Source organism: Strongylocentrotus purpuratus, unplaced genomic scaffold (assembly GCF_000002235.5).
Source record: "Strongylocentrotus purpuratus isolate Spur 01 unplaced genomic scaffold, Spur_5.0 spur5_scaffold_16, whole genome shotgun sequence".
Taxonomy (NCBI): domain Eukaryota; kingdom Metazoa; phylum Echinodermata; class Echinoidea; order Camarodonta; family Strongylocentrotidae; genus Strongylocentrotus; species Strongylocentrotus purpuratus.
Window position 1 is genome coordinate 20,541,304 of NW_022145601.1, and position 144,179 is coordinate 20,685,482.

The 144,179-nt window shown below is 38.1% G+C and overlaps 6 protein-coding genes across 8 annotated transcripts in view; 1 reads left to right on the forward strand and 5 right to left on the reverse strand.

Annotated features, from left to right (window-relative positions):
- Window positions 1–20,904: 20,904 nt before the first annotated feature.
- Window positions 20,905–27,767, reverse strand: LOC584774 (TAR DNA-binding protein 43). Its single transcript, XM_030987019.1, has 6 exons — window positions 27,338–27,767; window positions 26,041–26,222; window positions 24,807–24,962; window positions 23,774–23,968; window positions 22,699–22,843; window positions 20,905–22,000 (listed from the first exon to the last, which is right to left on the reverse strand). The coding sequence occupies exons 1-6, from the start codon at window positions 27,600–27,602 to the stop codon at window positions 21,423–21,425; spliced, it is 1,521 nt and encodes a 506-aa protein (XP_030842879.1). The 5' UTR covers window positions 27,603–27,767; the 3' UTR covers window positions 20,905–21,422.
- A 1,564-nt stretch (window positions 27,768–29,331) lies between these two features.
- On the forward strand, window positions 29,332–35,419 carry LOC584756 (caltractin). Its single transcript, XM_030987020.1, has 5 exons — window positions 29,332–29,613; window positions 30,160–30,308; window positions 31,162–31,269; window positions 32,662–32,765; window positions 34,243–35,419. Exons 1-5 carry the CDS (start codon window positions 29,476–29,478, stop codon window positions 34,413–34,415), a joined length of 672 nt encoding a protein of 223 aa, XP_030842880.1. The 5' UTR covers window positions 29,332–29,475; the 3' UTR covers window positions 34,416–35,419.
- Window positions 35,420–41,695: 6,276 nt separating this feature from the next.
- LOC579677 (cation-dependent mannose-6-phosphate receptor) lies at window positions 41,696–55,026 on the reverse strand. Of its 2 annotated transcripts, XM_779780.4 has the most exons (7): window positions 54,829–55,026; window positions 51,936–52,105; window positions 51,577–51,686; window positions 50,448–50,596; window positions 46,093–46,219; window positions 42,891–43,012; window positions 41,696–42,000 (listed from the first exon to the last, which is right to left on the reverse strand). In XM_779780.4, exons 1-7 carry the CDS (start codon window positions 54,984–54,986, stop codon window positions 41,994–41,996), a joined length of 843 nt encoding a protein of 280 aa, XP_784873.2. In that variant the 5' UTR covers window positions 54,987–55,026; the 3' UTR covers window positions 41,696–41,993. The 2 variants fall into 2 exon arrangements, with proteins under 2 accessions (XP_784873.2, XP_030842881.1); XM_030987021.1 differs by having other exon boundaries at window positions 41,696–43,012.
- Window positions 55,027–62,275: 7,249 nt separating this feature from the next.
- LOC579607 (putative oxidoreductase YteT) lies at window positions 62,276–76,999 on the reverse strand. Of its 2 annotated transcripts, none has more exons than XM_030987022.1 (13): window positions 76,963–76,999; window positions 75,616–75,769; window positions 75,213–75,297; window positions 74,034–74,107; window positions 71,503–71,562; window positions 70,446–70,610; window positions 68,049–68,179; window positions 67,204–67,258; window positions 66,547–66,639; window positions 65,901–66,029; window positions 64,600–64,701; window positions 63,642–63,806; window positions 62,276–63,287 (listed from the first exon to the last, which is right to left on the reverse strand). In XM_030987022.1, exons 2-13 carry the CDS (start codon window positions 75,748–75,750, stop codon window positions 63,159–63,161), a joined length of 1,323 nt encoding a protein of 440 aa, XP_030842882.1. In that variant the 5' UTR covers window positions 75,751–75,769; window positions 76,963–76,999; the 3' UTR covers window positions 62,276–63,158. The 2 variants fall into 2 exon arrangements, with proteins under 2 accessions (XP_030842882.1, XP_030842883.1); XM_030987023.1 differs by having other exon boundaries at window positions 76,921–76,995.
- Window positions 77,000–104,452: 27,453 nt separating this feature from the next.
- LOC105441379 (RING finger protein B-like) lies at window positions 104,453–105,706 on the reverse strand. The gene has a single exon (XM_011672447.2). It carries the CDS (start codon window positions 105,704–105,706, stop codon window positions 104,555–104,557), a length of 1,152 nt encoding a protein of 383 aa, XP_011670749.1. The 3' UTR covers window positions 104,453–104,554.
- A 15,292-nt stretch (window positions 105,707–120,998) lies between these two features.
- Window positions 120,999–144,179, reverse strand: part of LOC100888615 — a 40,011-nt gene continuing 16,830 nt past the window's right edge. Inside the window, exons 5-17 of the mRNA XM_030987456.1 lie at window positions 141,519–141,793; window positions 139,941–139,973; window positions 139,313–139,362; window positions 136,413–136,505; window positions 133,320–133,413; window positions 131,106–132,458; window positions 130,330–130,583; window positions 129,167–129,298; window positions 127,883–128,042; window positions 127,277–127,328; window positions 126,235–126,539; window positions 124,610–124,706; window positions 120,999–123,219 (exon numbers count right to left, since the gene is read on the reverse strand). Coding sequence (XP_030843316.1) covers window positions 124,657–124,706; window positions 126,235–126,539; window positions 127,277–127,328; window positions 127,883–128,042; window positions 129,167–129,298; window positions 130,330–130,583; window positions 131,106–132,458; window positions 133,320–133,413; window positions 136,413–136,505; window positions 139,313–139,362; window positions 139,941–139,973; window positions 141,519–141,793 — 2,851 coding nt within the window. The 3' untranslated portion in view covers window positions 120,999–123,219; window positions 124,610–124,656. The remainder of the gene's footprint in view (window positions 123,220–124,609; window positions 124,707–126,234; window positions 126,540–127,276; window positions 127,329–127,882; window positions 128,043–129,166; window positions 129,299–130,329; window positions 130,584–131,105; window positions 132,459–133,319; window positions 133,414–136,412; window positions 136,506–139,312; window positions 139,363–139,940; window positions 139,974–141,518; window positions 141,794–144,179) is intronic.

Below are 144,179 nucleotides of genomic sequence, written 5' to 3' on the forward strand. Positions count from 1 at the left end.
ATATACATTGTAAAAAACTTACAGAACATTTAGTTAAAAATTATTTAAACGTGTCATGTTACTACTGCCTTAAAACCGTACAAACTTATAAAACAGTTAATGAACATAATTTCAACCAAAAACAAATGGACTAAGACAAATTATAAAACAGTTCTTTGTAGATGTGGCCTGGGTATAGTGGTAAATTAATCAAAGATAGCGGCAAGAGCAGTATGAACATTTAGTTGTATTTGAAATAATTATTCAAATTGAAAAGTAAATAGCACTTCAATATTATTAATACATATCGGTACGATAGCATTAAAAAATATACAGGATTTCAGACATTACAATAAATATAAACATGAGCAAATTAGCCGTTATTATACAGGCGAATCAAATTTGGAATAGGACTATTTTGCATGCGACTGGTTTTACATTTAAAATCCAGAATTTTCTTTGAATAATCCGGAATTTTCTTCGAAAAGAAAATTCTGGATTTTAAATGTAAAACCAGTCGCATGCAAAATAGTCCTATTACAAATTTGATTCGCCTGTATAATAACAGCTAATTTGCTCATGTTTATATCTATTGTAATGATACAACTTGCTTTTTATCATTGGATATTTGAGTGAGCCAAATTTAGGTATGGCTTGGCGTTATTTTGAATAATCAAAAATTGTAGATCTTTTGCTTTTTCTTAATTCAATACAGCTATTATTTCTTCCACACTTTTTAAAATCCTCCATTTACTGTCAAAATATCCTTCAAACGGATTACTCCACTATGACACCATTCTTTATAGAACAATGGTATTTTATTGAAAACATATATTGATTTGTGTAAATGGAGAATGAGTGAAGATGCAAAATGCAATGCTTGTCAGGTAGATAAAGATACGATACATGCCTTGGTAACGTGTAAATTGAATAAAACCTTTTGGACATGTGTTACCTGGTTGGTTAAAAAACTTTTTCACAAGCATGATGTCATTATTATTGATCTTTTGATAACAAATAGCGAACATAACGAAAAAGACGATTTTATTACCATAGCTTTCTGGACAGTTTATAAATCGATTTTCTAACGAAATTATAAAGGTGTTGATTATAAAGAATCCAGTTTGAGCTTTTTTTTATTTGCTTCTAAACTATGAAAGAGACTAGAAGTTTTAGAAAATGTACTGGTAAACCTTTGTTTAGACTTCCTCATGCATTATCTGATTTTGTTTGATATTTTGATATGGATGTGGAACAGTGGCGTAATGAGCAAAAGAGTTTTTTTTTTTTGGGGGGGGGGGGGGCTGGCAGACAAAAAAATCCGAATCACCCCACTCTTACATGCAGGCCCCGCTGAACGTTTTTCAAAGAGGGTGGGGGGAGGCTAAAGTATTTACGATCAGGTAGAGCGTAGTGTAAATTGGCGTGGGGTCTTGAGGGCTGAGCCCCCTGAAACTCAGGGATTTGAGGCATTATATAACGGCCATTGAGCATTCAGGGGCCCGCCTTAGGCCCCCTGGTGGGGTCGAGGGGCGGATCCCCCAGAAGTTCAGGGGTTTTAGGCATTTAATTACCCATAAGAGCATATTTTGATACCTTATTTGTGACACTGGCAGGTCACTATTCTTTCTTTCTTTCTCTGTTTCTTTCTATTTCTCTTTAGTATACTTTTTCCAAAAATGTGGGGGCGGAGCTCGAGGCCCCGGAGCCCCGTCGTTCTGCGGGCCCTGCCATCTAAATAAGCATATTTCTTGCCTGACTGTAAATTTAGGAATTTGTAATTTTCCAACAAACGCATACAAAAGTATAATTTACTAAAAAGTGAGGAAAATCTCAGAAAATTATGTCATTTCAGCAACATTTGTAATCACCACTATCGAATTAGAAATGAACCACGTTTGAATTTAATTGTGACAAAGGCAGGTCACTATTCTTTCTTTCTTTATTCAAGAATTTGCCATTTCCCAACAAACGCATAAAAAATGTATAATTTACTAAAGATTGAGGAAAGATCTCGAAAAATTATGTCATTTCATCAACATTTGTAAATCACCGGTATCGAATTAGAAATAAACCACGTTTGAATTTTATTTGGGGGGCATCTGTACCCCCAAGCCCCCTCCGTACGCCATTGCCCCCCCCCCCGATCTATATCTTGTTGGCGGGAAAAATCGCAACTAAACTCCCCTACCTATCTTCTTTCTCTCTTCCTTTTCTTACCTTTCCCTCCCCCTTCCCTTACCCTTCCCTTCCTTCTCTCTCTTTAAGGTTTGCTAGAGGGTGAGGCAAGGGCCTTCCGCCCCCCCCCCCCCCCGATCGACATGTTGTTGGCGGGATTAATTGCAACTGATCTTCCCTTCTTTTCACCCTTTTCTTTTCTTCTTCCTCTTTTTTGTTCCCTTTGAGCTCTCCTCTTTCCCTTTCCATTCTTTCTCTTCTTGTTTTGGCGGGGGCGGGGGGCACTGGCGTACTGGTGGAGGGGGGGGGGCTTGGGGGGCGCCAGCCCCCCCCCCCCAACTAAAATTAAACCATGACTTATTTTCAATTCCATACAATTAAGTGAGTTATAAATGTTCGTGATATCACATGATTTTCAACAAATGCGCGTTTCTCCATTTCTGTTGCAAACTGACACATTTCCAAATTAGTGTGGTACGGTATGTCACTGAAACAGCTCCAGTAGGATTTTTGTGCCAAAGATGATTTTTGGGGCATTTTTTGATTCATTGGGGTCCAAGCTATCAGAAATTGATGGGCTTCAAATTTTCCCGAAGACACCAAATTTCCCTATTGCGCGTTATTTAAGCCATTTTGGCGCACAATATGAACCCCCCAGGAAATAAAGGAGGGGTCTGAAAATTTGAACCCCATCATTTCTTGGCCAATTGGGACCCTTTTGACGCCAAAACAGCCAAAAAATCAACTTTGGCAAAAAAATACTACGGGATTACATACCATATACCGCACTAAATAGCCAGGAAGAGCATATATTTTTTTTACAGTCATTAATTGACCTTAGTGGCCACTAACAGTAACGCTAGTAGATCTATATCCAGTTTAGCGAAAAGTCTGGATACCCGTATGTCCGGCCTGCGTATTTTTTATTTACACGCTAGCGAGGGGAATTTTTCGATTAATTCCAATGAAACCGCTCGCGGAAAGCCTAGACTGTATTTTTAAACCTTTACACGTACGTACTGTACTGATATTTTGATAATGTACTGAAATTGTTTTGTCGATGGGTGTTGTGTGCAGGCGCGTACGCAGGGGGGGGGGGGGGGGTTTGGGGGGTTAAACCCCCCCCTTTGGAAATTTTTTGTGTGTAAACCCCCCTAAAAAAAACCTAAAACCCCCCCCCCCTTTTGGATTTTTTTTTTAATTATTAAAAAAAAAAAAAAAAAAAAAATTATTCCCATGGCCGACCTAAAAAAGGTGACCTTACCCCCCCCAACGGAGCAAAATGTCAAATTTCCAAATTTCGAGACCAAAAAAAAAAAAAAAGTGTCCTCTTACCCCCCCCCCCCCCCCCCCCCCCCCCCCCCCCCCCCCCCCCCCCCCCCCCCCCCCCTCCCCCCGCTTATTCAGCGGTCGGCTGAGTCGTTGCGATTTTTTTGGGACCAAAAAAAAAAAAAAAATGTGTCCTCTTACCCCCCCCCCCCCCCCCCCCCCCCCCCCCGCTTATTCAGCGGCTGGCTGAGTCGTTGCGAAATTTTCGGACCGATTTATAAATGTTAAAACCCCCCCCTTGAAAAAATCCTGCGTACGCGCCTGGTTGTGTGTACATGTGTGCAGGCGCGCCGGAAGCAGTTTGGGATGGGGGGGGGGGGGGGTGTTACACCCACAAATGTAATAACGCCCACAAATGTAATAACACTTTACCCACAAATGTAATAACACCCACGAATGTAATAACACCCACAAACGTAATAATTTCACCCACAAATGTAATAACTCCTTTACCCACAAATGTAATAATTTTGAATCACCCACAAATGTAATAATGACTTTACCCACAAATGTAATAAATTTGAAGTGATATTTTGTTGAATTTGTTCAAAACTAAAACCCTGTAATAAAGCATGGGTATAGCGCGCAGTCTTTACTCCAGACCCGGTTATTTCAAAAATTTAAAAAATCTTCAAAAATAATACCCCATAATCCTTTTCCTGTGGAATAACATGAGAATCGAGCGTAGTCTTTCCTCCAGACCCGGTTATTCAAAAGTTAAAAAAAAAAAAAAAAAAAAACTTTTAAACTAAGACCCCACCATCTTCCAAACTAACACCTGGTAATAAAGCATGGGTTTAGAGCGTAGTTTTTCTTCCAGGCCCGGTTATTTTAAAACTTTTAGGCATTTAATTACGGTCAGATGAACATTTTTTATACCTTATTTGTGACATTGGCAGGTCACTTTCCGTCTTTCTTTCTTTTTCTCTTTAACATACTTTTTCAAAAAGTGAGGGGGGGGGGGGCTCGAGCCCAGCCACTTTGCAGACCATGACATAAAGGCTTGCAAATAAGCGTATTTAATTTGGGAATTTCTTATTTTCAAACAAACGCATACAAAGGTATATGACTTACAAAAAAATGGAGAAAAATACCGGAAAAATCATGTCATTACAGCAATATTTGTAAATCACTGGTATCGAAAAGGAAATACACCTCCCCCCCCCCCCCCCATCAGTACGCCAGCGTTCAGGGGCTCATGTCTTCTCACCCCTATAACAAAAAACAGACACGCTTTCCCATTCTCACAGAATAATGTCCACGATATGCGCGTATCGCTATTATAAAGACATCCATTGGTGGCATGCTATGCGCAATGTTTAATTCCTGTGAACTTTCCTTTTCTTTGAATAGAATTGTATATGTGATTTAATTCAGGTTTTTATTATTGTTATGTTCTTTGGGGTTGAAAATACAAACCATGTTGACTCCTTTACTGCTTTTTTTTTTGGGGGGGAGGGGGGAGGGGCGTTTTTTTTTTTTTTTGGGGGGGGGGAGGGGCAAAAATGCGTTTTGCTCCCCACTTTTTTTTTGGGGGGGGGGCAACTGCCCCCCTGCCCCCCACTTCCGGCGCCTATGCATGTGTGTGTATGTTCACGCTCGCTGCGCTGATTTCTGCTCTCATATTCAACAGCAAATTGGAAAATAAATACCAATATTTTTGTTTAATATCTGTAACTGCCCGGAATCTGTTATTGTGTTCAAATGGTTGGAGTGGTATCAACTATGAATAACTTGTTTCAACCATACTTTTTCCACAGGACGTCCCTCCCCTTCTCTCTCTCTCTCTCTCTCTCTCTCTTTTTAGAGAAAAAGAGGTTATTTCTAAAATAAAATGAAAGGGCTCTTGAAAGTCAAATAGCCCTTTCATTTCCTTTTAGAAATAACCTCTCTTTACCTCTAAAAGACAATTTTATGAGATGGAATGTTCAATCTGAGGGCTTGTTGTGCTCTTCGAAAAGAGCACACAATGGGGGCAGTGCAATTTAAACTTCAAGGGATGGATTATATAGTTTTTAGCGCTCTTGAAAGTCAAATAACCCTTTCATTTCTTTTTAGAGATAAACTCTTATCCATCCCTTGGTATTTATATTGCACTGCACCTATTGTGTGTTCTTTTTAAAGAGCACAAAAAAGCCCTCAGATTAGGCAGCAAGTAGCAGAAAACGCCCTTAATACTGGACTCAACATTCAATGGAATGACGCCCACATCATTGAGTTTGAAACGCACTTCTGGTCAAGAATGGTACAAGAATCATCTACATAAAAAGGATAGGGATTATTGCTATACATTGTTACCTTTCTTCGCTCCAGTGATCTCAAGGCAGCAGACAGCAAGAAATTGTGTAAATAATAAAAGGTCCAAGGGAGTGGTTGTTAGGAGCTTTAACTACATAAAACTCACACTCTCTCCAATTTTTGACAACAAAAGGTTGTCTTGGGAACCACTTCAATCTATCTTTACGGATGGGGTGCAGGGGGAGAGCCTTTGCCGACAGTCTTGGAAGTTCTTGATTTTTTTATTTTTTTTAGGATTTTCTAATTAGTCGTCACAAGCGCTAGAAATTGTTAGTTCCTCCTTGAAAGTCACAAAGCCCCTTTCATTTCATTTTAGAAATAACCTCTCTTTCTCTCTTAAAGACAATTTTATAGAACTTCTGTTTTCGTATTGTTGTACTTTCGTCCGCAGACTTCTTAGGCACATGTCGAGCCAACTCATCGGAAATGTAATCTGTAAGTGTAAATTTAAGTTTCATGTTCTTCCTTTTTGTTTGTCTTTTTTTTTTTCTCTCTCTCCCTCTCTCTGTCTCTCTCCTTTCCCTCCATCCTCTATCTTCTTCTCTTTTTAAATTATTCTCTCTTTCTCTTCTCATGTTTTCCTTCCATCGTTCTCTCTTTTTCCCATTTCCATAAAAGAATACAATTTTCTCACTTATGATGGCAAAGCCATATCAATATGGCTATGTCATCATAAGTGACATTACATATGGCATGTGTTCGTAATTCGTTATGGGCGATGTACTTTTAGTTGTTAATATATCTCCCTGTGAATAAATATCTGTTCCATTATTTTAAAAATCCAGAAAATCGACACTTCGAGTTATTGTGTGCACAAATCAAATGGGAGTTATCCTTGGAGTGTGTGACATGCGTTACGAGTACGTGTGACATCGCACATAAATGCCAGTTGGAGATTCCCCATCTAATTACATGTATTGATCTCGATAAAAACAAATATATAACTTTCTCATCAATTCTATTTCCGATTTTTCTAATACTTACACTAATATCCAATTTAACAAAAAAAATCGTTTACTAGCTTCCTCTCAAGACAACATTATATAAAGGCTATCTCGCGAGTCATCTCTCGATTTCAATAACTTCTTGCTTTCCTCATTTCCCAATCTGTCTTGCTTTAGTATTCTTCGTTACTTCCTTCCAATTGAGCTCCAACTTGATTTCTCCACATCTCCATTATATTCCAGTTTATGCACTGTATCTATTCTTCAACTACAGGTAGATGCAAATATTACTAAAAATCCATTATATAAATCACACTCAGGATACAGCCAATTGACGAGAATTGCTTAAATCCTCATTTTACATGTATCATTAATATATGGTTTTCAATACAATGGCTATGGTGATGAGATGTCTAGGTAAAATGTTGATGTGTTTGTTAACATTTATTACCATGATGCACCTTCTTGGTTTAAAAAAAGTATATTTTTTCATGCCTTTACATACCACAGTAGAAATCAATATTTTATATTTGATGCAGAATAACATTAATATTTGAAGATTATAAACACAAACAGGTTCCATAACCATTCAAGTGTTCCAAGAAAAAGTTAAGCAAACTTTGTCCTCGGTGTACATTCACACTAGCACTAGCGAGCTCTCCGATCCAGTCTAGACTCTTCGCTTTGTGGGTCGGGGGAGGGGGCAAAAGGCCCTTGCCTCCCCCCCCCCCCCCCCCGCGCCCGCCAAAAAAAAAGAGAGAAGGGGAAAGGGAAAGAGGAGAGTTAAAAGGGAACATAAAAGAGGAAGAAGAAAAGAAAAGGGTGAAAAGATCAGTTGCGATTAATCCCGCCAACAACATGTGGATCGGGGGGGGGGCGAAAGGCCCTTGCCTCACCCCCTAGAAAACCTAAAAGAGAGAGAAGGAAGGGAAGGGGAGGGGAAGGGGGAGGGAAAGGTAAGGAAAGAAAGAGAGAAAGAAGATAGGTAGGTGAGTTTAGTTGCGATTTTTCCCGCCAACAAGGTATAGATGGGGGGGGGGCAATGGCGTACTGATTGGGGAGGGAGGGGGCTGGGGGGGGGGGACAAATAAAATTAAAACGTGGTTTATTTCTAATTCGATACCGGTGATTAACAACTGTTGATGAAATGACATAATATTCCGAGATCTTTCCTCAATCTTTAGTAAATTATACATTTTTTATGCGTTTGTTAGGAAATGGCAAATTCCTGAATTTACAGTCAGGCAAGAAATATGCTTATTTTTAGAGGCCTACATGGCAGGGCCCGCAGAACGACGGGGCTCCAGGGCCTCGAGCTCCGCCCCCCACTTTTTTGGAAAAAGTATAGAGAAATAGAAAGAAAGAGAGAAAGAAAGAAAGAATAGTGACCTGCCAGTGTCACAAAATAATGAGGTATCAAAATATGCTCATCTGACCGTGATTAAATGCCTAAATCCCCTGAGCTTCCGGGGGCTCTGTCCCTGGATTCCACCTAGGGCCCTACGGCGGGCCCCTGGATGCTAATCTAACGGTAATTTAATGCCTAAAAACCCCGAACTTCTGGGGGCTCCGCAACTGGACCCCATGCCAATTAGTGTCCTGCCAGTGTCACAAATAAGGTATCAAAAAAATTGCTCATCTGACCGTTATAAAACGCCTAAAACCCCTGAGATACCAGGGGCTCTGACCTTGGACCTAACCAATTGCCCTAAGTCAGGCCCCTGGATATTCATCTGACAGTAATTTATTGCCTAAAACCCCTGAGCTTCCGGGGCTCCGCCCCCTGGACCCCACTCCAATTAGTGACCTGCCAGTATCACAAATAGAGTATCAAAATATGCTCATCTGATCGTAATTCAATGCCTAAAACCCCTGAGATTTTGGGGGCTCCGCAACTGGACCCCACGCCATGTCCTGCCAGTGTCACAAATAAGGTATCAAAAAAAATTGCTCATCTGACCGTAATAAAACGCCTAAAACCCCTGAGATTCCAGGGAGCTCTGCCCTTGGACCTAACCAATTGCCCTAAGTCAGGCCCCTGGATATTCATCTGACAGTAATTTATTGCCTAAAACCCCCGAGTTTCAGGGGGCTCAGCCCCCAAGACCCCACGCCAATTAGTGACCTGCCAGTGTCATGAATAAGGTATACAAATATGCTCATCTGACCGTTATAAAATGCCCAAAAAAACCTGAGCTTCTGGGGCTCCGCCCCCTGGACCCCACGCCAATTAGTGTCCTGCCAGTGTCACGAATAAGGTATCAAAATATGTTCATCTGACGGTAATTAAATGCTTAAAACCCCTGAGCTTTCGGGGGCTCCGCCCCCTCGACCCCACCAGGGGGCCTAAGGCGGGCCCCTGAATGCTCAATGACCGTTATAAAATGCCTCAAATCCCTGGGTTTCGGGGGCTCAGCCCCCTGGACCCCACGCCAATTAGTGTCCTGCCAGTGTCATGAATAAGGTATCAAAATATGTTCATCTGACGGTAATTAAATGCTTAAAACCCCTGAGCTTTCGGGGGCTCCGCCCCCTCGACCCCACCAGGGGGCCTAAGGCGGGCCCCTGAATGCTCAATGACCGTTATAAAATGCCTCAAATCCCTGGGTTTCGGGGGCTCAGCTCCCTGGACCCAACGCCAATTAGTGACCTGCCAGTGTCATGAATAAGGTATCAAAATATGCTCATCTGACCGTAATTAAATGCCCATACCCCCTGAGCTTCCGGGGACTCTTGACCCCTGCCGGGGCTTTGCCCCTAGACTCCATGCCAATTTACACTACGATCTACATGATCGCAATACTTTAGCCTCCCCCACCCACTTTGAAAAACGTTCAGCGGGGCCTGCATGTAAGAGTGGGGTGATGCGGATTTTTTTTGTCTGGACGGCCATGCATTATGGCTCAAGGCATGGGCACACAGAAGATTTGTTTATGTTGGGAACCGGGGAAAAATGCAATAAATTATTGAAAATTTATTGCATTTTCTGTGTTATTTATTTATGGAAACTGCCCCCTACCCTAGCCCCCGCTGCGTACAGTCATGGTTCAGTGACAAAGCAATGGCCTCGTAACTGTGAGGCCCCAGGATCAAAACCGGGTCGATGTGCTATATTAGTGCCCTTTTGTGGGGCATTAATCATCATTACTGTCATTTATGACTAAAGGGCATAGAGGTCCCCTAGTTGATAAGCATAGTAGTATACACATGCTTTAGCAGTCACGCAAAGCACACATTGGCAAATTATTATTCAATAAAATCTGAGAATGTATACTTTTATCTAGATCTATTATTTTTAAATTATTTTTAAAATAATTCCATAAATTGGGATAAAAATAAAAAAAAATCCACCTTTATGAGCGACAGTGTACTAGCCTAGCGTTACTGTTAGTGGCCACTAAGGCCCATTAGTGACTATAAAAAAAAAAATGCTCTTCCTGGCTATTTGGAAATGTGTCAGTTTGCAACAGAAATGGAGAAACGCGCATTTTGTTGAAAATCATGTGATATTACGAACATTTATAACTCACTTAATTGTGAGAAATTGAAAATAAGTCATGGTTTAATTTTATTTGGGGGCGGGGGGCTGGCGCCCCCCAAGCCCCCCCCCCCCCACCAGTACGCAAGTGAGTTACTACTACTATACTACTACTACTACTGCTACTAATACTACTATTACTACTACTACTACTACTACTACTGTCATGGTCACTATCAGCCATTCTTCGAATCTTATTGGGCTTGTTGATACCTATTCATAACTAGTAACAAATAAATGGATAGTACAGAGCCTGTGACCAGAAGAGGAAATAAAAGCATGGCAAGAGGTTTGCTCGATGTAGAACTTGGCAACATTTAATTTCATGGGACTTAGAAGATTTACAAACTCCCCCCCCCCCCCCCCCCCCCCAAAAAGTGTTTCAATAACGGTGCTTAGCCATTTCTTGGATGACCATGCATGGACGATATCAGACAATTGCCTCTCGATTAGTGTTTTTGAAGACGAATAACCTCCAACTCATCTCCCTCTCTCTCTCTGTTCATCAAGGCCTACCCCCCCCCTTACATGTACCATGGACCTACTTTCCATGGTATAATGTAACTCTGTTTTTGCTTTTTCTCTCGATCTCCACTCATCCGTTTCTTCCACTAATTCCTGCCTTTCTCTTTCTCACTCTCTCTTTCAAATTCACGTTTTTTTTCTTTCCATTAATCAATCTCGTATTCTCCATCTCTATCTCTGTCTCTCTCAATCGGTCTCTCATGTATTTCTTTGATTATTCAATCTCTCCCCAATTTCCATTCCATAGCTATTCCTCGATTTATATTTCTCTCCCTATACCGCACCTCCCATTGTCCATCTTTTAATGTATACATAACTATCTCGCTCTCACACCCTATGTCTGCCCCCTTCTCTTTCTCTCTCATTTATTTACATTTCCCTCCCACTTTCACCATGTCCCTACATCCCTCTTTCCCACATTCCTCATCTTACATGTATATCTCTCTTGCCACCAGAGTATTTGAAGGAGGGGACAAGGAGGAAATTTTACCCCATATTAGAGCAATCATTATAGCTTCTGTATGCTGTAAAAAGAGTCAAAGAATACATGTGCGACCAGAGGCGGCCCTCCGAGGGGGGGGGGGGGGCAGAGGGGGCACAGTGCCCCCACACTTTTTCACGCACCCGAAAAGTGCCCCTTTTTACATAGGAATAGTGCCCCTTTTACTTTGCCAAGTGCCCCTATTAATTAGTAAAAGTGCCCCTTCAACTCTGATAAGTGCCCTTTTCTTTGGTAGCGTGCCCCTTTTCCTTCGACAAGTTCCCATTTTCCACTCTTATAAGTGCCCTTTCTCTGGTAAATGACCCTTTACAGGTACGAGAAGTTACTCCTTTTCAATTCAGATAAGTGCCCCCTTCATCCCCGATAAATGTCCTTTTAATTTCATTTTCTTTCAACTAATGAACTTTATTATAAGTGCCCCTTTTTCATTCACATAAGTGCCCTTTTTCATATTTGGTCATTGCCCATTTTCAGGTGCGATAAGTGTCTTTTTCACCTCTGATAATTTTTCTTTTAACAATGATACGTGCCCTTTTCATTTCTAATAAGGTACCTATCCCCTTTTCATAAATGCCCCTTTTCACCTTTTGTAAATGCCCCTATCAAAATCTGATGGGAGCCCATTTTCCGTCGACAAATGCCCATTCCCTATTCTCATGACTGACTTTTCCCCCTAGTGAGTGCCTCTTTTTGAGGGTACATGTAAGAAGTGCCCTATTTTCACCTCTGACAATTACTCTTTGTACTTTGGCACATGCTCGTTTTCTTTTCTGATAAGTGTTTCTGTTTCCTCTCATCATTAAACGCGCCCCTAATTTCGAGCGATTAAGAGCAATTTCCCCCAAAGCTCACTCGCTACGCTCGCATGCATCTATAGATGATATATTATGTTACTTATCAAAGGTCTTTTCCGTTATGAGAATGTGCTTATGTACCCCATTAGGATTTGGTTTTTCCTCTTTATAAGATGTAATTTTTCGCACTGCGACCTCACAAATTAAATACAAATTCTCGCTCACTCGCAAATAAAAGTTTCAGAACATCACACCCAACTGCAAAACATGATTTAATCAATATCTTGTATGGTGTATAAAGTGAAGCAAATATTGTAATCACAATGTAAGGGATGTAAAGGCATATTTTCGCTTTGAGACTTCCCTTTGTAGGTGCCTTTTTTCTTAGTGCCGCCCCCCCCCCCCATCCCCACTTTGAAAGTCGCTCGGCCGCCCCTGTGTGCGACTTACCAATCATGGGTTCCTCACATTTTAACTAAAAAATCGAGATCGCCGGTCGTCTGCGCTGCGCTGTGCAATTATGGTGCTGTATGGTATCCGCGCTCGCACAAATAAACGTTTTACACGTAAAGGCCCGGTCTCTAGGCCAGAACTTTGCTGGAGCGTTCCTGGAGCCAGGCGCGGATCCAGGGGGGGGGGGGCGAGCGGGCCTTGGCCCCCCCCCCCCCCCCCCCCGCAAAAAAAAAAAAAAAAAGAGAGAAAAAAGGAAAAGAAGGAAAAGGGAAAGGGGAGAGAAAGGGAAAGAAAGAAGAGGAAGAAGAAAAGAAAAGGGGGAAGAAGGAGATCGGGGGGCCGAAAGGGCCTTGCCTCCAAAGCTGTTGACCCCCCCCCCCCCCCCCCCAATCAAAAAAATAACAGAGAAGGAAGGAAAGGGAAAGAAAAAAGGAAAAGAGGATATACTGGCGTACTGATACTGATTGCTCATCTGACCGTGATTAAATGCCTAAAACCCCAAAGCTTTCGGGGGCTCTACCCCCTGGATTTCACCTAGGGCCCTACGGCGGGCCCTTAGATGCTCATCTGACGGTAATTTAATGCCTAAAACCCCTCTTTTGGAGGGCTCCGCCCCCTGGACCCTACGCCAAGTAGTGACCTTCCAGTGTCACAAAATAATAGGTATTAAAAAAATATATGCTCATCTGACCTTAATTAAACGCCTAAAACCCCTAAGTTTCCGGGGCCGGCTCCGCCGCCTCGACCCCACCAGGGGCCCTAAGGCGGGCCCCTGAATGCTTATCTGACCGCGGTCCCCCCAAATCGGAAGAGGACGTAGGAAGAAAAAGTAGCAGACAAAGAACATCTTTGAAATTCAGACAAGGATTAAGAGTATAGAGAACGGTACAGCGAATCGTCTTCTTTCTCTCATTATCTTATGAAACGTCAAAGCTTCCGCGCTTTGCGCGGGAGGGGGAACCTGAATTCAGAGGCGAGAACGGTAATACGAATCTTTAATGATTTAAGGAAACGTAAAAGCTTCCGCGCTTCGCGCGGGATGGGCGGGGGGGAACTAAATTCCGACGAGGATTATTTTCGAGAACGGTACAACGAATCGTCTTCTTTCTCTAATGATTTAATGACAATTAAAAGCTTCCGCGCTTCGCGCGGGAGGGGGGAACCTGAATTCAGACGAGGATTTAGAGTCGAGAACTGTACAGCCAATCGTCTTCTTTCTCTCATAATCTTATGAAACTTAAAAGCTTTCGCGCTTCGCGTGGGAGGGGGGGAACCTGAAATCAGACGAGGATTAAAAGTCGAGAACTGTACAGCCAATCGTCTTCTTTCTCTCACAATCTTATGAAACTTAAAAACTTCCGCGCTTCGCGCGGGAGGGGGGCCGGGGGGGGGGAGACCTGAATTCAGACGAGGATTAAGAGTCGAGAACTGTACAGCCAATCGTCTTCTTTCTCTCATAATCTTATGAAATTTAAAAGCTTCCGAGCTTCGCACGGGAGGAGAGGGGGGGGGGGTGACTGAATTTAGACGAGGATTAAGAGTCGAGAACTTTACAACGAATCGTCTTCTTTCTCTAATAATTTAATAAATCGTAAAATTTTCCGTGCTTCGCGCAGGAGGGGGAGGGGGGGGGGGGCTGAATTTAGACAGGGATTAAGAATCGAGAACTCTACAACGAATCGTCTTCTTTCTCTAATAATTTAATAAATCGTAAAGATTTTCGCGCTTCACGCGGGAGGGGAAAAACTAAATTCAGACGAAGATTAAGAGTCGAGAACGGTACAACGAGTCGTCTTCTTTCTCGAATAATTTAATAAAACGTCAAAGCTTCCGCGTTTCGCGTTTGCACCGACCCCCCCCCCCCCCCCCGCATTACGTCACTGTTGGTCACCATTACGTACCAATATTTGGCTCGCATAATTTGAAATTTGGGCCCCCCCCCCCCCCCCCTAAGAAATCCTGGATCCGCGCCTGCCTGGAGCGGTGAAAAAATGCATCACCGCTCGTAACCGTTCACCACCGTTTAACAGAAGTTGGCCCCCGTTAAGGCAACGCCGTATACGCTCGGCCACCGCTGATGGTCCCTAGCTCCTACCTCTCCGAAAGTTTTGAGCTGCACAAAATATTGCGAGCGGTGAGGAGCGGGCAATTTTCCGCTCCGGCAAAGTTCACCACCGCTCCAACAACGCCCAGTCAAAGTTTGGCACCGCTATAGACGCAAGTTCGTGGACGCTTTGGTCCGCTAGGCCAACGCAGAAATCTTGAACGCTGGACCACCGCTGCTTCGCCAGCTTTGCCCGGGCGGTGATTAAACGTTGCACAAACTTTGGTGGAGCGGTTAATTGTAAGCGTTTTACGAGCGGACACGGGATTGCTGGAACGGTGTCGGGCGTTGAGCGATCCATTGCGGTGATGAACTTTGGTTTGGCGTTGGTATGGAGGTGTCGGAGCGGGACCAATGCTCGCTACCGTTAAACCAACGCTAAAGCAACGCCGGCTTCAGCGGTGCACCGCTAAGGCAACGCCCGTGTTTTCGATTTGTTTCCCATTTTGTGCGCGGTGACGAGCGTTGTCGAAATTCGGCCCCCTCTCCCTACCGTTCAAGGATCGCTCCAGCAAAGTTCTGGCGGTGAGACCGGGCCTTAAACAAATTGGGATTCTCGCCAAAATTTATTTATGCGGCCAGTTAACTGGGGAATGCGGTCATTTTTTATAAACTATTGACCGGTATAGGCGGCCATGAGGGCATTTAAAAAAAGACTTCTGAATAATAGGCGGGCATGAAGGCATCTTTTAAAAGACTATTGACTGGTAGGCGGGCATGGCTAAAATCACGACTCCACTGATTTCGTCCAATCAGATGGCTAGATTTCTAAAGAGAGGTTTATAATAATAAATGAATACAATTTTTAAAAATAATGAATACAAAATGAAAAGTGGTTTTCCATCCAGTTGAAATATATTGGACCAGCTATGTACGCAAGGATATTTTGCCCCACCCGAGGACAAGGACTGGATGTGCCATGGTCTCTTCCCCCTCCCCTTCCTCCCCATTCCCTTCCCTTTCCCTTCTCTCTCTCTCTCTCTCTGTCTCTCTCTCCCTCTTGATCTCTCGCACGCGTGTGCTTTCTCCATTCGTTTATAACATTCTCATTTTTCTCAGAAATGTTTTTCAACTTTCCTTTGCATGTATAGTTTTTCAACTTTCCTTTGCATGTATCCCCTCTATTTCCACATACAATCAAAATACAAATCTGTCCTTTTCAGCCGATTTGTAAATGCATACAATTTTGAAATAAGAGTAACTGGTACAAATAGTTCTCGTTTAATAATTTATTGATTTATTATTCATATGCCATAAGCAGCCAAATAAAACAGTTTAATGATTGATAAAATAAGATGACAACTGAAAGGCATACGGTAAGCTATAAAGTAGTAGTCGTAGTAGTAGTCGTAGTAATAGTAGTATGACAGCGTGATAACACTACCACTACTGTACAGGTAGCAGTAAAAATAGTAGTAGTGTACCTGATGGAGCAACAGTGAAGAAAAAACACCTTTTGGACGAGAAACACATATAATAATTATTCTACAGTGCGTCCCAGATAAAACGAAACCGAGAATTATCGATGTTTTATCATAGCTTAATCACAACTATAATTGATAAATGACACATATTTGAAAAGCTTAGATCCTCTTCTTTCATTTGGTGCAACTCATAATAATGCATATGTCACGCATGAGTGATTAAAATCAATTTGAAGAGAGGAAACCAAAAAGTCGTTTGGCGGGCGGTATCTGAATTTCAAAGAGAAAATCACATTTCTAGAAAGTTGAGTTTTTGCCCTTTCATATGACACCTCATTCAGGAAAAATGAGCTAGGAATAACAAAGTTCTGTTTGTTTAAAGTAGTGCTTGCAATTCCATAGTTTAAAATTAACACGAAATTAACAAAAGACTTAACTCCGTTTCGTTGACAATCAGACGTAGACGAAAGACTTCATGCATGGCTGATTGTCAACGAAACGGAGTTAAGTCTTTTGTCAATATTTGCTATTTGCTACGGCAGGCAGCCAGTGAAAACGAATTTGTTTGCTAAAATTATGAAAATGTAAGGGCTACTTTAAACAAACAGAACTTTGTAATTTCTTGCTCATTTTTCCTGATTGAGGTGTCATATGAAAGGGCAGAAACGGAACTTTCTAGAAATGTAATTTTCTCTTTGAAATTCAGATACCGCCCGCCAAACAACTTTCGATTTCCTCTCTTCAAATTGATTTTAATCACTCATGCGTGAAATATGCATCATAATGAGTTGCATCAAATGAAAGAGGAGGATCTAAGCTTTCCAAATATGTGTCATTTATTCATTATACATGTAAATGTGATTAAGTTATGATAAAACATCGATAATTCTCGGTTTCGTTTTTTCTTGGACGCACTGTACAATTACTCTTCTATGTAAGTCCAATTTGAATCTCAGTCCGTCCCGGTAAAATTAGAAAGCTCCTTTAATTTACACGATCAAAATTATCAAAATTCACTTACCTTATTTCAAAACTTCGAAGCACCTGGTTTATTTTTAGAATTTGTTAATTTGCAATCTCTACAATCAAACAATTTCTGTTACCAAAGAAAGTTTCCAGAACATACTGATACTCATGTCCTATGTCCTACTCGATTCTTTCTTTTTCTTTTTTTTCTCTCTTTTGCCCTATCCCATCCTCTACTCACCAAAAATCATCTTAAAATAAATCATTGCGGAAATGATTCGTAATATGGTCAGTCTTTTTTTTTTCTCTCTCTCTCCCTCACTGTTTTTCTCCTCCTTTTCTTTATCTTCATCATCAATTTCTTCTTATCTTGTAATCAGGGTGTCATTCTTTCTCTCTCTCTCTCTCTCTATATATATATTATATCTGATTTTAATACATTTTTGTATCATTAACATTCAAAGTTTACCTAAGTGTACTGAAAAGAACATGACCATGTATTATTGATTGGTATATAACATAGCAAACACTTCAGCATTGAAAATATTTAAAGAAAGTTTATTTTAGAGGGCTGCATCAAGGCCATGTATTTGGTGTAATTTACTTGTATACGGGTATCTAGTTGGTATTATGACCTTTTTAAAATTTTAAATCTATTTTTTCTTTTTCAAAATACATGTAGCGTTAAATGCTATTTGAAGACAAGATACATGTAGGTGGAGAGTGTATGTCCAATATGTAATATTTGTTTGACCTCTTTTACTACAATTTTCTCCTGGTTTCAATTTGAGATTTTATCTGTTAGTACATGGATAAAACTGTATTTGTGAAATGCAAGTTCGGAAATTTCAACCTGAGATAAAAGTATAATTGAGTAAGATAAGTCATTTTACTGTTGAGTAATGCCTCCGGCTACTTCGTAACGGAGGCATAAAAAGAACACATTACAGTAGCCTAAATTACTGAATAAAGCAGGCAAACACAATCTCTTGGAAATGTTATACTTGAAAAAAGGACGCTCACATTTATTGACATCTCACAGTGTAAAACTTACAAACATCTCTTACACTTTTAATTCGCTACTGTACTTCCTCCTTACCACACTTCCATTCTCAAAATGACATAGCTACATTTGGAAACCAACAATTCAATTTTCCGTATTCATTTTTACATCTTTACCACACACAAAAAACATAAACTAGACAGTGGAAACAAAAGAAAACATAAAATCAACCCCAAAATCAGGGCCTTGGGAAAGGGTTCGAAAATCAAATGACTCTAAAAATTCTTCTTGCTCTCAAAGAACCCACTTTCCTCTTTACCATTCTATAAGTGTTGGTTTTTTTTTCTCCAGATATACATTGCTCCCTCATTTAAGCACAAATCACAGAAAAATCATTCCGCTTTCATTGTTAAGTTAGCCTTTTCATGTGGCATAACCATACATGTTGCTCAACTTTCAAAGTCTTGAAATTCATGTACATATTAAAGAGCTTAAAAACATTTAGTTTAGGAACTTCAACAGCTTACTCCAGGTTATCAACAAACTCTTTTCCCACCACCACCACAAGAAACTTCTACTTGATTTGACAGATCTCTTGCTAAGGAGCATCTACAAATTGCACCACCTTGGGGCGGGGTAGGAATGAGGATTTTAGTATATAGCCAAACATATATGTCCCCACATTTTGGATACTAACTTCTCAGTTCAATTATAAAAATTGGCACCTCTCTTAGACTTAGACTCTCTTAGACAAAAAAGACTTATGAAAATCTGGAACATTCATGTACTGTTTCAGCAAAATGCACATTCCCTTGACAACAAGTCCATGTATAAAAAGTAGAAATAGCTTTAAAGATAACTATAAGTATTTAAACTGATGTTAACGATAAGTAAGAAGAAACCAAACTCCTTACCAGTATTCACCAGGGTGGGATAGGAGTTCAAGGGGTGCAATTTGTAGATGCATCAGCGACTCAAAACATATTTTATCTCATTCATCATAATCAAGGATAACTCTTAAACATATCTGTACATTTCACTGTTTAACCTATAATTTCTTATACATTGCATACTGCTTGCTCAATTACATCTTTTTTTTCCTGATAATACCATACGACTTCTGTCAACTCTTCAGTAACTTCGGATCTCTCTACACCGTGCACAACGTTTGCTGTGTTACAGAATGCTACAAAAACACTCCAAAACCAACAGAAACCAAATTACATGTACTTAACATTCTTTCTTGCTCAAAACTCCCTCTTGGACTGTAATTCCCAGTTGAAAAAACTCCACACAGACAGTTCTTCTCAATCTCTGTCACAATTCGGTCCAACTGTTGATTTACTGGAAATGATGGCTTAGAACTTGAAAAACAATGGGGTAATTTGTCAAACTATGGAACAACTGTCATGCTTTCTACGTCTTATATGCACAAATCTACAGGTTATGGTTCACATTTGTAACAACATACCACCCAGTAAGCATTCTTTCTTATTCCTTTCCATGTCTCTACTGTTCCCAACTTCTTTTCTTAACCAAAACACCACATAAGTCTCTATAAAATTTTACTGAATTCATTTCTCAAAAACCCTCTTCACAACTGCAAATCTGAAGGTTCACTAAACAAAATACAACTTACTTATTCCTTTTCATGTCTCTACGATTCCCCGACTTCTTTTCTTAACCAAAACACCACTGAAGTCTCTCTAATTATACTGTATTCATTTCTCAAAAACCCTCTTCACAACTGCAAATCTGAAGGTTCACAAAACAAAATACAACTTACTTATTCCTTTCCATGTCTCTACTGTTCCCGACTTCTTTTCTTAACCAAAACACCACTGAAGTCTCTCAAATTTATTGTATTCATTTCTCAAAAACCCTCTTCACAACTGCAAATCTAAAGGTTCACAAAACAAAATACAACTTACTTATTCCATTCCATGTCTCTACTGTTCCCCGACTTCTTTTCTTAACCAAAACACCACTGAAGTCTCTCTAATTATACTGTATTCATTTCTCAAAGACCCTTTTCACAACTGCAAATCTGAAGGTTCACAAAACAAAATACAACTTACTTATTCCTTTCCATGTCTCTACTGTTCCCGACTTCTTTTCTTAACCAAAACACCACTGAAGTCTCTCAAATTTACTGTATTCATTTCTCAAAAACCCTCTTCACAACTGCAAGTCTTAAGGTTCACTAAAGAAAATACATTTGTGTACGATTTTGAACTAACTTGGACGACTTCAATGACTCATACTTTTTTTCAATGCCTTGTCACGATCGCAAAACTTTCCCTTTCAGTTTTCACAAAGACCCACTCCTCAGAAACTTCTTGGCAGGGCATATCTTGAAACTTCAAAATGCTGCACAAACTCTACACATCTTCGCACAGCTTGTGCTCACAGGAAATGCTCATATCTTTTACTTTTCAGTTTTCACTTATTGCAATGTACTATGTAAGTTGTCTTGAACTGGACTAACTCAATTCATTTTTGCACATATCGTGCACACTTCTCTTTGCAATGTAAGTCTTTAAACTTTCAAATGCTGCACTGGACACAACTCGCCCTTGCTCATTCATTTTCGCGCTCACTTAAACAGTTTTATTTTTTCTTGATTTTCATCTTGCTCTCTTCTTTATCACTCTGGAAACGTCACTCAAAGTCACACCTTTCTCCAGCGCATTAACAAACTTACCTTTGAGTGACGGTGTCCTTCTGACTTACGAAGAGGTATGCTTTGCCGTTAAGACTGCATCGCAGTATCAGTGACTTTAGGTGGCATGAAAAATGAGATAAGTTCACTTAAAACTTTTAAAAGTATGGTAAAATACTTATCTAGACAACAGCAGTCATTTCCAGTCGAGTCCTTAATAACCAATAACGATACTCAGCTTATGGAAGGTTGAGAGGTAGGAAAAATTGATTCTCCCTTATAAACATACACTTTATTTGTTTAAAGCCATAAGGGCATTAACTTTACATAAATGTATGGGAGTTTAATGTCTTTCTGGCTCTCAGCGCACAAAGTGTTAGGTTGGTTCGGGAATTTAAAACTAATTAGCGTTTAAATAGAATACAGTTTTCAAAATGCACATACATCCTTAAAACATAAGGTATCATATTCCAGAGTTGAGTCTGTCTGGATTCTTTACCCTATCCCCATCATTATTTTTAAAAAATAAAAAGGAAGAGGCAAGAAGGAAAAAAATGGGAGCTTTCAAATTGCTGGATCAACATACTGTTCATGTACATGGACATAAGGACAGGTAACATGTACATGGGCAATATTTACATCATCAATTCTCAGACTAAAAATTATCGATGAGAAAACTCATCGTACTGTACAATCCTTCACTCACATCCATGGAGGGTATACCTACCAACCCGTTGACTTAGTGAAATACTGTCCCCCTGTTTCTCCACTTTGAGGGGATTGGCCACTCCATGATTGATTCGAGTAACCGACGTCACTCGCTGAGAGTCCTTGGGCACTTGAGCTGCCTCCTCCTCCACTACCACTTCCGGCCGTGCCACTGTTACTCGATCCACCACCACCCGGCGTGCCAGCCTGGCCGGGCCCCCCAAGCCCTCCCAGCATGTTACCCATCATACCAAGCCCCGCCTGGCTCAGAGCGGCTGCTAGCACAGCCTGGTTGAGTTGCATCTGGCTGAGGTTACCCTGTCCACCGGATCCGCTTCCACCACCTCCACCTGCCCCAGATCCACCCCCAGCAGAGCCCCTGTCCATGGGACCGTGTCCGCCCCCACCTCCGCCTCCGCCTCCGGGCCCGTCCCGTCCCCCGTCACGCCCTCCTCCAAATCCTCCGCCCCCGTAGCTTCCTCCTCCTCCTCCTCCTCCACCCCCGCCCCCATAGCCACCACCCCCTCCTTGCCTGAAGCCACCCCTGTCACGATTGTAGCCACCGCCGCCGCCGCTACCTCCTCGATGGTATGCTGGAGATAAAAAAAAAAACGAAATTGATATTTTTTCAGGAAGAACTTAACATCTAGTCCAACTGGTATAATTCTATTACAAGGTTCTCATTTATTTAACCTTCTTATAACTTGAAATAGATGATGTTATCAATTCATAAAAGAGAATCTTGAAAATTGACATCGTAACATGCCAGTACTATCCTTTGACAATGGAAACTTTTTGTACTTTAAATTGAATTGTAATATATATGTCTTTTTGTTTAATCATTCATTTGTGTATAGTGACTTTCGATATCATATTTCTATATATTTGTTCCAAATTCTGGAACCCTCGGTGGAACAGCGCCACCATGTGGTGAATGCTGGGTTGGGCTATCCAGCCGTTTATCTCTAATAGTATGTGTTCATAATGTGTAACTTTTCAATTATTGTACTTCTTTTTTATACTGAAATAAATTCAAATCAAATCAAACATCATCTGACCAGCAGCGAACCAATTTTATTGGCCTATGTGGGACTCTTCTTACAGGGACTGCTGGTGTGACCAGCTATCAACAATTATCTGTTGGTACCTGAACTGGCTTTTGTTCCCAATTGCACAATATATAAAACAACAACAACAAAATGGGACACAAAATGTAATACCTTTAACAAACATTTATGAAATTCATGAAAATAGTCCACTTGTTGACTATTTATGGAGTGATAGTACTTACAGTCCATGTTATTGCCATATCCACCTCCTCCTCCTCCGCCATATCCACCACCGCCTCCTCCGCCACCATCACCATAGAAACGGTCTCCTTCCTTGCCCATCATGCGTGCCTTTGGTTCGGCTCGGTTGATGTACACACTGTTACCCTGTAAGAATTGAAGAGAAAAAAGAAGAAGCATGAATTCAGTGTGAAATAAAAACTATCAGTACAAGTTCTGCATGAGAAGAAACATTTGGCAAAACCCGGCAAGTGCACCTCAGGAGATTGGTAAAGTAATCTTAGACATACAGCATAAGCGTCTCCTGGGGTGGACTTTCCGGGTATGCTCGGTTGTGTACAGATGTTTCTTGACTTTAGCATTAGCATACAGATTGTGTGATTATTGTGCGCATTGCCCACTTTCCAGACACCCAATATACCCTTTTCACAATATTTCACAAGAGGACCCCCTCCAGTTAACACCTTTATGGCCTCTTTTGGGGGAATCCTACCAAGTACCAGGTACATGCTAAGTCTGCTAAAGTCTGTTTACTGCGCTACTGTAGAAACAGAATGGTTGCTTACTTTTTAGGTCTATCTGGGTAGCTAAAAGATAATTTTTTTTTCAGGTCTTCTATCAAAATATGCTTTTAGTACTCAAGAGGTTAAAGGCATCATTTAACAATGTTAAATCTGAGATGCACGGCCCTTCGAGTTATCAGTGTCTGTGATATGGTGTAATATTGAAGCCCTACAAAAATTGTGATTAAAAATGATCAAGAAGTGCCTCAAAAAAGTAAAAATCTTTGAGTGACCGGTTTTACCATACTTGTTTTTCCCAATAGACTGTAGTGTTATGAAAACCGTTAGGAAAACACAAAATTTTGTTTCGATTTCCAATCAAAAATTTCTTGATAATCAGACAGGCGATCGGCTTGTAAAAGTCATAGGGTTCCTGACTGACCTAAAGGTTTATAATTATCATTGCAGCATGAGCTAAATCCAGGATTTTGTTTCAGAATCTGAGACAAAGTTACAGGATCCCTCTAAAAACAGCCTTTCATAAGCCATCCATTTAGCATCATACTCTGCTTACCTTGATGATGAGGTCTTCACCCACGATCTCATCAGCATCCTTGGAGCTGTTCATTGTCACAAAGGCGAATCCTCTGAACGGCTTTGGGATGAAGACATCGACCACCTCGCCATACTTGCTGAAGATGTCAAAGAGATCTTCCTTGGTTGTGTCTGATGTCAGTCTTCCAATGAACAGCTTCTTACGACTGGGTTGCTGTGAGAAAGGAAAGAAAGAAGTGGCAATGTGTGAGAAGTGTGTACTTTCTCAACTCAAACTTTTTTCTCCTGGTAACAGAGTTTTGGAACTTGATTAAAAGATATGATTAAAAAAATATATAAACATCTTATTCAAATTGCCTAAGATAAGCATTTAAAACATTATTGTGTAACCTGATTTCCTTAAAAAATAAAAAAAAGTATTTCTTAGATTCACAAAGTAACCTCTGATTGCTTCAATGCACATATTGACCCAAGATATTTTCTTAATAAGAAAATTCAAGTCATCAATTATGACCTGGGCAACTTTAAAAATAGACTGTCACATACAAGTATATATATTTTTCCTTTTGTTTCAGATTGGTCATGTATTTTTCTCCTACTTTAAAATGTGCCTTTCCGAAAATAACGTTGTGGACCAGTGGATATGTCACTGGACTGGTTTACATGGTTCGCAGTTTGAGGCACTATACCATCCTTTGCAAAGGTACTAATCTACATTTTCCACTCTCCACCTAGGTGTAGTAAGCAAGTGCTTGAATGAATTAAATCTTTTAATGCTTTTGGTACCTTTTAGGGAAGCTGGTCACCTTGAGCATCCCCTGGGATGGATACGTGTGCAATATACATGTACAGTCAAACCTGTCTACAGCAACCGCCCAAGGAAAACACAATAAGTGGTCTTTGTAGAAAGGTTCCTTTAGTACATGTTTCAATGAGAAACCATTTTCAAGGGAAACAAAAAATGTGGTCCTTGTAGACAGGTGGTCAGTAAAGAAGGTTTGACTGTACATTTAACTGTAGCCATTATGATGAGTAAAGTTCTGCAAACATACCACTGCTCCACCTGTGTTTGGGTATTTGACCTCGCACCATCGACTCGAGAGGTCAATCTTATGCCTCTTCTCTACCACGCCTTCCTGGGAGTCGACGTCCTTGTAGCGGATGAACCCAAAGCCCTTGGACTTTTGAGTGACGGGGTCTCTCTTCACCTATAGAGGATCGAACAGGAAAACATGTCAGTACTAGGTGAAGGGCATGTTTAGTCCATAAAGGGATGGGAAACCTGTGATTAATACAAAGGCTTTTTTGCAACAAACTATCATTACTTCTAAGCTTGTGAACATCCCACTGGAACGTAAGCCTTTCTAAAGCCTTGTCAGCTGGATGTCTGAAAAGTTGTGGTAATCAAAATGATTTCTGGCAGGCTCAAATTTCTTACTCCTACTTTAAAGGTATTACAAAGTTTTGGTATGGGATCATGAATTTGGTTCAAATTAACATATTGAAAGCATATGCGTTCCTACAATACTCATTGATCGTTGTCCCGGTTGAAATGGAGTCTAAAGTTATGAAATTATAAATAATAAACTCTGTATGTTGTATAGCTCCCTCTCAAGGTCAAGATATTAAATTAGCTATGAAACAATGTTTCTTGACTAAAATCGACCGATAGCTATTCCCGTTTGGAAATTATATATCACAACTACATATTCTGAGATTTTCATGGTCGCAGCTACCATTTTACGGCCGTAGGCGCTATTTGAAATTTATCAAAATTTACCGGGAGCACCGGTAAATTTTTATATTCAATTTTTCTCGAAAACAGAAGTGTTTTAGGGGTTAATTTTTTCAGTGATTATAATACATCCACATGGGCATCCAAATATATCAAAATTGTAAAGATTCACTATCCACCCAATTTTCAAAATTTCCCAAAACTTTGTATTACCTTTAACACTGCCCTAGATCTACGGGTCAATATTCCTTGTCTTGGGGAATATTTTACAATTTGGAGAGGAGCATAACTTGGTGGGTTTGGTTGTTTGTTTAACTCCTAAGAAAAACAGCAATTGCAGATTATAACAATAGGTTAGCATTGACATGCATATCAACATCATCAATTTGTGGTAAGAGAGTAGTGGGTACAGAGTTTTTACCAGTGCATTTTAATACTGTTCAAGCTAAATGCTAATGACATCGACAAGTCTGGGGGCAAATTCTACCTGACAAACGTACAACAGTCACAGCATGACAGCAAGGCTGAAAAATATGTCAAAATTGACTCACGTGTGCCATCAGAAGTTCACCATACTTTCCAAAGTACTCCTTCATCTCTTCATCGGTAGTGTTGTAGTCTAAGCCTAGGACAATCAGGTCTACCGTCTTGGCCTCGATCTTTCTCGTCTTGCCAACCGGGTTCTCCCGGTTGTCTTCACCTTTCCTCTTGTTCTCTGATGAGATCGATTGCTCTGATAGAAAAAACAAATACATGTATGAATGTTGGAACCAATGCCAACAACTTTTTCTAGGAGCTTCATTCATATAAATTTAATCTGGAAAAAAAGGTGATGCAGGCCTTGAACTTCAATATTTTTAGGGCAAGGCCACTTTTCTGTAGGGCACATTCCTATATTATAAGCATAAATAGGAAGAATTGCAAAGGGCACACATAATCTCCAAGGCCAATGAGAGGGGCATTGAGGCCAATCAAAGGGGCATCCAAGGCCATGGCGGCCTTGGATTAAGCCCTGTGATGTGATCCACATATGTCTACTCGTATTTTAATTAATTTCAATGTTTAACTGGCAAATCTTTATACAGGTAGTCTACTTTGTACAAATTAGGCCAAGTAACAAAAATAACATGTTTCTCTTCCGGACTTCTAAAAAAATTGGAGGAGGCAGGGCATTATTTACTAGTTTTTTACCAGAGTCTAGGCCTACTTTCCAATTTTTTGCTATTTTGTTCCAAAATGTCTGCCAAGCAGTCTGTACGCAGCAGGATATGCTAATGAACAAAAGGAACAATTTTATTATTCGTCTCCCAAGCTCTCCCGATTTACGGGATTTTACGAGAAATTAACTCTCCGAACGACTGAGCTGTGATCATGGTGATTGTGCAAGCCATGACTTGATCTTGCAGTCCAATAAATAGATCTAATAATCTTTTCTTTTTTTTTGGGGGGGGGGACCTTAATCTGACATTATTTGACAAAGACACGTTGGATTAAGGAAGCTGCTATTTCAAAAAGTTTATTTTGCATGCATTGAAATTAGTTTTATTTCTTTGCTGGATCCCGAGTCCGAGTTGTGACCTTCACTTCAAGTTCATTCATCTATTAGTATTATTCGGTCATAAAAATTAAGTTATCAGCATCAGCATCAGTATACGGAAGTGTGAGGTGATCCTGTTGAAACTTCCGGTCGTTTCATTGAGTGGTGCTTCGTTCGAAAAAGAACCTTAACTATTTTTGCTCGCATGGCGGGTGGACGCACAAATAAATTTTATGGAAGCATTTGGTGCTGAGAGGAACTATGAACTTGTGAATATCTAAAAAGGCTTCATGAAGAATTTCATGTCTTACCTAGAACTATTCCCTTTGGGAAAGTAGCAACGTAAATGAGATCTTCCCAAACGCCATCTGATCGCGGAGCATACACACGCTCGTCAATCACACGCAATCCACGGATGCCCTGGCTCTGCGGGTTACGGTACTTCAGGCCGGTAGCACTGGGGAACTGGGCGATGATTGTTGATAGCATGATGGTCCCATCTTGCTCGACAGGTAGTTCAATAATGGAGTCCGGATCGGTCTCATTTTCCGTTGCAGCGACACGAATAAAATCCATGATTTATGGCTATAAAGTTTCTCTGGACAGAGAGAACAAAATGTTAGAAATTTCTCTTCACTAAAGAAGCTAACAAGAAAAAAATGTGGTGGCGACCTTACCGGCTTTTCTCAAATTTTCAAAACCAATATGGACGCGATCAAACGTACCACGCGAGAAATAAGTGGACAGGGCCAGCTACGGTCAATTAACTTTAGTCTAGTGATGCAGACCTAGTTTCAGTTTTTCCTGTTTCTTTTAATTTGCACAACATTTCCCCCGGCATTTCCCCCACCGTGAATCTATAGAGAGATTTGATTTAGTCTGCAAAATATAATGTTAATCGGCCACAGATCAAAATTTCATTAGCGTAACAAACAATGAAAGAATGAAAGCCAGACAAAAATGTTCGACCGCCAAAGTAGTGAAGCTAGAGTTTCTTGAACACGATTTTTTTTTTCACAGTGGCCCGTTTTAGGTGTAGGCTATACAAGTACAATTTATATATATATATATATATATATATGCCTAATTAAGAAGAGAATTGTGAGTCCCCCTCTCATTCCTAGATACACAGTGAATTCAATACGTTCTTGGTGGACCAAATAAACTATCGATGTAGCCATGCAAGCAATATGAAACAGAATATGGCAATACAAAAAAGATGGAAATCCCAATAAAGATTTGTTTTTTGAAACCTTCGTTCCACGAGTTGTATCTGATTTTAAACAATTTTGATAGATCTTACTTTATATCAGCCATGTCTATAGATAATCATAAAACCTTTCATTGTAAATTGCCAGTTTTATCTTGTCAACTTAAGTTATAGCTTTCTGTTCTCTTGTATGTAGACGCAGTGCACAAAGCATACATGTTATAACTTGATTATCATGATTATTGCATTCAATACAGTATATTCAAAGTATAGTTTTATAGAACTTTATTATTCTGAAGCCGGGGTAAGATATCAGGGCCCTGCTCAGTGCGCGTGAGATTGCGTGAGATCAGTATTATACTGCTGAGGTCACCATTTTCATTATTATCATTATTATTATATGTTTGTGACATTTGGATTACTTATTCATCTCTACATATTCTCATTTCTTAAAAATCAAGTAACTGAATTGACGGCTTTTCAGCTTTTTAATCTGTATGAATCACGTTACATGGACTATATAATTGTTAATTATTTTGTATACATAATAATGCTTCCTCCAATTGAATACACACACACTCTCTCTCTCTCTCTCTCTCTCTCTCTCTCTCTCTCTCTTTTTTTTCTTTCTCGCATCCATTTTTGTACGGGGGAGGGGCTCGATCGAGCCTCCCCCTCTTTCCTCATCACCCCCCCCCCCCCCTTTATAATTATAGTTACCGACCGTTACCGTTACTGCCCAACACCGATGGACACAATGGAGCATAATTCATTCTTCTTTTTCTCCTTTTATACAGGACTCATATATAAACTGATGAACTTATAAATTGATCCCTAAAATTGCATTAGATCTACCATATAGTGTGTAAGAGTTTTCTTATTCAAAATAATATATTTCAAAGGCCTAGTATCTCAACCAGTTCCTTGAATGTTAAGGGGTCTTCGAGAGAAGACAATTTCCTTTGTTTTGGCCTGAAAAGTTCCTCCCAGTGATCGGCCGACCCCCTTTGTCCCGAATGAACGCTCCCGGTATAGATTTATCTCAATTCTTTAACACACATTCGGGGAAAGCCGATACCCTATATTGTGAAAGAAAGGAGTACATTCTGATTTTTCACAAGGGGGTATCAAGAGCGTCCTGTCGCCGTGGTGTTTGCATTGATGCACTTGTCGCAATAAGTTTACAAGTGGATCAAGTTATCGAAAGTAGCTATCTGTTGTTTATCTATATCAAACAAAATGCCGGCTAAAGTAAAGAAGAAGAGAGCGAAGTCAAAGTCGCCAGGTTCAGCGGAAGAAAAGAACAGACCACGTCCAGATCCTATTCCACCACAAGACTTTGGGCCAGAAGAACCCAAACCATCACACCGAGAAAGTGTAAGTTTGTGGTGGCTAAATTGGCTACAGTACAAGAATACTTAGTAATAGAACAGGTGCATGTATTCTGTAAATGCGTGGTGGACAAAATTACTATGATGTACTCATTATTACCTTAATGTATAAACATGAAGGAAGACAGAAATATATATTTTTGTTATGGTGATATAATTTTTACTATTATTAATGTGTGTGGGTTTCAAGTAAAAGTATTTGTAATGGAATCCCCTTTCATAAGGAAAATTCTTAGTATAGACTAGATCTACATGCAATTTATGTACATGTGTAAAGGTAATCTTTATTTAATATTGGTATTAGTAAAATGTGTGCCCTTTATACTAAAGCATTTCTTTGCAGATTAAAACATTGACCCATTTTATGTACACAAATTATTTGTGTTTGTATTCATCTTTTTAATGTAATTTCTATTTGGTGGATTTATAAAATGTATGAGCATTTCAGTTTTAGATTTCAAAATGTAACATATGTAGCATTTACTTACAAACTTATATCCTTTTTGCTCTGCTTATTTGTATGCCCCTTCAGCTTCAAAAGGTGCTAACCGGAGACCGAGTCGATCTCCAGACCAAGGAGTTCATGGGATGCAGAATATCCACCAAGGTTTTTGAACAGCTCACGACGCATGAGATACGCGATCTCAAGACTGTCTTTGATGCCTTTGCTGATAAAAGGGGGTAAGTTGAGTTTACCCACCAACTACTGAATTATTTTATATCCATAGACTTTAAACAGGGGCCAACCGGTTCCCATAGGCAATCGGTTAAGGCGGTGGCGTAGATGGGGTTGGGTGGGGATAGGTAAAGGGGCTCAATGATCCCTCCCCCCCCCCAAAAAAAAAAGGATGGAGAAAAGAAAATGATAGAGAGGAAAAAAATTAAAAGAATAAGAACAAGAAATCCAATGATATAACTTCAATTTCTCACCCTTGTTGATTATTTGATTTATTTTTATTTCATGCATCTAGAAGACCAATGCTTATATTACCCACAATTAGCCAGCTCATGTACTGTTATTTTTGATTAAATAATTAATTAACGGTCACCATGTTTTTTTTTAAAGTGGAGCTGAATTGGTATGATTGTATTGGCTAAATTTCACACATTTTGGGGTCTAAAATTACCTTCGCAGCAATTTTATGTTCTAAAAGGGCACTAAATGTCATAAATAAGAATAGGAGCAATAACCATGCACTTTGAGGGCATTTGTGGTCTGAAAACAGAACTCAACTATCCCTTTAACCTTGTCTGTTGTTTTCAGTCACAAAATCACTGTTTGCAGTTCCCAAGTATGTTTCCTCTCAAAAGTAAACTGATTACCTGTATTCCCCCTTCTCCCCCTTCTTTCCATGGAAACTATATGGATGTATAATTTTAACCTAGGTACCCATTTTCAACATTGTTTCAAAATAGACTCCATTTTTTTTTTAGGGGGGTTGGGGGGTATGAAATATTGTTTTCATTTTTGATATTTTTTGTTGTTGATTTTTTTGGATTTTTTTAAAACTCTTCTCTTTTTTAATTCACCTAGGATGATTCGAGCTGACCATATCCGGAGAGCCATGAGATCCCTTGGGTTCAAAGTATCCAAAACAGAAGCGGTTGCCATGGTAGCTGATATTGACCTTGATAGATCAGGGTAAGTGTTCTCTCCATGAGACAATCTCAGATTTTTCCTTTTCTTTAAAGCCCCACTGCACTACTTATAGCTACTTGCGACCTCTATATACCTAACAATGCCCAATCGGTGACCATCGGTCCCCCATGATCTTTTTCTGATATTAATTGAGAGCTGATTTGATGAGATAACCACCTGTCAGTGACCATGCAGGGAGGTCTAATCCTTCCTGGCCAAACTAGTGCAGAGGGGCTTTAATACAGTCCATGACAAAGTTGTTTGTATTGCTAGGAGTTGGTTCTATAAGAACCTCTAGCAATGCCTTTTGAATGTCACAGAACGAAGCATGGAATTAATTTTTTGAAATGCTAAAGCGGCGTAATGGCAGCCATGCTAAAGTCGGGGTAATAAATGTGGAGCACCAGGAGTTTCAAGTCTGACAGATATAAGAGCTATACAAGAACCCATCATTATTATTACTGAAACCATTCTGGCAGATTCCTTGCAATGTATCCTGAGCAACATATCTTTCATCTAATTTATTTTCTCCAAAAATGACAAATATCTTGATTTAACCATTTGATAGTTTATATAAGGATTAAAGATAAAGTTGAATTCTGGTCATGCGATTGCATTGTGAAAGAAACGGTGTGGAATTGACCAGAAAAGGTTGATCAAGACTTTGTGTGTATTGCAAGGTTCTGGAATCATCAAAATGATAAGAAATTTGGCCAAGTCTTGGTAAAGTTACAACACTGTACACAGAAAGATGTGTATGGGACTACACGAAAGTGGCGTAAAAATCCCACCCCCGAGTTTTACGATGTTATACATGACATATTTAGAATATAAAGGCATTTGAAGAGCCATGCTTTTCAGGGAACATGTCTTATCTGATGTTCTTCCACACTTGCATAATAAGAATGATGACGCTCACAAATTATTTTTCACCTCTTCCCAGAACTCAACCTTCTCTTTAACTTTAAAGGAATGGTCAAATCATGGGATTTTCAATGTTGAATAAAATAAATGGATAAATGGCATCGGGTATATGTGCATGTTTATAGTATGGGACACATTCCCCTTAACTGCCCTTCTCTTGAACAACATGTGTCTTATCTTGCTAGCTAGCCCTCCTGCCTCTAGTAATTATAACCTTGCAAACATTGCAGTTTGAATATGGTTGAAATTTTAATGTCAGCTTTCGCATCAATGCCCTTTGGGTGAGTTTCATGAATGAATAAATAAATATAAACCTTTTTTATAAATACTAAATGGAATTACAAATGGATTATATCAACTAAGCAAACAAAAAGCAAATAGAACAAATAGGGAAACATACATGAACATTGTCTTTTTCTGTATTTCTTTTGTAAAACAATTCATATACGGGTACATTATCATTTTCTTCAGGACCATCGACTTCAACGAATTCCTCCTTTTCATCATTGACAAGCAAGGCACAGCTAGAGATGTACAGGCTGAAATATCACAAGGATTTAAAATGATGGATTATGGTGAGTTTTAGAAAATTTTGAGGTGTCGTGGTCCGGTGGATAAGTCGTTGGACTGTGGATCACAGGGTCCGTGGTTCAAGTCCCGCCACGGCACTATTGTCCTTTGGCAAGATATTAATCTACATTTGCCACTCTCCACCCAGGTGTTAAGTGGGTACCGGTAGGAAGGAATTCCTTGGATGCTGTGAGCGCGAAATCAGCTGCCTAGCAGAGCCGGGGTTATAGTTCGAGCTCCTGGAGCACCATGCAAGGTGGATATGTTCGCTATATAAATATCCAATATTATCATTATTATTATTACACATAGTTGTATTCCGTTTTAGTGGTACTGTCTCCCTTGTACTACACTAAGATTTGTTTAAAAACAGTATGATTTGATTACCCACCAAAACTTTGGATAAGATTTAACGACAAAAATAGATGGTGATACTTATAGGATGCTTCATTGTTTTTGAATAGATGCTCAAGGTAAGATAAATTACATTTAATACAATGTTTAACAAAATTATAATGGGAAAACATACTATCTGAACTTTTTGTAATGATCGCTACTGAAAAAAGTGAAACACACGTATCCAATTCTTAGGTGACTTTTTTTTAGAAAATTTTTATTCCTCACTTACAGTACCCCACTAACTTTAGGAGTTTTACAGGGCATAAGTATTCTTAGCACCTTAGCATTATTTTTTAAATAGATTATACATCCTTTTTTAGAACAAGGAATACAAAGAGATGTTTTTTTTTTGTAATGATAAAGGAAAGGTGCATGTAGCTGTTTCTTTGCTCTGAAAATTATACCAGTTTTGACCATGAATGTGAAATCTTAAGGCTTTTGTGGAAGATACGTAGGAAGGTACATGTATGTTGTATTCAGTGGTGGCTTATTCCACTGATCTGTAAACACACACATTTAACTCTTAAAGGTATTACAAAGTTTTGGTATGGGGTCATGAATTTGGTTCAAATTAACATATTGGAAGCGTATGCATTCCTACAATATTCATTGATTGTTGTCGCGGTTGAAATCGAGTTTAAAGTTATGAAATTGTAAATAATAAACTTCTTATGTTGTATAGCTCCCTCTCAAGGTCAAGATATTAATTTAGCTATGAAACAATATTTCTTTTCTAAAATCAACCGATTAGCTATTCCTATTTGGAAATTATATATCACAACTACGTATTCTGAGATTTTCATGGTCGCAGCTACCATTGTACGGCCATAGGCGCTATTTGAAATTTATCAAAATTTACTGGGAGCACCGGTAAATTTGTATATTCAATTTTTCTCGAAAACAGAAGTGCTTTAGGGGCTATTTTTTTTAGTGCTTATAATACATCCACAGGGGCATCCAAATATATCAAAATTGTAAAGATTCACTATCCACCCAATTTTCAAAATTTCCCAAAACTTTGTATTACCTTTAAAATGGCAATTGACAATGACAAAATAAATCATGGCTTGCTTCAATCCACAGATAACACAGGTAAGCTAACACTGGACAACCTGAAGCGAGCAGCCAAGGAATCGGGTGTGAAGTTTACAGAGGCCGATCTGAGAGAGATGGTCGAGGAGGCTGATAGGAATGGAGACAACATGGTAGATCTTCAAGAATTCTCTACCATCATGCTCAAAACCAATCTATTCTGAAACCAATTTGTTGCACTAGATTTGTCTCGTAAAGCCCCATTGTACTACTTATAGCTACTTGTGCCCTCTATATAGCAAACCATGCCTAATCAGTGACTGTTGGTCCCCCATGATCCCCCTTTTTTCAATGTTAATTGAGAGCTGATTTGATGAGATAACCAACTGTCAGTGACCTTGCAGGGAGGCCTTATCCCCCTGGCCAAACTAGTGCAGACAGGCTTTTTAAAGCCCCACTGCACTAGTTTGTCCAGAACATAAGACAAAGGGGATCACGAGGGAACAATGGTCATATAGAGTGCGCAATTAGCTACAAGTAGTGCAGTGGGGCTTTAGTTGTGAGAAATATTAACAGAGAACTGATACTAGCTTGCCTTTTGCTAAAAATTTGTGATTTTATTATCATCAGGCCAACTATTCCTTGGATTTAATTTATATGTCTCACAGAAATTGAGAGGTACAATATAATTTCATGTTTATTTTTACTCTAATCTTTTCTATAGTAGTTTTCTTAAACTGTCTGGGATATCAAGAAAGCCCAAAGTTTTCCCATTTTCACCGTGAAGTGCTTGTTGGCTGTTTTTTAACAAAAGGAATTTATGACTATCAAAATCAGACAATTCAAAAAATGCACCTTCTTATCTTTCTAATGAAGACAGTTACATTTTTAAAAATGTAATAAGTTTAAGTAATATTGCATTATTGTCACATTTTGTGAGGGTTGATTTCATGGTATTGAACCATAGAGTGATGCAAAACATATGTTTCATGACCAGCTGTGTAAACAATTTATTAAAAATTTGTTCCAATTTTTTAGAGCCGTGCTTCCTTTATGCTGTTTGTAAACATATAAATGTATTTATTGTATATTTTGTATTTACATAATATCTTCCACATATATCAAAGTACTGGTATTTTTTAGGTACATGCATTAACTGTCAAAATTGTAATTATCTGTATATTTTTTTGTAATGTATAAAAGAGTGTATTAAACGTATTTTAGAAATCCATTTCTAGGATTTATGCAATTTTTTGTTTGTTTTTGGATTTGAATATACAAACTTTCACATAATATATATCACATACATCATACAGGCACTCAAACATTCAACATTTTGCAAATATATATCTGAACAATATTTAATTTTAATTAAAAATTTCAGAAAAAAGACACTTTTTCGTTTAAAGTGTTCAACAATATTTTATTTCTGATTATAAATCTCAAGGCAATCTCTGTTGGTACAATTATTCAGATGTTTCACAAATGACAAAGTACAGTATGAAAAAGGATATACAGTCAGGTATACATACACAAGTAAATTGACCTTTGAACTTTAAACAGAGAATAAAACAGTGCTGTGTTAATAATTTGTGTGTGCATTCAGCTATCCGAAACATCTTATGAAATAATATGATCTGTATGAAAGTGTCAGATCAAATCTTAACCCAAAATGAAGAGCACTCTGATCCAGTATAAACATTTGAAAGTGTCAAGTTTTAACAGGACGTTCATGAGATATCCAATGTGATTGTTCATGTCAAAGTTCTTACTAGAATAAGCCAGAACCATAATGAATTCCAACATTTCAATACTGTGCTTTTTTGATAATCAAATGCTACATTTCATAGGTTCAGTTCAATCTATATGCTTACTGTATATAATAACATAATAAACTGATTTTATCCAACTTCGGTTTTAAGATCTAACCCATTGGAACGGATGAGCCGTGTATAAACTCTATGAGGATGATAGAAGTTTGGAAGCAACCAGTTTAATACCACATTTCCTAAATACAGCTATTCTACATAGATTTGATTTCTCATTGTAAATCAATTTACCAGTACCACTTTGCACAACATCCCTAGAGAAGAATGGTCATGTAGGCTTATGATAAGGCAGACGTACATGTACCTTTACATATTTATGTGATGAACGTTTTTAATATCAAACAAACAACAAAGAATTTTTTTTTAAATCATTAATTGTCATTGTATCACTCTTCTCATGACAGCATTTACCACTGATAAAGATAAAGTTTACATGTACAGCAATCAAAAGAAATGAGTATTCCAAGAGAGTGTATATGTATACCACAATATCATCTGCATATCATCATTTTGAAATGTAACCACCTTTCATGACTTGAGTCAAAAGACATACTGTATATGGTGTTACAAAATATCTCACATCTTCTATTAGCTGTCACTTTATCATTTTTCTCAAGACAGTATTTTATCATTGATACAGTTTACATGAACAGTATTAAAAAAGAGGCTTGCAATATTACAAAAGAGTTTAATGTAACATCATATGTAAACCACAATTATCTTCTGCATATTAACTTTTTGAAATGTAAGCATTTTCTCTGTCATGACAAAAATCAAAGGACATACTGTATATGGTGTTACAAAATATCTGATATGTCTATATACAGTCGTAAATTGTTTTTAATAATACACTGTGGAAGATGACAATATCACTATCTATTTACTAAAAATTATGAATTGAACTCAAAGCAGTTTAAAATTTTCTTATTTTCTACGTTTTCCCTGCTCAAATTGGCAACAATTAATCTTTTATTCCACTCCTTCACTTTTAAGAAAAAATTCTATTAAATGAACAAATATGAAAGAAAATTGTGAAATTTAACCAGAAAAAATTGCCACCTAAATTTGTACATGAAAATAGTGATTATATATTTTACAGCATGTTGCCAATCTATAGACTTCAAGAAAGTCAATTCTTTATTTATAAACAAAGTAAAATAAGAAATATCAAGCAACACTAGTTATCCTTAATAGAAATTATTCCATTTCATCGAGAAAAAAAAAGTTTAAGTATTTATTAGTTACAGTGAATAAAAAGGGGGAAAGAATACAACAGAATCAATCATGCAAACCCGACCTCAAATAAAGAAATGACTAACGAAACAATTGCACCAAGATGTGAAAGAAAGCCCTTTCCAATATTCTACTTTATAATAAACAAATTATACGATAAGATAAAAAATTAAAAACAATTCATGCAAACCTTTGATACAAGTAAATTCATACATTCCGCATACACATCTTCATATATATTAACATGTCTTAATTGAAACTGAACAAAACAGTGTGAGAGGAGGCTATTGACAGAAAAAAACAATGTGAAGGAGAGAGCATGTATGGAGGGGAGAGAGAAAGAGAGAGGAGAGACAGTGAGAGAGACAGAGAGAGAGAGAGAGAGAGAAGGGGGAATAGAGCGAGACGGGCAGAGATAGTTGGATAGGAATGAGAGGGGGTAATATAAAGTATGATGGTGAAGAAAACGATAACAACAAATCAATATTATCTCTTAAGATCTGCCCACCATTTTCAAAAATATTTTAAATCCCAAGATGAATTATTTCTCTTCATCTTCCATTATAAACTCAGCAATGAAGTCTAACAGTGATGACATGAAAAAAAGAAGGAAAAGAAAAAACGGAGGTTTCAAACCCCATATTTGACTCTTGGAAGTTATTTTTTGATCAATGTTAGTTAACCTAGTTGTACAAATGGGGAAGAATCCCATTCCTAAAAGCTTGATCAATGCTCAATCTTTGACCAATATCAGTCTTTACAATAAAATAAACAAATATAAAACATCCTAACTTCAATACAACCACAAACTTTGCCTTTCACACACCACCTACCATAAATTTTGCTCAGTGCAGAAGATTTTTTTGTTTGTGTGTGCTACATGTATATGGTGGTATTAACTAAACATTTACTAGATCCATCAGGCACTGAATTTTGGAATGCTTTCTTTAATTATCATCCTCCACAACTTTCTGCATGAACTGATCCTAGTTGTATTGTTGTTGTCCATACTAAAGGCTTGATTGGCTCAGTGGTAGAGCAGTGGTCTTATAACCGGGATGTTACGGTTTGAAACCAAGTCAAAGTGCTAGTGCCCTTCAATAAGGTGCTAGTGCCCTTCAATGAGATGCTAGTGCCCTTTCATAAGGCCTTAATCATCATTACCAAGTCCCTTGGATATGGCTTAAAGCCTTCAGTCCTCTTAGTTGCTTTAATACCGATAATCATACAAATGACTGCAGTCAGATAAAAGAACAAACTAACCTGATTTTAATAATTCAATACTAAATAGCTCTATGTTTACATAAAAACATATATTCTACCAGCTCACATCAAATCTCTTGCATAGAGATCATCATATTGCAATTTTTATCACAATTTTTTTTTTTTAACTTTCATCTAATAAAATGTAACAAACAGATCAAATCTTTCTCTTATGTCATATTGACATATACCTTAAAACAAATCCATTTGATAGAAAATATTGATAACTCTATCCTAATTGAATTAATTATTATCCTACACATACATGTATTTCATTAAACACATTTTTAAACAGTATAAAAAGGCCCTACTGAATTCAGATATTGTACAAAACAGATTTACAATTTAGGCTCGCTCAGATATGATGTAGTAAATGAAAGCTGCCATTTTTGTGTGGAAATGTACATGAACATGAACGTCAACTGTGAAGCGTAAAATACTTATGTCATCAATTTTTTTTAAAGGCTGCTATAAACTGCATCATATCTAAACAAGGTTTTAAGAATCAAAGCAAAAATGAAGAATACATCATCTATAAAAAATTTCAAGGATCGTCTGAAATCATGCTTGCTATACATGTAGGTCTAAAAAAAATATCCAAATAAATAATTTCACAAACAAACCAGGATTTCATGCATTCAGGTTTAAATCACTAGTATCTGCAGCACACAATGGTTTCAACACAATGAATACTACGCTTAAAATAACTTGGGCTGAAGCTTAGATCTTTATAATCCCACTGTGCCACGCTGTATCACCAAGAGCTTCAAGATTATCTAACTGGTTCCAGTGCCAGATTAATCTATATAAAAGGGTTGTCATGGAGCTAATCAAGACTGGAAAAGAGTAATTTTGCAAAACCATTGTGTTGCCAGCAACCTTTCTGTCAATTGCTGCCTATTGTTTAGGGAAAAATTCATGCGTGGCAACAAACGACTGTGCAGAAAGCCAAATACAACGGTGGAATTGTTAAGGGAAATTAATTTATCGCAAAATCAAATAAATCAAGCTGTACCCCATAAATTACAAGTCAATTTCATATCATACACATTTCATCATTTCTACACTCTCCTACAAAGCTATCTGCAGGGCAAGATTGAAAAAAAGTGTCAAAAGTCGGGTCAGCAGAAAGAGATTATTAAATCATTCATTATTCAAAGAGGATTAAAACCAGAAAAGTGTCAACTCTGTGTTTAATACAATATGAGAAAATGCCCTTCTGGCTCCAAATAGACAAAATCCCCCTTTGCTTTAATACTTTTTTTTTTAAATCTTAAAGGGATCGTTTAACAATGTTAAATCTGAGATACACGGTCCTACATGTTACCAGTGTCTGTGATATGGTGTAATATGGAAGCCCTAAAAAAATTACGCTTCAAAATGATCAAGAAGTGCCTCAAAAAAGTAAAAATCTGAATGACCGGTTTTACCATACTCGTTTTCCCCAATAGACTGTAGTGTTATGAAAACCGTTTGGTGAACGGTTTTCAAAATTTGTAATTCCAATCATTAATATCTTGATAATCAGACAGGCGATCGGCTTGTAAAATTCACGGAGTTCCTGACTGACCTAAAGGTTTATAATTATCATTGCAGCATGAGCTAAATCAAGGATTATTTCTAAAGGATCAGAGTACACAGAATAAATGATTGCCTGTACTTGACAAAAATGGTAATGATACGTATACCATGAATTTGGCAAATCAGAACTACTGTAAGGTATATCATCTAGCAATGATGCTTATAGCTACAATATGATTAATTCAAACATTAAACTCAACTCATTGAAAGCAATGACTCTAATGCAAACTCTACACAAAATCGAAAAAGATAAAAATAGAAAGAGTGAAAAATAAAAGTTGTTTTTCCCAGATGCAGAAAGTGCATTACATTGGTGTCAATCAGGTGGTCTAATACATGAATTCTATTGAGGACTATAAAACCTAAAACATGTGTGAAAAGTGCTACAGTTAGGCAGACATTGTGAGGCAGCCATTGTGCAAGTGGCATAATCTACAGGCAAAAAGGCCCCCGTTGCTTGCATATATAGAGAAACAGTGCGTTGCAGAGTATCCTGCATAGCTGAGAAAGCCATGCCGGCCAGTGCAAGAGTGCGTTTCAATATGGTTGGGGACTGTTAAATAATAAATAATACGACAGTTTACACATTTTTACAGTTCAGGACTAGTTTGTGAGCATTAAGTATCGTCAGTGATGTGCATAAAACAGGGTCTATACAGTTAAGATTATAGAATGCATCAAATTGGCCATGGCATGGCACACACCCTAAAACTTAAGTGTTGGGCTAGATTCATGGCTTTATGAAGAAGAAAAAAAAGACCTATAAAGCGTTAAAAGGAGTCTGCATCTGCAGACTACTAAAGAACTGCTTTTAACTGCGTATTTTAATGCATACTAAAGTGATGATCCTGCTCTATCAAGCTGCTTATCTTTAAAAAAAAGACAAAAGTCGGGATAAAGCATGCAGGACTTAGTATCTCACTTCCTTTGAATTGTTGTAAAATTACACTTTTCATTACAGTGTACAGACTTAATCCTTTTTTTGTAACAATGGAGCTATAAAGAGATTAGTGAAAATCCTTTCATTTACAGGGCTCTTTATCTCGGTGTGATTAGTCGCAAATCAGATTTCAGATGTTAACAGCAAGCATGCAGAGTTAGTACTGACCATCATCACACAACCCTGAACCCACTACCCTTATTCACAAAAGCAGACTAAATCAATCCCGGTTTAAAGGGGAAATCTACCCTGATATTAAGTTGGTTTTAATAAAAGCTGAAAAATGAGATAATGAGCCAATTTGTGTTTGATTGATGACACCTTCAAAAATTCATAAATATCTTATTCTTAACCGGTTGTGTCTCAAACTTTTCTTTCAATTTTTTTGCTTCTAATTAGACCAACTTAATATCAGAGTGGACTTTCCTTTTAACTTGATGACTACTGAATTCTATCAGTTCCATAGGCTTAATGCAGGAACCAACCAGCTCCCACAGGCAAAGGGTTAACCTTGTCTACCGATTTACGGAATGCCAAGTGTCACCCCTTTATTCTGCCTAAATTACTGGAGTACTGTTATAAACTGAAAAACTAAAATGAATTTAGTCATGAAATGGAAATAAATAATGAAATTCATTAAATTCCTTTTAATCTATAATTTAGTTACAGATTTATGGTCATTTTGTAATACCGGACCAAGAGCTGACACTTGGCAATTCTTAAATTGATGAAAAAACATCTCTTGTAACTTAGTCTGGGTTTAAACCTGGATTAAAGTTAGTATGCTTGTATGAACAGGGCCTAAGGCTTTAACTGTAATACATCCGTGCATTGCATTTCAATCAGGGATGGCACGGGACAACACAAAATCACCTGACGAGTGAAATCCAGTGACATTGTCTTGGTGCCTTGCTTGACTTAAACCTTGGTGGCTCCTAGATGCTGAGAGTGCATGATCAATACCTGCAATAACAACCAGTGTGCTTCATATATTGCATCAGATCATCGGTATGGATTAAGATCATGTACATTGCGGCTCAGAACAAAGAGATTTACATCATTTGGAGTAAATTTATACTATGGTATATCAAATGTACATACATGTTTTATAATTCTATCGTTGGAAGCAACTTTGGAACACAAAAATGATGCTTAAGCAGGAATGCATTCTGTTTCACCAAAAGAGCTCATGATTCTCTCAAGACAGAAAAGGACAACATCATGAATAACCTGTATCTAATGATATGAAATCCCATGCCGTATGAATAGAGAAGGTGATTAACCGGTTGACTGCTGAATTCTAATATTCCTCATAGGATTAATACAAGAACCACCAGGGTCCAGTAGGCAATGGGTTGAAGTGAAATGCAATAAGGATAAAATATACCCTTTCTTCTTGAGTGGCTTGGAGTAAAAATGTTTTGTGCTTTCAGAATAATACCCACATCTATGTTTTACCATTCATGTAGTTCCATTACAGAAATATTGTATGAAACTTTTAGGCCTCATCTCATTTCAAGTATAAATGATTTGTAACACAAAATTGCAGTGCATGAAGCTAATATCATATCTTTAATACTTTAAAGACTTGTGATTAGATTTAAACATATACATAGTTGAAATTAATACCAAAGAATAATTTATTATAAAAATCTGATTCAAACAATCTAGTCTATTAAAGGAATGTCTTCATTAAATCTAAAAAAATCATCTAATAGAAATAACACTATAGAGTGATACCTAAAATAAACAATATAGGAAAATGCGAGCTGATTTATACATTCAGTCAAAACTAAATATAGAAAAGTAATACATGCAACAGAGTACTGATAATGTGGAAATGTTATGCCTACATGGGTAAGATATTTTCATCTCTCTCTTCCTCCTCATCTAGCCCAAGTTGGTCGTCTCCTAGCCCTTTGTAACTCTTCGAGTGTTGCTTCTTGTTACATCGACAAACAAAATCACAGCCATCCTGTAGAGCAAACAACAAAAACAAACAATGTGTTAGGATTTTTTTTTTCTCCAAAAAATTCATAATTTCTTTGCTACGTTTTTTAATCTTTTGATTTTCTATGAATAGTTTGTTTTCAAGACATATTGTAAAACAGCCTCTGAGGAACTAATGCTTTAACAAGCTCTGCTTCTAGTTAGTTCCTCTTTTCTTGTGCTTTTTTTTGTTTCATTTTATACTTTTTTGCAATATACTTAACTTAATCATTGTATTATGTTTGCACGAGAAATAAAATCATTTGAATTGAATTCAATTGATTTGCATCTCATACAGGCATGTGGTACTCTGATTTTGGCAGAGTGCGGGAAGGAAAAAATGCTGTTTGATATTTAAACACATTAATTAACTAAAGCATAAATATTGTAAGAAATACATGTATAAATCATCAGTCTTAATTTCTTCTATATTTCTTCATACATTTATTAACTTTTAAACATAATTTGTTGGTCAAATATCTTTTATAAATCTTCTTCCATTTTCTGCATCCTTGCACTACACTTAGTGGATGAGTCATATTTTAAACTGCCAGGCATTCATCCATGTGTATCTTGGTTTACCGGGTATATTGTATTATCTTCTTTATTTCTAGTCTCATGTTATTTACTTTAAAGAATCTTGCTTCTTTTAAAATGACAACTTAAACACCTTTTTTTTTTTGAAAGAGAGGACACCAATGATAATTGATTAAAATATGATATATACATCGTACAAGTAATAGCAATATTTTCTGTCATACATGTATAACCAAAGCTCAGTAGTTCCTTTAAGCTGAAATAAATTATGAGTAGTCTACTTCGTAGAAATGTCAAAATGCATTAAAGGTCTTGGAAGAAAAGGGAATATTTCCCCAAAATGGAAATGTACGATATCATTAAATATCAAGCAATCATTTGAATTATCTGTTTCAAATCGCTGGCGCTACAGCCCTTCCAAACACTCCTTGATAATAATAAACAGAACACCTAGAGATTACACTCTACAACCAAATTTTGTTTAACTTCATGGGCTAGAAAGATGTATCCTTACTGGATAATCTCCAAGTTTGGAATTGCTTAGAGACTTAATTGTAATTCATGCTATATAAAAGCTGAGTCAGGCCTTAAATTAATCGACGGCCATCGACGGCCAGGCCGTCGATGCCCCTATGACTGGCCGCGGTGCCCTCCCAAAAAAAGATATATTCACGGCCAAAAAGGCCGTGCCCTTTTTTTCAAACTGGCCGACGTGCCTTTTTTTCCAACTGGACGTGCCCTTTTCATTTTAAATTTGCGCACATAAAACCACCAATTGCGCCCATAATCATCTAAAACTAGACGGCAAGGCGCAAGTGTTTTCCGTGAAAATGCGCCCATAAATTATTAGAACAGTAAAAATACACGAATCACAAACAGTTTGCCGCCCACGAGCTCTCTTCTAGCTTCGTATTTAGTGCTTTAATAAGGCGCAAGTACCGTGAAAATGCGCCCTTTGTTATTATATAGGCAATGGGCTAGCGCACGTACGTACGTACGTTCATATTATGCGATCGCATGATATGCATATGGTGCATGCTGTTGACGCACGCACGTACGTACAAATCGAAGGCCAGGATCAAGAAACAAATCGTCAAATGGAGAAATAAACAAGCATTCAAATAGTCATTAGAGATCTGTCGAGGTTTGTTTGTAGGCCTAGTTTATTATTTTATCTCAAATAAAATTTAGAATTATCTTATTAATAAGTTAAGAACACCTACGATGTTCTCGATCGTAGTTACTCTCATTTTGCCACCAGCCGACCTCGCTTCAAAAAGCTACCCCGCCAGCTTCCCAAGACGAACGTTTCGAGTCCCGGTAAAATTCCGAGGGTGCATCGGTTTCGCTGGCAATCTTCCAGCCCGACAGCTTCCCACCAAAAGTGGCGAGAGTGTGTGTGCGAGGAACGATTTTGGTTTCGTGAATGCACGTTACGCAACTGAGCTGAGCGTGTCACTTTCAGCTGTCGAATGTCTATAAGGACATTTTTACATCTTATTTCATTAGTTAGATCTAGGCCTAGATCTATGTAGACCTTTCTATACAACAGTTAAAAAGATAATTTCTTCAAATTTGCTCCTACTACCGAGAGAGTGGCGGAAGGTTTGTGTGTGAGGTGCGATTTTGATTTGGAATACACGGCCCGGTAAACTTGCCAATTAAGTCCTTCTGACTTTCGATGTTTGTGAAATTGACAATTTATTTATTCATTTGCTCATCAATATTTTTAGTTACTTTAAAATACTGTTTAATGTGCAAGTTTGATGTTCTTAATCAATCTTTCCTGTTCATATTGTTAAGATTAAAAAGTTATTAAAATGATCATTCGATCTATTCACATTATGAAATTAACATTTGTAGACTCTCTTTGAACTTATGATTAGATAAGCAACCTATCTGTTTTTGGAAAATTGCCCCTTGCTCTGGTAAATTCCCGTGGCTAAGGGCAACTTAAAAAAAAAATTGCCCCTTGCTCCTGGCTGCTAAATCTAAGGCTTGCGGGCCGCCGCCTTGTTTGCAGGTGCGTAGCCAGAGTTTGGTGTTTGGGGGGGGGGGGGGGGGCACATACATGTAATCGATCGAGGTCAAAAAAAGGGGTCTACAAAATTTCAACCGATCCTGGAAATTTTAGGGGGGGGCACGTGCCCCCCGTGCCCCCCCCCCCCCCCCCCCCCCCCCCCCCCCCCCCCCCCGTGGCTACGCGCCTGCTTGTTTGTATGTACCGTAGACCTCTATACATTCTGTGAAGAAGCTGGTGCTAAAAGTCATGGGAAATTGATCCTGCACAAGTTTCATAAAATACACATGACATCTAACAAAAATAGAATCAATTTTTTTGGCCTCATACTCGATGCCCTTTTTGTAAAATATTTTGGCCTCGATGCCCTTTTTGTAAAAATATTTTGGCCTTGGTGCCCTTAAAAATATGAGGTACTCGAGGCCAAACTGGCCTTGCCCTAAAAATGACGAAATTTAAGGCCTGCTGAGTATTATTATTATCCTATGCCATGATCCTCTGATACTTACTGCTGTCAAGTTACCAAAGTTCGTCCAGAAATCTATGTGTGGAAACTGCTCTCTTCCTTTGGCTCTCAAGAAAAACCTCTTATATGCAACCCCTAGGATAAGGTAAGCTGCAGCTATTGTTAAAACTCTGGAATAAGAAAATAGAAGGGGCAAAAAAGGAAGATATGGATAAAAGGTGACCCACACTGAACCTCCATCTTAAAAAAGACAATCTCGCCCAGAGATGTCCAACACTGCAACTTTGAGGATGTATCATTTTTATTTTTATTTTCACAATCATCAAAAATGAGATTGCCTGAAAATTTGGGGGAAATTTAAAGCTACTTTCTCTTGTGGGGGTTTATCAAATGATCTAAGAAAGTTGCATGAGGCAGAATCCTGTTTCAAACAAAATTATTAAACCATGTTGCCTGAAATTACAAAATACCAATCACTTGGTAAATGATTGCCACCAGATACAATTTTCCTAAATTTTGGAATACTGGTAGATAAAAATGCATCTCAACATTAGCAGATAAATTTTGCATGTGTTCAGCAGAACCTGATGTCAACCAGCCCTGTGTACAGCGCTCAAAATACAAGGGAGCGGTGGGCGATTCGCCCCCGTGAGCTACAAAATCGCCCCCGTCAGGTTGCTCACGGGGGCGATTGCAAAATTAAAAATCGCCCCGGTGGAATTATAAAATAAAGATAATCTTTTCTGTTATAACTTTAACACAATATTGAGTTTCAATTTTCAAACCTTAAACCAATGAAATGGAACTAAGATTAGCGTGCAAGGTTTCTCGTTTTATGAGTAGGCCTATTATTACCGATTCAGCTCGCAGTGCAGTGCCGCCGTCAGCAGTAGTTATAGACCTACTGCGCCGTTAGTAGCGGTGCGTGTGCACGCTGCCGCACCATGTCTGCTGGAGCTGGAGGCGATCGGGCAAGGGCAGAAACATGGCCTGGAGAAGTTTTTCGTTGTCAGCAAATAATGAACCTCGACCAATAAATCAATATTAGGGACTTTTAGATTTGCACGATGAGAACGTGGACTGCAACGTGTGACCTCATTTTAAGGCACTGCCAGTGCTTAAAAGGACGTCACATGTGATTGCCAGTGCCTTAAAAGGACGTAACACGTCCACGTCCACGTCCACGCAAATCTAAAAGTCCCTTTTGAGGAGAAGAGGAAGACCAAAATGTCGTGGAATGATATGGTAACATGGGCAGATCTACGGGGGGGGGGGGGGGGGGGGGGGGGGGGGGGGGGGGGGGGGGGGGGTAGGGGGTTTAACCCCCTCCTCCCACCCCCGGTCCCCTTGGGCTGCCAAGTGAAAATGTGATATTAAAGCGGGGGGAGGGGGATTCTGGAGAGGAGGACTACTAATCTATTTTATTTTTTTCAGGGGGCGGGGGGAAGTGAAGCGCCGTTTTAGCATGACTTTCTTTTTAACTCTTACTTTCACCTATCTCAGATAACCCTAAGTTTTTGGTTGCTGCTTATATGTAGTTGATAATGCATGATTAAAATAAAGAGAGAGAGAGAGAGAGAGATAACCACCATCATTTTGCTATGGTTCAGGGTTCGTGTAATGTACATTTAAAACCATTTCTTAGCGTCTCAACCCTAAAAAAAAAAAGCAAAAATATTTTTGAGGAAAAGCATTATACTGAATTAAATAAAGAATAATAGCTTTATATTGGATCATACTAATACTGATACGGGCTAAAGACAATGTGGTATTTGTATAGATGTATTCCAAAATGACATTCTGATAATCAACATTTGTTCTGGTATCATATGTACAGTATATACGCATAATACAACTGATCTTTATGATTTCTTAACGTGACATAGCTTCTTCTCCCTCTGCAAACAAAACAGAAAACAAGGTTATTTAATAAAAAGGACCATGCGACAAATAATCATTGTGATTCAAATTGATGCAAGGATTTTTTTGAATAAGCAATGCTTTTCACCAGAATCTTCTTTGTAAAAACGACTTTTACAAATCCAGGGGTGATAGTGAGCACTAAAAAAAAAATAGGTTTTTTGTTTTCCCCTCAACCACGCCCCCCTTGAGTAAAAAAAAAAAAAGGCGATTCGCGGGGAAAAAAACGGCATCTAACAACATTCCCCCCTTTCGAGTAAGAAAATTGGGAGAAAAAAATAGGGCAAAATAAGGAAGAATAGAGAAAATAAGGGGGGAATCAGGAAAATCAGTATAAAAAAGGGAAGAAAAAAAAATCTGGTAATTTTTTTTTTTTTTTTTTTTTTTTTTTTTTTTTTTTTTTTAAATCGGGAGAAAAAAAAAAATCGGGAAAAAATCGGGAAAAATCAAAAAAAATCGGGAAACCGATTTAAATCGGGTTTTTATCAGGCCTGCAAATCTCAGCCATGCAATTCTGCCACTGTGCTGTAAGATCACTTTGAGATTAGGAGAAGTGTATTATGTAATGGGTATTTTAAATTGAATGGAACGTCTCAACTTAGTAAGCATGGCTGAGATTTGTAAAAGTTGTTTTCACAAAGAAGATTCGGATGAATAGCAGTGCTTATTCAAACAAATATTCACATCAATTTGAATCACAATCATTATTTGTCGCTTAATCCCTTTTAATGACCATGTTTTCTTTTTCGTTTGCAAGGGGAGAAGAAGGAATCCCGGACAACTCGCCACAAAGACAACCCGCCCCAAGACAACCCGCCACAATACCCTGGACATCCCGCCACAATACCCTGGACAACCCGCCACAATACCCTGGACAACTCGCCACAGCCTTTTCGGACAACTCGCCACACTTTTTTCCCCTCATGATTTCTAGATCTAAAATCCCTCATCTTAGATGAAATTGTCATTTTTCATGATTTTCGTGCTTTTATAAACACAGTTATGACAGGAAACATGGAAATTGTGAGTATTTTGAGAGCTGTTCTAAAGAATAAAGATGATTTTCCTTGCGCTTGCAACAAGAATCTATTTTGGACGAACCCAAGCCAGGCGTACTACGACTACGAGTTACGACTACGATTTTTAAGTTCATGTCTCAGGAAACTTTTTATTGGTAGGAATATGCTGCTATGTATCTTTGGCGTATCTTTACATTCCCATGTTACCTGCCCCCCCCCCCCCCCCCCCCCCATCAGTACGCCAGTGCTTCCAGTATCCTACCATAAAAAAATTCTGGGACAGAAAAATGCAGCTGTTATAGACCTCTAGATCAAAAGTATATTCTTGTTACAAGGGAAATCAACTTTATTCTTTTTAATGACTGTTTATAAAAGCACGAAAATCATGAAAAATGACAATTTCATTTCAATATATATTATTGTTACAATTAGGGAAATCAACTTTATTCTTTATTCTTTGTAATGACTGTGTTTATAAAAGCACGAAAATCATGAAAAATGACAATTTCATTTCATTTTAGATCTAGAAATCATGATGGGAAAAAGTGTGGCGAGTTGTCCGAAAAGGCTGTGGCGAGTTGTCCAGGGTATTGTGGCGGGTTGTCCAGGGTATTGTGGCGGGATGTCCAGGGTATTGTGGCGGGTTGTCTTGGGGCGGGTTGTCTTTGTGGCGAGTTGTCTGGACCCCAGAAGAAGATATGTCACGTTAAAGACATCATAAAGATCAGTGTTGTATGCGTATATATTATATACACAGGCCAGTAACAGCTATGTAGCTTGTAAATTTGTAAGAGGGAAAATGCTGATTGAAATGATAATGATGAAATAGCAAATAATTGAGGAGTATCATAGGTACCAATTCAATGGATATTTGTATAAAAAAGAGCCCCCGTCAGTAATAAAAGAGCCCCCGTGAGAAGGCTCACGGGGGCTCTTTTTTCGGGGGAAGAGCCCCCGTGGACAAAAAATTAATTTGAGCCCTGCCTGTGTATCATATATTCTAAGTAACATCACACGCATAGATATCTGGCACTTCTAGCTTAAAGATAAGTTGAGTTGTGGTCATGCGATTGCATTGTGAAAGGTATGTTGTGGAATCGATCAGAACAGGTTGATCATCTAGCGTATTGGTGTGTACTGCAAGGTTCTGGAATCATCAAAATAAGAAATTTGGCCCAGTCTTGGTAAAGTAGCAAGCACTGTACACAGAAGGCTATATATGGGACAACACACATGGTGTCGGGGCTAGTACTACCTTGATTTCCTTGTCTTTCTATGCTAATTACTCAGCCAGTATACATTTTCTTCCAAAATTGTTTGGCACATGTCATTTATTTGTAATCTTGAACATTCAGTGTAAGTTTTGTTTGATTCTGTAAGAATTAATTTTCTTTTTTTTTTACCAGAACTGGATTTTATCTTTAAGGTTGATTTGGGGGGATTAAAAATGTACACTTACGTAATGACGATAATTCCACCAACACCGATTCCTGATGATGATGAAGGCGCTGATGTTGAATTAGAGCAAGCCACTGAACTTCCTACTTCAAAAACATAGGCACATTCTTTATCCCTGAAATTATTTTCTTCAACCAAAACTGGATTTACCTGGACAGGAAGAAAAAAAAGAGTAAAAATGATGAAATGTGCAGTGACGATTAATGCCATACCAAGACTGAAAATAAAGACTGAACTGAGAGACCGTGGGACGACCCCGTTTTTCTTTCAGTTTGGTTTTCATCCTAAAAAGACTAAACCAATTTGATCTTAAAAGATATGTTTTTTATTACAATTACAGAGTCACATGTTCCATTTTGCAAAACTTGCACATTAGTAATTAATTATAAACTGAAGTGAACAAATGCTCAATATGTATAATTATGCTTGTATACTTTAGGAACCCTAAGGCTATATAAAAAGTGCTCCAGTTCACAAGACCGACAGCCAATAGTCGGTCTTGTATGCCATTAGTCTCATGGACATTTCCAAACTTTCTTTTTGTCTATATTTTCTTATGAAACCGACAGTCGATCACGAGATTGACAGTATTGCTTTCTCAGGCCTGCTGACCTTTTTTTGTATTTCTTTGTCTTGTCACTCTCATAGGCTTTGGGTCTTGTATGCCATTAGTCTCATGGAAATTTCCAAACTTTCTTATTGTCTATATTTTTTAAAGAATTTCTTCATTAAGTGGGGTCTTGTGGGCTGTCTGTCTAGTGAATCTGTCGTTTTTGGGGATGACCCACTTTTATAGTACTATTTAACATTTTGACATGGTCATGACAGACTTGAATTGCAAGCAGCCTGCACTACTTGTAGCTACTTGCGTCCTCTATATAGCCAACAATGCCTAAGCGGTACCCGTTGATTGAGAGCTAATTTGGTGAGATTACCACCTGCCAGTGACTACGCAGGGAGGTTTGATCCCCCCTGGCCAAGCTAGTGCAGATTTATTAGAGACAAACATTTACTGCTAAATGCTTTAGTCCACACCAAATGATTAAGTTTTCAGATCCATCTAAGGAGCTAGGGAACTCTGAAGTATTGCAATTGGGGGGGGGGGGTATGTCCATTACTAGATTACTTACAAGAAGTCCACTTGGGTCACACATAATAAAGATGGTTGCTCTCCTTGCTTCTCCATTACAATTGTGGTTATACAAATCTCCATCTCGGTATTCAAGAAAGATCCAGTTAGCTAAAGGAACGAACAAATAGAAATATTAGATTATTTAGGCCAATGCCTGGTGCCATAACAATTTTTTTTCTCGTAACAGTTGGCAGCTATGACATTACCGTAAAGGGCATCTGCCTATGAAGAATGCTTTCCATGACTCCCTTGAGTGGTACTTATATTCAGGTTTCTTGCTGTACTATTAGCATCAGTTTCTAAATTTCTTTGATTCTTGGATGTCTGAAAGAATCACACATTCCACAAGTTACTTACTTCCAGCCATGATGTTAGTGGCAGTTGTTCTCCCTACAGCATGAAGAGCTACTTTAGCCAACGTATACTGCTCAACTCCTACATCTACATCGTCTGTGCCCAGACCTCCGATACCCTCACAGAAGCCAACCTTATAAGTGTAGTTTTTTGCAGTATCTGTGACTTCCACTCTGTCAGCAAAAGAAAGAAATAGTGACATTGTGATTAAAGGCATCGTTTAACAATGTTAAATCTGAGATGCATGGCCCTACATGTTATCAGTGTCTTTGATATGGTGTAATATTGGAGCCCTATAATAAATTGCACTTCAAAATGATCATGAAGTGCCTCAAAAAAGTTTTAAAAAATCTTTGAGTGACCAGTTTTACCATACTCGTCTTCCCTCATAGACTGTAGTGTAATGAAAACCGTTAAAAATTCAAAATTAGATTTTGATTTTCAATCATAAATATCGTGATAATCAGACAAGCCGACAGGCGATCGGCTTGTAAAAGTCATGGTGTTCCTGACTGACCTAAGGGTTTATAATTATCATTGCAGCATGAGCTAAATCCAGGATTTTGTTGCAAAATCTGAAACAAAGTTACCCAATCCCTTTAAGTGTAAGACCCACTCACACCTGTACACAATTATCTTGATAAAGTTGTATTCCCACATAGTTGTTGGTTTGATGTTTTTTTTTACCTGACTGCTAAAAACAAAGCATACAACAATGTACCATGGCATGCTTTCCCATATCCAATTGAATCCTAGATTGTATTGGATAAAATTACCGGGGTACAAACAGCTTATAAGTCCTTGCCATGGGAAATTTAATGAAGGTTAATGCTTTATCAAAGAGCACTAGCTACATGTAGGGCATCAACTTGGTTTCAAACCTGGGGGCCGTTTCTCGAAACCGTCATAACTACAAGATCAACGGCATCTCGCCACTGTCGCGCAACTTGTCAGCTAAGTGTTTCACGAAGCCGTCTTCGCCAAGATGAGCGACAACTTCCGCGACAAGCGAGTTGTCACTGATCCGAACCTGTCATATCTTTTTAATTGCTGTAAAGCGCCATCACAAGTCAGTTTGTTGCCATTCCATGGGCCGCGAAATGGACGATTAGTTTCCCTATCATTTTGAGAAAGATATAGACGAGTTCGGTACGTAATTATACAAATTATACAGAAACTTTAAAAAGCTGAATATAAACATTAAATCACAAATCATTAAACTATAACATATAAATAAGAGAGGTAAGAATGTTACACACCGTTTTCCATAGTCGATCCATAGTCTTTTCTTAGGATACCGTCATACCTTTGGGGCCTTTGTGCATTATTATTTCCTCTCTAATTACTTCTTCCAAATTATATTTTTAATATCAAATCAATTATATAACAAGTATTTATGAGACTCTAGAATAAAAACTGGCTGAGAAAAGACATTTTGCCTAAAAGGACGTATTGATAAACTATCACATTACGGTATCCTTCAACTAACTTTTGATTCGACTGTCAAAAAAAAAAACACTCACCGGGTTTTCTTCAATTAAGAATCTTTACAGAAATATGCAAATCGTTTGATGATGTAAATTTGATAATTACACTATTTATTATTTATTTTAGGAGAATTTATATGTATTTATTTCTTTTTGAACAATTTTAGCCCCAAAACTAGTTTTGGGTTATTCTTCATAAATCAAATGAATCGTGACAAAGACTATCTTCTTGAGCTGCTAGTATCGCGATATATCGATATCATGTCTGTCATGGCTTTGTGAAACGGTTTATCCACTTCATGACATCTCCGTAGGTCGGCGACAAAGATATGACTGTCATGGAGTTGGTTTCGAGAAACGGCCCCCTGGGTCCTTCTGGGACCACTGAGCCATCTCGCCTAGATACTTTACTTGTGAGGTTTTTTGTGTGGATTATCCTGGATTGGTCCAAGGTAGATCACCGATGAGATACTACTTAATTTTCAGTACGGTAGGCTAACATCAAATTTGTAGCCCAGGATAGTTGGAAAATCCTGGATAAGGTCATGTAGAACCATGCTTACATTGATCTCGGCAGACAGCACATTTTCTACATAGTCGATCCCACACTGCGTATGGCTTGTTTCCTTAAAGCTCATCAGTACTAGTGTAAAGGAGGGATTAGACTACACTGCAAGGTCATTGTACAGGTGGTTTTTTCATCAACTCAGCTCCCAAATAACACAAGAAAAAGAGGATCATGGGGGACCAATGGTCACCGATTAGACATTGTTTGTTATATACATGTAGAGGGCGCAAGTAGCTACAAGTAGTGCAGTGGGCCTTTAATGAAGGAAAAACTACCTTGATGTCACTCAAGGGGCATTAGTATATTTTTTGAGGAGCAAAATATGTTCAGATGACCTCTATTCTATTGTCTATATTGATTCTCAACATTTTTAAACAGTAAAAAACATGCCACATTATTCATATTCATTGGACTGGTTCACACAGTTATCCAGCTCCCAGGCCTAGGGGATTGTATTTGCAATGAGAAAAAAAGAAGGAAAAAATGAGAGACACACAAACACGTGAACTAGATTCCTAAATATTGAGTTGAAAATGATAAACAAAATTTAAATTTAAATTGGATTCCATTCGTTTCCAAAGAATTCAATTGCATTTGTCAGTCTAGACCTCTATTCAAAAGAATGTAAAGTCTAAAATAAACACTGACATTTTATAGGAACTGTTTTCACTTAATGAATTTCTATCAGCATTGTCAATTAAGCAGCTCCGACTCCCATTCAAATCACGAAACGACAGTCACTCACGATCACGTCACATATTGGTGTGGAAGGGAGAAACCCTACCCGATATTGAACGGATGGGACACTACGACTCACTCAGCAGCAATTTTAACCACTTACGTTTTTCCTTTTAACGGCTCAATCAGTTCAAGATACTTGTTTTCTGATGGCGACGCCACTGAACATTCTGACAAAGCAGACTGCACACAAGCAAAAATGTAAAATACAATGAGGAAATACGACATTTTGGATACCGGTAAATCCATATCCATAACCATTTTCTCCGTAGACTACTACTAGTTTAGATCACGTGCTAAAAACGTACGTATATAGGTCTACAACTAGTAGTCTTCTATTCCATCCTACTTTACACCCCGATACGCGATAAAGCGATAGGTCGCAAAAAGTTGCCCGTCTTAAATACGCGAATATGATTGGTCGAAAGTTTCTCAAAAGAAAAAGTCGCGTTAGCCTTTCGGAAGAAGGCGTTGTAGACGGGTTAATGATAATAGTTTATTGAATTTGTGAAGATAACAAAAATTGAAGATGTAAGCTTTCTAATTGTTTGTATGTCATTTTTTAGTAATATCCTGAAATAAAGCTTTCTTCAAGTACCCTCATAAATCAAAATATAACAAGAAACGGCTTAACAGTATGGACCCGAACTTTCACTGTCACATATCGGCCTATCTATCCAAGTGTGAAGTGCATCATGTGAATGTGGTATCAAGCAAGCATGAATTAGTTATTCTACATTTTTAAATCAAACGTTGTGATTTAATTCACACATAATTGTGTGTCTTGGAATAATTAACTTAAAATAAGTTGTCTTTTATGCTACATTAACATTTAATTTTCAGCCAAATATTCGAGTAGGCCTACAGCTATTTTGTAGAATATTCAACTTTTTTCCCTAAAGCTTTATGCTTGTCATCAAAATGTAAATTGATTTGTAACAATTATATACTTTAACTTCTTATCAATTTTCCTTTTATGGTAAGGTAAGGTCAACATATCGCAGCCAATGGCTAAATTGCATATTTGGTTTAAAAATATTTTAAAAAACATCATATTTACAATTCGTTATTTAACAATAATTCGACAAAAAAACTCAGTAAAACTCAGAAAGGGAAGAAAGAAATAAAGGGAAAATGTAAAGCAGGAAAATAAGGAGAACCGGATAGGAAAGTTGAGGGAGAGGAAGTGGAGAGAGAAGAGGAGAAGAGAAGGGAAAGTGTGTGTGTGTGTGTGTGTGCGCTCACCTCAGCATTTTTGTGGGGTTTTATGTGCGCTTCACATACCCCTTGTGAGGCATTTTTATTTTGTGGGGTATTTTTTCAGGACCCCACAGAGTAAAGTCTTTCAAATGACTGTATATTCGGTGTACTATGCCCTGCGGGGCATTAGAAGTGGTACCCCATAAATGACTTTTTGTGAGCGTGTGCTAAAACTTGCACACTTTTTTATGGTAACATCGTAAGCACACCGCCGGGTTGTTATCGCCAGGTTGTACATACCCCACTAGTAGGGGACCACAAGGTATATCTGGAACGCACAGAAATACCCCACAATCAGGTGCCCCACAAAGGCCCTGATGTGAGATGTGTGTGTGTGTGTGTGTGTGTGTGAGAGAGAGAGAGAGAGATAGAGAGAGAGAGAGAGAGGGGGGAGAGAGAGAGAGAGAGAGAGAGAGGGGAGAGAGAGAGGTGAAAGAGGAACAAAGAGAGAGAGAGACCATGACCATTTTTATATTGTAAATAGGATGCAATTTATCCATGGACTACTTCTTTGTATTTTAAAAAAACCGAATTGAATAGACCAGTTCACGGTTAGCACATTACTGCAATGACCCCGAATATCCACAGATCTTAAAAACATGAAGAGGTCCCACTGTGTATATTTTGAAATAATCACTCCTACAGCGATGGAGGTGCTATATAAATAGCCTTTGTTTCCCCTTTTCAAAGAATATTTCCACCTGTGTATCATGGAGTCCACTGAATGTGCATGAATGAATAATGTTACATAACTTTCATGAGCACGTATCCAGTATTTCGTCTCTGTGTATTTCAACATTTGTTCTGCAATGACCTTTATCTGCTCATGCTCAGACTGCAACCGTGAACTGGCTTTGAAGATGAATGGAATTTGGTCATTCCAAAACCTCACTGTATAAACTCATAAACAACTTTTCACGATTGCTTCCGCACAGTTTCTTTCAAAATGTTAAAATTGCTCAACCATAATTCAACTGTATCATTAGTACGCTACAGTGTTGTTGTTTTTTTTTTCTGGTGAAATTTATGTTTTCAGGGTCTTTAGAATGATTTCTGAAGTGAGGGGAGTATCGCCAAAAGTGATAATACTTTTTGGAAAAAGAGCAGGCGTATAAAATCTATTTTTAGGGGAAAGGTTCCCCGATGCGGCTAGGTATACAGAGAGCGGCTTAACAATTGCATGTATACAACAAATATATTTCTTGAGGGATACTCGAACCGTCAGGGTCCCTCGGTCTAAAGCCCGTCTGTACTAGTTTGGCCAGGGGGATTAGACCTCCCTGCAAGGTCACTAACAGGTGGTTCTCTCATCAAACTAGCTCTCAATTAACATAAGAAACTGGGGGACAATGGGGGACCAACAGGCACTGACTAGGCATTGTTTGCTATATAGAGGGAGCCAGTAGATACAGGTAGTGCCGAGGGGGTTTAAAAGCCTGAATGAGTATCTTGAAAAACTCACATAGGCCTATTGCTATCTATCATAACAAATCATTCCGACTCTGAACTGCGTTTTATTTAAAGCATATTATCATTACCCTCGACGCAACTCACAGATAGGCTTGTAATGAAACGGTTAGCTACTTGCAAGCAAAGTACGAACGAAAGGAAAGACTTTAGCTGACAGCCTTTCAGGGCTCAAATTAATTTTTTGTCCACGGGGGCTCTTCCCCCGAAAAAAGAGCCCCCGTGAGCCTTCTCACGGGGGCTCTTTTAGTACTGACGGGGCTCTTTTTATACAAATATCCATTGAATTGGTACCTATGATACTCCTCAATTATTTGCTATTTCATCATTATCATTTCAATCAGCATTTTCCCTCTTACAAATTTACAAGCTACATAGCTGTTACTATACGCATACAACACTGATCTTTATGATGTCTTTAACGTGACATATCTTCTTCTCCCCTTGCAAACGAGAAAGAAAACAAGGTCATTAAAAGGGATTAAGCGACAAAATAATGATTGTGATTCAAATTGATGTGAATATTTTGTTTGAATAAGCACTGCTATTCACCCGAATCTTCTTTGCAAAAACAACTTTTACAAATCTCAGCCATGCTTACTGAGTTGAGACGTTCCATTCAATGTAAAATACTCATTAAAGAATACACTTCTCCTAATCTGAAAGAGATCTTACAACACAGTGGCAGATTTGCATGGCTGAGATTTGTAAAAGTCGTTTTTACAAAAAAGATTCTGGTGAAAAGCATTGCTTATTCAAAAAAATCCTTGCATCAATTTGAATCACAATGAATATTTGTCGCATGATCCTTTTATTAAATAATTTAACCTTGTTTTCTGTTTTGTTTGCAGGGGGAAAAGAAGCTATGTCACGTTAAGAAATCATAAAGATCAGTTGTATTATGCGTATATACATTATGATACCAGAACAAATGTTGATTATCAGAATATCATTTTGGAATACCTCTATACAAATACCACATTGTCTTTAGCCCGTATCGGTATTAGTATGATCCAATATAAAGCTATTATTCTTTATTTAATTCAGTACAATGCTTTTCCTCAAAAATAGTTTTGCCATTTTGTTAGGGTTGAGACGCTAAGAAATGGTTTCAAATGTACATTACACGAACCCTGAACCATTGCAAAATGATGGTGGTTCTCTCTCTCTCTCTCTCTCTCTCTTTACTTTAATCATGCATTATCAACTACATATAAAGCAGCAACCAAAAACTTAGGGTTATCTGAGATAGGTGAAAGTAAGAGTTAAAAAGAAAGTCATGCTAAAACGACGCTTCACTCCCCCCCCCCCCCCCCCCATGAAAAAAATTAAAATAGATTAGTAGTCCTCCTCTCCAGCATCCCCCCCCCCGCTTTAATATCACATTTTCACTTGGCAGCCCAAGGGGGCCGGGGATGGGAGGAGGGGGTTAAACCCCTAACCCCCCCCCCCCCCCCCCCGTAGATCTGCCCATGTTACCATATCATTCCACGACATCTTGGTCTTCCTCTTCTTCTCAATAGGGACTTTTAGATTTGCGTGGACGTGTTACGTCCTTTTAAGGCACTGGCAGTCACAATGTGACGTCCTTTTAAGCACTGACACTGCCTTAAAAGGAGGTCACACGTTTCAGTCCACGTTCCCATCGTGCAAATCTAAAAGTCCCTAATATTGATCTACTGGTCGAGGTTCATTATTTGCTAGTCATTTGAAATCACCAGATTTCAGCGGGTTAACGCTTTCACAACGAAAAACTTCTCCATGACCATGTTTCTGCCCTTGCGCGATCGCCTCCAGCTCCAGCAGACATAGCGCGGCAGCGTGCACACGTACCGCTACTAAGGGCGCAGTAGGCCTATAACCACTGCTGACGGCGGCACTGCACTGTGAGCTGAATCGGTAATAATAGGCCTTCTCATAAAACAAGAAATCTTGCACGCTAATCTGTTATAACAGAAAAGATAATCTTTATTTTATAATTCTACGGGGGCGATTTTTAATTTTGCAATCGCCCCGTGAGCAACCTGACGGGGGCAATTCAAGGCTCACGGGGGCGAATCGCCCACCGCCCCCGTGTATTTTGAGCGCTGCAGCCTTTATTGCCTACTATATTACATTTCACCGTTATATTCTTGCTGTAGCGGTTAACCTCCCCCCCCCCCCCCCTCCTGCACACACACACAAAACAAAAAAACAAAAAATAATTCACCCCCCCCCCCCCACCCAAACAAAAAATATATATTTATATATATATATTTGTCTATTATAAATGACCTTTTGCACAAGTAGAAAATGAATACAAGAACTCCCAATTACTCTTATAGAACCATGCCTCAATTCTTTGAAAAGGTCCCATATTTGGGCTCACCTGATATACAAGCCCCCATCACTGATATTCAGACAGAATTGCGGTCTATTTTCAATGTTTATATCTTAGATATTATGTGAATTAAGAGTAACATTTTTACTACAATAACATTTATTGTTTAGAATACCACCTCTCCTAACTACTACTCACAACAACAAGAGAAACCACACATCTTATTTTTATTGTATAAAAATGTTCTTTTTAATATATAAGATATAATGAACTGATACATTCCAGTCACAACGATTAAAACGAATGATAAATTTAATTTTTTGCCGACTGTAATAAAATTGGCAGTTAAGTCCCATTTCGGGTAAACAGACTCAAAATCAAAATCAAATATTGGTTATATATAATATAGCGTGTCCTTCACGATTGTTAATCTTCTGGATAAGGCCATAACATGTTACGTAACTAAAACCTGAATGCTTGTATCCGTAAAGACGGACCTAATTTAAAATGTACCAATCACCAAAATATATATTTTTGCTCTGCACTTTAGGAGTTCCTGGTCACTATACTGTCTTCAAGATACAAGCCCCAAAATATAACCTAAGAGATACATGTATTGCCATTTTAATAAATACGCTCTCAATTAACATAAAAGGGACTTGTGAGTAGACTAATCAACACACGTCTTTCCGACGTTGACGATAAAGGTCAGTCCACAGACGTAAATAATCATATCTGATTGATACATGTCTGTGAAAACACACACACACAGATCTTGCAAAGATTGAAGAAGAAAAAAAATTGCACAGAACCCAAGTCAGACTTTGGTCCTGTAAGCAGGGTTTTATGTTATTCTTTATTTTCTTTATTTTCTCCATATCCTTAACCATTACCCCATAGAATGCCAAGTAAAGTGTTGTTTTTCAAGTTTAGACATTCTAGCTTACACAAACTCACATTTTGAAGTGATTGGAACGCTTCAACATGGATGAAAGAATGCATCAATTTTATTTTACTCATGTGATATGTGAGTTGATCATTACTGAAGTATCATAAATAGGTATTTTCTTTGTTCACTGATTTCTACATAACTATACACACAGGAAAACAACAAGCGACACCTTTAATGGTTAAGTGGTAATACAGTAGTAGCCATGTGGAAGGAAGGGCAAGTGGCATGTCCAGAAATCGCTAAATAAGGGGTGGGTGGAATCCTCCCCCACATGGGAGAGGGTGACAACGGCACCATGTACTAAGCCTAAGGCAATGAGATAACTTGGGAGTCGATGGGTCATCTTATGTTGAATTTGCGAGTAGTACTGAAATGTAAGAGAATTCAATTAACAAAACTACGCCTTCTGGCCTTGTGCATTACATACTCAATTTACAAAGTCATAATTTTACTTTCTATTTACAATAATTAAAACCTGCTTTGTGCAGTATTTAAATCAACAGTCATAAGCATAATTATATAAAGGATATTCGCATTTAAAATGAATGAAAATTTAACATGTTTTTTCTCTTTCACTCGGAAGTACTTGTAGGGTAGAAATAATTCTATAATGTGAACCTACATACATGAACAAGGATGAAAGTGAAGAGGATATGATGAAAATGATGAAAAACAGATGAACTAAATATGGAAAATAGAATGAATATTAAGACAATAAAGTGATGGATAATGAGAAATAATACATGAAAAGTTTTTTAAAAAGTGTAGAGCTGACATGCTATTCAATTTCACTCCTCCATAATATGTTGTTCGAAAATGAAAAAATATTTATAGCGAGTTGAAATTAATCATAATTTACAATATATGCACATTAAAAATTGTAGATTCCAATGTCTACAGCTCTCTAGTACCCACAGATCGCATGGGGGAAAAAAGATAAGAATTTAGGGGGGACATTCTAGGAAAACAAATGAGACCAAATCATTTTAAAGATGGTAGGCAATTGTGTGACTGGTTTTATATCATATTACTACAATCCATAAGTGATTAGTCCAAGTTTCTTTGTAAATCTCTTGACTTAAAATTCATAATTTATAGGATATTCTATAAACAAAGCTTCATAATGAAGGCCTCTTTGATTTTGTAGACAAAAATGAAGTTCATATCCACAACACGAGTTCACACAGGTGGTCGATATCCTTTGCTCACTTTCCTTTGAAACTGGTTTTATTTACCAGTCAACTCCTGCGCATCGCACTTGTGAGCATGATGAAGTCATGTGATGTTTCCACCGTGTGCCACTTTGAATGAGCTCAAATCATGTACTGGTACGGCTAGATAGTCCTGGGGGATGTTTCACAAACATTCAAAATGGAACTTAACTCTAAGTTGGACTTAAATATTACGGAGAGCCATTTGTAGCCTTAAAATGAAATATATCAAAAAGCAAAAATTGAAGTATTTGAGACTTTTCATAAATTCCACATAAAGAACATAAAATCTCCTTGATAATAGAAAATATGATCAATTCAAATCACATTTTATGCCTTTGAAATAACTTTTACAAAATATTTACAATGATGCTAATGGCTTTCCATAACTATTAAGTCCAACTTGGAGATAGTTCATCTTTGTGAAACACCCCCCTGTATGTATTAGAGAACAGCATTCTAGATTGAGGTGCCATCAATACCGAGGTGGACATGTCCTCCATTCTGGTAGTGTAAGGACACGATGTAGACATGATGTAATAGACATCTTTGCAGGTTATCCTCTCGATCAGTCTTCTTAAGAGATCGACTATCAATTTTATAATTTCAAAAATTGGCAAGAATATTAGATCAACCGGGCACCAGGGTCAACCCTGCCTCATCGTGAATCATGGTCGAGTTATCCAACTAACCAAAATCGATCTCAAATACTCGCATCAATATCTATCTACGGTATTGGAACACCCAAATACATGACTATTTGATGGGAATATGTAAAACAGTTACGGAAGGATTAGTTGAAAATAGTAAGGGTTGAAATTCTATATTGACTTGAAATTCATGGTTGGTTTAATGGTCCGGTGTGTAGCAGGCACATTCACTTGATATGCAGCGTGAGGTAGAGTTTGCCCTGGGATTGAGTAAGCCTGACCCCAATTTTACCAGGTGGTCACAGGAGATATCACAAGCCAGTCTGAATTCAAACTTTAAGTCATCCTCTTAGGTCAAAGGTGAAAGTTGAAGGGTAATACACAAGGCAGGTTTAGCTAGTATTACCATTCCATAGGTGGTTCAATGGTGACGACACGATTCTGGCGGCGTGCCCTATCCGCTGCAAATGTTAGAAGGTCACTCTCGAGAGTGTCCTCCGGACCGGTTGTGATTAAAGGTCAAAGGTGAAAGTTGAAGGGTAATAAACAAGGCAGGTTTAGCTAGTACTTGTATCACCATTCCATAGGTGGTTCAATGGTGACGACACGATTCTGGCGGCGTGCCCTCTCAGCTGCAAATGTTAGAAGGTGGCTCTCGAGAGTGTCCTCTGGACCGGTTGTGATTAGAGATGGATCATCGTTCTAGAGGAAGAAAAGTTGAAAATACAATAATTTCAGTGTTTAATAAATATTACAATACAGTAGAACCTCAGCATAAAGAGCTCTGGTATAACGAGGGATCTCTTAGAACGAAGTGATTTTGATGTTCCCAGCTGTTTATATTCTGTTGTATTTTTCACCTGATATAACAAGATTCCTGGTCCCGGTCTTACAAAGAGTTGCGATTGATCCAAATTGAGTTTCGTCTTTGTGTCACTGACCCCTCGATATATAAAACTGTCACAGTTTTGTTGGCGGCGGTGCACCGCACCGTATCTGAACAAGCTTTTACTATCATGAACATTATGAAGCTGTCGTACAATCCTAGTGACTTACTGCAATGGCTTCCACAAAGTTTTGTATGAGTAAGAAGTCCGCACAGCCGTGTCCCGTTAGCCTCGTCCTGACCGGAGTGATGGACCACGGGTAGATCTCCTTCGTTAGACGGGTCAGGAAGTCATATACATGGATTGATGTGCCTCCTGAATAGGTGATCTCTCCCTTTAAAATGGATAGAACATATAAAGAGATAATGATAATCACTACCGAATAATGATAATAACTATGAAACCTTCTTTTATCATGGTGCATATTACAGTTTATAAGATGATGACGGGGATCCTAATCAAATGATTGGATGAGAGCGTACACGTGACCAGGCATTTATTTTGCCTAACTCGTAATTTGGATAATGACTGGTCATTAGTAAAATCATGTTATCAAACATAATTTCATAAAACAAATAAAACATAATCTTATAAAACAAATAATACACATCATTTTGTTAGGGCATTAGTCAAATTACCCACACTCTGTACCTTCTAAACAGTCCAAACACCCCCGGCTATTGCATCCCGCGTGTTAAACTGTTCCAAAGGTACCTTGTGTGGGTAATTCCTACTAATGCCCTCACTGCTGTGTATTATTTGTATACCGGTAATCCTTCCTAGGAATACTGGCTAATTTGGCACCAGGGCAAACTCAGCCTTGGCAGATATCACGGTCAAATTATCCAAAAGAGCTGACCTGAATCGTGAATACCTACTTGATTTTCACATTAAGAACGTCTATTTGAAACAAATATTAATTGATGGGAATATTTAAAGCAATTACTACAAAGATAATGTTGAAAACATTTTCAGGGATGAAAATCTATAAAAATACAATTTATGGCTATTTAGTCCAGAGTGATGGTGACATGGGACTCCTTACACCAAGGGCAAAACACATCTTGGTGATTTGAACACTTTCAGGATGTAACAGGTGTTTTTTAAGGAAGTGCTGGATATCTCACCTTAGTACCAAATATTCTGACTTGTCTTTCACATATTTTCTCTGTAAAAGCAACCATTGTTAATGTGGCTGTTCTCCCACCATCAAACAGCATGTTCACTACCTGAAAACATCAAGAAGAAGAAAATAAGGCTCAAACCATAAATTTTACTCAAAGAAATTGCACATGATGATATTGGAAAGGCTTGTCAATTAAAAGGTGTGGCTGAACATGCGCTGACTTACTGTATAATTTATTTTAACCTTAAAGATAGTTTGTCCCTTTTGCAGACATAAAATCCTGACGTTCCATGAGTCCAGAGGTATATCAAAGAGGCCTATTATAAGGAACCTCCCACCGAATGAAAATAATAGAAACTGGCATTCAACAAATATATTTTGAATGTTTGATTCCAGATATTTATTTCCTGGACTCGAAAAATATTTGTACTTAATTCGAAATGCATATGACCGTTATACCTGTTGATTTGGGAATAGCTCCCTCTAGTTTTTCATTTCTGACAAAGAAGTTTCAGAACTTAATGACTGTAAAATTTTACCCAAGATATCTGATGGATATTTTTTAAACACTGGACAAGATTCATGGAGTTTGCTTATAGGCTATGGCTGATCAAAGGAAATATATCACCCACTGAATACAGCTTGATTTGGGTAAAATTAATATAACATGATATTCAAGTGCGGCTAGGTATTTTACTCCAGATCTGCTGGAGTATACTGAATGCTTTATACGATTGAAAAGCTTGGAATTTAGAGGTTTAGAAATTACGCAAAACATAAAATGAATTCTAGATCCAGATTCATAAAACTTGTTATCAATAACACAACTGCCCCAGATCTATGACAAAGCTGCTCACTGCCAATAAAAGGGCAATTCCACGGTAACGGAAGGACACTCAGACAAGATTTTTGAACTTCAGGTTCATACTAAAAGAACTGTTTTATTAGTATAAGATGTGAAACAGTACAGATATAATACCTATATAAGTGCCTTTAATTCTCCCCCAAAAAATTGTCATTATAGTTAAGTAGTTTAAGAATGTGCATATTAATTATCTCGGTAACGGAAGGACATAAAAATGGACATGGTTTTTCCAGTTAATTAGTGTTTATCCAAACTTTGTGAAGTTGATGAAGCTTTCCACTTGACTGAAACACATTTTGTTCCCCATAGTTTAATACATACTAATAAAACATTTCTTTTAGTATGAACCTGAAGTTCAAAAATCTTGTCTGAGTGTCCTTCCGTTACCGTGGAATTGCCCAAAAAAATGAATCTGAGTATTTAGTGGATGTACTTACTTGGTTATCACACACGTCATTTTCTCCTTCGTACACACACTTCCCATAAGGCCCTGTTTCTAACGCTTCCCTCACAGAATCAGGCGTAGGGACGTCTGTGATGATTGATACAGGCCATCCAACATTTCCCTGTAAAAAAAACAAAAACTTTTGGTTTTAATATCACTTTATGAACACAGGAAGTAATAGTATATACAATTGTATAGATACTACAAAAGACGCATATAGAAATAGAAGAGACAGAAATGCAAGATCATGTAATATTATTACAATTTAGAACTAATATGTAATATATTATTTATGACGCAATGTCTAGTGATATTAATGTATGTCGTTCAGATACCGTCCGCCTAATGACTTTTTGGTACCCTTTCTTCAAATTGATTTTAATCACTCATGCGTGAGATATGCATCATGTGAGTTGCATCAAATGAAAAAAGAGGATCTAAGCTTTACAAATATGTGTCATTTATTAATTATAATTGTGATTAAGTTATGATAAAACATCGCTAATTCTCGGTTTCGTTTTTTTTTCTGGGAAGCACTCACAGTATCACAGTCTACACACCTAGAACCTGTACCATCAGGCTATTTTTTGTAAACAGTGAAATATTCTGCATGAAGAGTAACATGTTCCTGCACTCACCCTCAACACGTTTCCTAGGTAGAGTTTCTTGGCCGAGTATGCACACTGCTGTTCTATATCACAGTCAACACACCTAGAACCTGCACCCTCAGGCTATATATAAAAATAGAGGAAGAGACAATTTTCATTCTTAAACAGACATAATATTTACACAAATATACACATTACAGAACTGAGCCCATCTTAAAAACAGTTGCGAATAATTGCAACGTATTTGCGATCGATATCAATCACAACTACGTTCATACGAGATAGGGGACTGCAAACTTGCAATTGATTCTGAACACTTGCAACTCTTTCTAAGACGGGGCCCAGGTTTCATAGTTCCTTCACAAACTTTATTCGGCAGGGACAACATATCCTCAATAAAGTACATAATATGAAGATAGATCCACATAACTTAGACGAGTCAGTACTTTTGTCAGTCCCTATGTCTTATGGTAGGTTCAATAATGCAAAAAGGAACATGTATGTATATATGTACATACATGTACGCTAAAAATTGTGATGTTATCTATTCATATCACATTTTTTATTAAGCTTAAACTTTTCCAAGTAAGGTAAGAAAAAGAGGCAAAAGTCATTTGAGAAAATGTGTCTGTATGTCTCAATTTAAAGTTATTCTTTGAAATGTATCACTGATTTTCTGATTCTCACCTTATTTTCTCTCCTGAAGTGTTGCAATGACCCGAAAGAAGACACACATTGACATCTAAATACAAGACCAAAATGAGGAAAAAAGTTAAAGTAGGTCGAGAGAGTTGTATAAAGGCACATGTCTTCTAAAGGGAAATGCAACAATCTTCATTATAAAGTCAGCATTTTCCTTTCCTATGAGGGGTAACTGACTTTCGCGCCATGATGACACCCCTTCCCTTCCTGCAAAACAGTGACAGTTTAAGAAACTGGGTGATTTGTACAAAAGTTTAGATGAACTCATAATATGGGGAATCCCAGTTTTGGCAACTCGGTCAGGATTTGTGCTTTCATACGAATAACATTTCCAAAGTTGTTGTGTATTTTAAATTGAATACTGTTATCATGAAACTCTTTCTCTAATATCAATCATAAAATATGTATTTTTGGGGTCAATGGTACATAACTTACATGTCAATCCATACAAATCGAAAAATGAAATAAAATGTCTGTTCTATCAGAAGAGCTAAGAAAATATTCTGTTTTTCTTGATAATGAAATGATTAATAACAATAATAAATATGTATTTATATCACTTAATACGGACTACCATCTCTTAGTGCTTTCCAGATTTTATAATTACTCTGGTGATCAGATTCATTCACACACAAAGTGTGCACTATTTCTGCACCCTGGGGAGTATTCCTACTATATGGTCACTTTGAGGGCATGAGAATTTCTATCACAAAGGCTTTCATCATCCTACCAGGTCCCCATTGCTCTCCTGGGTACGGAGTGGCAAATGTAGAATAATGCCTTGCCAAAGGACATTAGTGCCATGTCAGGTAGAAGTATAAAAAGCTCACCTATTTGGTCCCATCCACCAGTGAATAAGGTCCATATCATGGCAGCATTTAGCAAGCAGAGAAAATGTTGACTCGGATTCTTTGTGCCAGTTTCCTCTGACATAGGAATGTGCATAATGGTAGAAGCCAACCTAAAAAATATTTTTAAAAATACAACTGATTGAGTCACATGCAACAGGTAAGATAACTTCAATCTTATATATATATAAACAACAATATATATACATTCCATCTCTGGACCAAACTCTTGATTTGTTGTGCCAGTTTTCTCTGGCAAAGGAACGTGCAAAATGGTAGAAACCAACCGAACATACACATTATTCTTATTAAGTAATATTCACAAGGTTATGCATGTTTCACTCTTCATATCAATCATTTATAGTTTCAATCCCATGCTCCGATTCGATCTCTAAACTGATGCTTTTAGCCACTTTCGTAAATCAACGATAAGAGTGACAATATGCATGACTTGAAAATACTGTACAAATACCGACTTGTACCCGGCCTACCCATTGGACCGACAGTTATGAACTGATAGTTATGAACTGACAGTTATAGACCAACTACAAAACTTCAAATCAGAGGATCAAAGTCATTTTATGGGGTTTACAACTGTAGTTTAATCGACAGGCCTGTCAAATGTCAAATGTCAATGCAAGGTATTTTATTGACATCGCTATCACTGCTGTAATGTATTTTAAATTGCAACGTCTTTCGGTGAAAGCATACATAGATTGTTTTCCGGTTCCTGTCCCCAATTTTCATCATGCTCGCGTCCTGCTGTTGGTGATGCATTGTGGGACATGACTGTGGGCATGACACATGGACACATCTAGAGCAGCAGATGGTATTATAATCAGGGGGTGTATCCATATTCCATTGTATGCTAGAAGGGAGGATCTACAAAGACTTTTATTGTTCCTAAGAACGATGGACTTTGAAACCATCTCTCATTACAATGGTTTAGGAACAGAAGGATTATTATTATTATAACTAGATGGAATTCGACTGCGCGCAGTCGAAAATGATGCCTCCGTCATAGAGCAATTTTACAAACCAAAACAGAAGAAATTTTTCAAATTCAAGTTCAATTGTAATCCATTAACAGGTTCTCAGAATATCGTGATTACAAACAATTTCTCATATACATATATGACCCTTTGAACTTTGACCTCATGATCCTAATATCTACTCAGCTCATTGGCTCTGCAAGATATCCAGAGTTAAATAGTAATCCATCTGTCAGTTCTAATGAGAATGCGTTCACAAGCTATTTTTGCATACATAATGAGCCCATGACCTTGGACCTTATGAACCAAGAATCTACACAGTTCATTGGCTCTGCAAGATACATAAATGATCTAAGTTTGGCAGGAATCCATCAATCTGTTCTAATGATAACGCGATCACAAGCTGTTTTTGCATACATAATGGGCGCTGTGACCTTTGACCTTTGACCTCGTTACCCAAAATCTAATAAGTTCATCGGCTCTGCAAGTAACATACATGACCTAAGTTTGGCAGGAATCCATCAATCGGTTCTTGAGATAACGCGATCACAAGCTGTTTTTGCATACATAATGAGCCCTGTGACCTTTGACCTTTGACCTCGTGACCCCAAAATCTAATCAGTTCATTGGCTCTGCAAGATACATACATGACCAAAGTTTGGAAGGAATCCATCTATCGGTTCTTCAGATAACGCGATCACGAGCCGTTTTGCATACATAATGAGCCCTGTGACCTTTGACCTTTGACCTCGTCACCCCAAAATCTAATCAGTTCATCGACTCTACAAGATACATACATGACCAAAGTTTGGCAGGAATCCATCCATCGGTTCTTCAGATAACGCGATCACGAGCTGTTTTTGCATACATAATGAGCCCTGTGACCTTTGACCTTTGACCTCGTGACCCCAAAATCTAATCAGTTCATCGACTTTGCTAGATACATATATGACCAAAGTTTGGTAGGAATCCATTGATCCGTTCTTCAGATAACGTGATCACGAGAACGGGACGTACGTACAGACGTACGTACAGACGTACGGACGGACGGACGGACGGACGGACGGACGGACAACCCGAAAACATAATGCCTCCGGCTACTTCGTAACGGAGGCATAAAAATGATGATAAGGCAATAAACTGTTACAAATTGTGATAACATGATGAATATTAAAAGATACAGTAAAACCTGCATTAGTGACCACCAATTCACAAAGACCAAATGTTTTCCCCTTGAAAATGGTTTCCCATTGAAACAAGTACTATAAAAGGAACCTGTCTACAAAGACCATTTTTTTTTTATTCCCTTGGGCGGTCGCTACAGACATTTTTGATGGTACATGAATCTGAATTAGTGTCAGTAGAATACTCTGGCTTTACAACTCACTGGTTCTAAATGCTGAATGTTGACGACATCTCCTATAACACCTGACACGATCAGCTCCTTGATCTTCTTGGTCGGGGGAAAGTGTCGTAAGACATGACAGACGGCCAACATGACTTTGTTCTCTTTACAGGTCTTAACTATCTTCCTGCAATCCTCTTCAGTAACCTACAGTAATATGACATATACAACTATTTACGATTCCAACTGCATTAGTAAATAATTAATGAGTCAATATTAAATAGCCTTGAGTAGGATATCCACAAGCTGATGAGCATATTGCATGACTTGGCACAAGTAGGGAAATATTCCCAAAGTGAGTGTGATATACGCTTGTATCTCATGAAAGAAAAGCCATTCAATATATTTCATGAAATCTAGTATCTCAACTTCCCCTGTTACATCCTTTTATTTTTTTATTAACTTACAACGATAAACTCATGGATCAAAATATTTGTCCCAACCAAGGTTTTTTTATCAGGGCTGTGCACGTATAACCAATAGCCTATGCATATTTAAACGTATATTCCCTTTTTACGCGTTTGCACACCCCAAACCAAAGGATATGAAAAAAATTGCATGATCATCCAGGTACTTTTTCACAAACCATGAGATCTTGTTTTAAAATTGCACAGTCTTCAGGGCTCTTTGGCGTAAATCGTAAGAAACATATATTGTCCTGGTCAAATCCCTCTAGTACAAATAATAATGACTGATGTCACATACAGGTAAGCACAGCCAAACAGTAGTATCTCAAATTTTGTAAGTGCTTAGGCATGCATACGCACATCTGAGCCATGCATAATTCCTTTTTTTAAGGATTTGAAGATTTAAAGGATTTTAAAGATTTTTTTGTTTGCACAGTAGGAAAGTACAAGATGAATAAGACTACTTCTCTAATATGCCTTCACCCATATGTATATTCACAGATCAATTATCCTGTATTAACATTTTTAAAATATTTTTTATAACTTCTTAGCTTATTAACAACTTATAGTTCTTAATAATAAATTATTGATATTTGTCTGAAATAAATGTCTTACTCCTTAAATTTACTTACTGCCATTGGTTTCTCCAAAAGTATATGGTATCCTTTAGCAGCACAGGCTAATGCTGGTTCCTAAATTCATTTTTTTTAAAGGACATAAATTATAATGTTAAGCGTAGAGAAGTTCAACTTGTTGTTTCATATCATATAATATCATCACATCATATATACAAATATCATAAAAACATATCCTATAAACATACCATATAATCATATCATATGATCATTTCATATATAATCATATCATATAAAAATATCATATAAACATATCATATAATCATATCACATAATCATATCATATAAAAATATGATATAATCATATCACCTTTACCACATACTAACTACTATTTTATACATTTATATACTTTTGGACAATATCTTTACTTCCTTTCATAAGTTAAAATTGGATAATAGAAAGCAAATGCACTTTCATTGACTCTCTCACAATGTGCATGCATCTTGTGTACACATAGCAAAACAAGATTTGCTATATTAGATGAAGAGTACAATTTGACCCAACTCTTGTAAAACATACTTGAAGGTCGGTTGACATCCTAATATAAATTGATTCCTGTTGATGTGCAGGGCTGCAAAATACAACTCATATTTTGTTATTCAAACATCTAAATATATTTCATAGATTTTTAAATATTTGTTAAAGTAATTTTCCGTCAATCATTAGTGAGCTAACAAGATACAGTGGTATGTAGCTTCACCAGAGCTGACTACCCATTTACAGTAGACCATACAATACCAACATAGGAGTTGCTACATGTATGTCTGACGTGCTGTATCACCAGGAAAAGAAAGGCAATGTGGAGGTATTGTATGAAAGAATGCTATTCTTTTGTGAGCATGTGCTGAGCTGGGGGAAGTTACATACCACTGTCTCTTGTTAGCTAACTAATGATTGAAAGATAATGTCACAAGATGAATGAGATCTGGAGCATTTTTTTAGGGTGGAGCTTAGCAGGTCTGAGAAAATTACTTTAACAAATATTTAAAAATCTATGAAATCTATTTAGATGTTTGAATAACAAAATATGAGTTGTATGCAGCCCTGCACATCAACAGAAATCAACTTATATTTGGATGTCACCCAACCTGTAGGTCACTGTAATCAAGAAATGCTTCTAAATTTGTTTACCTGCAAGGGGAAATGATGGAAATGAATCATTGGACATTTATAAGAGATAAAGGACTAAATCTTATTATTGATTTAATACTACACTCTGCAACAAAAAAAGAAAAAAGAAAATAAAGTAGGCATTATTTACAGTTACGATAAATATTTAATATACACCTTTCTTTCATAAACTAAAATAAACATAAATTAATACTCTTTAAGTGATAAGTAATTGAAACCAAACCATTTATAAAATGGGGCATCTCCCCATGCAAAAACCTTGATTAGCATTGGAAGGCTCAACCACAAGCTCTGGTGGAAAGGAGAGGCATTTTGACCTTGCTTGTCATAACCATGCAGTCCTGAGACTACAATTGACATTCAGGGGGCGGGGGCCGTTGCTTGAAAACCGTCATAAGTCTAACTTCTTAGACATTAGGGCTGCGACGTGTAGTCGAATGCTCGAGTACCCGCACGGTTGACCACTACTCGGGTATGATTTCTCGTACCCGAATATTCGGCCGCAAAAAAAAAAAAAAAAAAAAATCTGTCCAGGCCGACGCTTACCCGTGCCTGGGTGAGCGGCAACTGCTGGCATGGTGCCGTCGGTAAAATGTTTCCCAACTCAAGCACTGTCAAACTCACCACTCAGAAACTGAGACCAAATGTCTGGATTTCTGTTTGGACTTGGAGGAAAATGGATTATTCTGCCATCTTTGGTTTTTAAAACAGCATTGTTTACTGTTATTATTATTATTATTAAATCGGTGCCTTCAACTTCAACTCGAAGTAAAATTGCATGCGTTTTCGGCGACGTGGGATACTGCCCCAGTGGTATGGTGGTGGCAAAAAAAAATCAAAAAAAAAAATTCAAAAAAATTATAAAAAAACATGGCGTCCGAATACTCAAGTATTCACTTGTGAGCCTGGGAGTGTACTCGGGTACCTCATTACACTGTTGTGCACAGCCTTAATAGACATCCCATTGAAACATGTATTATAGAATTAACACATGTTTCTATAGGATGTCCACGAACTTGGACTTATGACGGTATTGAGAAACTGGCCCCAGAGCTCAATCATCCTCGCTGTTTCTTATTCTTTTATTTTCATTGTAGAACAAGAATATCTTACAGATGCACATGTTCATTTACATTTGAATGGCTACGTGCTCAATTTTTGCAATTCTCTTAATCAGACCTTCTAACGGTAGAGAGAATGTGCCCATCGAACCGTGAAAGTTCAAAACTTGATCTTAATTGATGTTGGGATAGCATTAATTTTTCTTCAATTTGATATGGTTTTCATTGCATTAATGTCTTATATGTGAAATGTTGAGCAATAAAAAGAGTCCATGTTCTTTTTTCTTTTTTTCTTTTTTTTTGGGGGGAGGGGGAGGCTGAGAGTATTTACTTACTAGGTGATGTCTATCTGGTGTGGCAATTATGGCTGCATTGGCAAACTTATTCTGCTCCAAGAGATCGCTCCAATCTAGAGGGGGTGAAATAAATAAAGAAACAATTTTTTGGGTAATACAGTGGAAAATTGTTACGAAGAGCTTGGATATAACAAGGTAATTTGGTGGTCCCAGCTCTTTATTATTATTTTATTTGTAGTTGTTTTATTTTTATTATGCTGATCTGACAAGATATGCGACACAAGGTTACTTCCATGGACTCAACGTCTTCTTTTTAACAAGTTTCCACTTTAAAAGTTGAGTAACTGCTTATACTCCTGCATATTGAAATAATTGAAACAAGAAACATGGTGAAATAAAGTACTGAAATAAGGAGGTTTTCATTATTTAGATTTTCCATAATCAAAATTTTGCACTGTTCCTATAAAACTAGTTTTCTTTTTCATTTTCATTCTACTTGTACATTTGAAAACGTATACAAGCTGCCTCATTAATAATTGGAAGACCTATACTTTGTCGACTTTATTCATAAGCTCTAATATCATTTCTAAATTTTCAGATTACGTACATCAAGCTCTAACTTGTTGCTTTGAGTGACTTTGAGTGACAGGAAATGACACGTGAAACGGAAGTCTACCTGATATTAAGTTGGTTTTTATAAGAGCAGAAAAATGAGAGAAACAGATCAGTAAATGTTAAATTTGATTAAAAAACTGGTAACATTTGCCTGAATTAACTAAAGTTGTAATCGTTCAAAGGCAAATAGGCAATTCCAAGACATACCTTTCCATGACCTCTGTACTATAACACTTACAAAAGTTCCATTTTGTCAGAAGGAAATATGTGCATCCTACATGTCATTACTACATACATGTATGTTTTTCTTGAACCGACAAAATATCAGGACAGACTTCCCCTTTTACAATGTGACTTTGAACTTTCCAATAAATGCAAACCAATAATAGCCGGTAAACTGTAGCGTACTGAAAGAAGTAGTTGTGACATGCCTATGCATATGCAGTCATAGGCTAAATCATGAAGCTCCCATAGTTCACTCCCAATACAATCTTTATTGGACGGGGCTATTTGAGACTCCATGTAAATGACCGCCCAAACTGAAGCAACTGGCCGCGATGCAACTATCTCTCTCAAGCAGCTACATATACAGGATAAACTCACCTTCAAAGACATTCTCTGAAGGAATGTCGAAGATCTTCTGCATGTGAGTCCGAACAAACTTCCTTTTGTCTGCCACACCCACAATCTAAAGATTTAAAGTCAAACAAGAAATTAACATTGGTGCTAAAAACATATTTTTAAACCCATGTCTAAAGTGAATTTGAAATTTTGACTCCATTGGTTGATTATAGCCCTCTCAAGCATTTCCAGGTATTTCAAATTGTTTTGGTTCCCATGAACTTTCTCTGAAAAGTTGATAAAAACTTTGTCAATCTATTTCTCTCACATGTCTACACAGACATTGAAATTAAGTGCATTGTTAGATATTAAAATCCCTTTTGTGCTACTGGGTTGACTATTAAATAATCATAAAAAGAACTTGCAAATTATATTCATACCTTACCTTTAGTTTATCAGGGAATTCTAGAGCATAACCAGAGTAGGTCTGCCCTCTATTGCCAGCACCAATCACAATAGCAGTGACAAGCTTTGCCTCCCTCGGTGGCTCGGCATTGTCTTCATTCATACTCTCAGCCATGTCTGGTTCTTTGTCTTGTCTGATGTGAGAAACATACATAATGAACAAGAAGAGAAAGATGTGTTTCATGTAGAGGAACTTCAAACTTGAACCTGAATCTAGATGCGATCGCCATGGTGTTATAGTAACTACGTATTACAAAGTTCCAAGGCTGAATTTAAAGACTCCTTGCACACGCTTTCTAGTTATAAAGTTGGGAAAAATGCCCGTTTTTTGGCGTACAGCATGCCACGTTTATTTGCATTTGCGACAGAACCAAAATAGTGAACTCTCGTCAGAGTTCAGCGTTTTTAGGAATGTAAATAGCATTGTTAGCTCATTTATCATCAAGAACATTTGAAAGATATGCAAGTGAAGTGAGCGTGTTTTTTTTTTTTTTTTTTTTTTTTTGGGGGGGGGGGGGGGGGGTATGGAGCTCTTTTATTTTGTTTTATACTCACATCCCCCCCCCCCTTGAGCAGCAACAACATCAAGAAAAAATACCTTTATTTTCCAGGGGAGGGGGCCCCCGTCTTCTTCTTTTTTTTAAAGCAAAATTAATGTTAATATCTTTTTTTCAAACCTATTTTGAGGGGCCAGAGGAGGGAAGGAAGGGCCTGCACCTGCCCCCCACCCCTCCCCCCCCCCTCCCCACCCATGGATTCGCCACTGCAGCTGCATTTCAGGTTTTTTGTGTAGATCTAGACCAAGTTAGAATCTAGTACTAGACTAGTAGATTTTCTACAGTAGACCTAGTCTACTACACTACAGTACAGCCAGGCCTAGATCTACATCGTGTCATCAGACATCAGTCTTCACGCAGCTGCAGACAAATCGGTGCTTGGTAATATAAATAGTATACTATCATATTGAAACTAGAAAACTCTGTCTAAATCATGCGTAGATTGACGCTAGAAGTTCGACATTTGGTACAGCCAGGTACCCGTCCGATCAGGGATGGGCCCGTTCGCCCGCGCCCGTGCCGTGTCGGCCGAGCGGATGGGATGGAAACCCGACCCTGGCTTATCGCTCACACACTGACACACTCACAGCTCAGCTCAGCTGATCAACAAAATCAAAACACGGCGACAGAATCCTGCTGCAAGCGGCAATACCGAGATTTACAGTTTGAAATAATTGAACAACGATGGTATATTTATTACTGAAATAACAGGAAAAATATATGCTTACTTTGATTCATTAAAAACTAATGACACAGGGCATAACTCTTACCCGTCTTTCTTTTTCGGTTTAGATCGAGTTCGGAAAAGTCTAGACCGAATTTTCCGTCTCTTTCGTTCGTTAGCCTCTTATTGGGGTAGGGTCGGCTCTCTCTTTAGAGACGGAAGCCGTTTATACACATGTCCTTGCTAACGCCACGGCCAGTTCTGGTCGTAGCGTTTTGCCCCCAAAATCCCCCAAAATGTCATTTTACCTCGAGCATGTTATATTGTAAATTAGGCCTAGGCTATAATAAATCAGTTCCACTTACCAACTTGACTGAAATAATCAGTTTAATAGTCCCTTTTTAGGAAATTATGGGTCAAAATCGGAATCCATGTTGAAAAAGATTTTCAAAATGGATTTCCATTTTGACCCATAATTTCCTAAAAAGGGTCTATTAAACTGATTATTTCAGTCAAGTTGGTAAGTGGAACTGATTTATTATAGCCTAGGCCTAATTTACAATATAACATGCTCGAGGTAAAATGACATTTTGGGGGATTTTGGGGGATTTTGGGGGCAAAACGCTACGACCAGAACTGGCCGTGGCGTTAGCAAGGACATGTGTATAAACGGCTTCCGTCTCTAAAGAGAGAGCCGACCCTACCCCAATAAGAGGCTAACGAACGAAAGAGACGGAAAATTCGGTCTAGGAAAAGTCGAGAAAACATCACCGAGTCGATCGCGAACTGAAGATGCCGACAAATTCGTAAAGTACTGTACTACGGTAGCTTGGCTTTCGTCTACAAAAGAAATTTTATAAAAAAATTCGAGGTAATAAACAGATAGATTACTGGTTACTGAGTAAATGAGAAAATTAGTAAATAAATCATTAAATAAAATTCAGAAATAAATGAATACATAAATACATACATGAATAAATAAATGAATGAATAAATTAATGAATAAATTAATGAATAAATTAATAAATTTATGAATTCATAAAAAGGTAATATCCCTGATAAACTTCAGTATCCATAACATCACGAGCCAGAGCCATACCATTACGAGTTCCTATAGGAAATCTATTTATTCAGATCGTCATATCTCAGCCAACTTCAGTACTCAACACATTCAGTTGGTTTTCGACATTTGGACTTTATTTTTGAAGTCTTTCGGAAAATGAAGTCAAAATTGATAAGTTCTAAAAATAGATTTGTATGATGTTACAGCTTCGGTACTCAGGGGAGGGGGTCGCCCCGATTAAATCATTTATGTTGTGAAGAAAATGAAAGTTTTATGAAAATGTATCACTCTACCGTTTCCGTATAGATTACATACTGACTTAATTAATTCGGCTGCATGTTTTAGTTGATCGCAAAGTGTCTGTCATGATCGAGAGGCAGTTCCCCCCCCCCCGCCCCCCCCCCCCCCCCCGCCCCGCTTACCCTTAGTACTTGCCACTCCCATAGTGCTTTCAACGTGTTCGATGCTCCAAACACCTTGTATAAATATCAGCCCCGCCCCACACCCTCCAATTTTTCTCTAATTTCATGGTCATCGTTTTCAATAAATATGAGTCTTACCCTTTAATTGCGACGAGCTTTATATATTTTAGTCGATTGTTCGTTTTCGAGTCCCGCGGTGCCAACTGGTCTGTTGAACTAGAGTTCTATTCGTGAAGATTTAGCATGCAGCGACATCAGAGAGAAAAACGTTTCGAACAACCGTATGAACTTATAATTTATAGGCCTACTTGCAATATACATATATGCGACGGTGGAAATGGAAATGACGCGCGGTGGCAGGATATACAGGGCGTATCAATAAAGAGTTTACAAAACTTTGGTAGCTCCTAATTGAATAGTAATAACCAATATGACTTTGGAATTGCTTTCATCATGAAGAGGATAACTTATTTTTTGTCCAATGATACCCTATTCATAATAATTTCTGCCACGGGTGAATGAGCAGCAGGGTCTTTAAAAAGTGTTGTCGAAATCGCCTTGTTCCAAGTTTGGGCTTTAGGGACCAATGTAGGATCAGGCCATTTAATGCTCGAACCACATTCATTGCTTCAACCAGAGGCGGCGGACCCGGGGGCAGGGGGGCACAGTGCCCCCCACTTTTTCAAGTACCCACAAAGTGCCCCTTTTTCCATGGGAAAAGTGCCCCTTTAACTTTGTAAGAAGCGCCCCTTTTTACATAAGAAGTGCCCCTATTACTTTGATATGTGCCCCTGCTAATTTTTAAAAGTGCCCCCCTCCTTTCCACCTCTGATATGTGCCCCTTTTATTTTGACACGTACCTCTTTTCCCAGACAAGTTCCCAGTTTCCTTTGCAATAAGTGTCTATTTTCCATTCTCATAAATGCCCTTTTTAATCTCTAGTAAGTGCCTCTTTTCGGATACGAGAAGCGCCCCTTTTCACTTTTGTTAAGCGCCTCCTTCACCTCTGATAATTGCCCTATTCAAATCTTAGAGGTGCCCCTTTTACTTTGACAATTGCCCCTTTTCCTTTGTAAGAAGTGCCCCTTTCCCTTTTAATAACTACCTCTTTTTAACTCGGATAAGCGCACCTTATATTTTCACATGTGCCCCCTTTCCTTTCTAATAAGTGCCCCTTTTCCTTATGATAAGTGCCCCCATTTAACAAAGAGCCCTTCGCCTTTTCATAAATGCCCCTTTTCACCTATGAAAATAGTCCTTTTTCATTCTCCTACTAGTGCTCCTTTTCATGTCTGGTAAATGACCCTATTCAATTCTGAGAGACAATCGTTTTATTTTGACAAGTGCCCCCTTTTCCTCCTGATAAGTGCTCTTTTCATCTCTAATAACACCCACTTTTATTTTGACACGTGCCCCTTTTCCTTCCTAATAAATGCTCTTTTTCCTTCATAATTTCCGCTTTTCATAAAAGCCCCCTTTCACCTCCAATAAATGCCCCTATCAAAATCTGATCGGTGCTCCTTTTCTTTCAACAAATGCACATTTCCCTTTATTATTAGTGCCCCTTTTTCATTCTCATAAGTGCCTCTTTCATATATGGTGTTTGCCCCTTTTCAGGTGCGATAAGTGCCCCTTTTCACCTCTGATAATAAACCTTTTTTAACAATGATACGTGCCCCTTTTCCTTTCTTATGAGGAACCTATCCCTTTTTCATAAATGCCCCTATCAAAATCTGATGGTTGCCTCTTTTCCGTCGACAAATGCCCAATTTCCATTCTCATAAGTGCCTTTTCATCCCTGGTGAGTGCCCCATTTTCACCTCTGATAATAACCCTTTGTACTTTGACACGTGCTCCTTTTATTTTCTAATAAGTGTCTTATCCCTTCGATAAGCGTCCCCCTTTCCTCTCACCATTAAACGTGCCCCTAATTTCAAGCGACTAAGAGCAATATCTCCCAAAGCTCGCTCGCTACGCTCGCTCACATTTATAGATGTTATAATTATGTTACTTATCAAAGGTCTTTTCAGTTTGCTGTTATGAAAATGTGCTTATTTATACCCCGATGAGGATTGGTTTTTTCCTCTGTATAAGATGTACTTTTCGCACTGTGACCTCACAAATCTTATATTTTTCCTCGCTCGCAAATGATTTTTTTCGACCATCACACCCAACTGCAAGGTATGATGCTTTTAAAAGCAATATGTTATACGATGTATAAAGAGAAACAAATATTGAAATCATCCCTGATAATGTAATCAAATTTTAGGGGTATATACCAATGCCTAAAAATTGTTTATTTTCGCTATGAGATTTCCCTTTGTAGGTGCCATTTTTCCCCAGAAAGTGCCCTTTTTTGTTGGTGCCCCCCCCCCCCCCCACTTGGAAGTGGCTCCGCCGCCTCTGGCTTCAACCCAAACTTGGTACAAGAGGATTTCGACAATACTTTTTGGCAGCACAATCATGAAATTGGTATAATTAGACAGGGTATTAGTTTGTCTTTACATTAAAATATGATTCAAGGCTTTCTACACAGGTTACAACTTTTTAATCAGAAACTACCAAAGTTGGGTAAACTTTTTTTGTATACGCACTGTATAGGCCTAACTTGTGTGTCAATGAACGTACAAAGTTCATAAGATCACATCCGCTATTGATCAGTATCAATCATAAGCTTGTATTGTTGCTGCTTCATGAAATAACTCAACATATATGTCTATATATCAAGGATTCAAAACAAACCATAAAGTATTGCATGATTAGATTCATGTATATCGATGCACATGCATATAGGCCTAACACAAATTCAAGTTAAATTCAAATTGATTTATTGATAACAGGTGAGCTCAAATCATACCCGTGGGCCGGGCCATAATATGGCAACAGCTAGATTTGGGCTATTTACAAGCGAGTGATGCAAGTGAGCAAACTAATGACCACTATTTTTTTTCCCCAATTCGTGAAAATTTTAACCCCCCCCCCCCCTGGGCAAAAGTTTGCCAAGGGGAGTCCGGGCCCCCGGTCCCCCCTTCCCCTGGATCCACCGACAGAAACATTGAGGGGGTAACCCCCCCCCCCCACCCTGCGTAGGCACTATGCATCTGGTAATAAGCATTTCCTTGAGTTTGATTTGATAATACACCTTTTCCTTTCCTTTAATAGTCAATGTAAATAAAACGTTCTTGAATAAGACAACACACACAAAATGGCTTTATTTGACCCACATTGCTTCAGCCCAAACTTGGTACGAGAGGATTTTGACAATTCCTTCTTTTTTTTTCCGGGCCCCCGGTCCCCCACCTTCCCCTGGATCCGCCACCGACAAATACATTATGACACAAGGTATGGGCACACAGAAAAAAAGCGTACACTTTTTTTTTTTTTTTTTTTTTAGCCCAAAAAAAAATCGCAACGACTCAGCCAGCCGAAATGTCGCTCAGTGGGGGGGGGGGGGGGGGGGGGGGGGGGGGGTGGGGGGGGGGGGGGGGGTAAGCGGACACTTTTTTTTTTTTTTTGGTCTCGAAATTTGAAAATTTGACATTTTTCTTCGTTGGGGGGGGGGGGGGTAAGGTCAAAAAAAAAATCCAAAGGGGGGGGGTTTGAACCCCCAACCCCCCCCCCCCCTGCGTACGCCCCTGATAACGATACCAGGGGCGGATCTAGGGGGGGGGGGTGTTCCGGCGGTTTAACCCCCTCCCCTTGGGCGGCCAAGAAAAGAAAGAAAAAAACAGTAAAACCGCGCGACTTGTGGAGTAAAAAATTGTCAACCCCCCCCCCCCCTTCTGGCAAAAAACTAGATCCGCCCCTGATACAAATTACAATGTATTATTATATGTGTTAAGGAGTATACCGGGATAGAGAGAAAGGGAAAGGGAAGAGATGAAAAGGAGAAAAGGAGAGAGAGAGAGAAAAAAAGTGGTGTAGTGCAGAACAGGATAAAAGAAGTTGTAACATTATGATGAATGCGCAGTGTATTATATACTGTCTTTTGCCATTTGGTAGGACGAAATTACATTGCCGCCCGGTTGGACTTTAAACCGTACGTGCGGGGAATACCCACACACTTGATCAGTGAATCAAAAACATTTTTCGAGGCTTGCTGCAAACAGATCGCCATATCTTTAAAACTCATTTAAAAGAATCGAACCAGACATTAGCGGATTCTACTGATAGTGACTGAACATACTGGAAACCCTCTTTGGTTTACTGTTCGCGTTAATAACATTCCTTGTTTTAGAGAACAACGCAGCAAGTTCACGGAAATATAAGTACAGTCTATATGATATTCAGATTTCAGCCGAGGTGGCTCGCGAGGATAGCCTACAAATAGCGAATATGAACTAAACAACTCTAATCGTGTCATGTCGTGATATTGCTGTGCATTTATTTCGATTATGCTCCGTTGCTCTGAACTGATAGATATTGTGCAAGAGAACGATCGAAGTGCCAGTTCCTGATAAAAGGTAACCTTACTCCATTAGGCCTATTTTCACACATACTGACAAAAAACATAATGCTATCAAATATATACACTCAAACATTTAAAGTTTTAACAAGTTTTGGATGGAGGGGTGTCACTGTCAACAATGAGGGGGGGGGGGGGCGCTAGTATACTTTCGCACCGCCATTGGGCGGTGTGCTGCATTCTGTCACACACGCACTGATTTCCTCCATGGCGCCGCAAAGAACTTGCTAACAGCCGATGCGAAAGTGCGGGGGGGGGGGGGGGGGGGGGAGCGAATATTTTTGTTCGTAGGCCTACATCAGTGCATATATGCCGACCTATTGCCAAGAGAAATGTAATTAGTTTTTAAAATGAAAAGTTATTAATTTGTAAGTGTATGAATATGATAATTACAAAAAAAGGTGAGAACATATTAATAATTAAATGTTCATGCTGAATAATTACAAAATGTATTTTACGATTATTTGATATTAGTTGTTCAGTTAGTTAGAATCATTAAAGATTAATAAAAATATTGATTTCTTATTATGATTGTGTTGTGTATGCATATGTTATTCTTAAACTGAATTGTAAGAGTCTCCAGACTGTTTATTCAGCACGTTTTTATAAACAATAAACCAGAGTTGAATTGAATGTAATGACTCATGGGTATAAGCATAGACCTCGTAGTAGGTCCATATAAGGCAATAGACGTGCAAAACGCAAGCGCGTGGACTTCAGACCCTCGCTGCTGGCCGAATTTCTGTACCAAATGCTAGTGGTAACGAATAAGAAATAGTCTTTCTTTTGAGCTCTCACCTCTCTCCCTTTTTCTAGTTCCTGGTTGTTCTAACCCCCCCCCCCTCCCCCGCCCCCACCCCCGCAACAACAAAAAACAATTATTTTGTATGTTGCGGTTCTAGGACAATTACTCCCTGGACAAGCACCCCGGCCAATTAACAGCGGGACAATATTTACTCCCGGATACCCCCCTCTAGGACAACCACTAAGACAATCTCACCCCCCCCCCCAGAAATTACTCACTAGGAAAATTACCCCCGAGGACAATTACCTCCGGAAAGTAATCCCCTAGGTAAATTACCCCCGTGTGTGTGTGTGTGTGTGTGTTTAGGGGGGGACTCACACAGTCATAATAATTTAGTTTTTTTTATACTGAGGATTAATGAAAAACCTTTGGGCACAAGCGGTCTAGCGCACTTGATTACTAACCCGAGACCTCCCGCTTACAAGGCCAGGGGCGGATCCACGTATCGATTTTTCCGGCCCGGCCCCCCCCCCCAACCCCCCCCCCCCCAAACGATACAAAATATATAGGATAATAACGTAAAGTTAACCTTTTTTAAAACAAAAACAAAAGCGCCCCCCCCCCCCGCTTATTCGCTCGCCGGCTGAGTCAGCGCTAAAATTTGTATTTAGATTTGACCCCCCCCCCCTTGTCGCCGACTTGATCCTCTTTAGGTGCGGATTCACGGGGGGGGGGGGGGGCTGACGGGTCAACATGAACATCCACATTTTTTTTTTTTTTTTTAATTTCTCAGGAATTAGGCCAAACAAACAAAAATAGTGATCTCACCCAACCCCTCCCTCCGCTTATTCACCGGCTAGCCGAGTCGGCGTAAAATATTTCCTGAAAAATTGGACCAAAAAAAAAGTGCCTCCTACCCCCCCCCCCACCCCCCTCATGCTTATTCACCGGTGGCTGAGTCGCAACTAATATTTTCTCACGGATTGCCCCCCCCCCCCCTCTTCCCGCCGGCTGGATCCGCCTTCTACCACAGAGCCATCCTGCCGAGTTTACTGGTTGTTGGCAGGGTACAGAAGAATTTTGATAAAAAGACAATTGTGATATACAAAATAACAATTGACTTACATTAATTAACTCATATTTTAGCTGTATATATCCAAGCGTAATGCTTAATGAACATTTTGAACTGATATGAAGATTCGAGAAAGTTGATGAAACAATTAGCCTACTGTTATGAAGACTTTCACATACTATTCTAAAAGATGAACATTTCATATTTCATTTAATCAAAATTCGCAAGATTATAGAATGACCTGTACTGGTTTGTTGAAAAACTTTTAAATGTATTTCCCCCTCAGAACAAAATACCCGTGCATTCCTTTTTTTTTTTTCTTCTTCTTTCTTTCTGGAATCTAGAATCGTGTGACACGATGGATGCCGGATATACCCGACAACCACTTCTAAGTTTCTGACCTCCTGTCACCATGGCAACGTAAAATGGATGTCATCTTTATTACTAGTAAAGAGAAATCCGTCTGATATCAAGGAGAACATCAAAGCTCCCTTATAGACAAAGGAATTCAATGTGTGTAACTCGTATGCTTCGCTAATACCGCTATGATTGCAGGGCCATCAGGGAGAACAGTATGAATACTGATGGGTACCCTGGGTAAACAAGACATATTATTTTTATTATACCAAGAACCTGGCCCAGATGGTGCAAAATATTCATTTCCCCCCAAGTAAAAGTTCTGAATTATAACTGTCGAAATTATTATCACCAAAGGCTATTACTCCATTGATCCATGGTGAGGCATCTTTGGCACCATCCGATCGCGATGAAAGACATCAGAATAGAGAACCCTTTGCAAAATTCGAGATTGCCTCAGATCATCTTTAATCTGACTGGATAGAATGCAGAAAAATAAAAATCATTGCAATATGGATACTCCCTCCATATATCTGATGTGTATAGATGTGCAGTGTTTATGGTACCATTACCGTATATGTTTTCTTATCCAACCCAGAGCGGCAATTTTTCCTCCGAAAGCGACTATAATTTCCAGAAGTTAAACACAGAGAAATAAAGACAAGCTCGTTGAAATGCAAACATTACTTTCAACAGAATCGGTGAAAATGAACCTGCTTGATGGGCTCAGGGCAGAGGTCGCAGATTTGAAAGGTAGGTTACAAACCGTATGTTATCAGAACACTAAACTAGAACTCAAACTGTCTGATGCCAGACGCTGTGGAACTAATGCACGAAATGAATTCACCAACCTGCTGTTTGAGATCCAAATATCCTTCAACAAACTTGGAGTCGAACTTTCCGAAAAGGAGTCTGAAACACTGAAAGCAAACAGGAAACTCTCAGAAAGCCAGAAAGAACTGGAGAAATTGCGGACCGAATTAGTCAATTCGATCGAGAGTCGACGGGCACAGGGGAATGCAGTACTCTACGCAAGAAACGACAATGTTACTCCGACGCAGAAGAGACTTGCTGTTGAGACTGCAGCAAAACTCACGGCAACGGAAACAAAACTTGGTACGACCGAAGCTGCACTTGCTGCCAAACAAAGAGCTCTCGAGGATGCCCAAGCCAAGCTGGAAAGACATGAAACAGATACTCCCTGCATTATTTGTCTAGAAAAAAATATGGATACACCCTCGATACGTAATGTGTATCTATGTGCAATGTTTATGTTGCCATTGCAGTACATGTATATGTTTTCTTATCCAACCTTGAGCGGCATTTTGTTTTTCTTGGTTGAGTTTCTTTGGTCAGTTTTTCTCCTCAAGCAACTATACTTTACAGGAGTTGAACTCAGAGAAAGTAAACACAAGCTCGTTGAAATGCAGAGATTACTTCCAAAAGAAACGGAGACAATGAACCTGCTTGGTGTCTGGCCACAGATCGCAGATTTGAAAGGTAGGTTACAAACCGAATGTGATAGTCATCAGAAGACTAAACTAGAGCTCCAACTGTCGGATGCCAGACTCTGTGAAACTAAGGCTTTAGTCGATGAAACTCGAAAGGAATTCACCAACCAGCTGTTTAAGATCCAAATATCCTTCAACAAACTTAGAGTCGAACTTTCCGAAAAGGAGATTAAAACGCTGAAAACAAACAGGAAACTCTCAGAAACCCAGAAAGAAGTGGAGAAATTGCGTACCGAATTGGTCAATTCGAAAGATGCAGAGAGTCGACTGGCAGATATTAATGCAGAGCTCTACGCAATGAATGACAATATTACTGCGACCCAGAAGAGATTTGCTGATGAGACTGCAGCAAAACTCACAGCAACGGAAACAAAACTTGGTACGACCGAAGCTGCACTTGCTGCAAAACAAAGAGCCCTTCAGGATGCCCAAACCAAGCTGGAAAATCGGGAAACAGATAATTCTTGCAGTATTTGTCTAGATTCCGACAGGAACACTGCTATGCTGCCTTGCGGACATGCAAGCACATGTTATAATTGCTCTCTAAAACTCCACGCAAGAGACAATGCGAAGTGCCCAGTTTGTCGTCAATTGATTAACCAAATTGTTAAAATTTATTTATGAACTCGCATAAGGAAACCTTATACATGATTTTCCTTGATCATTACTCAGAATGAATTGTAAGCATGGCGTGGTTTGGTATTGTTTTGACTCTGAGGGTTAGTGGGATAGGCATGATAAATTAGCCTAAGCCCAAATTAGGCGAACAAAAAATATTAACACGAATTGGCAAGTATGTGACGTATCTTGCGAGGTTCCCTCCCATTTGCTCTGTATTTAAAAATATCCGAAATTTCTATTCTCCATAAAGAAATTTTCAAAAATACATGCACCCTAAATATAACTATTTCAAAGATGTTTCTATACAGCCTCTGTATGAAACTCATCTATTCCGTCATCAGTAACTAAGAATATACAATTTTATTCAACTTCCATACAAATTAAGCAAATTTGAAAGTACCTCACAAAATACATCACAATTTGGCCAAACCGTGTTTCACTGATGACAATTTTCTTAACTTCTTAAATTCTTAACTTGTTTATGTACAATCGTATTTTGCTCAAACTTTCAATGATCTGTTCTTCTCATTTTTTTTCTCCTTTTACTAAATCCAACTTAATATCAGGGAGAGCATTCCTATCACAGTTGTCACTCCTTTCTTCACCCCAGATCACGGGCTGTATGAAGCTCTTTCTCGTACCTGACGATTAAGAGAGAATATGGAGTAGTATTATAATTGTTCAAATTATCATGATGAATATTCTAGATAGGTACTTCTTCGTCAAATGATTAAAAGAGGATCTACAGTGAATAGGGCTGCCAAATTTCATATTCATGCCTAGCGCCACCATCACAACATGCACAATGAAATAATGATGATATCATCATCCAGATCCTGTTATGTTTCTTCTCATTTCAATCTGACATTATTAAAAGATAATGCGACAATCTAGTGAGATCTCTGTCAAGTTTGTGACACCATATTCATCCTTCACTTCAATGTAGCTGGTCTCCCCCAAAACAAATTATTATTCATCATCATGTTATGGTAAAAGAGAAACCCTTGTCAATAATATGATATTCTGCTTGTATATTACATAAAGATATGACATTGTCTCTTTATTGTCAAAGTAATATTTCTATATGATCCATTCCATGCCCGGCGGCGTAGTGCAGGTCCTGGAATGTTAATGGGCCATTGGTATTATCAGAGTCACCGGTCTTACTTGATGAATGAAATGCAAATTAACCTTGTTAACAATTAGGCCGCTGATTAGAGGAGGATGTGGGAGGGGGTTTATCATCTATTTTCATGTTTCGTCACCCTCTTTCTTTCTTTTTTTCTCTCTCTCTCTCTCTCTCTCTCTCTCTCTCTCCTTTTCCTCCTTACCGCCCATCCCCCTCTGAAGCTAAGTCGTTGTCCTTTGTAAGTGGTTAGCTGGCTCCTTCTGTTCTCCGAATGCTACGACAGTGCTGATGCAGGAGAGAACCTCTTCGGAGCATCGGCGTATTACTTTTGCTCCCTCGTCGGGAATGATGTCAGTACGTGGATTAATGTTTCGTGGGGGAGTGAGATCAGAGTGAGTGTGTGAGAGAGAGAGAGAGAGAGATAGAGAGAGAGGGGGAGGTGAGTGGGGAGAGGGTGTGGGGGAGGACAGGAGAGAGAGAGAGAGAGAGAGAGAGGGTGTGTGTTTGTGTGTGTGTGTTTATGAGAGAGAGAGAAGGGGAGAGAGAGAGTGAGTCAGAGAGAGGAATGGGAAGAAGTAGCAATAACAGAAGAGAAACAAATAGAAAGATCGACAGGGAGAAGTGATAGAAGAGAAAGGAGCAAAAAATAATTCATATTCTCAAAAAGAAGATATTTAATTATTATTTATCTTGTAGAGAGAGAAAGAAATATTATTGACCTTGATTTAAGGGTAAATTGAAGAAAAGAAGAGATCAATACCAAGTTTTCCCTCCCCCTTCTCTTTCTCTCTCTCTACAAGATGTAAGAAAGCTTTTGGGACCTCCCCCATCACGTAGGCCCTACCCTGAGCAGCTAGAGAAACCGGGAAAATTACTGTATGTCTACATCAGCTCCAGATTGCCAAATAGTCCGCCATTTCTGATTTCGGAAATAAGCTACAAATAATAAGTTACAAATCGCATCTTTATAAACTCGAAACTTGAGCTCGAGAAAATTAAAAAATATTTTGCTCAGCGTTCGCGCATACTGCGAGTCTTCGGGCTGGTAAAACGCACTGGACAAATAGCGGGATATTTTGCAAACTAGCCCAAGATATCTTGTGATGATTTCTTCACCTGCCGAATAGCCCGCTATTTAATGATCGGGCTTATATCCAGGATCAGAAATAGCGGGCTATTTGGCAATCTCGAGCTGATGAGGACAGAGAGAAGTACCAGGGTTAACTCCCCGCTTTCGAAGAACGCGACAGCAAAACCTGGTTCATGGGATGGACAGAGCAAGAGGTAAAGTAAATACTAAAATTAAACCAACCAAATCAATTTAATGCATCCAAAATATTAGATTATCATCAATATACGTGTATTCATAGTGAATGTATGAGTAGCCGTGTCAAAATAGGGTTTGACCCCCCCCCCCCCCCCACAAAATTGCATTAAAAAGTTTATTAAATGTTTCCGGGAGCGTTTGACATCAGGAACAACATACTAAAAATCAAAGAAAATCGGACCCCCGAAAAGTGTTTATTTTCAAAATGGCGTCCAAGATGGCCGCCAATACCTTAAAAAAAGCCATAAATCATGATATATCCATCTTATAGGGGTGCGTTTGGTGTCTATATCTAGGTTTTGGGACTTAAAGGATCCATTCATAATACTATATGGGTTACGGCCACTAAGAAACATGGAAATCCAAGATATGGCATCCAAAATGTCTAATGCCCATGTTGTCTACTATCCATATACGGTCTATTAATAACTGGTTATTAGACTAAAGCTAAACTGCCTATCAATAATGATGAAAGGACAAAATAAAAATAAAAGGGGGATAAACGAATTGTGCTTTATTACTGTTCTATATTTACCTATGTTATTGTTTCTTGAATTTGAAGAAAAAAACGAATAACCATAATTATGAGACTACCAAATATGCATATAGTCCAGGAAGTAAAACCCGGCCGTTGTTTGTAATTTTTTTGGGTAGCTAGGCTACGGGAAAGGAGGGGGGGGGGGGGGGTGGGGTAAGGACCAAATTTAAATCTAAATGACTTAATTAAAAGGCGAATTTTATGAATATCTATCTTCATATTGCTTTCGTTTGCCATAGTGCTAACTAACTTAAATGGCTACATTTTTGTTGTTGTTGATCGCAAATCTGCCAGGAGGGTCAAATTGCCCCCCTCGCACCTACACACACCCGCTCTCTTCGTTGCCCCTCCTTTAAGTAAGCTACTGCCTTCAAGTATCTGATACACCCTTAGATAGATATCAGACCCCCCCCCCCTATATCTCTCCTTTTCGTGTTTTTTGTTGGTAATCGTATATTAATAAATTAATATGAGTCTTACCATGTAGCTTTATACTATAGATTGTTCGTTTTCGAGTCCCGCTGCCTTGTCCGTTGAATTCATAAAAAAGGCAACATCCCTAATAAAGTTTTTCCATTAAGAGCCAGAGCAAAATAACACTGAGTTCCTATAGGAAATCTGTTTATTCAGATGGTCATATCTCAGCAAAATAATACTCAACACCTTCAATTGTTTTTCGACATTTGGACATTTTTTATGCTCTTTCGGAAAATAAAGTAAAAAAATTGAGAAATTCTAAAAAAAACATTTGTATGATGTTACAACTTCGGTCCTCAGGGGAGGAGGTCGCCCCGATTAAATCATTTATATTGTGAAGAAAATGAAAGTTTTATGAAAATGTATCATTCTACCGTTTCCGTATAGATTACATACTGACTTAATTAATTCGGCTGCATTTTATCACAAATTTTATCTGTCATGATCGAGAGGCAAATCCCCCTCCTATTTTCTCTAATTTTATGGTCATCGTTTTCAATAAATAATAATATGGTCTTACCCTTTGCGACGAGCTTTATATATTTTAGTCAATTGTTCGTTTTCGGGTCCCGCGGTGCCAATTACAGGTCTGTTGAGCTAGAGTCCTCTTTCGTGATTCCTGAAGATTTAACATTCAGCGACATCATCAGAGAGAAAAACGTTTCGAGCAACGAAAGGAACTTATAAAAGGCTTAAGTACTTGCAATATACATGTACATATACCTCAGTGGCGGATCCAATCCAGGGGGGGGGGGGGGGCGCCCGACCCCCCCCCCCCCCTGGGAAAAAAACATCTCAAAACACGTGAGTTTTAGCTTTTGTGGGGGATGCCCCCCCCCCCTGGCGCTCAAGGAGGGGGGGGGGGGGGTGCAAATTTTCAAATTTTCGAGGGCCCCCCCCCCAAAAAAAATATGCTCACTACCCCCCCCCCCCCCCCACCCCCCCCCCCCCCCCCCCCCCCCCCACTGAGCGACTTTTCGGCCGGCACGATTTCAAATTTTCGGGAGCAAAAAAAAAAATTGGGCCCCATCCCCTGAGAAATCCTGGATCCGCGCCTGATAGACCTAACACGACGGTGGAAATGGAAATGTGGTAGGATGTACAGGGCGTATCAATAAAAAGTTTACAAAACTTTGGTTTCTCCTTATTGAATAGTAATAACCAATATGACTTTGGAATTGCTTTTATCATGAAGATAACTTATTTCCTGTCCAATGATACCCTATTCAGAATAATTTCTAACACGGATGAATGAGCACCAGGGTCTTTAAAAAATGTTGTCGAAATCGCCTTGTTCCAAGTTTTGGCTTTAGGGACCAATGTAGGTTAGGCCATTTAATGTTTGACCCATATTCATTGCTTAAACCCAAACTTGGTACAAGAGGATTTTGACAATACTTTTTGGCAGAACAATCATGAAATTGGTATAATTAGACATGGTATTAGTTTTTCTTTACATTAAAATATGATTCAAGGCTTTCTACACAGGTTACAACTTTTTATTCAGAAGCTATCAAAGTTGGGTAAACTTGTTTTGATATGCACTGTATAGGCCTAAATTGTGTGTCAATGAACGTACAAAGTTCATAAGATCACATCCGCTATTGATCAGTACCAATCATAAGCGTGTATTGTTGCTGCTTCGTGAAATAACTCAACATATATGTCTATATATCAAGGATTCAAAACAAACCATAAAGTATTGCATGCTTACATTAATGTACTGTATATCGATGCACATGCATATAGGCCTAACCCAAATTCAAGTTAAATTCAAATTGATTTATTGAAATCCTGATATAGCAGGTTAGCTCAAATCATACCCGCGGACCGGGCCATACATGGTAACAGCCAGATTAGGGGGAATAATGACCACTCATTTATTACAACTCATTATTACCAGACTGCGTCCGCGTCTGGTAATAAGCATTTCCTTGAGTTCGAGCTGATAATCACCTTTTCTTTTCAACTGCCTAATAGTCAATGTAAATAAGTCGTTCTTGAATGAGAAAACACACACAAAATGGCTTTATTTGACCAACATTAATTGCTTCAGCCAGAGGCGGCGCTCCCGGGGGGTAGGGGGGGCACAGTGCCCTCCCACTTTTTCAAGTACCCTAAAAGTGCCCCTTTTTGCATAGGAAAACTGCCCCCTTTTTACAAAGAAAAGGTGCCCCTTTTACTTTGACAAGTGCCCCTATTAATCTTTAAAAGTCCCCCTTTCACTTTCCACCTCTGATAAGTGCCGTATTTATTTTGACACTTACCCCTTTTTCTTTGACAAGTTTCCATTTTCTTTTGCAATAAGTGTCCATTTTTCCATTCTCATAAATGTCTTTTTCAATCTCTAGTAAGTTCCCATTTTCAAGTACAAAAAGCGTCCTTTTTCATTTTTGTTAAGCGCCCCCTTCACCTCCGATAATTGCCCTTTTCAAATTTAAGAGGTTCCCTTTTTGCTTTGACAAGTTCCTCTTTTTATGTGTAAAAAGTGCCCCTTCCCCTTGTAATAACTACCCCCTTTTTAACTTGGATAACGGCAGCGTATATTTTCACATGTGCCCTTTTTCCTTATGATAAGTGCCCTCATTTAAAAAAGAGCCCCTTTCCCTTCTCAGAATCGCTCCTTTTCATCTATGAAAATAGTCTTTTTTTCATTCTCATAAGTGCCCCTTATTATCTCTTGTAAATGATCCTATTCAATTCTGAGAGAGTTTGACAAGTGCCCCTTCACCTCCTGATAAGTGCTCTTTTTATCTCTTATAAATGCCCATTTTTATTTTTACACGTCCCCCTTTTCCTTCCTAATAAATGCTCTTTTTCCTTCTTATATGTGCCCCTTCCCCTTTTCAAAATTACCCCTTTTCATCCGTGATAAGTGCCCCGTTTATTTTAACATGTGCCTCTTTTTCGTTTTAATAAGAGCCAATTCTCCTTCTTATAACGGCCCCTTTCACCTCCGATAAATGCCCCTATTGGAATCGGTGCCCCTTTTCGTTCAACAAATGCACATTTCCCTTTTTCATAAATGCTCCCTTTCACTTCTTATAAATGCCCCTATCAAAATCTGATGGGTGCCTTTTTTCCGTCGACAAATGCCCATTTCCTTTTCATCCCTGGTGCATGCCTCTTTTTTTAGATGTAAGAAGTGCCCCATTTTGCCCTCTGATAATTAGCCTTTGTACTTTGACACGTGCTCCTTTTCTTTTCTAATAAGTGTCTTAACCCTTTCGATAAGTGTCACCCTTTTCCTCTCATCATTAAACGTGCCCCTAATTTCAAGCGACTAAAAGCAATTTCCTCCAAAGCTCTCTCGCTCGCTACGCTCGCTCGTAGTTATAGATGTTATAATTATGTAACTTAATTATCAAAGGTCTTTTCAGTCTTCCGTTATGAAAATGTGCTTATAACCCCATCAGGATTGGGTTTTTCTTCTTTATAAGATGTAATTTTTCGCACTGCGACCTCACAAATCTTTAAAAAATGTCTTCGCTTGCTTTGCTCGCTCGCAAATGAATATTCAGACCTTCACACCCAACTGCAAAGTATGATGCTTAAGCAATATCTTATATGATGTATAAAGAGAAACAAATATTGAAATCATCTCCGCGGTACTAAATCCCAAACAAGGCAAAAATGGCTGAAGAAACTCTCCCAAGATTTCTCTTCTTGATGATGATCAAATGCAAGACTTGCTGACAGCAAGAACACCAAAAAGGGTACGTGAAATACTCAATATTTTTTTTTCTTCAAAATAGATATAGTACGCCTAGATTCTAGTAGTAGGTCTAGTGCTAAAATCCTTCCCGTAGAGATTGCGTACATCCCTATGCATTGGTCATTGCGCACTAATGCTAAAGTGGTCGATGTTTTAATTACCAGAGATTCAAACTAATATTAGGTATAGCACACCAAAAAAGTACAACAAACACATGTTATTTGATGATTGCAAATGATCAAGCTTTATGAAAGCTTCAAAAAACAAAAAAAACAGAATTGAAATCGGTCAATGCGTTTTGATTTTATACCATTTTTTTATATCGCAAAATTACCGAAAAACCTGCCAGAAATATTCAAATTGGCAAAAATGGCAAAATTCGACAAAGTTGACAACTTAATTCTTCACTTTCTGGGACACAAATAATAAATCAAATTATCAGACACTAGAATATCATCTTTGTGGTAAAAAATACAAAAAAGAAAATTCATATATCTATTACCATTTTGAAAACAGAAGCAAACAAAATCAGTCATTTTTGCAATTTTTGCGAATCTGCAGATATGAAAAAGTTGTGTAAATAACTAAGTCCGCCTAATTAAAGATAAACCTTAGTACTGGTAATGCGATTGCATTGTGAAAGAAAAGGTGTGGAAAGGATCAGAAACAGTAGATCATGTAGCATGTAAGTATTGGTGTGCACTGCAAGGTTCTGGAGTCATGAAAATCATAATAAATTTGACCGAGTCTTGGTGAAGTAACAAGCACTCACATAGAAAGCTATATATGGGACAACACACATGGTGTCGGGGCTAGTACTACCTTGATTTCCTTGTCTTTCTATGCTCATTACTCAGCCAGTATACATTTTCTTCCAAAATTGTTTGGCACATGTCATTTATTTGTAATCTTGAACACTCAGTGTAAGTTTCGTTTGATTCTGTGAGAATTAATTTTTATTTTTTTACCAGTACTGGAGTTTATCTTTAATATGCGCATATGTAATCAAATCAAAACCGAACATGATACATCAATGAAACCTATGTATATCAGACAGGTATGGAAATATATTTTTTTTGAAGGTAATATAATTCATGAATATTCATCAAATATGCAAATTAGGTCATTTCAGCTAATTATATATATAGGAAAGTGAAACTGTTCATTTTGTTGGCATTTTTTAAATTATATATTTATAAATCATATTTACACCAAATATTAACATTAAATTCCAAATATTTTTGCAATACCAATAAAAAATGGATTACTTGGATCACCGTTACAGCTATTTACTCATATGTTTCACAAACTATTCAGAAAAACCGATCAAATGATAAGAATTTGCAGACTTTTGACTACATCACAGTATAGTTTTCTTTTAAAAATATGTCAGATTTGAGGATATAATGACGATTTTCCGGGAAACCATTCAACAGGCCATAACATTCCACAGGGACTGAATTTCAGAGAAAAACAAAGTTTGGTTACCCTAGTACAGTTGTGGCTACCTTGTGGCTAAAATCATGCATAGGCAAACCTAGCCTGGTGCCATGGCTCTGAAATCTCTTGTGTGTTGATGATCCTCACCAAAGCGACAGCCACTGTTGATGCATTGTGTTGCACTCATGATAACCTAATAAAAAATAACGTCACCAAAGTATACTATGTAAGATATGGAAATTACATGTACATAGAGACCACCTCGCTGCCAAAGTACTATGTGACAGATGGCTTTTTCTGAATTCTTAAGATCACCCCCCCCCCCTTTGCTCTCTCTTTTTATTTATTTATTTATTTATTTATTTCTAATCTTTTGACAGGGTAGCCCATTCACCAACAAGTAGTGGTCTTCCATGGGGCCCTGAATGAACATGAACATATTTATAATCATCGTTTATAATGTTTGTACAAAACAGTTTTAAAAAATAATACTCATTTGCAAAATAAACATATATCATTAAGCTAGTAAACAGTAATGTCAATAGGAAAATATTGATTAAGTCGCAATTATGTGAATAAGTCATGTTAATATTACGGAACATGCATGTAGTTTATGTTCGGCTGAGCCATTCACAAATTACAACTTTGTTAAAACAATCTCTTAAATGAATTGACAGAGGAAGCCGTTCTCAACGAATTATCTAGCTTATTCCATTCAAATATGGAAGAAACGATTGGGCTACACTTCTAACAATCAGTGTGAAATCTAGGCACACGTTAACATCCACTGTCTATTTCCTTGTATGACGCCCATGTACATCATTAGGATTGATTAAGCCTACCTGAAGGTAAGAAGATGCTAAGTTATGAACGCATTTATATATCATCATAACGCGACTTAACTCAAACCGCTTGTCCAGTGCCCTCCATTTAAAGATACTATGTCCCTTTTGCAGCCATCATCGAGTATACACCAAATAATGATCACTTATGCTAGTTTCATATATTCCCCATTCATTGTAAAGTTCCTTGTCTGATACAAATATCAAATCAATTAAAGTAGAAGACGTATGGATATGATACTGGCGTTATGGAGGTGAAGGCGGCTCTTACTTTGTGTACATAGATTTGTGAACAAACAACAACTAGATAATTGTACGAGTCTTTGAATGCCTTTTAAACACCTTCTCGAATTATAGTTTTGAGAGGAAGGCCTATTTTTAATCATGCTTATCTGAATATGCAGTCTTGACAAGACAAGACCTTTACATCACAGGATATAATAATACTTCTAATTAATTGACCTATCCCACTAACCCACAGCGGCGTAAACCAATACCACAGCATGCTTACGATTAATTTTGATTATTGATCAAGGAGAATGATGTATTAGGTTTCCTTATGCGAGTTTATAAATAAATTTTTACAATTTTGTTAATCAATTGACGACAAATTGGGCACTTCGCATTGCCTCTTGCGTGGAGGTTCAGAGAGCAAGTGTAACATGTGCTTGCATGTCCGCAAGGCAACAGGGCAGTGTCCCTTTCATAATCTAGACAAATACTACAAGAAGTATCTGTTTCTCGTCTTCTCAGCTTGGCTTTGGCAACCTCAAGAGCTCTTTGTTTAGCAGTAAGTGCATCTTCGGTTGTACCAAGTGTTTTTACCGTTGCTGTGAGTTTTGCAGCAGTTCTAAAAGCAAGTCTTTTCTGCGTCGCAGCGATTGCTTCTTTTTTTGCGTAGAGTTCTGCTTTCATCTGTGCCAGTCGACTCCTTGCATCTTTCGACTTGACCAATTTCTCTACTTCTTGCTGGGTTTCTGCGAGTTTCCTGTTTGTTTTCAGTGTTTCAGTCTCCTTTTCGGAAAGTCGGACTCCAAGTTTGTTGAAGGATATGTGGATCTTAAGCAGATTGTTGGCGAATTCCTTTCGAGTTTCATCGACCAAAGAATTAGTTCTACAGAGTCTGGCATCCGACAGCTAGAGTTCTAGTTTAGTCTTCTGATGACTATCACATTCGGTTTGTAACCTACCCTTTAAATATGCGATCTGTGCCCTGAGACCAAGCAGGTTCATTTTATCCGCTTCATTTGGAATTAAGCTCTGCATTTCAACGAGCTTGTGTTTAATTTCTCTGAGTTCAAGTCCTGTAAAGTATAGTTGCTTTAGGAGGAAAACTGACCAAAGAAACTCAACCAAGAAAAACAAAATACCGCTCAAGGTTGGATAGGAAAACATATACTGCAATGTTACCATAGCCATTGCGTATCTAGACAGACTGCGTATCGAGGATGTATCCATATTTTTTTTCCTGTATTCTATCCAGTCAGATTAAAGCTGATCTGAGCCATATTTCGAATCTCACAGGGTTTCCTAGACTCTTCTGATATCTTTCATTGGATGATGCCAGAGATGCCTCATGGAGTTTTGGATGCAATGGAGTAATTTTGACAGTTGTAATTCAGAAGTGTTACTTGGAAGCAAAAAAAGGGGGAATATTTTGCCCCATCTGGACCAGGTTCTTGGTATTAGCGAAGCATACGAGTTATACACATTGAATTCTTTATCTATCAGGGAGCTATGATGTTCTCCTTGATATCAGACGGGTTTCTCTCTACTAGTAATAAAGATGCCATCCATTTTACGTTGTCATGGTGACAGGAGGTCAGAAACTTAGAACTTAGAACTTAGTGGTTGTCGGGTATATCCGGCATCCACCGTGTCACACCATTCTAGATTCCAGAAAGAAAGAAGAAGAACAAAAAGGAAAAAATAAAATAAATGTTGTCCTTTGCATCTCTTAATGTGAAATTATTTTTTCGACAGCAATCTTCTTTTTCCACCTTGGATCTATGTGGCCCATGCAGGATCATGACAAATAGAACAAATAGTGATAATGGTCTATTCGTAAGGGATATCTATATCTAAACTGTAATGCACGGGTATTTGTTAGGGGGAAATGCATTTAAAAAAAGTTCAACAAACAATTATAGGTCATTCTATAATCTTGCGAATTTTAATTACTTGAAATATGAAATGTTCATCTTTTAGAATCTTATGTGAAAGTTTTCATAACCGTAGGCTAATTGTTAAATCAACTTTCTCGAATCTTCATATCATTTCAAAATGTTCATTTAGCATTAACCATTAGGAGCCAGAGCATATACCACCGAGTTCCTATAGGACATATATTTATACAGATGGTCATATCTCAGCCAATACTTAACATATTCAATTGGTTTTCGACATTTGGACATTTATTTTTGATGCTCTTTCGGAAAATAAAGAAAAAAAATTGAGAAATTATAAAAATAGATTTTTTGATGACGTCACACTTCACCACTCTATGGAGGAAACCAGTTCGTGTGTGACAGAATGAAGCACACCATCCAGTGGCGGTGTGAAAGTATACTAGCGCCCCCCCCCCCTCATTGTTGACACCTCTCCCTCCAAACCTTGTTAAAACATTTGTTTGATTGTAACATTTATAGCTTTTTTGTCAGTATGTAGATTAATACAGGCCTACTTTCCAGTAGTCCTACCTTTTATCAGGAACTGGCACTTCGATCGTTCCCTTCCACAATATTGATCAGATCGAAGCACCGGAACACAATTAATCTAAATAAATGCACAGTACTGTCACGACATGACACGATTAGAGTCCTATATATATTCGCTATTTGAATGTGTCCTCGTAAGTCGCCTGCCTGAATATCATGTAGGCTGTACTTATAAGTTCGTGAATATTCAGTGTTGTTCTCTAATAGGAATATTATTTACGCGAACAGTACTAGTATAGGCAAAAGAGGGTCGCCCTATTGGCCAGTCACTTTCACTACGTAGAATCCGCTATCGTCGGGTTGAGATATTCTTTTAAATGAGTTTTAATGAAAAGGCGATCTGTTTGCAGCAAGCTTCGAAAAATGTTTTTCATTCATTGATCAATAACGTGTGTGGGTATTCCTCGCACGTACGGTTCAAAGTCCAACCCGGCGGCAATGTAATTTCGTCCTACCAAAATGGCAAAAAGCGGTATATAATACAGTGCGCATTCATCATTATGTTACAATCTTCTTTTTTCCTGTTCTGTACTATACCACTTCTGTTTTTTCTCTCCTTTTCTCCTTTTCACCCCTTCCCTTTCCCTTTCTCTATTCCGGTGCTCCTTGTTAACAGGTATATTAAAACATCGTAATTTGTATTGTTATTTTACTGTAGCCTACTACTTGTATATATTGTTGATTATCCTGCCGCCTATTTTTATTATACTCCCCAAGCATCTTTGCCTGCAACTCAGTTCAAACCTTCAAAACCAGACTCTGGGAAGCTATCAAAGGGGTGATATAAATTTATGCAGGTGATTGATATTAAAGGAGGAAAACAAAAAACTTGCGATTAGTAGTGGTAAATATGAAAAAAATGTTTGGCACATGAAGTTCTGAGGTGATGTTCTACTCTTCAAACAATGAAATGATATCTCAACCTCTACCTTATTACTGATGTTACAAGTATATATTTGATAATTATATGTATCATGTAGTTGTCAATTGAATGTGTGTTGTCATTTCTGCCGGGCAGGGCCCCCTCTGCCCTTAGGAAAAACTTGGTACCACAGTTACCAATAGGGCCACCCTGATAAATTCAAACTTAATCAAATCAAATCGAATCAAATTATTTCAACAATAGGTGGTGACGCATCAGGTTCTTCTCCGGATGCCAGGGCAGATGAAGGATCGGCAAGGTTAGTGATGATAAAAACAGGTTGGATGTTTTAACTCTTAACCCACGGCAGTTTACATGAGTTGTTTTAACGTCTTTAAAATCATCTTTTCTTCTACAAATTGGCACCAATTATTTCCTTTTTCCAATTCTATGGTTAACAAAATAAGAATGTGAATTAAATTAATCAATGCCAACAAGAATGTTATGATCAAATTCAGTACATATTAGCTAATTTGTAGTAAATTTTGTAATCCTTGTTCCCACTCTGGAGCAGGCGCGCCGGAAGCAGTTTGGGATTGGGGGGGGGGGAACATTCCAGGGGGCTCACCTTCCAGGGGCAGTGACGTAATGAAAAAAAAACGTTCGGAAGGGGGTGGGGGCAGACGAAAAATCTGCATCACCACCAGTCTTACACGTTACATGCAGGTCCCGCGGAACATTTTTCAAAGTGGAGTAGCGATCAGGTAGAGTGTAAATTGACGTGGGGTCCAGGGCATGAGCCTCGGCATGGGGTCAAGAGGCTAAGCCCCCGGAAGCTCAGGTTTTTTTTTAGGCATTTACTTACGGTTAAATGAGCATCCAGGGGCCTAGCTCTTTAAGGCCATTGACATGTTCCAGGGAGGGGAGAGCCCCCAGAAGCTCAGAGGTTTTAATATTTAACTACGGTCGGATGAGCATCCAGGGACCGCCTTAGGGCCCTTGGTGGGGTCCAGAGGGCAGAGCCCCCGGAAGTTCAGGGGTTTTAGGTATTTAATTACGGTCAGATGAGCATCCAGGGCCCGCCTTAGGAACCTTGGTGGGGTACAGGGGGCAGAGCCCCCGGACGCTCAGGGGTTTTAGGTATTCAATAAGGGTCAGATGAGCATTCAGGGGTCCGCCTTAGGGCCCTTGGTGGGGTCCAGGGGGCAAAGCCCCCGGACGCTCAGGGGTTTTAGGTATGTAATAAGGGTCAGATGAGCATTCAGGGGTCCGCCTTAGGGCCCTTGGTGGGTTCCAGGGGGCAGAGCCCCCGGAAGCTCAGGGGTTTAGGTATTTAATTACGGTCAGATGAGCATCCAGGGGCCCGGCTTAGGCCCTTGGTGGAGTCAAGGGGCATAACCCCTGGAAGCTCGGGGTTTTTAGGCATTTAATTACGGTCAAATGAGCATTTTTTATACCTTATTTGTGACATTGGCAGGTCACATTTTTTTCTCCCTTTTTCTTTCTTTTTCTCTTTAACATACTTTTTCAAAAAGTGAGAGGGGGGGGGGGGGGGGGCGTCGAGCCCAGCAACTCTGCAGACCATGACATAAAGGCTTCTAAATAAGCGTATTTTTCGCCCGACTATTATTTGGGAATTTCTTATTTTCCAACAAACGCATAAAAAGGTATGACTTACCAAAAAATGTAAAAAATACCGGAAAATTATGTCATAACAGCAACATTTGTAAATCACTGGTATCGAATAAGAAATACACCCCCCCCCCCATCAATGTTTATGAAATTTAATTCCTGTGAACTTTCCTTTTCTTTGAATGGAATTGTATATGTGATTTAATTCAGGTTTTTATTATTGTTATGTTCTTGTGGGTTAAAAACAAGAGAATATGACGTTATAAAAAAGTGTTTATATTGTTTTGAATGTATTTCTTGTTTAAAACATTTTTATTTTATTTTTTTATTTTTTTAACGGAAATGTACTTTCACTGACTCAGAGGCATTTCTCTCAAAATCGTTTACAGCTAGTAACACCAGTGGTGACAGTAGCGTCTATAGAAATTGTGGCACCTGTTTTGTGGCACCATTGTTTGTGATTGAGTTATTACAAATTTCTCTTTTTTATGTTACATTTTTATTTTGTTACATTATCCCATGTTCTTTCAAACAAATAGTGGCTTCTAAGAATATATTATTGGCTGACGAATTATTTCATTGTCTCATATTCAATTTGTCATATTCTTTATTATATACCTCACTTAAGAAATCCAGCCATCTGATTGGTCGAAATTGCATTCATAAACTTAAACTATTTCTGTAAAATTCCCAGTAACCATGGTTAAAACAGTTCTAAAATCCCAGTAACCATGGTTACCGGGAAAATAGTTCAGTCTCCATGGTTAACTCATAGGTTTACATGTTAAAAAATGGTTTGAGCGATCGAGGATACCGTACGTGTGCGAAGAATTGGTCGGTATTTTCATACAAGACGAGACAATTCCAAACAAGACAAAAATGGCTAAAGAAACTGTCCCAAGATTTCAACTTAATATCAAATGCAAGACTCGCTGACAGCAAGAACAACAAAAAAGGTACGTGAAATTATCCATAAACATGTTCGCTTTAGTTGCTGAAAATGGAGTACCAGCATAGACGTAGACGAAAATAGATCTAGTTGTCAGGGTGTCTGATCGCGCACCCGATGTTGTGTGCTGTATTCTTCCCATAGAGATTACACGCAATGCAGTCTCTATGCAGTCTACGTGCATTGCGCGACCATGCAAAAAAAAAAATCAAGTTTTTTTTTCAATTCGAGATTCAAACCTTTATCTGTTGTGATCCTGAAGGTGATACTCAATAAGTGAGGTGTCATATGAAAGCGCAGGTTCTTCTCTCTATTCCCCACAGGGCCGGCCCACCCCTAAAATTGTAAAAATATCTTGCTTAGACTAGAATCTAGATCTAGTCTACTCTCAAAGATACACTCATAAGAAACAACCGTGCAGATAAACTAGAGAAAGGCCAAGGTGGTGTCATTAGTTGACTCTTTTGTTTTCGGCATATAAAAGTATTAATGACTGCTTTAATATTCGAGAAATAGTTGTTTTATACGCTCTCGGGAAGGTTACAATTGGGCTATTGCCCTCGGCACGCCTCGGGGCAATAGCACAATTTTAACCTTCCCTTGAGCGTATAAAAACAACTATTTCTCTCAAAGCAGTCATTAATACTATACTACAGTACTACTACATATTCCCCGTTCAGTGTTTATAACTCAATTAATTTTTATTATGCAATTAGAGGAATGACACAACTGTTTTCCCCTTTTTTCTACGTAAGAAATCATTTTTTATATTCATTGCATTGAAATGTTTTATGTACGACTGTACATGCATGGTTTGTTTGAAATTAATTTGCAATATATGTAGAATGTTTATATTTGTGGCTGTATAATTTGTTTGAATAAATTGTACTAACGTACTATATTTATCAAAATCAAATTAGGCTGTATTATTTTATCTTGCATTGTGAAAGAGCAGAGTGAAAACTATGTAAACATAAACAACAGTTGATAAACAACATCTAAAAACTGCAAAATTTAGGCATCAGATATGAAAAATAACGTCTTTTCCACTTTATGTTTCACCTATAAAATATACAACACTGCTTTTTATAAGGTTTCTCTCATTCTACTAAATCTATCATATGAATTGAGAATCACTGAGACGTGCTCATAATATATTTCCTGTACTTTATAGATATACATAATTTATATTTTATATGTATGTCTATATTTTCTGAAAAAAGGGGTAACAAATAAACTTGAAACTAGAAACATGAATTCATAATCCATGATCAATATGTTTTAATGTTGAACTAGTTTTGTCCAGCTTCTATTTTCTCATTACAATGAGGGATCGTCATCTATAAAATATATCAGTTAACCTGTTACTACAAGTTTGTAAAGTGTTATTCAAAGGGGAAGTCCACCCTGATATTAAATTGGGATTAATAGAAGAACAAACGAGAGGAATGGGTCAATAAAAGTTTGAGCAAAATACGATCAAATAATAAAGTTAAGAATTTTCAAGTTATCGGTGAAACATGAATTGGCAACACTGTGACGTATTTCACGAGGTTCTTTAAAATTTGCTTTGTCTGAAAGTTGAATAAAATTTTATTTTATTTTATTAATAGTTACTGATGACGGAATAGATTTTGTATCACACAGGGGTTGTATAGAAACATCTTTGCAATAGTTATTTTGAAATTCTTTAGGGAGAATAGAAATTTCTGTTATTTCTATGTACAGAGCAAATAGGAGGGAACATCCAAGATACGTCACAGAATTGCCAATTCGTGTTTGATTGAATCATGTAAGAGGTTTCTTTTTCGAGTTCATAAATAAATTTTGAGAATTTGGTCAATCAATTGACGACAAACTGGGCACTTCGCATTGTCTCTTTCGTGGAGTTGCAGAGAGCAAGTGTAACATGTGCTTGCATGTCCGCAAGGCAGCATAGCAGTGTCCCTATCGGAATCAAGACAAATACTGCAAGAATTATCTGTTTCCCGATTTTCCAGCTTGGTTTGGGCATCTTCAAGGGCTCTTTCTTTTGCAGTAAGTGCAGATTCGGTCGTACCAAGTTTTGTTTCCGTTGCTGTGAGTTTTGCTGCAGTCTCATCAGCAAGTCTCTTCTGCGTCGCAGTAATATTGTCATTTATTGCGTAGAGCTCTGCATTAATCTCTGCCAGTCGACTCTCTGCATCTTTCGAATTGACCAATTCGGTCCGCAATTTCTCCAGTTCTTTCTGGGTTTCTGAGAGTTTCCTGTTTGTTTTCAGGGTTTCAATCTCCTTTTCGGAAAGTTCGACTCCAAGTTTGTTGAAGGATTTTTGGATCTCAAACAGCTGGTTGGTGAATTCACGTCGAGTTTCATCGACTAAAGCATTAGTTCTACAGAGTCTGGCATCCGACAGCTGGAGTTCTAGTTTAGTCTTCTGATGACTATCACATTCGGTTTGTAACTTACCTTTCAAATCTGCGATCTGTGCCCTGAGCCCAAGTAGAATCATTGTCTCCGTTTCTTTTGGAAGCAAACTCTGCCTTTCAACGAGCTTGTGTTTACTTTCTCTGAGTTCAACCCCTGTACAGTATAGTTGCTTTAGGAGGAAAACTGACCAAAGAAACTCAACCAAGAAAAACAAAATACCGCTCAAGGTTGGATAAGAAAACATATACATGTACTGCAATGGCAACATAAACATTGCACATAGATACACATTACGTATCGAGGGTGTATCCATATTTTTTTCTAGACAAATACTGCAGGGAGTATCTTTATCATGTCTTTCCAGTTTGGCTTGGGCATCCTCGAGAGCTCTTTGTTTGGCAGCAAGTGCAGCTTCGGTCGAACCAAGTTTTGTTTCCGTTGCTGTGAGTTTTGCTGCAGTCTCAAGTCTCAACAGCATGTCTCTTCTGCGTCGCAGTAACAGTGTCGTTTCTAGCGCAGAGTACTGCATTCCTCTGTGCCCGTCGACTCTCTGCATCTTTAGAATTGACCAATTCGGTCCGCAATTTCTCCAGTTCCTTTTTTCTGGCGTTCTGAGAGTTTCCTGTTTGCTTTCAGTGTTTCAGGCTCCTTTTCGGAAAGTTCGACTCCAAGTTTGTTGAAGGATATATTTTGGATCTCGAACAGCAGGTTGGTGAATTCATGTCAAGTTTCATCGACTAAAGCAGGCACAGATTCTGGCATTCATTTTAAATTGTCATGGGACAGGTGGTTAGAAGTGATTGTCGGGTACCCAGCATCCAGCATGTCACACCATTCTAGATTCCAGAACAAAAAAAACGAGAAAAAAAAAAACGTTGTATTTTGCATCTCTCAATATGAAATTATTTTGTCAACATATTTTTGTCCACCTTGGTTTTATGTTGCCCATGCAGGATCATGAGAAGAAAAAAAAATGAGCAAGGTCTATTCGTAAGGGATATTATTATCTAGGCTGTAATGCACGGGTATTTGTTAGGGGAAAATGCATTTAAAAGTATTTCAACAAACTTTTCAATAATTTTAATTAGACCTACATGTTGATCTAAACAAATAGTGCTCACTACCCCCTCCCCCCCCCCCCCCCCCCCCCCCCCGCTTATTCGCCGGCTGGTTGACTCGCCGCTACATTTTCTCACGAATTGGGCCCCCTATTTGGCCCCCTCCCTTGCCACCGACTGGATCCGCCCCTGGTCGAGGCTGCGAACTAGAAAAGGGGAGAGAGAGGTGAGAGAGCAACAGAAAGAACAGGCTAGGGTTTAAAATAGTCCACGCGCTGGCGTATTGCAAGACTTCTGCCTTATGCTACGGTCACAAAGGTTTACTCATAAGATATTCAATTCAAATCGATTCTGGCTTATGGTTAAACAAAAACGAAAGAAATACATGCTGAATAAAAAGTCCAGAGACTCATACAATAAATTAAGTTAAACGATACAATACAATTTATATATATATACATACAAGAACGCGAAATCAATTCTTTTAGCAATCTTCATATCAAAAAATATTAATGATTCTAATATTGACTAAACAACTAATATCAAATTATCGTAAAATAATGCATGTTGTAATTATTCAGCATTAAAGGCATTAGAGGTCATCTGAACATATTTTGCTCCTCAAAAAGTATAATGCCCCTTGAGTGACATCAAGGTATTTTTTCCTTCATTAAAGGCCCACTGTCCTACTTGTAGCTACTTGCTCCCTCTATATAGAAAACTTCCCAAATCGGTGCCTGTTGGTCCCCCATGATCCTAGTTAAATATGTTTTGACCATTTTTCTAATTGTCATATTCAGTCAAAATAAATAACTAATCATTTTAAAGCTTATTTACAATTCTTTTGCCATTAGGTTGGCATGCAGGTACGAACAAAATATCCCCCCCCCCCCACTGTCACTTTCGCATCGACTGTGCCTTAGTCATTTACACGCAATTTGTTTGCATACTAGCCATTGAGTGTGAAAGAATCGACCAGTGCGTGTGTGACAGAATGAAGGTCAATTTGGGGTGTGCGCTGGCTCCAAGAGCCTATAACAGTTTGCCTCATTTTTGACAACCCTTCCCTCCAAACCCTGTTAAAAATATTTGTTTGAGTGTATTTTATAGCATATTATGCTTTTTTGTCAGTATAATGATTGTAAAATAATAGGCTTACTGGAGTAATCCTAGCTTTTATCAGGAACTGGCACTTCTATCGTTCTCTTCCATAATATTGATCAGATCGAAGCAACGGAGCACAATCGACATAAATGCACAGTACTGTAACGACATGACACGATTAGAGTTCTATATATATTCGCTATTTGAATGTGTCCTCGTGAGTCGCCTGTCTGAATATCATGTAGGTTGTACTAATATTTCCGTCAACCTGCTGCGTTGTTCTCTAAATCAAGGAATATTAGTAACGCGAACAGTAGGCCAAAGAGGTTCTCCAGTAATTGGTCAGTCACTAGCAGTAGAATCCGCTATACGTCTGGTTGAGTTATTCTTTTAAATGAGATTTAAAGAAACGGCGATCTAAGTTGCAGCAAGCTTCGAAAAATGTTTTTGATTCACTGATCAAGTGTGTGGGTATTCCCCGCACGTACGGTTCAAACGTACGGTTCAAAGTCCAACCGGCGGCAATGTAATTTCGTCCTACCAAATGGCAAAAGACGAATACACATGCGCATTCATCATAATGTTACAATCTTCTTCTTTTATCCTGTTTTGTACTATACCACTTCTGTTTTTTCTCTCCTTTTCTCCTTTTCACCCCTTCCCTTTCTCTTTCTCTCTATCCCGGTGCTCCTTGTGAACACATATATTATTACATTGTAATTTGTATTGTTATTGTTATTGTACTGTACTTTATTGTTGATTATAACCTGCCGCCTAACCCACATGGGTTGACGGCCCAGTTGACGGGCATGCAGGTTTGTTTGTGCATGATCTCTGAAAAAGACGTGATTTATCATCATACCCTGTCTAACTCATACCCTGTCTAATCGGATACCATATTCATAATTGTGCTGCCACGGATGACTGAGCAGCAGGCCTTTCAAAAAACTATTGTCAAAATCCTCTTGTACCAAGTTTGGGCTGAAGCCAGAGGCGGCGGAGCGACTTCGAAAGTGGAGGGGCACCAACCAAAAAGGGCACTTTCTGGAAAAAAGGACACCTTCAAAGGGAAATCTCAAACCGAAAATATAATAATGATAATAATATTCTTATAAAGCGCGCTTAGCGACCTTGCAAGGTCCTCATGGCGCTCCAACATTACCCGGCTATGCTAGGCTTCCGATTTCGGCGCTCACATCAATTTCAGGAATTCCTTCATTACCGGATACCCATTTAACACCTAGGTGGAGAGTGGCAAGTGTAGATCAAGGACATTAGTGCCGCGGCGGAACTCGAACCACGGACCATGTGATCGACAGTCCGGCGACGTATCCACTTATCCACGTCGGCTCTACCATACAGTCTAGTAGACATTGGAATATACCCCTATATTGTGATTACATATACGATCGAGATTGCCGTATTAAAAATACCAACCAATTTTTCGAACACGTACGGTTTCCTCGATCGCTCAAACCTGTTTTTAACATGTGAATCTATGGGTATTTCACCAAGACTGAACTATTTTCCCGGTAACTGGAATTTTACCGGGAATTTTACAGGAATAGTTAAAACAATGACTGCAATTTCGACCAATCAGATGGCTGGATTTCTTAAGTGAGGTATATAATATATAATATAATTGATTTACATAAAGAGTGGCAACTTAAATACACACATATACAAATGTGTATATATATATAATTGAAAACTTGAAAGTATGGAGGTAAGTAAAATAATGAAGATAAATGCAGAGGCCAACTATTTCTCGTATATGACGGTTAAGAAAGAAAATGGAGTTTTATACTTGTTCAAATTATCATGTTGAATATTCTAGATATGTACTCTTTCGTCAAATGATTAAAAGAGAATCTGCAGTGATTAGGGCTGCCAAATTTCATATGGGTCCTTTGGTCTAGCGCCACCAATACAACATGCACCATGAAATAATGAGGATATCATCATCCAGATCCTGTTCTGTTTCTCCTCATGTAGATCATACGTCATTAAAAGATCAGACGACAATCTAATGAGAACTCTGTCAGGTTTGTATATATTTATCCTTCACTCCAATGTAGGTCTCTTCAAAACAAATTGTAAGGTATAAATTCTGATCGTTTTTCATTCGTAATTATGTTGTGGTAAAAGAAAAACCTTTGCCAGTATGATATTCTTCTTGTATATTACATATGACAGTGTCTCTTTATTGTCAAGTGCAGGTCCAGTAATATTGATTTGAGTGAGAGTGAGTGAGAGGGAGAGGGAGAGAGAGGGTGGGAGATATATTGAGAGAGAGGGAGAGAGAGTGGGGAAAGGACGGAGAGAGAGACAGAGAGAGACAGAGAAAGAGAGAGGGGAGGGGGAGAAGAAGCAATAGAAGAAAAGAAACAAAGAAAAAGACAGACAGGGAGAAGTGATAGAAGAGAAAGGAGAAAAAATAATCAATATTCTAAAAAAAGATGCCACAAATTAATAGACAACAAGTAATTGAATTGTATTTATATCTTGTAGAGAGGGATAGAGGGGGAGGGAATTTGCATTGATTGAACATTTATTTATCAACTAATTTATGTTTTGCAGAAATTGTTTAAGAATCACTTATTTTTCATACAATTTCCCATTACATCGTAAGGTCAATATGGCCTTCATTGATATAAGAAAGCTTTTAGGACCCTCCACCCCCGCCCCCCTCACAACGTACACTGAAGAGCTAGAGAGACCGAGAGACTCTCGTATGTCGTGAAGCCCCCTGTGAGGGCTATGAGGGGTGTTATGGAGAGAAGTATATTCCAGGGTTAACTCCCAACTCTTGAAGAACGCGATACTAAGACCTGGTTTATGGGATGGATGGACAGAGCAAGAGGTAAAGTAAATACTAAAATAAAATCAACCAAATCAATTTAATGCATCCATAATATTGGATTATCATCAATAAACATGCGTAAAGTGCGGAATGTATGAGTAGTCGAGTAAAAATAGTGTCTGACCCCCCCACCCCCCCCCCCCCCAACAAAAAAAAACAAAAAAAAAAAAAAAAAAAATTAAATAAAAATAAAATAAATAAATAAATAAATAAATAAAAAAAAATAAAAAAATACATCAACAGGTTTTTCAATGAATTTTAGCAGGGGTTGACATCAGGAAAAACATAATAATTTTCAAAGAATCCAAGGAAAGTGGTAATTTTCAAAATGGCGTCCAAGATAGCCGCCAATACCTTATAATAGCCATAAATCATGATATATCCATCTTATAAGGGTGCGTTTGGTTCTACATGTTCTAATTACTCTGTGTTACGGCCACTGAGAAACATGGAAATCCAAGATGGAATCCAAAATGTCTAATGCCCATTTTGTCTACTATCTATACGGTCTAACAATAGGCCTAACTAATTATTAGACTGAATGAACAACAGACTAAATGGGTTATAGACTAATTGGACACTATATGAAGAGTTTAATTCCAAAGGAAGCTAAATCCCTTTTTTAAACTTTTGAGGAAAAAAAAACTGATTACCAGATTTTGTACAGACGTCTATGGAAGAGTAATATTATTAGGAGGTGCACTTTCTCATAACTGCTCCCAAAATTTAGGTAAAGAATTTTGTTGAAAGACGGGTACTTAAGTGAACAATGTTCTGATATCAATAACTCCATTTTTATCAAAAGTGGATTTAGCTCCTTTTGGAATTAAGCTCTTCATATATGGACCATATGAGAATTGGACCAAATGACTATTAGCCTAAACTATCATTAGACAAAAATGGTAAGTAGACGAAATGGTTATTAGACCATGTAGAGAGTAGACCAACTGGTTGTAGACCAAACGGTAATTCACCGAAGGGCTATATACATAAAACGACCAATACAGTGAGAACAATTTTTTTGGCTCAACATGGGGGGGGGGGGGGGGGGGGGGCGGGAGGGGGTCGATAGAGCTCTAGTTTTGGTTTTACTCAACACCCCCCCCCCCCTTTCTCCCATTTTATTCTTTCCTTTCTTTCTTGTTCCTTTTGGTAATAGATCGTATTTCAATAAATTAATATGTCTTACCATTTGGGAGCTTTATACTAGATTGTTCGTTTGCGAGTCCCGATGCCTTGTCTGTTGAGCTGCAGGTATAATTTACGTTGTTCCTGTTTCTTGAAGATTTAGCTTTTAATATCATCAATATTTGGTCTTTAAGCACATTCGTTTTTTAAATCTCTGCAGAGTTGTGTGATAAATGTCATCCTCTTTAACGTCTTTATACAACTTAGGTGAATTTGTTCCATAACATTTTGCCAAATTTTGGGCTCCCCACACTTTAGAGGAGCTTTAAGAAACTGAACTTTTCCTGGAATGTGGAGGACATATTAATGTCTGATCTCTTCTTATTTTTACTAATTCGACTTTGATGAAACCTGCACTGTTCTCTTTGTTGAATTTTACTGATTTTTTTATAAATAACTTGATAATCGTCTTCACTGACCATTCAATGAAGTGCAATTGTAGTATATTGTTGTAAAAGAGTAGTTCAAAATGTTTGATTTATTATTCAAGGGTTTTCTGTAAAAATTAAGGACCTAATTTGATGTTAGTCCTCACACGGGACGATTTAAAAGTGTTAATATGTTCTTTATACATCACTAAATGACAGCTATGGTGGTTACCCAGCCTTTCACTACTATATGATGTGGACACTATAGTATGTAAAAAGTAGTGTAATTATGTGTATCATGTAATCGGTATGCAGAATCATTCAACAAAATATATTGGAAACTTTACTAAATAATCAAACTAGCTTCTTCTTTTTGTTTAACAAAGAAACATTGACTTATCAGAAGCAGTGTAAGCTAAAAATTTGATAAATAATATTTAAGTGAAATTAACCACATTAGTGTCGATTATCTTTTCACACTTAGGAGTTAAGATTGTGTAGAATAGAATTCAATTGCATATCTATAGTGTGCAAGCAAAAAAGAGAATGTGGTGTTTTCTGTTCAAGTAAATAGTTGGAGACAACCATTGCAAAAAGTCCAAACTTAAATACGAATTTCTTGCAATGGGATTGGAGCAAGTTTGCATTTCTCATTTGTAAGTGATACTTGGAAAATTACAACCAGCCATTAGAATATTACGATGTATTAAAGCAAAAGAACAAAACAACGTTATGAATATACATTTACCTTTGTTAGTATTCTTTATATAAAATGTGTCTTTTACCTTAATAGTTACTTCAGTGTGTTGTCTCAATATTAAATTAATAGTTGTATTTAGTACATTACGTCATTCTTATCCCCAAAACATTACGACTGTTATTTTACAAATAATTATTATACTAGATAATTATTCAATGGGCACCAAAGTATTATAGGAAGTTGTATGGTTTCTATTCGTAGTGTAAAGGCTTTGTTTAGGTTGTCGCCAGCTTTCTCATTGTGCTCGAGTGAGCCCTGCAAGCTTTTTTTTTAATCAATATATATTTTTTCTACACTATTCTGAAAAAAAAATGGTTATTTGAAAAGTATAAATAAATAAAGTTATTTTTCTATAGATAGGCCTATGTATAGACTATATTTCTAATACCGTGTGAGTAAAACAAAAAGTTTACACCAAAAAAAAATTGCTAATTATTTTAAAAATCATCTATGAACAGTTTATTATTAAACATCTCATGAAAGAGTGTTTTATTCTAAACCATTTGGGATCATTTTGTGTGGTATGTGTTCACGCTTGGATGAACAGGAGACATTGTTTAAGAGAATGCAAAATCGAATTGCACCAATTATGCTTATAGACGTTTGAATAAAACGATTGAGATTTGGATTTTAATTCGGTCTTTGCAGATCCAAATAACATCCTTTTAAACAAAATGAATAATGCCACACATATCAAATACCAAATATCTAATACAAAAGAACATTTGTGCGCGAGCGTGTGTGTGTGATACCAAACGATCCGGGATATAACATTCTTTCAAAACATGTATGATAACCTGTCGTGTATAGCTGACTTTTAAAACAAATGACAATATTCCGAGTGTAAACTTTTTTTTTCACTCACATTGTATAGCTCTGATAAAAATCAGGGTGATGAACATGGTTAATTTCTCTTTCTCTTTCTCTCTCTTTTTTTTTTTGGGGGGGCGACCGCCCCCACCATCCCCTAGCTACTATGATCTCCTTGAAAAAACATTGGTATTGGGAATGGATATCAACTATCCCCTGGTATCAATACCCATTTGTTACATGTGTGCTAGAGAGGGTTGAGTTCTGGGAAGGGTCAGAATGTTTTTAAAATCTTGTCCTGGTATGTGACAAAAGTTAGCATGATAAAAAAACAAGATTTTCGAGTCCCTTCTAAAACCTAAAACCACTCCAAACCCATTTTTGCCAGAAAATATGATTCGACAATTGCCCACTGTGCCGAGTAACCAACAGTTTGTTTTGCTTTTTGTTTTCGAGAATGTACAGCAGTAAATCCAAATTTTCCAATCAAATGATATTTATTTGTGTCTCTGTATGTAGTTAAATCTAGTCTAAAAAAAGTTTTAAGGATGAATTTGTTATTTCCGTACCCTTCCCAGAACTCAACTTCCATTTTTAGCTGTATTACTAGATGTATTTTAAACATAATTCTATGGCAATTCGGATCAATTATGATAGTTCGATGTAGTGCAAATTGCGATCACCTTGGAATTCAAAACTGAATAATTAGAACAGGTAAACATGTCCCATAGGAAAGTGAAAAGTATGCCGCAGACCTGCCGCAGACCTGCCGCAGACTTTTAGTCTGCGGCAAAGAGTATGCCGAAGTATGCGGCAGAAAGAAATTTTGCTGCAGACTTGCCGCATACCAGTATGCCACAGGAACAGTCTGCGGCAGATCTGCGGCAGGATGAAATTTTGCTGCAGACTTGCCGCATACTAGTATGCCACAGGAACAGTCTGCGGCAGATCTGCGGCAGGATGAAATTTTGCTGCAGACTTGCCGCATACTAGTATGCCACAGGAACAGTCTGCGGCAGATCTGCGGCAGGATGAAACTTTGCTCCAGACTTGCCGCATACTAGTATGCCACAGGAACAGTCTGCGGCAGATCTGCAGCAGGATGAAATTTTGCTGCAGACTTGCCGCATACTAGTATGCCACAGGAACAGTCTGCGGCAGATCTGCGGCAGGATGAAACTTTGCTCCAGACTTGCCGCATACTAGTATGCCACAGGAACAGTCTGCGGCAGATATGCGGCAGGGCGAAACTTTGCTCCAGACTTGCCGCATACCAGTACGCCACAGGAACAGTCTGCGGCAGGTCTGCCACAGGAAATCCCATTAAAGTCTAATAGGGCCAATTGAAACCAATCATCTCATGCATATTCATTATTACTTTACACGTGTGACAGAAAAATACATTTATCATGATTTGTTAAGCAAATTAAGACAATGCACATCATTTTTGTGATTTCTATTTTCCTTTTGCCATTATTAACCAATAGATTATTTTGTCTGATCATGTTACAATTACATTCACGTTTAAGCAATAGATATATTGATTACTAACCAAGAAACTATGATTACTAACCAAGAAACAATATACATATTTAGTGTATATATGTGTACGAGCCTGTGTCACTTTAAATGTTACTCTTGAATACACTTCAAATGATCAATGTGATGAAGTTAATACAATTGAGAATAGAATATACCTAATTGGTAATATATATATATATATATATTGGTATTACCTAATTGGTAATATCGATTACGAAGTATCAATCAGTTTATCACTGGTTCTTCTACATGCATACTTTATTGCCACGTACTGGATATGAAAGAGTCTGCGGCAGACCTGCCTGCCGCATACTCCTGCGGCAGACCTGCGGCAGACTTGCCGCAGATCTGCAGCAGACCTGCCGCAGACAGTCATCTTTTTCACATGCAAATTAGTTTTGCCGCAGACTTGCTGCAGACTTGCCGCATACTCTTTCAGTATGATGAAGAGTCTGCGGCAGGTCTGCCGCAGACTTGCTGCAGACATGCCGCATACTCTTTCAGTATGATGAAGAGTCTGCGGCAGGTCTGCCGCAGACCTGCCGCAGACTCTTCATCATACTGAAAGAGTATGCGGCATGTCTGCAGCAAGTCTGCGGCAAAACTAATTTGCATGTGAAAAAGATGACTGTCTGCGGCAGGTCTGCTGCAGATCTGCGGCAAGTCTGCCGCAGGAATATGCGGCAGGCTCATTTCTTTCCTATGGGGTAGTATGAAGAATTGTAAATGAATCCTAAAATTACTCCCTCACTTTCCTTTTCATATTCATATTTCATTTCACAATTCAAATATATTGGTCATTTTGAAATTCAGTTTAGCCCCAAATATTAAGGTAGCTAAATCTTAATAAAAAATTATGACAAGTCTTGATTCTTGAATTATAATTAGTACATAATGTATTGCCCTATGGTTTGACTTTATACTAATGATTTTGGGTACAACATATGCTAAGATAAGCTAGTAGTGCAGCGGCTTAGCAAGAAAATTGTGCACTTTTTGATAAAAGCATGAAACTTCTAGCATAGTTTGCTTTCACCCTAAGATTTATTTTCAGATGTGGAGGGAAGTCAGATTTGACCTCTGATGACCCTGAGAGGTCAAATCCAAAATGGCCGCCAGACCGCATGGTCTAATGTACAAACATGCTTAACTTTTGAACCAAATAGTCCAGAGAAACGTTTAAGGTGTCATTTCCAACTAACTTGGGGATGCCAATTCATTTGGTAATACTTTTGAGATCGCCTGAACTCAGGGTTTTGCATTTAGGTCAAGGTCAAGGTCAAAATTGACTAAAAATAGCAAGTTTTGAATGGTTACAAATGGTTAAATCTCATTTATTTGTCATTTGTTCTCAAATTTCTTTAGGAATGGTTCCCCTGCATAGTCCTCCATCTTAATCCTTTTCAGGTAGTCTATTTCAGTTTGATTTGACCTCTGATGACCCTGAGAGGTCAAATCCAAAATGGCCGCCAGTCCGCAAGGGCTAATGTATAAACGCAGTAACTTTTGAACCAAATAATCCAGAAAAACATTTAAGGTGTCATTTCCAACTAACTTGGGGATGCCAATTCATTTGATAATACTTTTGAGATCGCCTGAACTCAGGGTTTTGCATTTAGGTCAAGGTCAAGGTCAAAATTGACTAAAAATAGCAAGTTTTGAATGGTTACAAATGGTTAACTTAAAATCTCATTTATTTGTCATTTGTTCTCAAATTTCTTTAGGAATGGTTCCCCTGCATAGTCCTCCACCTTAATCCTTTTCAGGTAGTCTATTTCAGTTTGATTTGACCTCTGATGACCCTGAGAGGTCAAATCCAAAATGGCCGCCAGTCCGCAAGGGCTAATGTATAAACGCAGTAACTTTTGAACCAAATAATCCAGAAAAACATTTAAGGTGTCATTTCCAACTAACTTGGGGATGCCAATTCATTTGATAATACTTTTGAGATCGCCTGAACTCAGGGTTTTGCATTTAGGTCAAGGTCAAGGTCAAAATTGACTAAAAATAGCAAGTTTTGAATGGTTACAAATGGTTAACTTAAAATCTCATTTATTTGTCATTTGTTCTCAAATTTCTTTAGGAATGGTTCCCCTGCATAGTCCTCCACCTTAATCCTTTTCAGGTAGTCTATTTCAGTTTGATTTGACCTCTGATGACCCTGAGAGGTCAAATCCAAAATGGCCGCCAGTCCGCAAGGGCTAATGTATAAACGCAGTAACTTTTGAACCAAATAATCCAGAAAAACATTTAAGGTGTCATTTCCAACTAAATTGGGGATGCCAATTCATTACGTAATACATTGAGATCGCCAGAACTCAGGGATTTGCAATAAGGTCAAGTTAAAGGTCATATTAGGCTAAAAAAAGTGCTGTTTTCTTTTTTAAAATAAACTTTGCCTCTATTTTGACACTTAAGGTTTCATTATTTTAAAAATTAATAAAAAAGACCCGTGTACCACCACTTTGACTAGCCAGGGCCAAATTTCATAGAGCTGCTTATCGGCTGGTTCTGTGCTTACGTATTAGTTTCTACTTCAAGGCACTGCTAACCGTAAGCACACGAAAATGCATTAAACTTACGCTGCTTACTGGACGAAAATGAATTTTGTAACAATGCAACCCATTGTGAACGTACAAGGTACAAATTTGTCTGCTACAGTTATAGCACGAAAATTTGCTTACCGGTTAGCAGCTTTATGAAATTGGGCCCAGAAGACAAAAAAAGCTATTCCAAATACGACCTAAAACCTGTTCATAACCACAGCTATAGATATCTACATGAATTTAGCACTGTCCACAACTTATGCATATCCTAATGATGGTAACGATCAAAATCTAACAGTCTCCAGTCCAGAACAAGATCACAGTTCAGTGCATCCTTTCTTGCAGCGACAGTGGATTATTCATGCCACAATTTTTATGCTTCCGGGAGAGTGGTCCAAAGAGGCTGCCACCCAGTTGTTTCGTTTGTCCAGCCCAAGTCAGATGGCTCTGCATCTCTGGATTCTTGGCCAATGTCTGGTTTCAACAGTTGGCCTGGTAGCAAGTGCGCTTGAGGTGCTGCTTGAGTGCTGCCTGGGATGGAGGAAAGTTCTCCAGGTTTCTAGACTTCTGTGCGAAGAGCTGTTTCCTGGCATCATTCACTATCATGCTCTCACTGGTTCGGTCGTATTAGCACCACAAATCGCTCTGGCAGTAACATTGATCCTTCACTGACCTCCCTAGGCATGCACAGGAGTTCATTGAAGGAATCATTCACTTCTGGGAAAGACTTCTTAGTTTTTCCTGTGAATGTAGAAACAGTGACACCCGGTGAACGCATGAAAGATTGGAAGAGTCATACATTGTGTCAGACTCATGGTGGCAAATATCATGATTTTATGGAAAGCCTTGTACCGAAAGCTTGATCTGAAACCAAAAGCGATCCCCAGCATCAGGAGCTGTCTTGCTGAATGAAGCCACGGCCAGTTCAACCGCATCAGTACCAACAATACGTATGGATACCCTTTTACACCCATGGGACAAGGCCTGCCAAGTGTGAATCAGCAGGAGAGCAGAGTACTCCACTTCCATCTGTTGCATATTATACAGTTCCTTGCCCTGTGGTAGAGGAAGGTAAACGGCTTCGCATGACATGAAATCAAACAATTCGGTTTTGTTCTCATTGAATCGAAGGAAGTCCTTCCAGCTTTCTGGCAGCAAAATAGAAGGAGCCACCCTTTTCCTGGTGCCCTTTCCCTTTTCCTGCCCTATTGAGGCTTTCAGGCTAGCAGGTAAGTATACACCATAGCCAAGGTCGATGCGGATGCTTTTCTCGAGTTGAGCAAAGATGTATGGGGCAAACACTTTTTCTCCATACTCTTGAAATGTTCTTGATGTTCCAGGGTTGAGCATTTGAACCACAGCTTCACCATCAATAATTATTGCTTGGGCCACAGGTGCACTATTGTTTTCGAGCAGATTTGATTCCAGGCAGCGAAGTAGATCTGCTTTAACGCCAAACCGCATTTACCTCCAGTTAACAAAGCTGGCGGGACTGCCTGGTTTTCATGAGAGAAGAAATTGTCCATATCTCCATCCCTTGTCTGACACGAGATGTAAATCCTCAAAAAGAGACCACAGTCACTCTTAAGTGCTGCAAGCTGTGCCTTCTGTTTTAACATATATATATATATAACCTTCGCCGGCTACCGACTGAAAAATGGCAACTTGTTCGTATGAAGTGTTTGTGTGACAGCTAGGTGTCGTACACTGCTCTAGCCTTTCTGTCACAAACTTTGTGTACTGCTCACCTAGGGTCTCAATCCTTCTCCCCGTTTCAGCCAATTGGATGTCCATGATATGTCGCTTGTGCCAATGACTAGTATGTCTTGACTTTGTTCTAGAGATGGATTCCCCATCTCTTTCAGTACTGTCAGAAGTTCCCATCCCTCAAGAATGCTGCCTGCACTCCAGGTTGCTGGTCAAGGTGATGTTTGTATAGTGTTAGCGGAAACGTTAGTTTGCTTTATGGCATGTTCCTCAAACTCTGTAGCGATTATTTAAATTACTTAAACCAAATAAAACACAAAGTAACTTAAAGAACATCTTACCAGTATTATTGAGCAGTAACGGAAAGGAGCAGTTTCCCTGACTTGAATTGAGGTTTGTACCGTATACTGCCTAGCTGCCCACTGACCATGCTATATGCATATGGTCAGTTACAAGACAACTACTGGTTTGGTGCTATAATTAGTGAAATAAACTAACTGACAGGGATTACGATGGAGACTATGCAGGGGAACCACTCCTAAAGAAATGTGAGAACATAGGGGGACAAATAAATGGGAAAACTTTTTGTAAACATTCAAAACTTGCTATTTTCTTAGTCAATTTTGACCTTGACCTTGACTTCATGCAAAGCCCAGAGTTCTGGCGTACCCAAAAGTATTACCAAATGAATTGGCATCCCCAACTTAGTTGGAAATGACACCTTAAACGTTTTTCTGGACTATTTAGTTCAAGAGTTAAGCGTGTTAGGACAATTATTAGACTATGCGGCGGACTGCATGGCAGCCATTTTTGATTTGACCTCTCAGGGTCATCAGAGGTCAAATCTGATTTCGCTCTACATCTGAAATTGAATCTCATGGTCTGCAGGGGAACCACTCTTAAAGAAATTTGAGAACATAGGAGCAAATGACAAATAAATGGGATTTGTTTCGTTGTAAACATTGAAAACTTGCTATTTTTAGTCAATTTTGACCTTAACCTTGACCTAAATGCCAAATCCCGAAATCTGGCGATCTCAAAAGTATTACCAAATGCATTGGCATCCTCAATTTAGTTGGAAATGACACCTTAAATGTTTTTCTGGACTATTTGGTTCAAAAGTTAAGCGTGTTTGTACATTAGACCATGCGGACTGGCGGCCATTTTGAATTTGACCTCTCAGGGTCATCAGAGGTCAAATCTGACTTCCCTCCACATCTGAAAATGAATCTTATGGTCTAAACTAACTATGCTAGAAGTTTCATGCTTTTATCAAAAAGTGCACAATTCTCGTTATATGGGGAGCTAATCCGCTGTACTATAGTAGTATTTTTATATATTTGCTTTTACTTGGCGATGTGAACTTTAATAGCCCGGTAAATCATAATGAAAACTAAACTGTACTGAAAATTTACTTTCTCAGATTGAGAACCCAAATATTATTGCAACATTCCATTTATAATGCATGACGTGAATAAAAGTTGTCATTTTACACAAAATTTTACAAGGATGTAAAAAAAACCTGCTTGGAGACAGATTTTGGTGAAAATTAACAGAATTTGATTTTCTTATGCAGGAAACTCAAATTATATATTCTTTTTTTTTTTTTTTTTTTTTTGGGGGGGGGGGGGGGGTTCCCAACACTATTGAGTGGATTTTTAAACCAAATCTGGACATGTGTCTACAACTTTAAATCCTCTCCTTGCAGAAATGCGTGTTCCTCTTTCACATCACTATACACATTAAGTAACATATTGCCATAACATTTTGGGCACCCAACACTTTGGCTCTAAGGAAAATAATTATTTTGCATAATTGTTTTCCCCCTATTTTTGAGCATCCACAGGCTATTTACTAATAATCTTCACACAAACAAACAAATCAAATATATGTGCTTATTTTCCATACAAACAACAATTGTAGCAACTGCCACTTTACAGCAAAATGTTTTTCCATTCTAGATAGACATTCAATAATATTTCTTATCTTTATAATATCACGAAACTTTCTTTTGCAACATATCAGAAAGCAGAACAATACCATTCAATTCACAAATAAACATATGTTGTTTAATTAACATAACAATGCTATTTAGAGCATCGTTTCTCTTATCTTCAAAGCCAAAAATTATATTTTGTAAATTGAACAAATTCCAACTTGAGTACTTTCATAAATCCAGTTTGAGGTTTCATTCCAGATCTTCATTCAAATGACAGTTCGTAGGACATTTGCTTCAGTAATATGAGAGCTAAAAAAAATCTTAAAAAATTACACGTATAACCAGTAGAGAAAAAACTTTGGAATGATTTTTCCCTTCGATCAATAATTACATATTAATATTGCATTCTGTTGTGTATTTTTTCAAGAAAAGGGCAAAACGTCACTTATTTACAAATCGAACAATTAACCTTTGACCTTTGACATCAACGACCAAATTTAATCCAGTAATCTTTGATCACGCATATAAACGCTAATAATTTCATCAAGATACCACATTCATTTCTCAGTCAGGCTGGTACTAAGATTAATTATGCACAGTCGAAGACAGATAGATAAACATAATGCTTCCTGCTGTACTATGTGGCGGAGGTATAAAAGTAAAGTTTATCTATAGTACAGACCAAAAATACATCTATATAGTTCTCATGACATTAATAAGAACCTCAGAATGTACACTAACAGTTAAATACGAGCAGCACAAGGACACTTTGACACTTTTTGGCCAGACAAATGGCAAATAGTGCAAAAAGGAGGCTAGAAGAAAGATGACAAGATGGCAAGAGATTAAAGCACATGACAGTTGGTAAAGACAATGAATTCTGCAATGAGATTGCAACGGTTGTACATAATAACCGGTATGCAATTTTTTGTAACGTTTTTGTAAATAAAAAGCCATTGAATTTCAGGCTATACATTATTTCTCTGGTGGACACATACTTCATATCAATATGATTTCAATACATTCATGACGACTAGATAAATGTATGCAAAAAGAATTAAAGAGCTAACATATGTACAGCTTTGTTTTTAGGAACAAAAAGTGTGATTCGCAACAACACATTACAACTTTTGTGCATAATTCTAAGGTTGCAAAGTATTTATGTCTCATGACTTCCAAATTTGGAGTGGTTTTTGAAATTGTTCAAACACCTTACATAATACTGTTTCAGCAGACATAGATACACGTATATTGCAAGAGTCGCTTTAAAAATACAGTACTGATATCATGAACAAGCAAACAAAAAATATAATATTTATAGCGGTTCAGTTACTGCTCAAGGAAAAATAAATTCACGAAAAAAGTAACGACGAAATATGCGACTTGTGGCATATTTCCAGGGAATTTCACAACAAAATTCACGATTCGCGATATCCCTTCTGGGCCACCATACAAAGGCCTTCATTTTGCAGATTTACATGTAGTTTATAAACTGTAGATTATTTTTACATAGTTTTCACTCTGCTTTTCCCGATGAAAGACAAAATAATACAGCCTAATTTGAAATTGATAAATATTACGTTAAATACAATTTTATTCAAACAAATTATACATGTATAGTTACAAATATAAACATACTACTTCTATTGCAAATTTATGCAAACAAACTATGCATATACAGCCATAAATATAAAATTCCAATGCAATGAATATAAAAACTCCTTTCTAACGTAGAAAAAGAAAGGGGAAGACAGCTGTATCATTTCCCTATTTACATAATGAAATCTAATCAAGTTTTAAATACTGAACGGTATAGCACTTCTGTACCATAGAATTTGGCACATTAAATATGAGAAAACGAAATAATTCGTCAGCCAATAATATATTCTAATGAGGCACTATTTGCTTGAGAGAACATGGGATATTGTAAACAAGAATATAAAAACAGCAATTCAATCCCAAATCACAAAGGGGACTTTTTTTACTATGAAATTTTTGCACACTAACATTAAAAGAATGGGAAAACGGGCTAAAAACTTATTTCCCACTTTTCTCAGAACTCATCTTTCGGCTCTTCAACTGAAGCCCAGTTTCGAAGCAAGGCGGCGGATTTCAAGATCATCACTCATAAACTCGGCTACTCTCTGCAAGATCTTGTCAAATTCATCACTTACTTCCCTGCAACTAAGAAATAAATTAAAAGGTAACAAAATAGAAATCATTCAGAATATTCAAGGAGTCATCCCAAAATCCTTATTTATTGTCTACAAACTTTTCTATTTATATACAGGATATCCTAGACAAATATTTTGTCGTCATATTTGTAAATTTAGGGATCTTTTTCAATCTTGAATTAAAACCAAGAGTCGTATACGTTTACGTACAACTTTGGTTAACAGCACTTTGTTATATAAATAAAGTACAGACTGCTAGGAATTACACTTTATATATGTGAGCTGAAAGAGCAAAAATCACAGAAAGATTTGAGCCCATTTCTAGTGTGTGCGTTCGTGAATAAAAACGGTTTACTTGTAAATTATCGTTTAAAGGTCGGGTGACATCCACATATTAGTTGATTCCTGTTGAAGTGCAGGGCTGCATACAACTTATATTTTGTTATTCAAACATCTAAATATATTTCATAGATTTTTTAATATTTAAAAAAATAATTTTCTCAGACCTGCTAAGGTCCACCCTACAAAATTTGCTCCAGATCTCATTCATCTTGTGACATCTGTCAATCATTAGTGAGCTAACAAGAGACAGTGGTATGTAACTTCCCCCATCTCAGCACATGCTCACAAAACATTTGTATTCTTTCATACAATACCTCCCATTGCCTTTCTTTTCCTGGTTATGCTACATCACGCCTGACATAGCAACTCCTTAGTCGGTATTGGTTCTATGACAATTACCCAGTGGGCAATGACACTCCGGAAAACTACCCCCAAAGGACAATTACCCCTAGAAAATTACCCCCCCCCCCCAAGGACAATTACCCCCAACAAAATTAAAACCAATTTATTTATCAGGCTAGACTTCCCCTTCTACGAACATGGGGGGGGGGGGTAATTCTCTGGGGGCTAATTTTCTATACAACCCCTGTATTGGAAAAATAAATTCTGGCACAAATAACGAAGAAAATGAAAATTTATGATATTTTATGTACAGAGCAAATATGAGGACCTCGTAAGATCGCCCAAAATAGCTCTTTTATAATATTGACCTACCTTTATCAACAGGGGGAGCAGAGGAAGCATATGTCTCTCAGTATTGGAAATAGTTATAAATATATTTATATTGTCTGAACAGAAAGACTTTGTCGTTATTCCTATAAATTTCATTTGATTAACTATTGATAATAAGATAAATTCCCTGAAAACGCATTTTGTTTCCTCATTGCCCATATTGCCACAGTACCACATTGTGCAATTTAATGGTGCGTAGCATATGTACTCCCTGCTGCAGTGCTGGGCTGGTAGGCCTCCAGACAAATAGCATTTTTGTGATAGCGGAAAGTTGTGGTTGCTTCATTAAGCTTCCAAGAGGAATATAAAGGTGTGAATATTATTACCTGGTGTGCCGCAAGGAGGGTTCGGGGAGGATACAGCTTTGTTCATTTCAATGACTGTCTTCGTCAGACGGGACAGGAATGTTAAACTTCTTTAATTCTGGAGACAAAAGCAAAAAATTAATTTGTAATGGTTTAAGAACAAAAGAATTACTTTTCTTTTTCTCCCGTCTCTCTCTACAACTATTATTATTTATTTATTCAGTTTGATATATGTAATTACTGGGTGTAAGCCACAAATATGTTTTAACATTTCGCCCCTCTCTTTCTCTCGCTTTCCCTTCTCTCTGTCTCTCTATCTCTTTCTCCTTTTCTTCTATTTATTCTTAGGGTAAATAAATTATTTGTTTTTACCCACTTTGAGTACGATAACAATACAGTTTTAATTTTTTAATTTTTTGAAACTGTATTGTCATCGCTGGCGTAGCTACGAGGGGGAACGGGGGCACGTTTACCCCCCCCCCCCTGCCCCCTTCCCTGCCCAATCTGATAGCATAAAAAAGTGAGACCGAGGGGAGAAGTGAAGGAAGAGGGAAACAGAATGTGAAATAGTAAGATAAGAAATATCATTTCAGAGATAACAAAGTGTCTTTTTCCTCGATGAATATCCCCATATGCTACCCTAATATTGTCATGATTAAGGCAGCATGGCACCCAAATATGTAACCTTATCTATTATATTTGTTCAAATTAAATGAAATTTATAGCACAACAAAGTGCCCCCCCCCCCCCTCGTTGGGGTGACGCAAAACTGTTCAAACCCTGAAAGAGTACAGTGACCAAAGAAAAGGTAGAAAAAAGATGATTTACTTAGTAGACTAAGACTGGTGGCTCCCATCGACTTATCCCAAGCTACGCCAATGATTATCGTCATACTCAATCAATAAAATCATGCTATCAAATGAATTGAAATTTTGAACAAATTTAATATCGATCAGTTTTATGTTTATTCTTGCTGTTTTCTCACTGTTCTGCGTCATTTCTCCAAAAGCAGCTAGACATACTTTGGCTGTGGCAACAACTTCAAACTTTTGATCAGTAAATAATTTTTCAAAGCTTCATTTGCAAGAGAACTGTATTTAAACATTTGTTTTGGTTATTTTTCTCCCATGATGAGATTTTATTCATGTATTTCATCTTTTGCACAAGCTGCGCCATGATCATTTAATGGATTTGCCGCCATACAAATCTCATGTATTATTATAATTATTATTATCTCTTAATTACACAAATGTTGAAATCATGCACTTTGTTGATTCTTGTCGGGAAAATGTATACATGATAATGACTAGGATAATGACTCCCTCTACTCTTTCTCGAGTTTGTTTCCCTTACACATAATACTTTATACTACAGTGATTTTACGTCATAGCCTCCAAATATGCATGGAAATAATTGAAGCACGAAAATGAAGAGGAAAATACATTATTACCAGTTAAATAATATCATAGTGGAGGCTGAATGTTGATTTTTTTTTTCAAGAGTTCTGTCACATCTTGACTAGTGGTGCTCATTGACTATATGAAATGTATTATATCGGCTTTGTTTTTTAGCTCAGTAATTTTTTGTCATCACTATGTTGTTGTTTCCGTTATAAATTAGCATAAAAAAAAGAATAATCTACGTACCTGCTTCGATGACATCAGCATAATCCTTCATTCCATTTTCTCGAAATTTGTTTCTCAGCTTGAGAGCACTGGCACTCTTCCGTCCATTTCTCAAAACATACTCGCTCAAGAGATCTTTGAATGCTTCACGTTGATTCTTGACGACATTGGCCTGTATAGCTGCGCAACCGCCCTCGGCTCGGCTGAGTCCCAGGTATATGCTGAAGTCTGCTGCAGTGACCATCTGAGGATCAATCTTTTTTGACAATTTTAGCATAAATTCGTCAGTCAAAATGTCCGCCATCACAAGTTGCGAAGTACTGTAGCTAGAAAAAAATAAACATATTTAAGGCCCCATTAATGAACAGGCAGTAATTTTGCGGGCGGGGGGGGGGGGGGTCGTAATTGTCCTAAGGGGTAATTGTCCTCGGAGGGTGGTTGTCCTTGGGGGTAATTTTGGGGGAGTAATTTTCCTGGGGGGGGGGGGGATGATTGCCCAGGGGATAATTGTCCTGATACTGATGGTATTGTATGGTCTATTGTAAACAGATGGTCAGCTCTGGGGAATCTACATACTACTGTCTCTTGTTAGCTCACTAATGATTGACAGATGATGTCACAAGATGAATGAGATCTGGAGCATTATTTTAGGGTGGAGCTTAGCAGGTCTGAGAATTTTTTTAATTTTTAAATTTAACAATCTATGAAATATATTTAGATGTTTGAATAACAAAATATGAGTTGTATACAGCCTTGCAGATCAACAGGAATCAACTTAAATCACATGTCACCCGTCCTGTAAGTCTCTAAAATGGGAACAAGGTTTAAAATCTATACTACAAATTAGCAAATTTTGTACTGACTTTGATAACAAAATTCTTATTCACAATGATTCATTTAATGAACACTCTTATTTTGTTAACCATAGAATCGGAAAAAAGGGAATAACTGGTGCCAAATTGAGGAGGAAAAGTTGATTATTTAGAGTTTGAGACGTTAAAACAACTCTAAACTGCAGTGGGTTAAGAGTTAAAACTCCCGCCCTGCATTCATCATCACTGACCTTGCCGATCCTTCAACTGCCATGGCACCCTGAGAAGAACCTGATGCGTCACCTATTGTAGAAATGAATTGATTTGATTTGATTAAGTTTAATTTTATCAGGGTTTGCCCCATCAGTAACTGAGATACCAAGTACTTCATGGGGGCAGTGGGGGCCAAAATGTCAACACACATTCAATTGACAACTATATAATACATATAATTAACAAAGATATACTTGTAAAATGTGTAATACGATAGAGGCTGAGATATCATTTACTTTTTTGAAGAGTAGAAAAATGTAGAAATTCTTAACACATTGAATTATTATTCAACATACTAAGCACTGCAGATTGGCTGAAAATCAAAATCGCTGAATACAACAATGGGTAAGAGCTGAGGACTACTGAGGCAGGAAAGCTTTGTCCTAACTCTTCATTTTCAGCTGTTTCTATTCATATTTTAAATATTAGTATGATGAGGGCATTTGAAGGCCAATCCTCTTCATCATGATGTGTGCCAAACCGTCATAAATAGAAAGAGAAAACGCACAAAAATGTTGTTCAAATTTACCAGAACTAATCAAAAAGTGTTTTTTTCCTTTGTCAATCATATCAATATCAATCACCTGTGAAGTCAACGTCGAAAGGAAGATTGCCCCTGTTTTTAGTACCCTCAGTTACAGATAGATTAACCGCAGCGAACTGTTCCACGCGTTCAGAGAAGTCCAGCCTGAAGTCGACAGTATTTTGGATCAATTGCCTGATGTCACTGAACAGAATTGTCCGCTGTGCAAAAGTAAAAGTTATTTCATTATTGTAAAAGAAATGATGGTGATGATAATAATCTTAATGAAAATAATAATGATAGTGAAATCATGATTATTAGTAATAATATAGTTTACACAGGGAAGCTAATCTTTAAAATTGAGGGCCCTGCAATTACTACCCCAGCATTGCCAGCTACCCATTTACACCTGGCTGGAGAGTGGCAGATGTGGATTAATGTTTTGCCAAACGACGTTAGCGCCAGAGTGGGATTAAGAATAAAGAGTCAAGTGAATGAACCCCTATACTATGACACCTCTAAAATCATATTCTCAAAAAGTTCGTAACAAAGCTATCAATGTATTACAATACACTGCAATAAACTTCACTGTGGATATTTCCTTCTTTGTGTGATGCAGGGAAATTATGAAAGGATTGATGTATTCTAAGGGTATTGCCTACTCATATTTTTTTCTTGCCAAAAAAATGTAGACAAGTCTAAAACATAGGGAATGCCTTGTTGCTGAGGGTAGGTCAAGGTGGAGAAATAATTTCATTGTGTTTTACCCTTATCAGCAAAGAAAAGGAATAAATAAAACAAAATAAACAAACAAACAAACAGGAAACTCTGAGGACCGTTTTGTTTTGTTTAGTTTCGTGTTTTTATTTCAAAATGGATCGGCCTATTATTTTAGACAATTGGTAAGCATTATCTCCTTTTAGAGACTTTTTTGTAATATCTTTTGATACAGAATCACACATTATAATTGAGAAGAAAGAGCAAATATCAGAGAAGATCTTTATTTGATTTTAATGCAGTATATTGCGCTGTTCATGAATAAGAACTATTTAAATGTAAATAATCATGAAGTCTCTAAGCTGGCAACATGGTGAGAAATTTATAATGACCATATCTGTTTGTGTACAATTTGGCAATTTTCTGTTGATTTTTTTCTTTTATCAACATAGATTCTTTTGATATACATTTTTTTTTTAATCATGTATATGTAAATAGGGATACTTGTTGAAAATTTGACCAGGAGCTAATTTATTGATTTTATTTATTTATTTAGACTTCATGAAAACTCCTAACTGTTATGGGTTGAAATGATTATATGGGTAAAGAGATATAAGTATGCATCTACCAGACTCTGCTTGTTGTCATGGTTGTTGCTTCCATCCATACCGTAAGTGACAACTAGGTCGTCTCTCGCCTGGAGTTCAATCTTAGGACGAGCCATGCGGAAGTCACATTTAGATTCATCCTTTTCAATCTCCTTTAAAATACATGAACATTATCAACATCACAGATAACATGCATTATCCTGATTATAACATGTTTCTAGGGGCATATAGTAATGATATTTAGTTTGGTTTGAAACCGGAGAAATAATGGAAAAACATATCACTGAAAGTTTGAGCGAAATCCGATAAAAATAGGAAAGCTTTTGTTGAAGTTGTTATCAATAAAACACTAATTGGCATCTTTGTGATAAATCTTGCGAGGTCCTCTCGGTAGGCATAGAGAAAATTTCTATTTTCTTAGTTGTTTATGAAGGAATTTGTTTTCTTTCCACAGATGGGTTGTTTAGAATCATAATAATAATAACAATAATAATAAAATGGTGCTTAGAGAAATTAGAAATATATCAATAAAAATACATTTTAGTACAAACCAAAGGAAAGTCACCTTGCATGGTACATCTTAATACGTTACATAGTTGTGTTTGATTAAAACTCTTAAATTCATAATTTCTTTGTCTATTAGTCGGATTTTACTCAAACTTTCACTGATCCGTTTCTTTCTTAATTCTGCTTCTATAGAATTTAAATTCATACCAGGGTGGACTTCCCCTTCAACTATTTGGCTAGACAATAATAATCATTGCACCGAAGAGGGCTAAGAAAGTAGCACCATTTGTGATAATATTACAATGAAATGGAAAACTTAATTTGATTGGCTGCTGAGTGATGTTGCAATGGTAGTTAATTTTGATGGCAAAGCTAACAAATGAAAAAAAGAAATGAAAAAATAATTTTAAAAACGAAAACGAGGCAAAGCTTTAAAATACATAAAATGTCAAAACGTCAAGAGGTTTAAAATCATCGTTTTGATCAATATTAGCCATTTTTCAACTTTTCGTTGAAAATCACCCATGTATATTGCTTTCAGGGACATTATGTAGCAATAAAAGGCAAATATCCAATGTTGCCAATTTGAAGAACACGATGTGATCAATTTTATAGCCCTTAAAGGATTCTAGTCTTGAAAGGGTTAACAATGATTTAAAGGAATAAATGAATCTACCTCGGGATTGCCTCTAACGATGTCGAAGAGATACACCCTTAGGATTGGTTTCTTCATAGGGGGCATCTTTTTGGGTACGAAGGGCAAGCATCCCAACCGCTTGCCTTTCACAAAGGGGTTGCGAATCTTCAGGACTGGCCATTCAAATGAAAAGTGGTCAATGAAGACGGTTATCTCCTTTTCATCCACCTCACACCTTGGAAGTCTATGTTCTGACGGCGGGATGTAAGTGATAGTACTGATCTCCACATCTCCTAAGAATAAGTAGATGGAAGTGCCAAGCATTTAAAAATCATCATCAAGATAATATATAAACCAAATGAAATCCTTTATCATTTGGCAGAAAGGCAAACACTCATTTTGGCAGGAGCATTTCTATGGGGTTCGGGGGCTCAATTTCCCCTTTAGACGTGGGAAGGAGTAGTTGTACTAGAAGTAGAAGTAGTAGTAGTAGTTGTATTAGTAGTAGTAGTAGTAGTAGTAGTAGAAAACAAACTCTTATAAAAACGGATCCTGCATTTTGTGTTAAACAAAAGACAAAAAGTATATATACAACTGAAATGTCGTTTTATATGCATACTGAATAATGATTAGTACGCGGTGATAAACTTACCTCACACTGAATTCAACTGTACCAAATATTCTTGGTCATTCAAAGAAGTTAATTTTGTTTGTTTTTGTGTTGTGTTTTGGCCTGTTTTGGTTCATTGTCAGTCTTGTTGGTGTGACTGGGGTATTGCTTGGAAGCACATGACATAGAAAGAAGATTTTTGTACCTGTATCATGCCACAGTTCACCATGGTAGATCCCTGTCGCGACTTTGGAAGGGTCATCAAGGATGGCACAATGCGGAAGGGTCACTCTGACAGGCACTGCGAACCTGAAACCTGGTGCATTCGGAACAGTGCACTGGAATCCGAAGCTGCAAACCATCTCGTCCTCTTGGAAGTGTGTGGATGAAGAATTGGTTAACGCCTGGAGAACAATTTCAATTTCCCCTTCTCCCTGTATGGCTCCTTTTGGCACACAAAGCGTAATGTCGTGTGTCTCAAGTCTTAGCTCCCCTCCTAGCTTGCCAAATGATTTGCTGATAGGTTTAGAGGTGGATTTCCGCATGAACTGATCAGAAATGGCAAGAATACAGCTTACACCACTTGCAACAGAAGAGAAGTATTGTAGTTGTGTACACGTCCTTACTATTTCAAGTATTTCTGTTCTTTCTAAAGAACCGCACTCATCTGTCTCAAGTTTACTTATCCTAGGGAACTTATTCACAATAGTCAGGAGGTCTTTGAAAGCTTTCAAGGGTGTTGACTGTTTCAAATAAAGCTTTTCAGTGGGCATTTGCCCTGTCTTGGTCCAGTTTAGGAGTAGGTAGATTTGGTGTTCAGCTGCTATATTCTGGACCATGAAATTTGTTATGCTTTTGAAAGCCTTGAATACCAGTTCGTTTAGACATGCGAAAGGTATTACATTAGCTGGAATGATTTCCAGGTGAGACAGAGCGGATTCATTGAACTCCATCTCACTTTCTGTTTGAACATTTACATTGCACTGCGATATTTGAAGAAACGGGAGATGTGAAAGTTTTTCGACGACACATTTAAAAAAGGTTAGCAGGCAAAGAGGTCCCACAAACTGTTGTAAACACAACCTACGAAGTTTTGGGAGGAAGCTACTGGGAAGCGGGTGCATGTACCCCAATATATCAAGCTTGGTTTGGTCATCTCCATCCAACGTGAGATCAGATATTTTGGGAAAGATGGAGGAAACAATCGCCAGCAGAGCTCTAAATGGGACGTCAGTCGTCTGACGACATCGCATGTATAATTCAAATTCGGATGAATCATCCTCATCACTCTTATCGACGTACGTTGTGGAGTCGCTCTCGAGGACTGATTCCTCGGAAATGGACACTGGTACGTTTGCATGTAGTCTTAGAATACGTAATTTTGGACAGGATTGAGCTACAAAGGACAAAACTTCTGTCAAGGGCAAGTTCGATTGTTGGAGATCAAGAATGGTTCTATCACGGTCTGCATCCCATGCCCATGATGTTATTGGCGGGTGGTATTGTGGTTCCTCTGCCTGTTCAGGATGGTACTGGGGTTCCTGTTCCTTGAGAAATGCTGTAGGATATAAATAAAATATGATGTTTTTTTTAATTATTTGCCTTTTGTGTTTTCTAGATGTCCTACTTTTTCAGACTAATTATGTGGACCCCAAAAAAGAAAAGTTTTGTCATGTTAACAAAGCTGAGTGGGCTTTCCAGCCTTTCACAATATTCTTGATTTAAATGTACTTTTCAACTTTGCATATATTTAATTAATATCATGATTTGTAGAAGAAAAAACCCATACCATACCATTTATCAGAGATCTAATGAAAGAATGAGAGTTGGAGTTTCTCAAACAAAATGTTTCTATATGACGGAAGTGATGTATCAAAACCTGTCTCGGTCAAAACAAAGTAATCTGTTTTTATTTTCATCCTGATGTTATGTTAAAGAAAGGACCACAGGTCTCCGTGGATTAAAAGGCAAGGATCTGTTCCATGTTGGCGTGTGTGTGTCTGTGTGTGTGCGTGCGTGTGTGTGCACATACAAACACACACACACACGAACGCATAAACAAAAAGAAAAGTATATATTTGTACTCGCTCATTTTATAGATTATTTTTGTCTTAAAAGTCGTTTTTTGCGGGCGAGGGTTCATGACAGTCCCCGCCCCCGCATACAAAGTGTTGTGGTCACGGTATAGTGGTTCATTCACTTGACTCTCAATCCAAGGATTGAATCCCAGCTCGGCTCTTATGTCCTTCAGCAATTAGAGATTAATCCAGATGTACCACTCTCCAATGAGGTCTAAATAGGCACATGGCAATTGCTGCAGTAAAAATGATTGTGGAGCCTTCAGGAGAACAGCATTAAAGCTGATATGGCTTCCCAAATAAACAACATTATTATTTTAAATTATTATTGTCAGTATTACCTTCATGTTCCTCAGGTGCTTTCACGTTGATAGTCAATACTTTTGTATCAAGTAAGTTAGCACTTAACTCTTCCGTAAAACCGAAGCAATTTACCTAGCATAAAAAAGAAAGAAAACGACCACAATCAAACACACAGAAAAACTAACAATTAAGAAAAATGAAAAACAATCAATTGAATATATCTAGTCTTCTATATATCGAAAATGGGGCGGTGTAAGGTCAATATGGAAAGATGGGGCTATGCCCATGAAGGAGATACTCTCTGCGACTGCGGAGAGACTCAGAAGATGGACCACATCTTGCAGTGCGGCGGAACGGGTTGCACAGATGAAGACCTGGCCCTTGTTAATGAAACGGCCATTGCATCAATCGGGCGATGCAAGAACTTAATTTAATTTAATTTACTTTTAATTAAGGATTTTTACATAACTATCTTGATCTAAGGAGACACGAACGGACGATCTAGTTGTTAAACAAGATCTAAAAGACTTTGAGAAATCAATTTCAATACCCCATTGCGTCCTCCCTCAGACAGAGAATTTACATTAAAAAAAAATGCACGGTAAACATGGTAAACCTGATCATATTACGCTACATAAATTGAATGTTATTAATATCATCATGATTATTACTACTACCACCACTACTACTACTACTACGATATATTTCTTCTAGTTCTCCTACCTCTACTACTACTATTAATAGTGTAATATACATGTAATAATTGTATCGTTATTAATATCATTATCATTAGAAGTGAAAGTAGTAGTAATAGTAGTATAAGTTGTAATAGTAGTAGTAGTATCAGTAATAGTAGTAGAAGGAGTTGTAGTAGTAGTTGTAGTAGTATATAAGTAGTATCAGTAAAAGGAGTAGTATCAATAGTAGAAGTTGTAGTAGTATCAGTAGTAGTAGCAGTGGTATCAGTAGTAGAAGTATTAGAAGTAGGAGTATTCGTAGAAATATTTGTAGTAGAAGAAGTAGAAGTAGTATGAGAAGTAGAAGTAGTAGTTGTAGTCGTAGTATAAGATGTAGTAGTAGTATTTATATACCTCACTTAAGAAATCAAGCCATCTGAGTGGTCGAAATTGCATTCGTAAACTTCAACTATTTCTGTTAAATTCCCAGTAACCATGGTTAAAACAGTTCTATAATCCCAGTAACCATGGTTATTGGGAAAATAGTTCAGTCTCCATGGTTACCCCATAGGTTTACATGTTAAAAAATGGTCTGAGCGATCGAGGATACCGTACGTGTGCGAAGAATTGGTCGGTATTTTCATACAAGACAAGACAATTCCAAACACTAAAGACAAAAATGGCTCAAGAATCTCTCCCAAGATTTCAACTTATCAAATGCAAGACTCGCTGACAGCAAGAACAACAAAAAGGGTACGTGAAATTATCCATAAACATGTTCGTTTAGTTGCTGAAAAAGCATAGACGTATAGACTCTAGACGAAAATAGATCTAGTTGTCAGGTTGTCTGATCGCGCACCCGATGTTGTGTGTTAAAATTATTCCCATAGAGATTGTACGCAATGCAGTCTCTATGCAGTCTACGTGCATTCCGCGACCATGCAAAAAAGGTAAAGTTTTTTTTTCAATTCGAGATTCAATCCTTTATAATCTGTTGTGATCCTGAAGGTGATACTCAATAAGTGAGGTGTCATATGAAAGCGCAGGTTCTTCTCCATATTCCCCACAGGGCCGACCATCCCCAAAATTGTAAAAAATATCTTGCTTAGACTAGAATCTAGATCTAGTCTACTCTCAAAGATAAGAAAATAGATCTAGTTGTCAGGGTGTCTGATCGCGCACCCGATGCATGTTGTGTGTTAAAATTATTCCCATAGAGATTGTACGCAATGCAGTCTCTATGCAGCCTACGTGCATTCCGCGACCATGCAAAAAAGGTAAAGTTTTTTTTTCAATTCGAGATTCAAACCTTATCTGTTGTGATCCTGAAGGTGATACTCAATAAGTGAGGTATCATATGAAAGCGCAGGTTCTTCTCCATATTTCCCACAGGGCCGGCCCACCCTCAAAATTGTAAAAATATCTTGCTTAGACTAGAATCTAGATCTAGTCTACTCTCAAAGATACACTCATAAAAAACAAGCGTGCAGATAACCTAGAGAAAGGCCAAGGTGGTGTCATTAGTTGACTCTTTTGTTTTCGGCATATAAAAGTTTTAATGACTGCTTTAATATTCGAGAAATAGTTGTTTTTATACGCTCTCGGGAAGGTTACAATTGGGCTATTGCCCTCGGCACGCCTCGGTCAATAGCACAATTCTAACCTTCCCTTGAGCGTATAAAAACAACTATTTCTCTCAAAGCAGTCATTAATACTATACAGTAATAGTAGTAGTATTAATAGTAGAAGTAGTAGCATCCGTAGTAGAAGCAGTAGAATCAATAGTAGTTATAGTAGTAGTAGTAGTAGTAGTATTAATAGTATCAGTGAAAGGAGTAGTATCAATAGTAGAAAAAGTAGTAGCATCAGTAGTAGTAGCAGTAGAATCAGTAGTAGAAGTAGGAGTATTCGTAGAAGTAGAAGTAGAAGTAGTAGTAGAAGTATCAGTAGTAGTTATAGTAGTAGTAGCAGTAGTAGTAGTAGTAGTATCCGTAAAAGGAATAGTATTAATAGTAGAAGTGGTAGTAGTATCAGTTGTAGTAGTAGTATTAGTAATAGTAGTAGTAGTAGTAGTATAGAAATAGGAGTATTCGTAGAAGTATTTGTAGTAGAAGAAGTAGAAGTAGTAGTAGAAGTAGAAGTATTAGTTATAGTAGTAGTAGTCATAGTAATAGTATAGTAGTAGTAGTAGTAATAGTAGTATTACAAGTAGGAGTAGTTGAATCATTAGTAGTAGTAGTAGTAGTAGTAGTAGTAGTAGTAGTAGTAGTAGTAATAGTAGTAGAAGTGGGAGGAGTAGCAACAGCATCAGCAGCAGTAGTAGTAGTAGTAGCAGTAGTAGTAGTAGCAGTAGTAGTAGTAGTTGTAGTAATATTAGTAATAGTAGTATTAAGCTGGTAGCAACACCATCATCATCAAATCATCATCATTATCTTCGTCGTCAACATTATTTACCCTTTCATCATCATCTACTGATTCGACAGGCTTCTCACTTTCTTTCGTTGGGCTTTCTTTACGGTTCATCAAGGCCTCTTCGAACAGTAGGCTCTGGAAAAATATAACAAAACATACCGGCGAGGAATATGAATTTCATTATATGGAAATAACCTTAAAGCAAAATCTCACATACATATACAAAGTCGTAACAATTTTTGGTCGCGGAGTCTCTTCATTGTTCAACAGCTGTACCGTATTTGTTGTATTTGAATCACATGACCTATAATGTGAGTATCAAAAAGAGTACACAGTTGAAAATATGCTTCAAAATTATAACTTTAATATATCTCCATGATTTCTTATCATAAAAACATACAATCTCAGAATTTCCGTTTTTGTCTTTAGCACTTTCACAAAATGTAATACAGAACAGAAGATGTTACATTTTTAATTTTAAAAGAGTGATTTAGTTCCCCCGTTTGTCACGTCTTTTCCACCTAATTGTCATGATGAGTTTCTGTCTAGAGCATGTGGAAAACATGCAGTGTAACACATGTTTGATTGAAAGAACAGTATCAAAGCATTTTCTTTGTCGAGGCCTTTTTTCTTTCCAAATTTCTAATCACCATGCAAACACCTTATTTCTTGGATCCTGTGACTTTTGAAATTAATTAGTCATTTAAAGAATAACACATGTAAATTGCAGAATTTATTTCTGTTCAATTCAATCATTCCAGAAACTGACAGATCCAGGCTCTGCGCTCAAGGCTTAAGAAATTGTGGTAGAGTCAAATAAGAACCTGTGCTTGCAGACATAGGCGACGGAAGTGGGGGGGGGGGGGGCGCTCCCCAATCCTCCCCTTAAAAAAAAGCAGTAAAGGAGTAAAGATGGTTTTTATTTTTTAACCAAAAAGAACATAACAATAATAAAACCTGGATTGAATCATATACAAATTACATTCCCTTCAAAGAAAAGGAAAGTTAACAGGAATTAAATTTCCCATACACTCCGCATGCCCCTATATTTATAAATGGAGGTTTTTATACTAGCGATACGCGCATATCGTGGAAATATTGTGAGAGGATGGGAAAGCGCGTGAGTTTTGTATTATAGAGGTGAGAAGACATAAGCCCCTGAACACTGGCGTACTGATGGGGTGGGGGTATTTTTAATTTGATACCAGTGATTTACAAATGTTGCTGAAATGACATGATTTTCCGGGGGGGGGGGGGGGGGTTCTCAATTTTGTTTGTACTAAAATCGTACCTTTTTATGCGTTTGTTGGAAAAAATTACAACTTTCCAAATTAACAGTCGGGCGAAAAAAATAAGGTTATTAAGAAGCCTTCATGTCAGGGCCTGCAGAACGTCGTGGCTCGGGGCTCGAGCCCCCCCCCCCCCCCCACTCCGAGAACGGACGGACCCCATGCGTGTTACCAAAATGTCCTTTTCGTAACAAAAGAAAAAGGCCGACCCGTATTGACTTTACACACCGGACTTTTGCTGAAAAAGGGGGGGGGGGGCTGAAAAAGGCTCGTATAACAAAAGAAAAAGGTCGACCCGTATTGACTTTACACACCGGACTTTTCCAGAAAAGGCAATTTGACCCATTTTTATAAGAAATATACTCTCTTAATTTCTAGGACTTAAATTTTAAATCCATTTTGAGACTTAAAATGTTGCCGTTCAATTGGTTGGAAGTTTTACCAAATGGTTCTAATGGCTTAGCTAGACCAGTAAATCTAAAAGACTTGAAATATAAATACAATTGACTTAAACTTTAAATCTTTCAGGGACTTAAAATTTTAAGTCTTAGCTTAGATTTATTTTTGAAATGAATCCAAGAAAGGTTTAAAATAAATATTAAAAGACTTGAAATATAAATCCAATTGACTTAAATTTTAAACCTTTTCAGGGACTTAAAATTTCAAGTCTTAGCTTAGACTTATTTTAAATCCCAAAGGGTTCGTCACTAATATCAGTCTCTGTTAGATTTAAAAGTAAGACTTTAACATTTAAAAATAAGACTTTCAAATTTAGAGAGTATCAAGCTTTTGGTAGCAATGGTAAGAAGTTCTGAACAAAGGGCGAAGCAACTTTTTGATATTTAATGCTCTTTAGGAAATGTGACCATGTGATGGAACAACTGTGAAAATGTTTAAAATTTACGAATTACTTCCAGCCTCGATCTCTTTTGTAGATTCCCGCCACAAGATGCAGAGGAATTGCTACGTAGATAGGGAAAGAGGCCATGTTCATTTTAATCACATCGCTATCTTCCATAAACTTTTTTAAATCTGCTCCTGCCATTTTGTCATCCACAGAGTATTTATTTATGTAAGATGATGCATTTCCTGGACTTAACCCTTCCACGCTGATGAAGATGTTTATTTTACGAAGTCTTTGTGGCGATTTGATCGGGTTTGCTTTCGAGGGTCGTGATGAGTTTAGGAGAATACATTTTTTCGAATTTCTCTGATTGTATGCTTTTTCCAAAGTAAGATTCGTCGATGACGATATCCCTGCTATTTTCATTTAACCCATCAAATATACAGGTCGGATAATATGTACATGTAGTCATCGATCTGACGTGGTTTAACCGTATTAACATCTGATAGATATGTCTTTGCAATTTTACCAACAGTTTAGCAATTTGAATATCTTGCATTAGGAACCCAGTCAAAATGTTCATATGCCTTGTAACCATTTGCTCAGTCCCAAGCAATCTTTGAGCAAAACGTCGTTTTACCCGCGCCTCCTTCACCTTCTACCACAAGACGTTTCGGAAATTCACCATTTATTTGCTTTGTAAAAAGTTTATCATACTTTAGCTGTTTTAATCTTAAATTTGTGTAAATGTTTACAAACTCCTTTACACAATCAAAGTCGAGTGGATCAGTCTTGATTTTATACTTCACCTCTTCTTGTGTGAGCTTGTTTACAGGGTGCACCTCATCTGCAACTGAAGCTGCATAATGTAAAGAAGAAACGGGTATGGTGAAAGGTTGATCCAATAAAACAGTCAAAACAAGAAAGAATAGCATGACATAAAACATCATAAAGAGAGTCCTTTTATTCCCATAGCCCCTACATTTCATCTTTACGATGGTAGACATACATGTATTGCAACACTTATGAGTATGAGTGGCACGAATGAACATGCACACCACTCAACATATTATGACCAGAGACAAATTAAGCTTGTCAACTATGTCTCTATCCTAACTGTAGGTCTAGTTTATCAAGCTATTCACACCTTACCTACCCCAAGTATTTCAACTAGTATTGTGAACAATCTGAATTTCATGAAGAATTTTTGAATCGTTTTATATGTTAATTGTCAACGTAGGGTTATAGTAATACACATGTATGCTTTGAAGTTTTGGGAAATATTGGCCTCACTCCTGGCTCTTTAATATTCGACTTGACATCTGAATTTATTCTAGTATAAATGCTGTCATTAGATCTCCTAGTTTCATGCTGTTTCCAAAAAATAACAACATTCCACGCTGTAAATATTTGCGGGACTTAATCATGTATACTCACACTGAGTTGGGCTTCCCTTTGTCGAGTATCCACCTATAAGTTAAAACGAGACAACTGTATCTAAATTGAATGCTCTTTAAAATAAATATGTAATTTAACATTTTCATGTTGATCAATATTTACAGGACATGTGATCAAATTAAAAAATGCAAATGAACAGCTCAGAAGTTTTAATTTAAAGGAGATCAAGTACATGTTTATACCCAATTTGGGGGCACAAATGTAAAATAAAAATCTACTACTGAACGTGGCAGGCCTCGAACAATTTGTCAGACGAGTAAATTTTGCCCCCTCCCATGGTTCCACCTTTACACTAATTGATTGCTGTATAACTGTGTTCATGCAGTCATTTCCTCACAAAATGTTGCTTTTTTGTGCCCCTTTTATGACGGACCATTACGTTATTTCAGGGAGCACATGCCCCCTTCCCATCCCCTACAAACAAGAGTTCCAATCTGGAAAAAGTAACTGCATTTTTAAGTTAAGAAAGGAACTATCGCGTGGTAAATTTTATAAAAAATGATAAAATCCTTGATAAACCTAATAAATCATCCAGATTTTCGTTAAATGTTACCCGCTGCATAGCTCACCTTACGAGACAATGATGTTTACAGCTTATGAAGCCAAATTTCAACAATGAGAAGATAAGAAGGAATCTAAGTCTAAGACATCTATTTCTTAAAGAAATTCAAAAATAAATGTGGCTAAATTATTTACTTCTTTTCAAAGTTCTACCAACACAAAATTTAGTGAATATGAGTGCAACTAATTACATCAGAATATTTTGTAAAATATGCCATGTCAAAATCAAATCTACACGTACATACGTAAAGAAGGGATTTGAGGAGGGAAGGGAAATGCCCATCATTATTTCTCCTTCCCCCCATGTCCACATGCAAATTCGATGTTAGATCCAGTGATATTCTTGTTGAAATACATGGATGACTATTGACTTGGAGTGACCCCATCCCCCTCCCCCAGGCGTCACATAGGTCTACACATATTTCAAGGACAGACAGTCGCGTTAAAGGGACTTGGTAACATTGTTCAGATGGGAGAAAATAATGCTTAATGCTAGATGTACAATTAAAGATAATCTGAAATTTGGAGTGAATACTGACCATTATTAAAGATAACAATTGGGAAAAACTGATCTGATCGATTCCTTAATTCTCCAAACTATATTATTCCAATTTAATTACACTTTAGGTGAATGTAAATCGTCACAACGCAATATATCGGCTAAGTATACATTCTAGACATTTAAGTGATGAAGGATCTTTAAAAGCCTGTCTTATGTCTTATTTTCAATACGGAAAAGAGGTTGAGAAAATTCAAAAATGGCAGGCAGAACTTACTGTTAGTTACTGTTAGAGGGCGTTGCACAGTAACGCTTTCAAAGAAAACCATACAAAACTTTGTGGGTTCAGAATTTTCTCAGGATGTTTTGCCTGTTAGAGGGTAGGTACAGTACAAGGAATATAATAAGTACCATTTCATACCCAAATTACACAATTTTTTCATCAACCTTGAACAATGTTACTGAGTCACTTCAAATAAATTGCGCAGCGAACTCACCTTCTACTAGTTTTGATGCCAATGCATCTAAATGTACAGTTCTGAGTTTTTCGGCTAGAAATCTCTTGTAATAAGTGCCATCCCTCTGCTTGACTCTCCAGCTGTGGATTACTTCATATAGTGAATCGGACACATGTAAGAGGTTTTGTGTTAAAATCACTTCACTTTGTTTATCGGAGATATCTAGAGCCTTGCACAAGTCGTAGTAGTGTCTTGGAGAAACGTCTTTTACCAAAGACAGCAACTCTTTCTCTAAATCCGAGCTCCACCAAGCCCTAATGGAAAAATTGATGAGAAAGAAAGGATAGGTCAAACTTCCTTCTAGGCAAAATAAGATTAATTGGTGTTATAATATGCCTTGCCTTAAATGATTGTTTCAAACTTTCACGTACCATTTGTTTGGTCTGAAGAAAATTAATGAACTTAATAACACATCAAATGAAGCACCAAAGTGCTAACATCATATTTGGTCGTCGTCCAAGTAACTGGTTGTAAACAACAAAGCCTTTGCACGGGATTCACCGCAAAATCATTCAAGCAATGAGCTGGAGCAGGGCAAATCCAATGTTTGGGGCTAGTGTGATCACCACAGGCGCGGATCCAGGGGGGCGAGCGGGCCTTGCCCCCCCCCCCCCCCCCCGCCAAAAAAAAAAGGAGAGAGAGAGAAGGAAAAGAAGGGAAAGGGAAAGAGGAGAAAAAGGGAAAAAGAAGAGGAAGAAGAAAAGAAAAGAGGGAAGAAGGAGATCCGGGGGAGGACTTGCCTGCCAGGCTGTTGCCTCCCCCCCCCCCCCCAATCAAAAAATAAAAGAGAAGGAAGGAAAAGGAAAGAAAAAAAGGAAAAGAGGAGATAAAGGGAAGGAAAAAAGAAGAAGAAGAAAAGAAAAGGGAGAAAAGAAGGGGAGATCAGTTGCGAATAATCCCGCCAACAATAAAGTGTTGAGCGGGGTGGGGGTCAAAATGACCTTGCCCTCCCCCCCCCCCCCCCCCCCAGCAAACCTAAAAGAGAGAGAGAAGGAAGGGAAGGGAAAGGGAAAGAGAGAAAGAGGAAGAAGAAAAAAGAGAATGAAGAAAGGTAAGGGAAAGGGAAAGAGAGAAAGGGAAAGAAGAAAAAAAGAGAATGAAGAAAGGTAAGGGATATCAGTTGCAATTTTCCCGCCAACAAGGTGTAGATCAGGGGGGGGGGGGGGGCTTTGGGGAAATGAATTCAAACGTGGTTTAATTCTAATTCCATAACGATGGTTTACAAATAGTGCTGAAATGACATAATTTTCCGAGATTTTTCCTCACTTTTAAGTAAATTATACTTTTTTATGCGTTTGTTGGAAAATGACAAATTCCTAAATTTACAGCCAGGCAAGAAAATGCTTCTTGAGATGCCTACATGTCAGGGCCCGCGGAACGGCAGGGATCGGAATCCTCGAGGGCCCCCCCCCCCCAACACTTTTTTTGAAAAATATATTAAAGAGAAATAGAAAGAAAGAGAGCAAGAAAGAAAAAATAGTTAACTGCCAGTGTCACATTATAATGAGGTATCAAAATATGCTCATCTGACCATGCCTAAAACCCCGAGGGCTCTGCCCCCTGGAATCCACCTAGGGCCCTAAGGCGGGCCCTTAGATGCTCAGCTGACGGTAATTTAATGCCTAAAACCCCTGATTTCTGGGGGCTCTACCCCCTGGACCCCATTCCAAATATTGCCCTGCCAGTGTCACAAAATAGTAAGGTATCAAAAAATGCACCTCTGACCATAATTAAACGCCTAAAACCCCTGAGCTTCCGGGGCTCTGCCCCCTGGACCCAACCAAGAGCCCTAAAGCGGGCCCCTTGATACTCATCTAGACGTAATTGAGTGCCTAAAACCCTTGAGCTTCCGGGGGCTCCGCCCCCTGAACCCCACGCCAATTAGTGACCTGCCAGTGTCACAATTAGGTATCAAAATAATGGTCATCTGACCATAATTAAATGCCTAAAACCCCTGTGCTTCCGGGGCTCTGCCCCCTGGACCCCACCTAGGGCCCTAAGGCGGACCCCTGAATGCTAATCTGACCGTAAATTATTGCCTTAAACCCCTGAAAAATGAGGAGTGAAAAGGAAGAGGACGTAGGAAGAAAAGGGAGTAGACAAAGAACATTTTTGAAATTCAGACAGAATTAAGAGTCGAGAAGTGTACAACGAATCGTCTTCTTCTCTAATAATTTAATAAAACGTCAAAGCTTCCGCGCTTCGGGCAGGAAGGTGGGGGGGATGGAACTTAATTCAGACAAGGATTAAGAGTCGAGAACGGTACAACGAATCGTCTTCTTTCTCTAATGATTTAATGAAACGTAAAAGCTTCCGCGCTTCGCGTAGGAGGGGGGGGGGAACTGAATTTAGACGAGGATTAAAATTCATAACGGTACAACGAATCGTCTTCTTTCGCTAATGATTTATTGAAACGTAAAAGCTTCCGCGTTTTGCGCGGGAGGGGGAAAATAAATTCAGACGAGGATTATTTTCGAGAGCGGTACAACGAATCGTCTTCTTTCTCTAATAATTTAATGAAACGTCGAAGCTTCTGCGCTTCGCATGGGAGGGGAGGGGGAACTGAATTTAGACGAGGATTAAAAGTCATAGCGGTACAACGAATCGTCTTCTTTCTCTAATGATTTAATGAAACGTAAA

Bases quoted from the DNA above. Each gene is read 5' to 3' on its own strand.
- LOC584756 (XM_030987020.1), top strand. From the start codon at position 29,476: ATGCCGGCTAAAGTAAAGAAGAAGAGAGCGAAGTCAAAGTCGCCAGGT. The intron at 29,614-30,159 runs GTAAGTTTGTGG...ATGCCCCTTCAG, and splicing joins AACCATCACACCGAGAAAGT to CTTCAAAAGGTGCTAACCGG. The intron at 32,766-34,242 runs GTGAGTTTTAGA...TTCAATCCACAG, and splicing joins ATTTAAAATGATGGATTATG to ATAACACAGGTAAGCTAACA.
- LOC584774 (XM_030987019.1), bottom strand. From the start codon at position 27,602: ATGGATTTTATTCGTGTCGCTGCAACGGAAAATGAGACCGATCCGGAC. The intron at 26,223-27,337 runs GTAAGACATGAA...TTTTTCTATCAG, and splicing joins CCCAAAGGGAATAGTTCTAG to AGCAATCGATCTCATCAGAG. The intron at 22,001-22,698 runs GTAAGTACTATC...TTTTATCTCCAG, and splicing joins ATATGGCAATAACATGGACT to CATACCATCGAGGAGGTAGC.
- LOC105441379 (XM_011672447.2), bottom strand. From the start codon at position 105,706: ATGCAGAGAGTCGACGGGCACAGAGGAATGCAGTACTCTGCGCTAGAA.
- LOC579677 (XM_779780.4), bottom strand. From the start codon at position 54,986: ATGGTTATGGATATGGATTTACCGGTATCCAAAATGTCGTATTTCCTC. The intron at 51,687-51,935 runs GTAAGTAACTTG...TCGTTCCTTTAG, and splicing joins CACTAACATCATGGCTGGAA to CTAACTGGATCTTTCTTGAA. The intron at 46,220-50,447 runs GTAAGTGTACAT...TTCTTATTCCAG, and splicing joins GGTGGAATTATCGTCATTAC to AGTTTTAACAATAGCTGCAG.
- LOC579607 (XM_030987022.1), bottom strand. From the start codon at position 75,750: ATGGCTGAGAGTATGAATGAAGACAATGCCGAGCCACCGAGGGAGGCA. The intron at 70,611-71,502 runs GTAAGTAAATTT...ATATTACTGTAG, and splicing joins TTTTGGAGAAACCAATGGCA to GTTACTGAAGAGGATTGCAG. The intron at 64,702-65,900 runs GTAAGTACATCC...TGATGTTTTCAG, and splicing joins ATGACGTGTGTGATAACCAA to GTAGTGAACATGCTGTTTGA.